This window comes from Eucalyptus grandis, chromosome 3 (genome assembly GCF_016545825.1).
Source record: "Eucalyptus grandis isolate ANBG69807.140 chromosome 3, ASM1654582v1, whole genome shotgun sequence".
Taxonomy (NCBI): Eukaryota; Viridiplantae; Streptophyta; class Magnoliopsida; order Myrtales; family Myrtaceae; genus Eucalyptus; species Eucalyptus grandis.
Genome location: NC_052614.1, coordinates 51,923,180 through 52,035,355, shown reverse-complemented (window position 1 = coordinate 52,035,355; position 112,176 = coordinate 51,923,180). Strand labels below are relative to the sequence as shown.

The window sequence follows — 112,176 nt, the reverse complement described above, 5'->3', positions numbered from 1 at the left end:
TCTCTATTTCCTCGATCTCGTCTTCCTCTACCTCCACCCCTTCCTCTGAAATTGTTGGAATGAGTATTGGTAGAAACCTTCAACACTTGCTCCTCTACTATTGAACCTTTGTTCATCTTCTATTCATTAACCAATAAGGAGCTTTGCAATTCATCAAGAGAGTGTGCATCTATGTCTTTTGACTTTTCAATTGAGTAGACAACATAATTAAACTTTGGTGTTAGGAAATGTAAAATCTTCTCCACAATGGTGATGTCGTCTATCTTCTCGCCATGGAATCGCATCTTGTTACTGATCTCCATTGTTCTGGCACAATAACTCGTGACAGATTTTCTCCATCATTCATCGCTAGTGTCTCAAAATCTCTTCTCAGGGCTTGAAGCTGTGCACGCTTCATCATAACAGAGCCCTGATATTTCTTCTTCATAAAATCCCAAATATCCTTGAAAGTTTCTTTGCAAAGAATAGTTTCGAAGATGGGATGATTAATAGCTTGAAAGGGATAATGTTTTGCATTCAGGTCATTCAGCTTTCTATTTTCCAATTATGCTTTCTAGGAATCTGTCAAAGCTGTGCTTGCTGGTGGCTCTTGAATTCCAAATTCAACGACTAACCAATATTCCTTTGATCGTAAAAAATTCTCCATTAGCATGCTCCAATGGTCATAGTGACCATCAAAGTGTGGAATTGATGGTTGAACAAAACTGTCGATGGCCATTGGAAATGTTGCTGTTGCAATTATCTCACAATGGTATCTCACACCTCTAAACCTCCTTTACTTTTTTAAAACTCTTTCACTCTTCTCACATGCTCTGATATCACTATAGAATAGCTCAAGGGGAGGAGAGATAAGGCCAAAGCTTCTTCCCTTTCATTCAAAACATCGAAGTCTTTTACAAAGACAAATACATAATATAAAACACCACAAAAATATGACTCATAACTACCCATGTTTTGCATAAAGCAATTACTACTAACTCCTAAAAACTAGGACAACTAACACACAAATTAGCTAAATGTGACTCCATTAACTCCTAGAGACTAGGATAATTGAAAAACCAAATCAGCAAAACGTGCACAAAGAAACAACTATTATTTCAACATAAAAGACATCTCGTGTACAATCAACAAATCGTGGAAGATTTTGCTCAGAAGGTGCTCCTGACTCGGTAAATAATGCTCTACAAACTTTTAGTATTATTAGTTCTTTAGCTTGCAATGTTACAGCAAGGTGCTCAAAATTTCCTTCCGAGATTACCTTATTCTGTTGAGCTCCTACTCAACTGTCTCAGAAGCTCCATGCGCACCTAAGCTTCCGACACTAAACATATAAAGACAAAACACATCAAAATTTAAATTGTATAAATCTTAGCTATTAGTTTGGATCATATAAGGCACATCTCTACCATACAAATAGAATCTTGATGTGTTTAAGGAGACCAAGGACCGATGAGCAAGTAAAAGACGGAGTGTAGAATCTAGAATTCCAAAATTTGAGCAAACTTCGACCATACACTTGTCCTTCGTGAGCTTAAACATCTGTTATCATGAGAGAAATACCAAAAGAGTGAATTTGTGAGATATTGTGATCTACCACTGAATGTTTGCACTCAAAATTGTAATCTCCCGTTGATCATATAGTGGAATCCAACCAGTAGGTTGTTAGTGTGAGAGAATGGATGTAGGCTAAATCTAAGTCGAATTACTAGAAATTTCGTGTGCAATCTTCTCTTCCATTAACTCTCCTTATTTAAGTTTGTTGCACACTTACAAGTTATTTCAGAAGTCTGTTCCATTGCATAACAGATTATGAACATCTAACAGTAGTTTGATGGCTCATTTATCAGACTCTGATCCTTATTCAGACTTTGCGCGCAACTTATTTTATTTCATATTTATTTATCAAAAATTCTTTTAAACACCTATTTACCCCCTCTAGATATTCGTACTAGCATCATCAACCATCTCCATTTGTACATTTTCAGGTTTATTTAAATTAATATGAAAAGTTATACCAAACAATGGACAGTATAGGATATGAAAATCCGACTTTATTATAGTGATTTCTTATTATATCCTATCTACTCTTATTCCGACTAAAATTTAAATGACTAAATGCAGCTTAAGAATATATAGTTTTCTAAATGACATGCATTATGTAATATGTACGATATGGTATTAGTTAACCTCAGACTCAATCAGAATAGAATTCTGAAGACATTTTTAATTTGGTTTTCATTTAATAAGAAAAACTGAACAATGCTAATAGACATCCTAACGTTACCAAGCATCGCATAGAGTAATGAATTATGAAAGTACCTGAACACATTGAAATGCACGTTACATTGAAGTCATCAGTGTCATTAATGACATGCTATTCCAAAGCAATCAAAATTTGACTAATATTTAGCCACTAAAATAGCATACACTTACCACCGGCCGCGGTGGCTCCACTGGATAAGACTCTGCTAATCCTCAACGAAGAGGTGAAGGGTTCAAAACCCAGGGGAGGCGCTAGGTGTATTAAGTGTGACTCAGGGGTGGTGGGTCCTCCTCATTGCTATTTGACTCGGACCTGTTCTAAAAATGTTCTAAAAAAGTCGAGGCATTTCGAATTGTTTGTTGACACGGACAAAGTTAGGGAAAACCTCTGAAATTATTTCAATATTGGACCTTGGACATATAACAGTTCCGAATCGAATCTCTTTAGAAAGAAGATCTTTTGTCTCATGGTAGCCTGCTCCAATCCCCTTACGAAACTTTCGTTATTGGGTTAGCCATACACTTCACATGTTTCTAGCGATTCACATGGTATCATCAAATGATACAAGTCTTGGATAAGAATCTACAACGCACTAGAACGCCCTTGTTGACGATCCTTTACTCCGACAGCATCTAGGGTTCCTCGAACAATGTGATATCTCACACCGGGTAAATCCTTAACCCTTCCCCCTCTTACTAAGACTACAGAATGTTCTTGTGAATTATGGCCATCCCTTGCCCAGACTAACTGAGAGTGGCGAGAGCTCTTGGTTAAAGGGAATGACAATTGCGAAAAATTGATGGGCTACCGATTCACGGCGACGAAGCTACCAGTGAGTCGTTCGGCCACTGGTGGAAGTCCTAAGCAACGGGGAGCGTGACAGGGAAACGGCAAGCACGGCGGAGGGAGACTAGGATTAGCGAAAGCAGCAATTGCTAGAAAATGTCGGCGGCGGCCGAATCGTGCAGACTAGAACCGCGAGAAACCAGTGACCACAGCTGCAAGGACGCTGTGGCGGTGGTGATTCGCCAGAGTCTCCGACGCAGCGAAGCCTAATGCAGGCCGGGACACCTCGGCGAGCCGTTACGGTGACTGGACACAGCAGCAATGGATCCATGCAAGGAGGCAATGCGGGAAACGGAGCTCCTGGGACTGCTACTGCTAGCAGCGCGTTGCGCAAATGCAGCCTTGACGTTCTCTGCAAAAAGAACAACGCCTAATTTTTTCCTATGTAATGAATGACTAATCGAGGTGGCCAAAATTCAGGTATTAATAGATTCTAATATTAGGACCAGATTGAGGTGCAATTATATTGAGGTTGGTGAGAGTTAATACTCCACTACAAAAGTCCGTAGCATTTTGACCCTTTGAACTGTTAATGATGATCAATCGATACATCATTAGTGATTACTTTGTGAAAATAAAAAAATAAAAATGAATTTGGCGATTATGAGAATGTCGATCATCAGCCGAAGAGTTTGTTGCTGCCGATCGATAGCAAATTGATTCATCCTGCAAAATTAAATACAATTAGACTCTATTAATTTCGTGAAAATGACTTCTAGGAAAATATTCCGAATTTTTTGGCGTTCAATTCACGAAATATAAAAAAAAAGTCAAAGAAAACATTTTCTATCAATAGAAAAATGCATCTTTAAAAGAGTAGGAAATGATTTTTTCTACCCTCCTCTTACCACTCAATTTAATTATTTATTATTTTCTTATTATTTTAGATTCCTTTTTTTTTTATATTTCTTTTATTTTCTTTCTTTTTCTTTTTTTCTTCTTCTTCGGCCGATTGCCAACCACGATGAAGGTCGGCGACCGGCCATAGGTAAGCTACGGGGTCACCAAAGGGTAGTGAAGCTCAAGCCTTGTCAAATCAACGTCACTCGATCGACTTCGCTTGAGTACTGCTAGAGGGTAGAGAGGCTCTAGTCTTGAAGATCAGTGAAACTCGAGCATTACTAGAGGCTAGCAAACTCATCCCTTAGCTTGTCGGTCGTCGCCATGGTCAAGGACCGACCAAGGAAAGAAAAAGAAGAAAAGAAAAATAAAAGAAAAATAAAATAATTTAAAATTTGATTTCTAAAAAGAAAATTAAAAATTAAAAAGATCAAAAGGAGTGCATGGAGGAAAATTAAATCAGAAACTAAATTTCAAAAAAAAATTCCACTTTAATATCATATTTCAACCAAACATCGAAAAATATTATAGAATAATGGTTATATGGAAAACATTTTTCAGAAACAACACATTTTTTTGCGAAACAAATGGATTCTTAATTTCTCAAGAAACAAAAATTTCACAAATCTACCACCGCCCGCGGTGGCCGTGATAGTTAGAGCTTGCTCCCCCACCGATGAGGGAGGGGTTCGAAACCCCAAGTCTCCATTGCGTGACTCACCTGCAGCTGGGTCTGTGGTAGCGGCCCAGTTCGCCCCGAGTTTTTCCCGCAGGTTGCCCATTGTACGAGGGTTCCTGGGTCATCAAAAAAAAAAAAATCACAAATCTATGAGATGAAAAATTTTATAAGTGCATGATTTCAAATCATATGAAAATAAGTATCATCATCTGAATTTCAAATTCTCATTTATGTCAAAATGAAAAGTTTAATGAGAAAATGAGTGGGGGAAATTGTTCAGAAATTCTTAAACCTATTGTATATTTGCCAAATCAATCTTAAACCCGTTATTTTTGCCAATTAAATCCTAAATATTTTGGCAAATTACCAAGTAAGTCAATTCAATCAATTTTGGTTAGAAATTGCTCGCATGGACGCTGATTGTCCCACATAGGAAGGCCAATGCGAAAATTTTAAATAATATTTTGATATTTTTTTCCTTTCTTTTTTTTTTTTCTTTTTCTTTCCCTCTTCTATTTGCTAATGGTCATACCAGCACCATGCTAGGCCTCAATTGGGCAGGCTCCCCTCGCCAGATTTGGCAAAGGTTGACCTTCGACAAGGCCAATGCAGCATTGTCGAGCATTGCCTAAGCGAGACCATGGTTGCCACAAGGCCTTGCCATTGTGCCTCCATCCACCATAAACACTAGCCCCAGACCTGCTTGAGTCATTGATCTCTCTCTCTCTCTCTTCCCCCACCCCAACTCCCTCCCTCGTACGCGCACGCACACACCATGCACAAAGGTTGCAAGCCCCAACAATGGAGGTCTTAAGTCGACCTCACGAGATTTAGCATGGGCTAGGCCGCCCTGGCTAGGGTAAGGCCAACCCTTACCAGGCCTTGCTTGGGTAACAATAAGCCTTGCTAGAGTGAAGCCTAGTGAGGCTAGCCCTCTCGGCATGCAGTAAGTGGCCAAGTCATTGGCCATCGGCAAAAAGAAGAGGCAAAGAAAAAAAAAAATAAAATGGAATAAAAAAATAAAAATATTAATTATTATAAAAAAAAAAATTTAAGTCCATATAAGTGCCAATTATGCCATGTAAGACGATCGGTACTCACGTCAGTAATTTTTAGCCAAAATTTTCCAAATAAATTCAATTGACAAAACATAAAAATGTTTAGAACTCAATTGTCAAAATTAAAATGTTCATGACCAAATTGATAAAAATGCAATAGGTTTATGACCTTTAGGACAATTTTTCCTAATGAGCAACAACTATGGACATATTGTCACACCCCAATCCTCGAGCGCGTGCTCATCCCTCAGTGGTCGATAAAATTTGTGACGTCTCAGGAGGCATTGCTGACTCATTCAATTTAATGCACATGTGGAAGCAAATTAAACACCATTGACAACAAACAGGATGGGATAGAAAAGCAAGACAATCACATCAAACTAAACACCTTCATAAACAAACCGAGTTTATATACAAGGTCTACAAAAGATCAATTTTCAAAAATGAACTGTCCTACAACCTACTAGTCGGACATGTTCACAGATCTTTCAAACTCCACCGGCTCTGGGGGCACCGGGTCCTCCACAGCTTCATCAGGAGGGTCAGCTATACCCTCGCCAAAAGCAGCATTGACAACCACAGCGGGAATCTCAAAACCCTAGAGAGGACCCACCCTATATCCATTGAGTCCATGGCGGAACCACGCCCTGAATTGATGTGGTACCCTCTCAGGTAGGCTTTCATCGACCAAGATGGTGGTCACGATCAACTCATAGACCCAATGACTACCAGGGACCCGAACATCTATCCCCCACTCAGTAATAGCTCACAACTATCCAAAATATTCCGGAGGAACTACCATCTAAGGAACTAAAAATATTGAGCCCACGATGGGGTAAAATAATGTCTCAGCAAGTTCACCCCCTAAACTCCGACTAGGAAGGAAATATGCCTAAGGGCGTCCTAACCACATAGCCACACAATCACAAAGATTTACCTCGTCTCAAATCCTTCCTGCATAGCAATGCAATTCACATCACAGACATAAATAGTATTCATGCTCAAACAATTGGAACGCCAACACTTTCATCTCAATAAACACAAAAGGGTCTCGATTATATGGCTAAATCGTTATAACACGTCACATTCCGTGCCACACAATTTTGTCCCATAATCCAACTCATCAATTTCACTCAGCATACATTTTAATTGTTAATCACAACCACACACGGGCATGGCCTACTCGAAGTTCGACAGTCTTCTAGTATAGCCAGGCGTCGTCTTGCCTCATCGAGCATGGCAACGTCACTATGTCAACGGCATTTCATAATAGAACATCGGTCCAACCTCTACTACGACCGACATCCATTGGTAGGGCATCTCATATAGGCGCACGTCCAGCACATAGCTTGGGACGGGTTCTCTTAACCAACAAACGACCATTCAATCTCAGCCCATGATACTGTGCATTGGACTCAAATGCCTCAATTAAAATAGTGAACCTGGCCTATTTCATTTGTATTAAAAATACACAATGAAAATAATCATGTGTGAGTACACAATCAATTTGAACTAGAAAAACCAATATCCTTCCTTTTCAAATCCCACTATTTGATCTAGTATTTAAAACTATTTTCGGTGTCAAAACCCAATACCCGGTAATTTCTAAATAATTACCAAAATTTTCAAATTTTGAATTAAATACTCAAAAATCAAAATCACAATTCAATTGCACTCAATTGCATAAACTAAGCACATCATTGCAATCGGCACAAAATTCTGGTCACCGACTATCCCAATATATTTACCAAAAATAATAATTAATTAAATAAATACCAAAATTAATTAAATAATTCAATTTAAATGCAATAAATAGCAACTTAGGCCGGAAATGCTAATCTAACTACCTAAATAGGTCTAGAAAATTTTTGAACCTATTTAGATAAATAGTACGACTACTTTAGGCCCTAATAAATCTGTTCTAACAACCTAACATACACAAACAGATAATAAAATCACTAATCCATTTTAACTAACCACCTAAACCCTTAAGCATCATTTTATCTCCCTAAATAGAGTTTAGCAAGTAAACCCACTGGTTTAGCGTTCCGATAAGTTCACGGCAACGGCAACGCGAAGGCGGGCGATAAACAACCCCACAGCGACACCAACGAAGGTTCGGAAGGGCTTGAAAAAGCCACAGGAAGCTCTCAACCGAGCTGAGGGGTTTGGTTCTGTCCAAGGCCGAACTGAAGGGAACCAAGGCTGGAACGGTGAGCTGAGGTGGACCGGTGGCTGCAGCGAGCGAGTAGGGGCGACGGCGATGGTTGGACGGCGAGTAGGGGCGACAACGATGGTTGGACGGTGACGGACGGTGGCAGTGAGGTCTCTACGGTGACCAGGATGGCTCAAGACAGTAGCTAGTCTTGAGCTAGAGACGAGACGGCAAGGACGCACGACTAGGCTCGCGGTTGGCAATTTGGCGTGTGACGGGAGGCGAGGGAGCTCCAGCTACTTCAGGCGATGGTCAACGGTAAAGGGAGGAGAGAGAGCTAGTTTCTCTGCAACTTTGAGCCCTCAAAACAATCTAAAATGGAGTCAGCAAGGTTGAAGAGGAAGAATATGGCTACTGCAGCTTGGAGGGGGCCACAAAAATCAAAAACACTTGAGTTATTGGCCCTACCACCTTAGCTGGCATCCTCAGCCAAATTACAGCCCTCAAGCTTCCCAAACAAGCTTCCTAAAGAGTCCAAAAGGTTGTCTCCCCCTTGGCTACGAATTTGGACAACTGGCCATCCAATTTGATTCAATTCCCCTTCCATTCTCCTCTAATTGAACTCATTTCAATCCCCATGAATTCTACCAAGATGCCACTGTCCCTCTTAGGATTTTTCCTCGTCAATTGAACCAACTTGAATCCCAAAAACGTGACCTAAAACGGTCATCTGATTTTTCCAGTCAAAAATTGTCCTACTTTGAATTTTTGCCAAAAATCTCGGTTTGCAGAAAAATTTTAAGAATGTGAGTTGACGGTCTTAAAATAAATTGTGACATGACAGAATCGGATTCAAATTCGCGGTTAATTTCAATCTGGCGCGATTTTAGCGTGACCTAACCTATCACGTAACTTTTATGAATTTTTTGGTGCAATTGACTCGTGATCGATTGTTTTCGAGCCACATTGTACATTTTCGACACATTGGTGACTCTCGGTTGTCATGAAAATCTCGAGATTTCAAATATGGACATAGGGTATAGAAATAACAGAAAAATTGATTTAGTGCAATTCGACATAAATTTTTCCATTAGGTGGAATCGTCCACACACTAATCACATACCTCTATCGAGTCGACCTATCTCCAATCTCTAATCCGTTTTGACAATACCGTAATGTCCCTTGCAAATTAACACGGTCGAATAATCAATTCCTAGTCGAATTCTTAAGTCTATTGCGATTAGATTCCTTAATGGTTTTACCCGATAGACTAGTTATCTCGTGAGTGGCCAAACTAGAGAAAAGAACTATAGGCACATCGATGAAAAGCCCAACTTATTCAATTAAAAACAGAGCCTAAAATTCAAGATATCACACATATCATAAATTGATGAAGACATGTCTACATGTGTAAACCGCAACTTGCTTCTGTACTTGGCAACTACTTAAGCAAGCAACGCACTCGAGGTGTGGTCAAAGTAGCTGATCCATGGGCATTCTTGCACCAGGAAGTGACCGTTTTCCCAGGCGTCGATGATGTGATCATATTGTTGTCCAATCTGATATCCAGGCAACCTATGCTGGAACAACTGAGTATGATGGCTTGATCCGAAGCACTGGTCCCCCGAAAGCCGGTATACGTCACGTTGCTCACCGCCACGCTCGATGCCTGCATCGATGCATACATCGTCTCAACAACACCCAATAGAGGAACCTTAAACCTATTACTGCTAGATAAACAAAAGTCTCCTGTGTATACAGGTCGTGGAAGCTTTTACTTGAGAGGCGCTCCCGCCTCGGCGAGCAACGCTTGACAAAAAGAAACGTTTTATGTTGTTAGTTCTTTAGCTTGCGATGTTACAGAAAGGTGCTCAAAATTTCCTTGCGAGATTACCAAATTATCTTGAGCTACTTCATTGGTATAAAATTGGTCGATGATGATTGGATTCTTCACTGCGTTGAGCGTGATTTGATCAAAAGTAATACCCTTGGCGTATCCCGAACCTCCCTATATGTACACAAAAAGAAGAGAGACAGGTTAGTGGGAGCAAAAAGAAAAGAGCAAGGGATCTATATGATCGTACTTTTTTTCTTTATTGAGATCTATCATCATTCTTTTTAAGCTATGGTGGACCCCATGATCACCTGCCAAGTCTTGATCCTCGCTCCATTCGTAGATCCAGTGAATGTGCAATGCTGCACTTGTACCCCTTCGACCGTGTCACTGATTCCATGTTCACCTAAGCTTCCAATGCTATACATGCATAGAGACACAACGCTTCACATTTAATATGTATGTATCCTAATTATTAGGTTGGATCAAATTAGGCTCATCTCAACAACGCTGATAACATGGCAGCTGACCTTATACCATGGCCAGGTCCACATGAAACTCCAGTGATAGTAATGTAGCTGGAGTTACCATTTATAGCAATGCAATCATCCCCTATATTACACAGCATTGAGCAGCAGATCATCACCATGTATGACAAAACTTTACTGCAATATAATTAGAGCTTATGTACCTGTTTGAATATTAAGTTCTTGGATGTTAAGGTGGTTGGTGCTAGAAATGTCGATCCCATCTGTGTTAGGGCTAGTTTCAGGTGCAGAAATTCGGAGATTGGAGATGGTACCGCCATCACAGCCACTGATAGAGATGTGATTCTTTGGACTGTTAATGTGTTGCAGTCCACTTAGCACTAGATTGATGCAATGAAAAAAGGACAGGGCCTGCGACACAGTTTTATTGTTATTCTCATCCACAAAAGCAATTGGAAAAGCAGGCCACATAACATAGCGCAAGCAAAAGTTCCCAAAATTTATGGAGATATAGATTCTTTATTTTATTTTTTATTTTATTTTCGTAAGAATATCATATAAATTATCATGCTCTCATATCCATCACTATATCAACTAATAGAAAAATCTAGAATCGGTTCGAGGCATTGGACAATGGCTTCTTACAGTTGGTCTATTCTCACAACCCGTCGATCCCTGCAGAAGAAAATCATAATTCTATTTAGAATGCATAAATATATGACAGCGAAAAGTAAAGTTGAACTTACATCTATATATTGACATTACACTTATGTATACGTGATGATGTGTGTTGACTGACCTTAGCTCCACCCCACCAAAGTGAACCCTGGCCGTCGACTTGTCCTGATCCTTTGACATTGAGATTGGCCACGTCTTGGAAAACCAACCAGCTATCCGCTGAGCAGCCTTTCCATTCACTTGGTGAACTAGGAGCAACTAAAGTCCCATCAATCTGTTCTCCAAAAAGAGAGAATCACATACATTATGCTATGTTTTGGAGCAAGAACGTTGTGGCAATGGGAAATACTTTATTAATAATTGATTGCTTAAACTTAAAAATGTAGAGATTCAAACCCTTAAATGATCGTGCGGCTTAGTAATTAAAAATTTCTATAAGGAATTAAGTTCTTTTGCCCTAATAAGATTGGAAAGTAAGCTTATTTTGATGTACTCAATCAAGTTATATCCTCTTTGAGTCAGAACTCATATCGAGTGAGTTCGTTGTTCGAGGTACATCTAGTCGAATAGCTCGACAACCAATCTGGCATGCATCATGACGCAACCAAAAATGATGGAGAACCTCGTGTGTGTAATTTTCGCCACCAATTTCGACTATTACATTGTCAGCCTCGAATGAGTTTTCGGTTAACAAAACATTAGCTAAATATATTAATCCTCCAAGATCTTTGTCCCTCTCACCTTTACGATAAAGCTTGAAGACTTGCACGGGCCCTTGAAAGAGACAGGAGATAGTTTAAACTTCTTCCCACCAGGAACAACTAAAGTTGGCGTTCCTCGTGCTCCGCTGTCTCCACAACTATCTCCCCAAGCTTTCACAAAGGCCTGAAAAGAACAAAGGAAATCATCACATAAACACGAAAAAATCAATCTAGACAACAAAGAAATAATGAGAAGACAACACAGGCTTTTTTCAATAGGAGTGGAGAAAGAAAGAGAGAAATTAAGATAAAAAAAAAATATACCTGGGTATCATCATCGACTCCATTTCCAATTGCACCATAGTTTATCACATTGTAGATGGGTGATGCTGCAACGATTCCATGGCTTGAAAAAGTTGACGGAGCAGCGAAGAGGACCAAGTATATTGCAGCTACAAATCCCTGCATGACCAAAACAGCTTTTGAAGTTGAGCTGGGGAGCTAACCAGTCCAGAGAAAACTGGCATTTTTCAAAGGGAAACGGGAGGAGTGACAGCTTAGACATCGGCAAGAAAAATGCTAGATACACTAAAAAGTGTCGCTAGATTTTATTATTAAGCGGTATAACAAATTATTTTCATTGGGAAAATTTCAAAAAAAAAAAGTTTTAAGTGTGGTCGTTCTTTGAAAAGAGAGTCAAAATTGACCCTATTTCAAATAAAACCTCGAAGTGACTAACTTATAGTCAAATAAAAACTTCAGCTCACTGGCTGGCAAAATCTTCGTTGGCAGGCGAGAATGTATATCTCACAAGCATTTCACAGAAATGGCACATCAGTTGCATGTGTTCTCCGGGATCTTATTTGAGACTAAGTTGTCCATTTCAGAGTTCTATTTCAAATAAAGTTCATCCTGTACTCTTTTTTGAGAAAATGGCTTAACTTCAAGCCCTTACTCGAACTTTTACCTTATCACAATGCTTAATTTGGTCTAAGGGGAAATAAGAGTAAGGTCGATGAAAGGCCCTGCTCAATGCTTCACTAATTAAAGAGCTAACGATATAAAATCAACGAAAATGTGGAATTAAAAACACCTAACAAACCCTCTCCTTGTAATGAAGTTTCACTACTGAAGTACTGATCAAACCACACTCATTGAGACTATCCTTTTGAAAAGTGGTATAAAATAAAATAAAAATAAAAGAGCAATTTCTTTTTCTTTTTCTTTTTTTCAATTTAAAGAAGCATGTGAAAAGATTGGTTTTCGTAAATTGTATTAGATACATGCTATTTCTCGGATGAGGTACAACCTTCGTTAATACAAGCATCCACATGTTTCATGAATTTTCACATGTTGCATATGCAGTAAAAACATAAGACAAAAAGCCAAAGACATGGCCAGTGAAAATTGAAAACCAATAGAACAGTAAGACTGCCACTGTCCCTAAACAGTGAGAAAATCAAATCGTGCTCGTCAAAGATTTAGAGGTAGAAATTAGTCAAAAGATGCATAAAAAAAAATAAAAAAAATAAAAAAACAGATGAATCGTTTAGGTACCGACTAAGATGATACTCACCATATGGAACACTAACATGATAAAGGACCTTCTTGGCTAACAGAGAAGACAAACAACAGATGAAATGCGAGATGGAGAGATATACGGATGTTGTCCTAAACATGTTCCTAGAGATTTTATATATAGACGGAATTATAGAATCGTTTAGGTACCAACAATTCGCAGCATTTATTATTACACCTATTACAAGGACAAATGAAAAAAGACATCTAATCCTCTCCAACTCAGGCACCAAAAGGGAAAATTCCACTCGTCTCGTTTCATATTCTTAGTGTGTATTTTCCCATATATGGCAAAGCTTAGGAGGTTTTGCCACCAAAACAGCTCATCTACCGAATGAGTAGAGATGTGACATATTATCTCGAATTACCTTAATCGAATTCTTGAAGTCTGATTGCATAGTATCTTAACAAGAAATATCTTAATTTCCTATATTTGACGCTAATTTGGATAAGATCAAATTGATATGTCCATCTAAGCAATTGATTTTTGTGATCAGCATGTTACTGTACCTTCCAAGTTCCAATTGTCCTATTAAAGCACACTAGAATGTTATCCCCACGATAGCGATTAGTCCCCATTGTCAATAGATCTGGAACATCGGATTGTTTTGGGGCTGCATGGTAACATTTCTGTTCTTTTTTTGTTCCAGGGAACAAAAATAATAAATAAATAAAAAGTGTTTTTTATTAGAAAGATGCGTTTGGTAAATTTGTTCTTAAAAAAAAAAAATAGAAACACATTTGGTAAATTTTATTCTTTTTTTTGTTTCTTTTAATTTTTAATATTTTTATTTTATTTTTCATTTTTTCCTTTCTTTTTTATTTTTCTTCTTTCGGCCGGTCACCGGCCTCCGGCCGACCGGCCAACGGGGCCGGCAGCCTCGCCTCGCCAGCCACGGCGAGCCTTGCCGTGAGGCCGAGGGTGGAGGCTCGGCCCGCCGGGGGACTCTGGGCGAGGTCGCCGACCTCGACGGCATCGCTAGCCCTCGAGATCGCCGACCATGGCCAAAGACGCCGGCCAAAGAAAAAAAGAAGAAAAAAAGAAGAAGAAAAGAAGAAGAAGAAAAGAGAAGAGAGAGAAGAAGAAGCGTTTTTCAAAATCGTTTCTAGAACAAGAAACAACTTTTTTTGTTTCTCATTTTTGTTCTTTTTGTGTTCCGAGCACAAAAAAAAAAAAAAAAAAAAAAAATGTAAATGCAACCAAACACGTTGTTCTTTTTTGTTCCAGGGAACAAAAAAAAAAAAAAGTGTTCAGAAACAGAAATAAGGAATAAAAACATGCAGGCCCTTTCTATTCCGGGAAGGAGCAAATTAGATTAATTATTGAGACACCAGTCTGGGCCACCTTACTTACCTAGTAAAAGTGCCTGGTCCCAAGGTAGCAATTCTAGTGTAGTTGTCAAGTGTTGGAATGACAAGTAGAAGAGAGTAGTTTCTTCAAAAATGGAAAGAGGCTATTTAAGAAATTCGACTAAAAAAAAAAGTGGTAAAATATGGCAAGGTCAAAAAAAGAGAGGAATTAATTCGGATGGATAGTAGATTTTTCTTAATCAGTCCTATGGGGGATGGGAAGAAATTATAAAAAAAAAATTCTAAACCTATCACACTTGGTCAACTCAATTTTAAATATTTCAATTTGGCTAATTTAGTCATGAACATTTTGACAATTTGCCAATCTAGTCTTTTTCGTTCAATTTTGATTGGACATCGCCGATGGTCATCTTATATGACATACTCGGTTGGTATGAGCAATTTCAATAATTTTAAAAAAAAAAATTTGAATTTTTACATTTTTTTCATCTCTATTGTTCTTCTTGTTTCTTTCTTTCCTTATTTTCCTTCTGAGTTCGACAAAGTTCACAAGCAAGGCTCGGCAAACCTCAAAAGACTTCATAGAAAAAGAAGGAAAAGATAAAAGATAAAAATATTTAAAAATTCAAAAATATATAAATTATAAAATTATTCATATTTACGTTGATCATCCTACGTAGTATTCTCAGCGCCCAAGTTAATAATATCCAATTAAATTGGCCAGCATGACTAAATTGACAAATTGTCAAAAAATTGGAACTAAATTAGTCAAATTAAAATATTATGACTGAATTGGCACAAATATAATAAATTTAAGTCTTTTGTTAAAACTTTCTTCGGTGATAACTATACTTTTTAAACAGAGCAAGAACTGTAGAAATGATCTCTCTGGTACAGAGGGATGTAGGGACCCAGTCCGATTCATTCGGGTGAAGTTCCTTAAAAGGAGTACTCAGCTCTTGATCATTTGGCTCATGGGAACGGGTTGCATCATTAAATACAATATTCGAACAACACATAAATTAAAAGAAAGTGTGGGACCTACACAGTGCCATGCGTCACAAATTGCCACGCTGTACGATCCACCTCCTGAATCCAATCGAGACAAGATGCTACATGGCCGGGGGCTGTCTTCTGAATTCACAGGGCCACCTCTAGAATCTTACCTAACGCGACGAATTTAGCTACAATCTACGCAGAGACCGATGAAAAACTATGTTGCGCCGGTTGAGATTACTTCGCCGCTTTGCGTTTTTACGTACCACCTTCTCCCCTTTGTATCAACAACAAATCTTGGTGGAACGTACACGACAGCAAGTTTCGTATCCGCAATTCTTGACGCATGTCGTGCCTTCTGCTATACATAATTAATCATTTGTAAATCCAAACGTTCATTATTAACTTTCTTTGTGAGAATCCTATTGACACTTTACACACAAGAACCCAACAAAGACCCTTCACATCTTTCGCTATTCTGGAGTATGCATACCGATCCATAAACATCAAGAAAGCCTGCTTTCTTAACAATAACGATAACGATAACTTTGCCCACCAAGAAGGTTAACTTTGCTACTTTGCAAAGTCCTGCAGCTTCCTATTTCATGAACCTTCGACATTATTAAGTGTAAGACTCAATTAAGGAACTCCATTTATATGTAATTCAAACTGTCAAATATGATTAAAAATCACACACCAACCCAAATCACGCAACTAAACTCAAAAACGTTAATCCATAGCTCTACAGACAACTGTTCTAGTATGCATTAAATCAAGTCCTCAAAATCTACAGCAGAACTAAGAGAGATGCTGACAAGAACTGCAGAAAGACTAACAGGGACATAAGATACGCCTCCAGCTTGAACCCATCCATGCCCAGCTGTGTCAGAAGTTGTCTATCCAAACAACCCTCTAGGATGGCACTGCACAAAAGCAACAAGATACATGTTAAGACCTTACCATGAATTGAAATGCTAGAATGGCCAAGAGCATTAAGCATGATGTACATTTCAGAACATCATTGCACAAGGAAAAGCTGAACAGAGAGCAGAAGCCAAAGAACTAAATATGATATCCCCACCATGCAATCGAGACAGTTTCAAAAGATTTTTACTCTTCAACATGTGACCAAAACTTAAAATAAAGTGTCAACCCATTAAAAATAGGGTTGGGTAAAAAGTTTAGTGGTCCTAAGCAAGTAGGCTAGACAACAAACTGTTAAGTGGTCTTGGGCCTCTCTCACCCAAATGCTGGCTCAAGAGATGAGGCTTTCCCTTGCAACCGATATGAGACAACCTCAAAATTTTCCCCTCATACATCGGGCCTAGGTCGAAGCCGTAACAACCCAAACTCTCTCGTGTGACTACTGGGTCTAGACTTCTTGGCACCCCGAGCTCTGATATCAGTGTTGGGTGGTTTCAGACCTCTCTCCCCTCAATGAGGTTTTCCCTCACATTTACAAATCAACCACCAACCCCTTCCACAACCTATGTGAGACAACCTCAACACTAACTTGGTGCACAAAAACAAGCATCCGATAAACATACTGTATGTAGACCATTAAAATAGGGTTGGGTAGAAAGGTTAATGGTCCTAAGCAAGTAGGCTAGACTACTAACTAGTGAGTAATCTTGGGCCCCTCCCACCCCAAAAGCTAGCTCAAGGAATGAGGCTTTCCCTCACACAACCGAGATGGGACAACCTCAACAATCTCCTCCTCATATGTCGGGCTTAGGTCAAAGCCGTAACAACCCAAACTCTCTTGTGTGACTATTAGGTCTAGACTTGTTGACAAGCCAAGCACAGATACTAGTATTGGATGGTCTAGGGCCTCTCTCACCCCAATGAGGTTTTCTCTCACACTTATAAACCGACCACCAACCCCTTCCACAACTTATGTGAGACAACCTCAACACTAACTTGGTGTACAAAACAAGCATCCGATAAACGTACTGTATGTAGAGGTATCTATCTGTTCAGGAAGCTCCTTTATATCCACCTCGAACCTAGCTTGAACCTGAAATAAGATATTAAATATAATGAACACTTGCATGGAAGATACCCTAAAATGACAAAAGAGCACCAAAGAGCACCAAATTGCAACCTGGTTGAGTGTGTCAGAATCTGAAGCAGAAGAAACAAATGTGATTGCCAAGCCTTTAGTGCCAAACCTTCCAGCTCGACCAACCTGTGGTAAATTTAGTACAAAAATATGCTTAAATTTGTTTAGGAATCCTAATACAGCTAAACCAAATATATTTGTAATATAAGATTATGAAGGATACCCTGTGCAGATAAGTGTCGGCAGAATCTGGCATGTCATAGTTAATCACAATATTAACACGTTCAATGTCAATCCCCCGACCAACCAAATCTGTCGCAACAAGAATCCTTTTATGCCCTTCTTTGAAACCTTTGTACCGTGTCAACCTACAAAACACATCCTATTATGATAGCTACTAAAACTTTAAAATGTTGCAAGGCAACTACACTGCATAATGGCAAATGAAGAGAGACAATGCAATCTCAAGCAGAACAAGAAGTTCATAATCTCCCAAATACAATTAGAAAATGAGCACCACTTAGGACATATTTGGTATGACAGTATGGAATTGAATAACAGATGGAATAGAAACGAACAAAGATTTCATTTTTTTTTGTTTGGCAAGTTTCTGGGAATGGAATAGAGTAAGATTTCTTTTGTTTGGCTTTTAGCAAAATAAATACGGAAAAGGAATCGGTTAACAAATAAAACTTAAGGACACTTGCATTTTCATTTAAAATGGTACTTACTAAAATTATAAAATCATTTGAAAAACATTAGATGATTAATAATTTAAAATAATTATTGAAAAATTTATATATTGATAAATAAAATTCTTTCACTTTCATTTATTTTATGAGTCCATATGGCTCTAGCCTTGGAAGTGGAATGCTGATTCCATGGCCTATGGAGTGGAATGCCAAATTTTAAGGAGTTGGTGGAATGAACATTCCCCAGAACCACCATCCCATTATTCACATGCTGATCCAAGCATGAAAAAGGGAATTGGCACCTGAAATTGTGATTCCATTCCTACTCATTCATGTAAATCAAACATGCCATAAACCACAAATCTAGTCTAATTGCTTATCAACTTATTGTTGTTTTCCTTTGCATTTTGGTAAGATAGCCTCTCAAGATGCTTCCTACTCTAGGAAGGCATCATTGCTCATTCTTACAAATCTAGGTCCTCTTCCTCACCTAGATCACTAGTAAGAATAATTAGGATGAACAAAAGCCACTATCATATCCACCACTTCACCCCAAGCATCCATGTCCCGATGAAGCAAACTTTCTACAACCTGAAACCGTGGCATGCCAGGTTCAACCTGAGTTGCCTTAGCAGTAAGGGCATTCCTTCAACCATGCCTCAAGAAGCAAAGGTCAGCATTTACTACTTATCCTAAGTTTTGCACCATCAGAGTTTGCTTGATCCTAGATAAGGAATCTCGCCAAGTGAACACAATCTAATCAAGGGCAATGAACCTAACAGCCCTTCTTTGAAGGTGCTCCGTATTTTTGAAAAGAAAAAAGGGCGTGCAGTAAGTATCATTCTCCACACTATTCAAACTGAAATGCTGTTGTCTGAGGCAAACACATCACTATGATTATCCATTATAAAATAGTCTTGATAGAAGAAGGCTATCAAGAGCAAACTCATAAGATTGGCAAAAAAAAAAAAAAAAATCTAGCAACAAAAAGCACATATAAGCACGTGCAGGGGCAGAGAGAGAGAGAGAGAGATGAACCTTTCCTCCTGTGACATGCCAGAATGGATGCATATAGAAGGAAAGTTGCAATCCACGAGTAACTTGTTTAACTCAGCAGCTCGGCTGACACTTTTGACGAAGATTACGACTTGATTGAAGTCCAATGCATCAAGAAGGTCATTTAGCTTGCGATTTTTCTCCCCTTCACTTAATTTGATGTAGTGCTGCCAATTCAGCGTGATTTTCAGTCAGAACACCGGATATTTAACTTTACAGAAAGGAGCTACACAAGAAAACTCGAACTATATATACCTGTACAAGACCGTGAAGGGTCAACTTGGCCTCGTCAACATATATTTCCATAGGCTGAAAGGAACAAACGTCAGCAAATTCAGTCAATCAGATTAAGCGCCCTCCTCAAGCTAGGAGAAGCCACTACGAATTGAACAATGCATCATCCATTGAATTGCGACCCTGTTGCATCTGATTTGGCTCCTTATCAAGCTCTCCACTGTCGCAACAAGCTGAAGTCGTACTTGACAAATTCATGTTTCAATTAACGACCCCAGCAACCGATCACCACAACCATCAACCCTCCCCCACCCCCCAAAAACCCCCAAAACCACCACCACCCCCCACCCAAAGCCAGGAAAAAAAGAGATAAAAAGACAGTGAGATAATCCAACCACTTCACCCAGGGAACGGGGGAGGAGTAAAATGCCCACGTTAAATCCATCCTCTGACCAAAACATCAGAAGAAAACATCAAAGATGCCAAGAACGACAAAGAAAAGCAAACAGAAGCTTCACTGGAATATTCCCACCCTTCATGGTTGACAATCTTAACTTCCACCAATTTCCCCCATCTAGCCGGATATTCCGCGTGATGAAGTTAAAGATACAGCAGATCGGCGCCACACACACAAGTTGCCCAGGGGAACATGGAGTTGCCATGCTGCAAACATCTACTCTAGCCGTAAAAAAGGCCGCTAATATCAAGTTAGACTTCAAATTCAAGTTATAATGGTGATGAGACATTACATCTTGCATAAACTTGTGGCAAACCGGGCGGATTTCTTTGCTGAGGGTTGCTGAAAACATCATGACTTGCTTATCGTGAGGCGTCATCTTGAATATCTCCTGCACATCTCTCCTCATGTCTGCATACGATACAAACAATGTCCACAATGACTAAGCTGCAACCTACTGCTTGAAAGAAGAATCATCAACTAACTACTATCAGAAGGCAGAGCTTCTTGTTTTCTTTTTCTTTCTAAGAAACATCATACCGAGAGATTCGAGCATCTTGTCACACTCATCAAGGATGAAATGCCTAACATTCTTTAAAGAAAGGTCCTTGTCCCTTGCCAGAGCCAAAATTCTGCCAGGTGTGCCAACAACAATATGGGGGCATTCATTCTTCAACAGCTCCTTGTGGATTCTGACATTGACGCCACCATAAAAAACTGCAATCTTGATCTCTGGCAAATACTTACTGAACCTCTCAAACTCGTGACAGATCTAGACAACAACAAAGAATGACTATCTCAAAAGGATTACAAATGCAATATAGAGGAAAACCCCACAAACCTACTGACAGAACAAGATCATCCATAAAGGAGAATGAAAATAACAACCTTCTTTTCCTCATTGAGATAAGACATGGTAAGATAATTAAGAAGTACCTGATAGGCTAACTCCCTCGTGTGACAGAGAACAAGTGCAGCAACTTGCCCAGCAACCGTTTCAATTTGTTGCAAAGTTGACAAAACAAAAACAGCTGTTTTCCCCATCCCAGATTTTGCTTGGCAAATGACATCCATGCCCAATATAGCTTGAGGAATGCATTCGTGTTGGACTGATGAATCAAAGAAAGTTGCATTGAAGGAACCTTTGGTAAGTAAATATTATGTTCCTGCTCCTTTCACTTGAAAGGTTTACCACCATAACTTTTTCGCTGAAAGATTGTGATGCTAGAATATTACCTGAAAGTTTAGATGTAAAGAAGCATAAGACACTGAAAGTGGCACAAAGGAGAGAGAAATGCCAATTCTGAAGAAAAACTTAAAAGGGGAAAATCACAGGAAAACTAATATTCATGGGCTAAAGCTAGGCAATCATGCAAGTCAAAGGTATCTTTTCTCCAGGGAAAAGTTAATTAATTGCCTCAATTTTCTTTCAGAAGTAGAGTCATCCAAAAACTAGAAAAATTTAGAAGAAACATCCACAATAGAACAAATTCCTTAATATGCTCGGCAGGTGAATACAGAAGAACTCAAAAGGGGAAAACTACGTAAGATGTGAAAAAGATGAAGACAAGAGCCATAGATATATACATCATCTTCCATCACAACTGCTACGAGAGGTTCATAAGCCTTCCTAAAGTGATCAAAACTTGAAAGAAGCATGAAAACAGTTTGATTTCCCTTAAGAATTTTCTTACACATCAAGATATCCAAAGAAAAAGAATACTTTTTCATTCATCCCCATCCAGATTTCCTTTTCCTTACGTCCATCTGCCGTCATCCGCTCTTTGCTTCCACAATATCTTATCCAAATATATAGAACTGATAGAACAAAGAAAGACAGACACACACACACACACACAACACGTAAACGATCCAGTCGACGACCAATACATAAACATCAAAAGAAGTTCAATGAGTATGAAGTTTGCCTTCGGATGGGTGCTCGAAACCGGAGTCCACAATAGCACGAAGCAACTCTGGCTTCAAAAGGAAGTCTCTGAAACCGGAGCTGTGAATCCCGACGTAACCCCTGCGCACGACATCGAAACAACAATAAGCTCTCCGCGCAAAGAAATCGACGCCGTTCACCGGCAAACGCGAGCTCCAAAACCCTCGAGTTCCCATCTCTCCCTACTCTACGCGCACAAAAACGTCGCCGTTCCGATCCAACGCCAAACCCACAACCTCGAGCGAAGGAAAGCAAGGAGGGCGGGAGAAGGAGAGAAGTACACTCACTTCTTGGTGGCTTCGCCGTTGACCTTGGCGGAGGCGGAGTCCATGGCCTTGTCTTCCTCCTCCTCGTAATCGAGGAGCTCCTCCTCGTACGCATCGTTGTCCCTCGTCTCTCCCATTGCCTGCCTGCAGCGCGAACGCGCACGAGAATTCGACCGTTACTTCGGTGCGGGGAGAGATTCGAGCGCGACGGATTAGGGTTCGAAACGCACAGCGCGAGAGAGAGAGAGAGAGAGAGTACCTAAGTGAGTAACGGTTCTTGCGCTGCTGATGCTGCTGCTGCTTCTGCGGAGGAAGGAGAGAGGAGGTGGAAAGGATGTCGTGGAGGATGAATTTGCAGAGATTCTCTCTGCTACGAGACGAGACGAAGTGAAGAAGGAAGAAGAAGAAGAGGCGGAAGAAGAAGGAGGCGGCGAGTTCGGTTCGTGATCCGAATTGGGACAGCGCGATGCGTCGTCCGAGGCGACTCGCGACCTGTCGGCCCGCCCGAGCCCGTCGGGGCCCGAAATGCAAAAGGGACGGGCCGGGCTGGCGTTCGAGGAAAATCAAGTCGGGTCGGGTCGGGTCGGAGATCGTGCCTCCATAGGAAAAATTACCAAGAAAATTACCGCATGACTTCTTTGTTCCCGCACGCGATGATAAATTTTGCACATCTTGCCATCTTCTCACATGACAAAAATGCCGTATAATAATCTTTTTAATTAAATTTCTAATATGTGTTCATGGACTTTGTAGATCATGTTGATGAAATATTAATGGTAAACGTTTCAAATTCCGTCTAGGTTTTATCTCGTAACGGAGCAAAAAAATTTAGAACTCATAACATATCTTACATATTGAGAAACCTAGAATCTACTTTATCGTGAATTTCAACGTTAGTTACAAGATTTACTCGAGTTCCACATGTACTTTTAATTGAACAATTGTGGCGAATCATCATTTTTAATGACCACTATGTGCTATAATTCATTAATCACAACTTATAGTTATATACATAAAAATTATGAAATATTAACAAAATAAAAGTTTTAATTATAGATATCATCGGAAACGAAAACTCAAACAAATGGATTCATATTACATACTCATAATTGAAAATCATAAAATACTATAAGATATTGCGAAAATATAAAATAATAAAAAACACAAAAACTTATCGGTTTAGATTTCCTAATTTTTGAATCTAGAAATACTAAATCAATTAGGTCGATTCTCAAATTCTCGTTCTTTACCCTAAAATCATATTTATCCCTATAAAATATCAAAGCTCCGCCAAAGATGGGCTTGAAAATTTTCTCCTTTTTTTCGCTTAATGAATTTTCCACTTTTAAGTAGCTGTGCGTTAATTTGGCTAAAGAATTATGTTAATTATTAAAAAAACTGATAATATTTTTTTAAAGAAAACAAAAGAAGAATACTAGCTCGAACCGAACCGAATAATTTCGCTCCAGCCCCATTTTTCTCCTTTTCGGGCCGTCCTACACACGAGACCCTAAAAATCAAGCCCGATCTGTTCAGGTCGGGCCGAAGATCCCCTCTACGCCTAGCCCGCCCGGCCCGTTTGCAATCCCTATCGTTTGAAAAGATATTTTTTCCAAGAGGCCAAAAAGGAAGAAGATATTATCTTCTACGTCTGCTTCTTTCGAGAGACCATCACCTTAACTCTTCCATGGCGTCTGCACCTTGGAGCTCCCCTCCTTCTCCTTCATTCTATGCCAACTCAAGATCAGGTCTCTCTCTCTCTCTCTCTCTCTCTCTCTCTGTGAGAGCTTGCTTTGCTTCACAGCTCATGAATTTGCTTCCATGATCAGAGAATCAGCTGACCAGTCCTGTCCCAGCACACGGAATTCGTCCAGGAGACCCCGGCACCACCCATCGTCATCCTCCAACTACCACGTTTCGACTGGTGAAAGCTCAGGTGAAGACATCATTATAACTTCGATGCAGACCGGCTCTCTACTCCGTTCAATCTTTGTCTGCTCCAGCGTAATTCAGCAGTACGCATCGTGCTTCTTTTGCTCATCCTCCCGCTTGGGTTAAACTCGATGTTTCTTTGAATTTTGCCCATCCAGGCTGCCAAGGGCGACGGGCGCACGAAACCGAAGAGCATGATTTGCACCGACTGCGACGGAAATGGTAAGCTCGTTGCTGCTTTGTGATTGAAGATCAGAGGGATTGTATTCTCTTTCTGTCACTTCAGCTTGCTAGTTCGCCTAGTTCTGATCTGCACCACCATGCATAGTCCTATGAATAAAATCTCTATAACAGGAACATAATGCTTGCCTGAGTTGGGCCCAGCCGCCGCTAACCGGCGAGGTCCGAACCGGTAGGTGTATACATCAATAACAAATTTAGACTCGAGTGTGTGCATAAACCAACCGCCCATTTAGGTACCGAGGCTAGGATGACCACAAATCAATCCTCCCCGTAAATTTTCAATTGGACATGTTGTGCTCTATAGACAAAATTTATGAAAGAAATGATTGGTGACCTTTTTTTAAGATAACTTACTAGTAACTTATAAAACTTTTATGATAATATGACTTTTTTTTCGCTTGCCAAATACTAGTTTCTACTCATTTTCAATTTTTATTTTATAACTTACCGACGCTTCTAATTTAGTAACTCTTATATGAAATTCAGAATATAAATTAATGTGATATATCAACTTTTGTTCAACTGACTAGTTTTAAATATCAACCCCATTTGAGTTTATTATTGTAATTCAGTGATTTTTCTATTGAGTTACCAATTATCATTTGCCTTGATTGGCAACCCTTTACATTTACAATTATTTTTAGAAATTATCAACCTAAATTACCCTTACCAACCAACTATTTCCCATTAAATTATCACTCAATAATTGTTTACCAACTCTTATTGAGTTTAGTAAAAAAAAAAAAAAACTCTCATTTAGTAAATTACCAACATTTACTTTTAAAAAAAAATCAACTTTTCTTATTGCTTATAAATTTTTATTTGCATTTCTTAGAAAATCCTTAAATGTACCACCATTTAAGATGGAATGGGTAGCTTGTCTTATGATTTAGTAAAAATTTACCAACATTAAGTAAAGTGACTTATCAACTTTTGTATTTGAGCTACCAACTCTATTTAAGTTTCAAAACAAAAAAACAAAACAAAAGCAACTCACATTAGAGTTACTTATTGAGTTCATTCTTTGTTTAATTATAAATTTATCTTATCTTTTACTTCCCTCTTAGTTGCGTCTTCAACTTACTAACTCTTATATGAAATTACCAATCTTAATCTAAGTTATTCATCAACTTTTTTTACGATTAAGTGATCAACTAATTTTGTGATACCAACTCTCATTTAAAGAAAGAGTTAGTTACAGACCTTTTTTCAGTCTTTTTTAATTTACCAACTTTTTATTGGATTACTATGGAGAATATAATTAATAATCACCAAACAAATATAGCAGCTTCTTATAATAGATGGTAAATCCAAGATGTTGGTAGGGAAGTTAAATAAAAGTTCTGTAAACGTCTTTTTCTGTTAGATATAAAGACGGTGATAATTATAAAAATTTAAATGTAAGTAACTAACTCTCATAAGAGTTTGTAACACAATATTAATTGGTAATTTAGCGGTAGCAAAGGGTTGGGGAGTAAGAGAAACAAAAAGTGTAAGTCAATAGTAAAATTGGTGGATTAGAAAACCAAATAAATGTTGGTAAGAAACTCAACTAAGAGTTGGTAACCCAATTGGTCACTTAATTGAAACTGGGTAATTTACATTGAAAAGTTGGTAGTTTCATCAATAATCGGTAAATTTAACTAACCAGCAATTACTTATTAATTTAGTCGGACATTTGCAAGGTACAAAAATCATGGTTGATTAGTTCAAGTGATAGTTGATAAATATATTAGGAAAGTGGCACATACTGGGGGTGGCAACTGTTTATTAAAAGCACACGTCTCTGTTTAAGTGATAACATGATGTTGATACGGCATAACTACTGGAGAAGCTGGGGTTGTCAGTAAGAAAAGTCAATAGAGGCGGGTTAATGATATGACAATTTTTTCGCCGTTAGATATAAGAGAAGTCGATATTAAAAAAAATCCAAATAAACATTACTAACAAACTCAAATAAGAGTTGATAATGCAAAATTAATTAGTAATTTAACCGAAGAAAAATTAATACTCACTCTGATTGAGGATGATAATTTTTAAAAGAGTTAGGTCAATCTCAAAAGTTAGCAAGCATGTCAAAGTAAAGTGGTAATTCAGTTGATGGTAAATTAAATGAAAAAATAAATATATGATAAGTAATTCATATGAAAGTTAATATACCAAGATGTTGGTAAAATGGTGAATAAAAGTTTATAATCTATAAGAAAAGGTTTTTTTTTTTTTTAAAAAAAAGATAAGAGAAGTTGCTCCGTTAAGAAAATCATATAAAATTAGCAACTACAATTAAAGTTGGTAACGCATTAGTAACTTAATCAGATTAGAGTTGCTAACTTTTCTAATTAAGGTCGGTAATTCTAAAAGGAATTAGTAAATGCAAGGGGTGGCTAAATAGAAAAGATTATAAAAAAAATCTAAACAGATGTTGATAAGTGACTCAAATGAGATTTGGTAAATCAAGTTAGTAATCTAATTGGAGAAGAACCAATAAATTATACAAACAAAAGTTGGTAAATTCATGTGATAGTTGATAAAAATTTATATTGTATGAGAAATAAGGAAAAGTTGGTAACGATAATGAAAGTTCATGACTTACGAAAACCAAACAAACCTTGGTGAGTAACTGAGATGAGAGATGGTAGACCAATGTTAGTTAATAATTTGAAAGAAAAAAAAAAGTTGGCCGGATAACTTCAAAGTAGGTAAATGTAAGGAATTGATAAGAAAAAATAAATAGAAGTCAATAAAAGATTAGATGAGTAGAAAATTTGTAAATTTTCTAAAAAAGTAACTTTACTAAAGTGTGAATAAGTTACTAAGATGCATCAGCCGTTACTGGAATATTAGGTGATAGGTCACCTTTTATAAATATTCCGACAATAGAAGATGTTTGTTTGTTGATTGGCCGTCGGTTTTTGAAAATCGTAGATAGGATTATAGAGTGGGCTACGGAGGTAAAAGCCTCTTGATCTCAGTTTGAACATGCTGCCATTCGGAATTGTCTCCCCATGGAACGCAATTGAAGAAAAAGGCATAAAAAAAAATGCCTTGGTCTTCTTTAAGCTACTGCCAAAACAGAGACTTCCCAAGAAACAAGATCAATTGGAACAGCCTTCTTCGCATCTTTCATTTCGGTCACCTTCGTTGACTGTCAGCAGAACGAAACCGCGAAGTTCCATCAATCGGGGACGGATCGGCCTTTGAAATCTCCATTGGAATTCTTACACACATTACGCGTGCCGATTACCTCATCGAAAACTTGCTGTCTGATCTGAAAATGGTTTCGTTTCGTGCGTTGTCCCAATACGCAGGTGCGGTCATGTGTTCTCAATGTAAAGGCAGCGGCGTGAACTCGGAGGATCTCTTCAATGGACAGTTCAAAGCCGGCGACTCCTGTTGGCTCTGCGGGTAAGCTCGACTCCCCCCGAAACGAACATCGGTCGCTCGCGGGCAATACTGAAAATCTCGGGCCGCAGAAACCTTTTCCTGAATTTTCAAGAACGCGGACTTCAAAACGTGCCGGTCCTTTTGGCATGCTCTGTTCTTGTAGTTGTGATCGTAAGCTTTACGCATGATCTTTGCATGTGCAGAGGCAGGAAGCATATGCTGTGCGGAAACTGTAACGGGGCGGGATTCATCGGCGGTTTCATGAGCACTTATGACGAGTAGACAAATCGAGTCGAGGCCGCATCTGATGAATGATGCTGCATCCGCAAGCTCCGTCAGGCTCGAAACCGAAAGCTGATTCAAGGTGTTACGAGGATGGATCTTTCCTGGCAATGTGTGGCTTACGAATGTGTAGATTTAGCTGTTTTCCTTTTACTAGTCAAGTTCTAAAATGACATATGGAATGCATTCCAAACGAAGCACACCGATACCTGCAATCGACAGCTTTTTTTCCACATATAGCAAGCACGCTAGATATCGAATCTAGTAACGATCGAGAGAGAGAGGGATTGTGTTTTATTTTAGGGTTATTAGGAGAAGTAATATATAGAGACAACCTTATATTTATAAAGATAAATGCGTATCCTAGTATGGCGGTTCATCAAGTTTTATTTGCAGAGTACATGATCCGCCGCGAACTCCAAATATGTTTTGAATTCTAGAATTTTCTACTAAATGTGACCACGAATAAGTTGGACTACTCGCGTTTTGTTGCTATCCCAAGTAATGGTAGGATCGACACCTGATAAAATTTGTCTAAACTTTTTGTCGCAATAGCTTCTACCTAATGAGAGGCATAACTCTTTTCGTATGTGGGTATATACACATTTTAACCATGGTTTTCCACTCACAGAAAACTCAACACACCCCTCTTACATTATCTATTTCTCTCGATCAATCTCGCTTTTGGCTCGTTCTCTCCAATCAGCAACGACGAAAGCACGGTTCGGAGCTAATTATCGATTTTTGACCCTTCTCCATTTTTATTTTATTTTTTAAAGCCAAAACGTTGTGAATGAGCCTTGTGTCCGTAATGTTCAATCTGTAGTTTGGTGATAAATCTAATTCCGTTTTGTAAATTTAGGGTTTCGTTTTTAGGTGGGCACCTTTTTTAAATAATCCTTGAAAAGATGGAATATTTACAGAAATAGAGGCCATTATTTCAACCTAAATTAAAGCAAGAAGTAGTCGACAAATCATAGAATAGAATCGGTATGAGGGTTCCAAAACATTGGAACCAACTATACCAGAAAACTACGACAATAACCAAGTTCAAATAGTAATTAGAAAACTGAATATTAGAACTGACAAAAATAAAGGGAGTGGAGGATCTGTTGTTTATTGAAGCATTGAATCTTGTATTTAGGTTTTGGGTGAGCCTTGTATTGTTACTTTTCGTTTTAGGTTTTTAAAAGAGATAATAATATAAATAATCTCTAAATTTTGACTTAATAAAGGGAGTGGAGGATATTAGAACTGCCAAAAATAAAAGGAGTGAAGGATTAGTTGTTTACTGTACGATTGAATTTTGTATTTAGGTTTTGGGTGCGCCTTGTCTTGTTACTTTTAGTTTAGGTTTTCGAAAGGCATAACGACACAGATGGTCCAAACTTTCGTCCAATAAGCAATGTGTTCCATTAACTTTAAATTTGTTCAACGTGGTGTCTGAAATTTTACTCAATATACAATGTCGTCCATGAACACTGTACATTCAATATATTCAATATTATTTTTGTCATTGAAAACTGTATAATTTATTTAATGTGATTTTTAGATTTTTAGTATATATTCAATATTTACATTAAATAAAATAAAAGTTCATAGACAACACTGTACATTAGGCAACAATTCAAACATCACGTTAAACAAATTTAAAGTTAAGAGATCACGTTACATATTATGTTAAAGTCCATGAATTATTTTTGTCATTTGCCCTTTTCAAAAAGTCATCGTCGGTCAAAAAAATACATTTGTCATAAATATTAGAAGACATATAAATAATAATTGTGAAAAAAAAAACGTGCAAATGGAAGTAAGACAACTAAAAAATAGTAAAAAATATAATACAAACTTAATTAGATAAACTAGACAAAGTGTAAAAAAATTAAAAATGACATTAGTATATTAAGATATGGCCAGAACCGACTAAAGCCAAATAATATACAGTCTTAGACCCAAAAAAAGAAAGAAAGAAAGAAAACAGGTAGGGTCGGCATCGACTAAGGAAAAACTAAAACTGTGATAATAATAGAGCAAAAAAGTAGGTTTAAAAAACTAAAATATTTAAGCACAACTACACAAAATTTAAAAAAAAAAAAAAAAATTTGTTTAGCAATCAAAGTAGAAATCAATGTTAATTATACATAACTTCGAATCAATGTTGATTTCACTGGCAAAATAACCTTTTTTTTTCTCTTAATCTAATTGTAGGGCATAAAAGAAATCATGCTCTTCTTTCACCACTCTATATAAGGGTGTCGAAGAACAGATCGATAGGAATCTATCTAGTTCAAGGTTCTAAAGTATGCAGATAGGTTCTAGATTTCAAAAATTGAGAAACTTATTTCGACGAGTAGGTTCCAAGTTCTAGGTAGGTGAACTAGAACCTTAAACAGGTTTTTTTTTTTTTAAATATTTTTCTTGGTCTATATCTTCATGCAATCCTATGGTATCCTATGGTATTTGATTATAAGTGCATAATTTAGAACCACTTGTTTGAGATTTCATTTTATGACTAAGACTTTTACTTTGTTAATAGTGGTCATTAAAGGTAACTACTTATTATAATCATTCAGTTAATAATACAAGTGGAACTTGGGGAAAACTTTGAACTTGTGAAAAAGTAGGTTTTAGGTTCCAAAAAATAAGTAACCTCTTCAAGCGGGTGGATTCTAAGTTTTAGATAAAACTTGTACAGAACATAAAATTATTCACTCCTAATTCTATCTATGCATTTCACCGGCCCACCAAAATTTCTCTTCGCCGCTATTATACTCCAACTTGGTAGTTTCCAAGATATAGAAATATTCGCCGTTCATTCTCTCAACCGCAAATTATTTCTTCTTTCTTTATCGTTTCATGTTTTGACCATTCACTCTATCTCCTTTTTTCACACAAACACGCGATGTTTGTACGCCCTTAACTAAAAACCTCAATCCAAAAAATAGAGATAAAAAGGAAAAGTTGGAAGAGAAGAAATATATGACAAAAAAGAATGGGGAAAATTTGAGAGATTCTTCTTGTTTGGCCAGTCGAAAAGGCATTGACAAAGAGACCTTCTCAAGGAGGGTACATCAAAGGCACTCCGCAGTTCCCGTGGAGCCCAACACGTTATCACAAGAGCTTCTCCAGGAAGTCATCAAGCAACCCCCCACAAGGAAGCTGCCGACTCCATCAAGTTATCACACTTTTCTTGGGCCATTTACGAAATAGTCCTTCTACTGTAGTCACTATTCAATTTTGGTCCTTGTACTTTTATCTCGCGACCGATTTGGTCCTTAAGCACATTCCATATTCTTTCCAAATGTCCAAGGAAAATGCTGACTTAGCATAAAAAAATGGACATGGTATAAGCAAATAAAAAGTCGAGGGGAAAATTACAAAACTGGTCCCAATATCATGCCCGTGTTCAATTTGAGTCCCTAAATTAATCTTCAGCCTTGATTTTAGGACATTTTTTTCTTCATCCAAATGCAAACAAAACGATGTTGACTAATTGCTGAAGATTAATATTTGGCTGTGAAATTTGAATTGATTCTTCCTAAATGATCACCGCGTGAGCATTACTTTCAAGGGATTAACCCATGTGGCCCGGGAGAAGTGTCATGACTCTAGCCTAATACATGTTTGTTTTGCCATGGATCAACAATGGTTAAGACAAATGTGCTAGCGGCCAATATAAGTAGGGTTATTAAATACCTATAGGAAAGTCTCATAAGAACTGCACGTGTAAGTTCCCTTGCTTATGGTTCATACACAATAAAAATCGTTCGGATTTGCTTAAGTCCACCACAACACATCAATCACAGTACAAGGATCATTCTTGTGATTTTCTCATTAAACTTTCTTTTTATATCTCCAATGCTTAGTTAGCATCAACGTCGACATTTTGTCAGAAATACGGAATTTGTCAAAAATTGTGATTAGAGATCAATTTAGGGACTAATTTTCTCACAAGAGAGAGCAGCGGGACCAAATTGAATAGTGGCAATAGTGCATGGATCATTTCTATAATTTCCCCTCCATCCTTTTCTGCTCCAATCTCAAACGGAGCCTTTTTGTGTGAGAGCTGTAACCAACAATGCTATGGATGTTTTGGGCTAAAGGGTTAAGGGCAGATAAAGACATGCCTCCATTTCGTTTTGATTCTCGTTGAAGAGTTGATGTATAGATAGCGCTGCTTTGGTTTTGTTGATGTCTGAAAGATACGGAGCCATGGAATGTGTAAGCGTTGAACAGGGAAAAGAAGGGAAATAACTTGGCAAGTACGTTTGGGTTAGAAAATAAAATTTCTCATTTTCATTTACTTGCTGCCACTGGGCTGACTGGTTTGGTCTTTAACGTGGGATGACCATGTATAGTTATGGAATCGAGCGGAGAATTTCTTGTGGCTTGGTAGAGTCAGGCTCTGTCTTTCTCTCTGTTGCAGAGAGGAATAAACCATCAATACGACAATGGGGATATCTTATACTACTGCCTTGCTTACATCCTCTATTTTCCCATTTTTGTGCTTCACTTTTACTACTGAAAGCTTCTGCTCTTTTTGACTTTGTTCCATTCCGTGAACCTGTCTTTTCTGCTCGAGATAGTAGCTGGAAACATAGTTATGATCTTTCATCCCTCACTATAATGCTGTTTGGTGCTGTTTGATATGATACCTTATAGGTCTTTTGAGCAAAAAACCTCACTACAGTGGATATGTTATGGGACTTACATCTAAGGATATTTCATGCATATCTTTTATTAGTTCACTGCAAAGATGTCACTGTTTTAATATTTTTCCTATTATCTCGGAGCACGGCATGGTTTTATAGTTCTTAAGGTAGAGAGAATTTTTCCAACAATAACATTGTATGAGAAAGCGTTTTGATTGGGATTTGGATACCGTTGCAGGTGATGATAAAGCTACATCCATAGTTATATACAAGACCAGTGTGTTTGGAAGAAAAATGGAGACAAAAAGAGCTAGGAAAGACATAGTGATGGCCCAAATTAGTGTCAGTGGATTTGATCAAAATGTGACAGCAAAGGAGTTGGTGAAATATTTGGAAAATACAGTTGGCCCTATCAGGAGGTGTAGATTGAAAACTTCCTGGACGCCCCCAGATTCTTATCCAGATTTTGAGGTCACGAGGTTTGATACCATGCATTTAGTGAATGAATATAGAAAGGTGGAGCCACATGCTTTTGTGCACTTTGCTTTGCCTGAAGCTGCAACCTCAGCTCATGAGCTTTCACTGCACAATGGGCTCTTTTTGAACAATAAACGGTTGAAAGTCAGCCTGGGACCTGAGAATCCATTCCATGCAAATCAGAGGAGGACTACCACTCCTTTTAAGTTGCCTGAAGTGTGCCTAGAGATAGGAAACTTGATTGCACCGAAGGAGTTTCTGGTAGGGTGGAGAGGACCCTCATCTGGGGTTGATTTTTTTGTTGATCCTTTTGATAGTAAGTGCAGGTTCTGCTTCACCAGGAAAACAGCGCTTTCTTTCAAGGACCTGTCCTTCTATGCTGTGATAAATTGTGAATTTAAGATGGAGTTCTTGGTGAGCGATATCATTGAGATCAGTCAGTACAGAGAGATGTCGTCTATTGTTATATTCTTGCAGCTGGGTTCAGCTCCTCGTGTGTATTATAGAACTGCTGATGATGACATGGAAATACCAGTTTCACTTGACCTGTTGGATGATCAAGATCCTTGGATTCGAACTACAGATTTCACAGTTAGTGGGGCTATCGGTCGGTGTAATACCTACAGAGTGTCAGTTCCGCCACACCATGGACTGAAGTTGAAGAAGGCCATGGATTACCTTAGGGGACAAAGGGTGCAGGAATGCTCCCCTAGACGGTTCCTGAAGATCCAGGATGAGCCTAATTTTGGGAGGCCTATGTTTGATGCCTTCTTCTCTATTCATCAGGAGGGGATACCTTTCGATGTCATGTTCCTGTTGAATGCTGTCATCCACAAGAACGTGTTCAACCAACACCAGCTATCAGAGAGTTTCTATGGACTACTGAAAAGTCAACCAAAGGAGGTGAACATTGCAGCACTAAAGCACATTTGCTCTTTCAAACGCCCAGTCTTGGATGCAGACAAGAGGCTGAAACTTGTTCAAGAATGGCTGCTGAAGAATCCCATACTTGTTAAAAACCAGAAAGAGTTGAACGACATTGTTGAAATAAGGAGGCTCATTGTAACTCCAACCAAAGCACATTGTCTTCCACCTGAAGTGGAGCTATCCAACAGGGTGCTCCGGCACTATAAGGATGTTGCTGACAGGTTCTTGAGGGTGACCTTTATGGACGAAGGCCTGGAGATGATCAATGCTAATGTCCTCAAATATTATGTTGCACCCATCTTAAAGGATATCAAGTCGGTCTCCTTTTCCCAGAAGACCACAATTTTTAAAAGGGTGAGGACGATAGTGATGGATGGGTTTTCTCTTTGTGGCCGGAGATACTCGTTTCTGGCTTTCTCACCAAACCAACTTAGGGACCAGTCCGCTTGGTTTTTTGCTGAGGACGAAGACATTGATGTGAAAAAGATCTGGGCGTGGATGGGAAAGTTCAATAACAGGAACGTTGCAAAATATACTGCTCGGATGGGACAGTGCTTCTCATCCACATATGCGACTGTGGAAGTTCCGCGAAAGGAAGTACATCATGATCTTCCAGATATTGAGAGGAATGGCTATTGTTTCTCTGATGGAATTGGCATGATAACACCTGATCTTGCCAGGGAAGTAGCAGAGAAGCTGAAACTGGAACTCAACACACCTGCTGCATATCAGATTCGTTATGCCGGTTACAAGGGCGTAGTAGCCTGCTGGCCAAGGAAAGGTGATGATGGTATTCGACTGTCTTTGAGCCGTAGTATGAACAAATTCCGGTCGAACCACACCACCCTGGAAATATGTTCCTGGACCACATTTCAGCCTGGCTTTCTGAATAGGCAGATTGTGACATTGCTTTCAGCATTGAAGGTGCCAGATGAGGTATTCTGGGACATGCAGGAAAAAATGGTTTTCAAAATAAACCAGATGCTTGTGGATTCAGATGTGGCATTTGATGTCCTTACATCTTCCTGTGCCCAGCAGGGAAACACTGCGGCAATAATGTTGAGTGCTGGTTTTAGGCCCCAGTCAGAACCTCATTTGAAAGGGATGCTCATCTGCATACAAGCAGCACAACTGTGGGCCCTCAAGGAAAAGGCTAGAATATTTGTTCCCTCTGGGAGGTGGTTGATGGGCTGTTTGGATGAGCTAGGAGTTCTTGAACAAGGTCAGTGCTTTATTCAAGTGTCTAGTCCAGCCTTGGAGAACTGCTTCATAAAACACGGCTCCAGATTTTCTGAGACTAAAAAGAACCGACAAGTGATCAATGGGTGCATTGTAGTAGCCAAAAATCCATGTCTACACCCTGGCGATATAAGGATTCTGGAAGCAGTCGATGCTCCAGAGCTACACCATCTGTATGATTGTCTTGTTTTTCCTCAAAATGGGGAGAGGCTTCACACAAATGAAGCTTCAGGGAGTGACCTTGATGGGGACCTCTACTTTGTCACGTGGGAAGAAAATCTCATTCCACCTAGTAAGAAGAGCTGGACTCCCATGCAGTATGATTCTGGAGAAGAGAAAAAGCTGCCCCATGATGTTACCCAGAAGGTAATTGTCATTTAGATGTGGTATTTGACAAGCATTTAGAGTTGGTAAGATAGGAACAGCTTAAGTATAGGAATTATGGGCCTTGGCATTTGATTTATACTCCTGCCAGTGACAGTTATTTTGATTATGCTTAAATGACTCTCACAATGAATCTTGTGCATTTAGTTTTATTTTCGTTTTTAATAATTAGTGGAATGTTGGATCTTAAGGGGCTTATTGCAGTATCCTTCTTTAGAATAGATAGAATAAAGCACGAGTCTGTGTGCATGAACATTTTTTCAGTTACTGAGGTCATTTTCTTTTTGCCACCTTATCTGACCAGGTTCGATAGCGCCTGATAATATTTTTCCCTTTCTGGTTCATTTTCAGAAGATGCTTGTAATTTGGAAGTTTCCATTGGTTTGATCTGAGGAGTAGCAAAAGCGTCTTTAAAACTAATCTCCCATAAAATTTTCTTGGGACGCTGTAAACTTACTAGGACATGCACTCAGGATAGTTAAAGAGCATTAACATTTTGTGCCACTAGGCGATCAGATATGTAGTGAAGGATGTTTTAACTTCTTTATTAGCACTTGATAGGCCTGATCTCTAATTTTGCTGCTGAATGACCCTCACTTTCTATGTGGCTCAATTCCGCAGGACATCAAAGACTTCTTTGTTAAGCATGTTCTGAATGAGAACCTGGGGACAATCTGCAGTGCGCACATGGTTCATGCTGACCGTAGCGAACATGGGGCTCTGGATGAGAACTGCATTCTATTGGCCGAGTTGGCTGCCACTGCTGCTAATTTTCCAAAGACTGGAAAGCTTGTCACTATGCCTCGACATCTGAAACCAAAACAGTTCCCAGACTTTATTGGGACAGAGGAATTCCAAACCTACAAATCAACTAAAATCTTGGGCAGACTCTACCGCCAGATTAAAGATGCTTTTGATGAAGATTTGAATTCCTCTGAACCAAATTGCATCCCTAAGGATATTCCCTATGATAAAAGTATTGAGGTCCCGGGTGCTCCGAATTTCATTTATGAAGCATGGGACCATAAGTGCTCCTATGATGGGCAGCTGAGCGGGCTCCTGGGCCAGTACAACGTGAACAATGAAGTAGAGTTAGTGACTGGTCATGTTTGGTCCATGCCAAAGTATGCAAGCCGCAAGCAAAGGGAGCTGAAGGAGAGACTCAAGCACTCTTATACTGCATTAAGGAAAGAATTCCGAGAGAAATTCGAAATGTCGGATTCCTATTATGAGTTGTTGAGTGATGAAGAGAGGAATTTGCTGTATGAGCAAAAGGCATCAGCCTGGTACCAGGTTACCTACCATCCAAACTGGGTGAAAAAGTCAGTGGACTTGCATGAGCACGATGATGGAGGTACAAGTACCTTGAAGTTAAGCTTTGCTTGGATTGCTGCTGACTTCCTTGCTCGGATAAAGATTCGGAAGCAATATGGTAGGAACCTTGACTCAGCCAAGCCCATCAACTCTCTTTCCAAGTACATTGCAGACCGTATCTGAAAGTGGTGATTAGCTGTAAGATCCATGGTAAGGTGTTGGTCAAGAATTTTGTGGTTACAAGGCCACTCTGCCAATTGTAGTGGGTATCCATTTCATATTTCAAGTTGTTTGTTTTGTGAATTTATCGATTGCAAGGATTTGTGGAAATTAAGGACATTGGAACGAGCCTTTTGGAAAGCATATAGATATGGAAAATGTGCTGTGGATGGTTGAAAATGCAGTAGTCATAAGCTCTGTGAAATCAGTTGAACTCTGCTTTTGATGATTCAATCCCCAAATTTCTTGCAGATGAAGTTTGATGACATTGACGTTTCTTAATTTGCTCGAAGAAGCTTGCACAACTGGCTATACCTGTATTCACTTATTTTTAGATCAAAGCACGATGTTTTTAATTTGCTCGTCCTCAGCTCCGATTGTTTTTTGATCCGGCCGTCGATTCTCCGTAATCAAACATAGAATTATATTTCTAGTAAAGGAGGCCAAACGTCTTAATCTCAGTTGAAATTGCAAATGCTTGCACCCTGCATTGTTTCCACATGGAACACTATTCAAGAAAAAAGCATAAGGATATATCTTGCTCTCCGAGGCAAAAATTGTATCAGTCCATTTGTCTTTAGGTTGATCTCAAAACAGAGACATCCTAAGAAGCAAGATCGCAACAACGTTCTTAGCATTTTTAGTTTCAGTCACCTTGGTAGACTGTCAGCAGAGCAATACTATGAAGTTCCGCCAATCGGAGATGGATCAGATTTTGAACTCTCCAGTAGAATTCTTGTACGCACTTCGCGTGCTGATTACCTCATTGAAAACTTGCTGTCTGATCTGAAAATGGTTTCACTTTGTTTGTTATGTGAATTCACAGAAGTCTTGTGTCCTCAATGAAAAGGCAGTGATGTGAACTCTGAGGATCTCTTCAATGGAGTTCAAAGCTGGCGAGTCTCGTTGGCTTTGCAGGGTAAGCTCGAGTTCCCCGGAAATGAACGTTGGTTGCAGCCTTGCAGGCAATGCTAGAAGTCTCGGGTTGCAGAAAGCAATTCCAGAATCTCCAAAAACGTGGACTTACGAGCGTACCAGATCTCTTGGCCTGCTCTATTCTCGATACAAGATGACAGACCACGATTCAATCTTCCTCTTCTAGGTTCGGTCGTAAGCTTACGCGTGATCTTTGTATGCGCAAAGCAAGGGAGGAGCACTTAAGACGAGCAGACTGCGAATTCCGGTGGTCGAATTGAGGGCGTGCATGACGAATGATGTTGCATACGCAAGTTCGGTCAAGTTCAAAACCAAGAAGCTAAATTCGAGGTTTTACCGGGATGGATCTTATATAGCAATGGATGGCTTCTCTTTTTTTCTTTTTATGGGTGCAAATGTGTAGCTTTAGCTGTTTTCCTCTTACTAGGCTTCGATTATTAGTAGAAAGAGGTTTGTTTCGTGAAGCATAAATAATTTGAAAAATATTTTCTTTCAAATGATTGATTGTACTGCTTGAAATAACTAATCAATGAAAAAAATTTCATTACCAACAATAATTTATGTTTAAACATATTCGTATTTGATGAAAATATTTTTCAAATTATTTATTTCTCGTGAGATAAATGACTCCTAAGTCTAAAATTCTAGTCAAGTTTTAAGATGATATTCGAATCGCAATCCAAATGAAGTGCACAAAAACCTGCCATTTATTATATAGGTCAATAAACCGATACACTTATGGTGAATTTATTCTAAATTAATTTTTTGACCATCAAAAACTCTAAATTAGTATATTTGTGACAAATTTACCCTTCGTTAATCTTTATTAAATTTTACCATCAAATTATTGAGTTGAATAACATGTGATAGTTGACTAATGTACCAATTTAGAATTTTACCATCAATTTGTCACAAATACACTCAGTTGTGATTTTTCATGTTATTAATCTAATTTAGTGAAACTTTACCCAAAAAAAAAAAAAAAAATATAATTTAGTGGAAAATAACGAAGAACAAATTTATTACAAATGTAGGTTTGAGATTTTTGGTTTGTCACAAATAACTAGGCTCGAATCATTTTCATTCATTTATTGGCTTCTAACACCCTCTTTTATTTTGAATTGATAATATTATTCCTTACAAATCTCATTCTTAATTTAAAATTATTTGTGACACCCTTTTTTATATTGAATTAACAATATTATCCCTTGCATATCCCATCCTTGATTTAAAATTATTTCTTACCTTTTTTTCCTTCTTCTTTTTCAATTTCACTATAAAAAAAAAAAAATAATCTATCCACATCCCTATCAAATAATTTTTTTTCACCCTAACTGCTTCTTCCGCACCCATTACATTTCAACATTTTTTTATGCTTGTCTTCTTTTAAATTTATTTCTCCATTATTATAATTTAAGCAAGTACTAATCATATATTAGAGTAAAAAAGTGTTAATTTTATCCACAAATTATTTACTTTATTTCCTTAGAATATTCTCATGATTGTGATTTTTCGACTTCAAATTTTAGTACAAAATTACAATAATTTACTCAAAAATTGAATATTGTAGTTGATGTATGCATTATACATGATTTATTCAAAGGTTATCCTCTCACTTGTGCTTAAGTTTTTTTAAAATAATATTTTCCTAGTAAAAAAATACAAATATTAACAAAATAATTATTCTTTTATTAGAAACACAATGATCAGTTAATTATCTACCAAATAAAATATTTTTCAGAGAAGAAGTAAGCAAATTTTGTTTCACATGAGAAAGAAAAAAACAACCAAAAAAGAGAAAAAAAAAAAAAAGGCAAGCATTAGCCTTAAATCAAGAGTAGGCCTCATATTTAACCTTAATAATTATTGTTTGTCAAGAGCATGGTAATTTTGTATCTAGTAAAATTAAAACAAAAGAAAAAAGAAGAAAAAATGTAAGAAATATCTTTAAATCAAGAGTAGAACCTGTAAGGAATAGTGTAGTGATTTCAATCTAAATTGGGGTGTGTGAGCCATAAGTAATCAATGAAAAATATTTTCATTATTGACAATAATTTATATTTAAACATTTTCATAAATTTGGTGAAAAAATTTCTTTTTAGTTTATTCATTTTTATATCGATACAAGCGATCGTTTGCTGCGAGATAAATGAAACCTCAATCTCGAATCTAATAAAGTTTGAAGATGATATCCGAAATGCAATCTAAATGGAGCGAACAAAACCTGCCATTTATTATATCTTCTCTCCATATAACATTTACTCTAGATATCGAATCTAATTGAGGATTGGGAGAGAGGGATTTGGGTTTTTACTTTGGTGTTATTGGGCGAAATGTTTTATCCTAGTATTGTGGTTAATCAAGCTCTATTTTTGGATCACGCGCCACATCGGATTTCAAATACATTCAAAATTTTAAGATTTCCTACTAAATGAGACCACGGATAAGGGCGGGCAATTTGATATATCCCGTCCTGGTTGCCATCCTTGATAATAATGGCGGGATCTAAGCCGGATAAAATTAATTTAAATTTTTATTGCCGCGATAGCAACAACCTAATGAAAGCATGTAACCTTTTTTGGTATGTGGGTATATATACAAGTTTTCCATTCATTATTCCCTCACACAACACTCAACACACCCTCACACATTCTCTCATTCTCGATCTCGCTCTAGGCTCTTTCTCTTCGATCAGCAACGCCCGAAGCACGGCTTGGAGGTAATTATCCATCTTTGATCCTTCTCCATTTTTATTTTTATTTTTATTTTTTAATGCCCAACACATTTTGAATGAGCCTTGCGTCGGTTATCTTTGATGTGTAGTTTGGTGCAAAATATAGTTTTGTTCTGAACATTTTAGGACATCGTGTTTTTTTTTTTTTTTTGGGGGGGAGGGACATATCTTTTCCTTTAGAATTTGAAAAGGATGAAATTCCTACAAAAATAGAGACCCTATTTCAGCCTAAATCAAAGCAAGAGTTTGCCTTAAAATCATAAATTAAATTCGGTATGAGCAACTATAACCTAAAACTACAACACTAACCGAGTTAAAGTAGTAATTAGAAAATTAGTTATCAGAACTGGAAAAAAGAGTGGAGGACCTGTTGTTCATTGTATGGTCAGATCTTGTGTTTAGGTCTTCGGCCTGCCTCGTATTTTTAAATTTAACCTTTTCTTTGATCTTTTAAATTAAAAATCATACTCTTGTGCGTTTATTTCAATTGGAAAAATGAGAAACCGTGCAAGGAATTTTTAATTTTGAGTTAATACCCTAAAAAAACCTAAACCGGTATACCTATGACAAATTTATCTCAAACTAATTTTTTGACCACAAAAAACTCCAAACTGATATATTTTTAATAAATTTACTCTAAATTGATACACTTATGACAAATTTACCTTATATTAGTTTTCATTAAATTTTACTATCAAATTGCTAAGTTTGGTGACATGTGACAGTGGATTAGTATACTAGTTTGGGATTTTACTATATATTTGTCACAATTGTATTATTTTTGTGGTTTTTTTTATGTTATTAATCTAATTTAACAAATGGTATATTATACTAGTTTGGGATTTGTGGTGATTAAACAAATTGGTTTAGGGTAAATTTTTTAAAAGTGTACCAATTTAAGATTTTTGTGGTCACTTGAGATAAATTTGTCACAAATATACCAGTTTTAGGTTTTTCGTGGTCAAAAAATTAGTTTTGGGTAAATTTATTGCAGATGTACTAGTTTAGGATTTTTCAGAATATTTACCTTTAATTTTTTTACGAGAAGGTTCTAGGTAAGTCTAGATTTGGTCAAACAGAGTGCCTTGTAAACACGGGAAGTCAATGGATTTTTCATAGATGGAATGATAGCAAAGACAGATTGTCATTCGCATAATGTTACTAATTTTAGGTTTTCGAAAAGTTATCAATTTCATCCGTCAAAATAGTAGTTTGTCATAAACGTAAGAAGAAATACAATAAAGAACATGGAGATGGAGATAAGGCACAATAGGAAATAGCAAAAAACATAATACAAATTTAATTAAATGAATCACGTTAAAAAAAATGACAATTAGTATTTTTTTTATCCTACTCTACTCTTACTCAAACTTTCATTCTCAAACTTTTGCTTACCGCATCTCATTACATAGCATAAGAGTCGAAATCTACACTTGAATTTGAATCGTCTCCAACCCCAACCTCAAAGAAAATGGGAATTCAAACTCCCTATCTCATTCTTCTCACGTGGAAATGATAAAAACCCAAGTGGTTACAATTAGCAGTATCTAGAATCAATTAAAGCCAAAGAAAATAAGAGATAGCTTTGACTAGGGAAAAACTGGAACTACAAAAATAATAGAACATAAAAGTATGTAAAAGAACACTAAAACATTCGAACCATGGCTACACAAGAATTAGAAACAATTTAGCGATCAACATCGAAGCCAATGTTAACTACATCGACATTTGAAATCAATGTTAGATTTCAATTACAAAATAATAGATCTTTCCATTAGTTACTCCATCTATGCATTTCACCACTCCATAAAAAATTCTCACCACCCCTACCATACTCCAGCTCGATAGTTTCGAGGATTATTTCATGTTTGGACCATCTACTTGAGCTCTTTTTTCTTCTTTTTTTTATGGGCCACACTCATGGTATCAGTACCCCCTTATATGAGAGAAGCAATAAGGTAATGAAAACCCCAATGCAAAGGAAAAGATGAAGCAGGAAAAGTTGGAAGGGAATGTGTGTATGTGTATATATATAAAAGAAAAAAAAGAAAGGGAAAGAAAAGAGAATCTTCTTGTTTTGGCCTTGCAATGCAAGACAAGACCTTCTCAGGGAGGTTGTCTTAAGCTCAAAAAGGAGGTTACCAAGCGCGTCTTCTCAAGGAAGATGCCAAGCACTCCACGAGGAAGCTGTGGACTCCAACAAGTTACCGAACAAACATTCTCCCTCCATCTAACTATCGTTGCTCTTTGGATTTTTACCCCGTACTTTCTCCCGCGACTTCTGATCTGGTCCTTAAACCAATCTTTCGTCGCAATCCCGTCCCGCGTTCCGTCCAAATGCCCATGAAAAATGCCGGCTACCGCGGAGACAAGCATGCGGCAACGATGTGGTATATGCAAATAGAGAGTCTAAGGAAAGTAACAGAACTTGTCCTTGTGTTGTGTGCCTATTCAATTCAGGTCCCTGAACTTTTCTTCGGTCTTGAATTCGGGGCATATTTATTTCCCATCCAAATGCAAAGGAAAATAATTTGGACTAAGTGCTAAAGATTGACATATGGCGCCGAGACATTAGAATTAGTGCAAAAATCGAACCGATTCTTCATATATGATCACCACATGAGTATTACCCTCGAGAGATTAGACAGGAAATATGTGAAATTTGTCTGTGAAATTGTGATTAGAGATTAGTTGGGGGGCCAAATCTATCATAAGATGAAAGTAGGGTGACCAAAAATTGAATAGAAGCACCTTTTTTGGGGGGGGGGCTTCTTCTCTCTCTCGTTTCATTCCTGGCGTGCCTATATATTCTCTCTCCTTTCGTCTTTCCCTCTCTCAAAGCTCACTCTCTCTCTCTCTCTCTCTCGCATACACGCTCATCAGCTCTCTTTGAGTGTCTGCGTGGCCGATCGATCTTCCAGTGGATCGGTTCGGCCACCACGGAGACGCGATCCCCCAGGTAATAACTGTAATTCAGCTCCTCATTTGCTGCAAATCGATCGCTTTGCTCAGTAGGCCGATTCGAGGGGGGCACGCGCAGGGACCAGCTCTGCGAGTTCGGTCCGAAAGCAATGTCTTTTTGCATTCGGCGCTGCTTTTGCAGTTCTGGGTCGTCCTCCGATCGTCCGTTCGGGCCGTTCGTCCTCGCCTTTCGACGGACATTGTGCCGTTCTTGTGTGTGTGTGTGTGTGTGTGTGTGTGTGGTTTTTTTTTTTTTTTTTTCGCGCGGTAGCTGTAACCACGGTGTATTTTTGGATGCTTCGGGTAAAGGGTTGAGGGCGGATAAGACATTTATCAGTTTCGTTTGGCTTGTGTATATTTAGCTGCTTTTTGTTCTGTGGGTGCCTGAAAGATAATTGAACCTTGAAAGATGTTAGCGTTGATCAGGAAAATAAAGGGAAGATAGCTCAACGAGTACGCTTATTTTGGGTTAGAGAAATGAAGTTTCTCATTGTCATTTACTTGCTGCTATTGGGGTGGGTGGTTTGGTCTTTATCGTGGTGTGCTATAGATATGAAATTGAGAAGAGAAGTTTCTTGTGGCTCGGAAGAGTTGGGCTTTGTCCTTTGGTTGCTGCAGAAAGGATTTGATCATCAATAGGACGCTGGGGATATATCTTAGACAATCTCCTTACTTACATGTTCTATTTTCCCATTTCTGTGCATCGTTTTTACTAGTGAAAGCTACCGTTCTGTTTTACGTTGTTCTATTCTGTGAACTTGTCTTTTCTGCTTGATATACTAGCTGGTCAACGTAGTTACCATCATTCATGCCTCACCTGAATATGGTTTGGTTTTATTAGATATGATACCTTATATTTCTTTTGAGCTAAGAACCTCACTATGGTAGACATGAACCTCTCTATGGTAGACATGTTATGGAACTTACATCTTTTGATGTTTTGCATTTATTCTTTATTAGTTCACTGCAAAGACGTCATTCTTTTACCTATTTTTCCTGTCAAATTGGAGCAGGGTATGGGTTTCATTCTTGAGTTTGAGAAAAAATTTCCATGAATAACATTGTTTGAGAAAGAGATTTGGTTGGGATTTTGATACTGTTGCAGGTGATAATAGAGCAACATCCATAGTTATTTTTCAAGAACGTTGTGTTTGGAGAAAAATGGAGTCAAAAGGAGCTGGGAAGGACACAGTGGTGACTCAAATTGGTGTCGGTGGATTTGATCCAAATGTGACAGCAAAAGAGCTGGTGGAGTATTTGGAAGATACAGTTGGCCTTATCTGGAGGTGCAGATTGAAAACTTCCTGGACGCCCCCAGAGTCTTATCCGGACTTTGAGGTGACAAGTTTTGACACCATCCAGATAGTGGATGAGTATAGAAAGGTGGAGCCGCATGCTTTTGTGCACTTTGCTTTGCCTGAAGCTGCATCTTCAGCTTATGAACTTTCACAGAACAATGGGCTCTTTTTGAACAATAAACCATTGAAAGTCAACCTGGGACCTGAGAATCCATTCCATATGAATCAAAGGAGGAGGACTACCACTCCTTATAAGTTGCCTGAAGTGTGCCTAGAGATAGGAACCTTGATTACGCCGGAAGAGTTTCTGGTGGCGTGGAGAGGACCCTCATCTGGGGTTGAATTTTTGTTGATCCTTTTGATAGTAAGTGCAGGTTCTGCTTCACCAGGAAAACGGCGTTTTCTTTCAAGGACCTGTCCTTCTATGCTGTGATAAATTGTGATTTTAAGATGGAGTTCTTGGTGAGGGATATCAATGAGATCAAACAGTACAGAGAAATTTCGTCAATTGTTGTACTCTTGCAGCTGGCCTCACCTCCTCATGTGTCTTATAGAACTGCTGATGACAATGTGGAAGTCTCGGTTCCATTTGACTTGTTGGATGATGAAGATCCTTGGATTCGAACTACAGATTTAACAGCTAGTGGGGCTGTCGGTCGATGTAATACCTACAGAGTGTCGGTTCCGCCACGCCATGGACCGAAGTTGAAGAAGGCCATGGATTATCTTAGGGAACGAAGAGTGCAGGAATCCTCCCCTAGACGGCCCCTGAAGATCCGGGATGAGCCTAATTTTGGGAGGCTAATGGAAGACACCTTTTTCTCTATTCATCAAGAGGGGATACATTTTGATATCATGTTCTTGCTGAATGCCGTCATTCACAAGAATGTGTTCAGCCAACACCAGCTATCAGAGAGGTTTTTTGAGTTACTGAAAAGCCAACCAAAGGAGGTGAACATTGCAGCACTAAAGCACATTTGCTCTTACAAACGTCCGGTCTTCGATGCATACAAGAGACTGAAACTTGTCCAAGAATGGCTGCTTAAGAATCCCAAACTTGTTAAAAACCAGAAAGAGTTGAACGACATCATTGAGATAAGGAGGCTCGTTGTAACTCCAACCAAAGCGCATTGTCTTCCACCTGAATTGGAGCTATCCAACAGGGTGCTCCGGCAATATAAGGATGTTGCTGACAGGTTCTTGAGGGTGACCTTTATGGATGAAGGCCAGGAGACAATGAATGCTAATGTCCTCAACTATTATGTTGCACCCATCTTAAAGGATATGAAGTCAGTCTCCTTTTCCCAGAAGACTAAAATTTTTAAAAGGGTGAGGATGATAATGACAGATGGGTTTTATCTTTGCGGCCGGAAATACTCATTTCTGGCTTTCTCATCAAACCAACTAAGGGACCGGTCCGCTTGGTTTTTTGCTGAGGACAAAGCAATTAATGTGAACAAGATCAGGGCATGGATGGGAAAGTTCAATAACAGGAATGTTGCAAAATGTACTGCTCGGATGGGACAGTGCTTCTCATCCACATACGCAACTGTGGAAGTTCCACGAAAGGAAGTACATCATGATCTTCCAGATATTGAGAGGAATGGCTATTGTTTCTCTGATGGAATTGGCACGATAACACCTGATCTTGCCAGGGAAGTAGCAGAGAAGCTGAAACTGGAACTCAACACACCTTCTGCATATCAGATTCGTTATGCCGGTTACAAGGGCGTAGTCGCCTGCTGGCCTAGCAAGGGTGATGGGATTCGACTTTCTTTGAGGCGTAGTATGAACAAATTCCTTTCGAACCACACTATCCTGGAAATATGTTCCTGGACCAGGTTTCAGCCTGGCTTTTTAAATAGGCAGATTGTGACATTGCTTTCAGCATTGAAGGTTCCAGATGAGATATTCTGGGACATGCAGGAAAAAATGGTTTACAAATTAAACCAGATGCTTGTTGACTCAGAAGTTGCATTTGATGTCCTTACATCCTCCTGTGCCGAGCAGGGAAACATTGCTGCAATAATGTTGAGTGCTGGTTTTAGGCCCCAGTCAGAACCTCATTTAAGAGGCATGCTCATGTGCATACGAGCAGCACAACTGTGGGACCTTAGGGAAAAGGCTAGAATCTTCGTTCCCTCTGGGAGGTGGCTGATGGGCTGTTTGGATGAGGGAGGAGTTCTTGAACAAGGTCAGTGCTTTATTCAAGTGTCTAGTCCAGCCCTGGAGAACTGCTTCATAAAACATGGCTTGAGATTTTCTGAGACTAAAAAGAACCGACAAGTGATTAAAGGGTACGTTGTAGTAGCCAAAAATCCATGTCTACACCCTGGCGATGTAAGGATTCTGGAAGCAGTTGATGCTCCAGATTTACACCATTTGTATGATTGTCTTGTTTTTCCTCAGAAGGGGGAAAGGCCTCACACAAATGAAGCTTCAGGAAGTGACCTTGATGGGGACCTGTACTTTGTCACGTGGGAAGAAGATCTCATTCCACCGAGTAAGAAGAGCTGGACTCCCATGGATTATGATTCTGCGGAAGAGCAAAAGCTGCCCCGTGATGTTACCCAGAAGGTGACTGTCATTTAACTCTGGTATTTCACAAGCATTTAGGCTTAGTGACAGTGAATTTTGTTATGCTTAAATTAACATAAATGGTGACTCTTGCAATGCATCTTTTCCATTTAATTTTATTTTATTTTCTTATATTTTGGTGGAATATTGGATCTTAAGTGGCTTGTTGCAATGGCCTTCATAAGGATAGATCAAATAAAGCACGAGGCTGTGTGCATGAACATTTTTTTGCTTATGTGATGTTTTTGTAGGAGTTCTCCCATCGTTCTAAAAGATTAAGTTGTTAGATAAAAACGTTGTTTATTAATTAAATATTCTTATGCTCCCTTTCATGCTTAGTCTGGTCTTTTTGCCTACTAAACATGGAAATTTGATTGGGGAGGTAAATGGGACCTGTAAAGATTCGAACTCAGGACCTGCAGCTCTAATACCATGTGAGAGTTTGATAGGACCATTGCCAATTGTTCTAAAAGCTTAAGCTATTAGATGAAGACATAGTTTATCATTTGAATATTTTAACAGCTTACTGTAGTAATTTTCTTTCTGCCACCTTTTATCTGTCCAAGTTTGATAGTGCCTGATAGATGTTCCCCCTTTCTAGTTCATTTTCATAACATGCTTGTAATTTGGAAGTTCCTGTTGGTTTAATCTAAGGCGTAGCAAAAGTATTATTAAAACCCATCGCCCAATTAATTTTCTTTGGACACTATAAACTTACTACAGCATGCACTCAGCATAGAGCATTAACATTTTGGGCCACTAGGTAGTCAGATATATCGTGACAGATGTTTAAAGTTCTTTGTTAGCACTTGATAGGCCTAATCTGTAAGTTTGCTGCAGAAAGACTCCCACTTTCTCATAATGTGGCTCAATTCCACAGGATATCATAGACTTCTTTGTTAAGCACATTGTGAGTGAGAGCCTGGGGACAATCTGCAATGCGCACGTGGTTCATGCGGATCGTAGCGAACATGGGGCTCTGGATGAGAACTGCATTCATTTGGCTGAGTTGGCTGCCACTGCTGTTGATTTTCCCAAGACTGGAAAGCTTGTCACTATGCCTCGCCATCTGAAACCAAAACAGTACCCGGACTTCATGGGGAAAGCAGAACACCAAACCTACAAATCAACTAAAATCTTGGGTAGACTCTACCGTCAGATTAAAGATGCTTGTGATGAGGATTTGAATTCCTCTGAACTGAGCCTCCCTAAGGATGTTCCCTATGATACAAGTCTGGAGGTTCCGGGTGCTGCAGATTTCATTTCCAAAGCTTGGGACCATAAGTGCTCCTATGATGGGCAGCTGAGCGGGCTTCTGGGCCAGTACAAAGTGAACAATGAAGAAGAGTTGGTGACCGGACATGTTTGGTCCATGCCAAAGTATGCAAGCCGCAAGCAAGGGGAATTGAAGGAGAAACTCAAGTACTCTTACACTGCATTAAGGAAAGAATTTCGAGAAATATTCGAAAGGTTGGATTCAGATTCCGAGTCATTGAGTGATGAAGAGAGGAATTTGCTGTATGAGCGAAAGGCATCAGCTTGGTACCAGGTCACCTACCATTCAGATTGGGTGAAGAAGTCGGTGGACTTGCGTCAGGACGATGACGGAGGTACAAGCGCCTTGATGTTAAGCTTTGCTTGGATTGCCACTGACTTCCTCGCTCGGATAAAGATTCGGAACCAAAGAGGTGGGAATCTTGACTCGGCCAAGCCCATCAACTCTCTTTTCGAATATATTGCGGACCGTATCTAGCGATCGGCTACTTAAAATCCATCGCTGGGTCTTTGCCAAGGATTTTCTTGGTAGCAAGTCCACTCTGCCAATTATAGTGGGTATCTATTTTATATTTCAAATTGTTTGTACTGTGTTTTTATCAATTATGAAGCATTCTGGCGATTGAGGACAACCATTTTGGAGAGTGTATAGATATGTAAACTGTTCTCCCCATGGTTGAAAATGCAGTAGCCCTGAGCTCTTTGGAATCTGTTGACCTCTGATTTTGATCATTCATTCCCCGAATATCATGCAGATGAAGTTTGATGACACTATCTTAATCTGCTGAAAGAAGCTTGTACAAGTGGCTATACATGTATTCACATCTTATACTTGAGAGCATGACCCAACTCCCCTTCTTTCTCAGGGGAAAAAAGTTAAGAAGTGCTCTAGCTTCTTCATGAAAGTCCCCTTACGTAGTCTCTAAACGCATTAGATGCCTTAAGTTTCACTTTCCAAAACGTGAATCAATCGATTTGATCCTCAAGTACAAAGGATTTGCTAGAGCTGAAGTTTGGTTATTTCGGTGAATAACATCCAACATGTACCCACATTCTCGATATTGCATAATTATGCTTTTCTACTTGGACATTAAAGATCAAGATAAATTACGTGCAGCACACATTTTCACATCATCCTTTTTCGACATCTATTTAAGCCCCTCGCTTTTAAACATCCGTAATCACTTGATTATATACGTATGTATATCACATAGTACGAGGAGCCCAAAGACCAAGAACATATATATTAGTCGGGAAAATTATCCAACAAGTCATAAACATTTTTGCAATTTGCTGATTGAATCCATCTGGTTAATTTTTGTTGGAAATTATTGACGTAAATACTGATGAGACGGTCGGCGTTGATATTGATAATTTTTAGTAATTTTGTAATATTTCTCTTTTTGCTAATTCATTACTAGACGTCCTATATGGCACAACTGGAAATCATTGACATGGGCTCTGGCTATGGATAATGAAAAAAGGAAAAGGTGGAAGGAGAAAAAGAAATATTATAGAACAAAGAGAAGAGATATATAAAATAGGATTTTCTTATATGGCCATGAAAATAGAAAGAGCTTTCAAAACAAGACCTTCTCAAGGAAGTTAGCAAGCACTCCATATTAGGGGTGAGCATATTGGACCATCCAAACTGGGTATCATCCAAACCGAACCGAACCAACTAGTTTGGTCCATTTCCCGGAGGCATCGGTCTAGTTCCTAGTTCTATAAAAATGGAACCAGTAATTTTCGATCGGGTTCCTGATTTCGAAGGGGAAATAGACCAAACCAATTTCTTTTTTCAAATATTTATATATATACATATATATATATATATGTCAATTTCTTAAACATAGCAATAAACCCTAAAATAGTACCAACTCCAATGTTTTTTTAAAAAATTTATAATTTTTTTGCTAAGTAATTAGTTCTTACCGACCAAAAAAAAAAAAAAATTTAGTTCTCAATCCTAGGACCATTTGGTCCGATCCTCAATCCCAAAAATTGGGAATTGGTCCTCATGGTCCAATTCCCGGTCTTGGGTAGGACTAGACCGAGGACCAAGAATCGATCACCCCTACTCTGCACGAAAAATCGTGGATCCATACAAGTTATCAAATACGTCTATGCACTATCGTCACTATTCAATTTTGATCTCGATAATTTATCTCATGATTGATTGGATCCTTAAAAATTGACCTTTAATCACAATTCATTTCATATTATGTCCAATTATGCATGGAAAATGCCGACTATGCACCAAAGATTAGGAGTGAGTATGATTCCATGGTGGGACCAAGAACCGGAGAACCAAATCGATAAGAACTTATTTGGTTCCAAGTTCTAGGGGGAGATGGTTCAATTCCTAGTTACACTTCTATAGGAATTGCCGGTTCCCATAGGAACCAAACCAAAACCGAGATCGAGAACCGGGAACCTAAAGTAAAATTCCTAATATTTCTCCTAAACCTAAACCTAAAATGATGTTTATATTTTTATATATTATAATTTTTTTATATATATTAATGAGTGACTATTTTTAGTCTCTCTCTCTCATATATGGATTGTCTTAACAAGGAGATTATAGAGTTTACTAGTTGAAACTAAATTGTTCTAACAATTATTTTAGTTTAGTCAATAGTAATTTAAAATTTAATATTATTATTAAGTAATTAACTATGATCGTTGTCTCTTTTTGGATTTCAAGTGATTAGAATTTGGAACAATTTCTCCTAAACGATTGATGATTTAAGTTCTATAACTTGTCTTTTGAACCTTTTATTATTTATTTTATTTTACATGTTCATCTTTTATGGATTGTTGCTATTGATAAATAAGAAACTTTTATTTGTGTTGTTACGTTTACTTTCATTTTGAAAAAAATAAAAATAAAACCGTTAGATTCTGAACCTGTGACAACATCAGTTTCAGGTACCAAAAAATGATAAATACATACCAATGGATTGGTTTTAGGTTTGAAGTGGCACTTATAAGAAACCTGGAACTGATCACCGCCCCCAAAAATGAACATGCGGCCCTCGCGTGATATAAGCAAATAAAAAGTCGAGGGGCAAATTGCAGAATTCGTCTCATGCCGTGCTCCTACTCAATTTGATTCCCTGAACTGATGTTCGGTCTTCATTTGGGACAAAATTTTCCACCCTTCCAGATGCAAACAAAAATAATGCTTATAATTGGTGCAGTAACCGAAGCGATTCTTCCCAAATCATCACCACACGAGTATTACTTTCAAGAGACTTGGCACACGCGGCCTGCAGGAAGCGTTGCGGCTCTAGGCAAAATCGTTGGGAGGAACAATTGAACATCGACAGTAGCACCGGGATCTTTTCTTTTTCTTTTTCTTTTTTTCGATTGTCCTTAGTTTCTTTTTCATTCCAGATAGGGAAACATTGCTGCGATAATGTCGAGTGCTGGTTTTAGGTCAGTGCTTTATTCAAGTGTCTAGTCCATCCATGGAGAACTGCTTCATAAAATACGGCTCCAGATTTTCCGAGACTAAAAAGAACCGACAAGGGATTAAAGGGTATGTTGTAGTAGCCAAAAATCCGTGTCTGCACCCCGGTGATGTAAGGATTCTGGAAGCAGTTGATGCTCCAGAGCTACACCATTTGTATGATTGTCTTGTTTTTCCTTAAAATGGGGAGAGGCCTCACGCCAATGAGGCTTCAGGGAGTGACCTTGACGGGGACCTCTACTTTGTCACGGGGGAAGAAAATCTTGTTCCGCCAAGTAAGAAGAGCTGGACTCCCGTGCAGTATGAATCTGGAGAAGAGAAAAGCTGCCCCGTGATGTTACCCAGAAGGTAATTGTCATTTAGCTGTGTTATTCGACAAGCATTCAGACTTAGTTGAATTGGAACAACTTCAATTTAGGAACAATGTGCCTTTGCATTTGATTTATACTCCAACCAGTAACGGTTAATTTCGTTATGCTTAAATTAACATAAATGGTGACTCTTGCAATGCATCTTTTGTATTTAGTTTTATCTTATGTTCTTAAAAATTAGTGGATGGTTGGATCTTAAGAGGCTTGTTGCAGATGTCCGTCATAAGGACAGATAAAATAAAGCACGAGCCTGTGTGCATGAACAATTTTTGCTTACTGCGGTCATTTTCTTTCTGCCACCTAATCTGTCCAAGTTTGATGGTGCCTGCTAGATGTTCCCCCCTTTGGTTCATTTTCAGAAGATACTTGTAATTTGGAAGTTCGCATTGGTTTAATCTGAGGAGTAGCAAAAGTATCTTTAAAACCTGTCTCTCGATTAATTTTCTTTGGAGCCCATAAACTTACTACAACACGCAGTTAGCACAGTTAATTCAGCAAAGAACATTAGCTTTTTGTGCCACTAGGCAGTCAGATATGTAGTGAGAGATGTTTAAAATTCTTTATTAGCACTTGATAGGCCAGATCTGTAAATTTGCTGAATAAAAACTCCCACTTTTTCATGATGTGGCTCAATTCTGCAGGATATCGTAGACTTCTTTGTTAAGCACATCCTGAATGAGAACCTGGGGACAACAATCTGCAACGCGTACGTGGTTCATGCTGATCGTAGCGAACATGGCGCTCTGGATGAGAAATGCATTTTATTGGCTGAGTTGGCTGCCGCTGCTGTTGATGTTCCCAAGACTGGAAAGATTGTCCCTATGCCTGACCATCTGAAACCAAAACAGTACCCGGACTTCATGGGGAAAGAGGAATACCAAACCTACAAATCAAATAAAATCTTGGGCAGATTATACCGTCAGATTAAAGATGCTTATGATGTGGATTTGAATTCCTCTGAATCGAGTTGCGACCCTAAGGATATTCCCTATGATACAATTCTCGAGGTCCTGGGTGCTGCAGATTTCATTTCCAAAGCGTAGGACCATAAGTGCTATGATAGGCAGCTGAGCGGGCTCCTGGGCCAGTACGAAGTGACTAGTGAAGAACAGTTGGGTTGGGTAGCGCATGAAAAGATTTCTATTTCTCATGATTTATGTTATTTTGTTTCTCGAAGAAAAAAAAAAATCAGTTTGGTAACGTAAAGTTATTTTTCTATTTCGGAAAATAGAAAGTTAGCCCGAAAATAAATTTGAAATAAAAACGAGAAAAAAAAAAAATACTGTTTATTCCCTAGAACAATTTTAAGAAATAAGCTAATTTTTTTTTATTTCTCTTTCTTGCCGTGGCCACCATCAATCGCCCGAGCCATCGCCCACCACCGGCCACTTGCCGCTACCGCCGCCCTGCGGTTGCTGCCCGTCGACGCCACCGCCATTGCCGAACATCGAACACCGAACGCCGCCACCGCCGGCCGCCAGCTAGCAACCAGTGGTCGTCAACGGCCGATGGGCTTACGGCGGCGGTCGACGGTGATGGTCGTCGATCGTGCAACAACGGCGGTCGTGTAGCAACGGCAGCCGGTGGCGGCGATCGTGCGGCGGCGGTTGACGGCGGCGGTGATCGTGAGCAAGAATAATAAATAAATAAATACAAAAAAAAAAAAATTGTTACGTTACCACATTTCTATTCTTTTTCTATTCCAAGAGTAGAAATTTTATGTAGTTACTAAACGAGTTCTTTTACTTAAAAATTGTTTCTCGAATAGAAATAGAAAAGAACTATTTCTAAAAAAAAAAAAAAAACTCTTCTCGGGAACAGAAGTATTGTCATGCGCAGCCTTGGTGACCGGACATATTTGGTTGATGCCAAAGTATGCAAGCCGCAAGCAAGGGAGCTGAAGGAGAGACTTAATTACTCTTACACTGCATTAAGGAGAGATATTCAAAAGGTTGGATTTGGATTCTGAGTCACTGAGTGATGAAGAGAGGAATTTGCTGTACAAGCGAAAGGCATCAGCTTGGAACCAGGTCACCTACCATCCAGAATGGGTGAAGAAGTCAGTGGACTTGCGTGAGCACGATGACGGAGGTACGAGCGCCTTGATGTCAAGCTTTGCTTGTTTTGCCGCTGACTTCCTAGCTCAGATAAAGATTCGAAACCAAAAGGACGGGAACCTTGACTTGGCCAAGCCCATCAACTCTCTTTCCAAGTACATTGCCGGCCGTATCTGAAAGTAGCGATCGGCTGCTTAAGATCTGCGGTCGGGTCTTCGCAAAGGATTTCTTGGTTGCAAGCCCACTCTGCCAATTGTATCCATAGTATACTTCAACTTGTTTGTACTGTGTATATAGCAATTATGAGGAATCTAGGAGATTGAGGACATTGGAATGAACCTTTGGGTAAGTGTACAGCTATGCAGAATGTGCTACAGATGGTTGAAAATGCCAGTGGTCATGAGCTCTGTGAAATCTGTTGAACTCTGATTTTGATGATTCGATCCCAGGATTTCTTGCAGATGAGATTTGATGACACTGACGTTCTTAAGTTGAGTCCCCGAACTAATCTTTGGTCTTCATTTTAGGATGAAATAATGCTTACTAAGTGCTGAAAATTAACATGTGGCGCTGACATGTTATAATTAGTTCAGAAATTGAAGCAATTCTTCTTAGGTCACCACCGCATGAGTACTACTTTCAAGAGATTTGGCCCATGTGGGCTGCGCGGTGGCTATAAATTGTCCCTCCTATTTGGTTATTTTGTTATAAATGGGCAATAGTTAGGATAAATGGGCAAACGGCTAACATGAGTAAGATTATTAAATACCCATAAGGAAAGCCTGGCCAAATTGATACATGTATTTTTCATTACCAAAAAAAAAAAAGTGCGAGGAACAATTGAACATCCACTATAGTTAGTATAGGGATAATTTTTTTTTTTTTGTGATTTCTCCCAAATTACAATAGTTAGTATAGGGATCATTTTTTTGCTATTTCTCCCAAATTTCTCTTTTATTATTTCATGACAGTGCCACCTAGATATCTCTGATTCATGTCCGCATTTTGATAGAAATATAAAAAAAAATTGATAGAATTGCGATCAAATATTAGTATAGGGATCAAAACAGTCACAAGATAAAAGTAGGGGATGAAAATTGAATAGCGACAATAGCACAGGGATCATTTCTCTAGTTTCTTTATCTTCTTTTTTTTTTTTCCCCGCTCTCTCATTTCGTTTCAAGTGTGGCTATTTATTAGGGTGAGCATAAAGGACTATCCGAGCCGAGGACAGCCTAATTCTAGAGGGTCTCAATCCAGTTGCTGATTTCATTTTTATAGAACTGGTTATCTTTGGGCTGGTTATTTGTTCAAAGTGGGAACCGAACCAATTATATATTTTTATTCATTTAATTTTCTTAAAATACTGTTTTTCCTTCGGTTTTTTCTTTTTTTTTGGTCATGGTTTGAAATTTACTGCTGAGAAAAATTTGATTTAAAGCATGTATAATAACCATTCTCTTTCAGAAATCAATTTTTTTGCTAGAAATTGATTTTTCTATTTCTATTCCACAAACAAATTTTTGAACAAAAATGCAAGTTTGATAACCTTATAAAATTTATGTTTGTGAAATAAAAATTTGCTTGATAACGATACAAAACTTTTTTTCTCCCGAGTGGTGGTAGGAGGTGTCAAACATCCAACAATCGGTAGGCAACTACGGCAAGCAACCAATGTTTGACAACTGACGATTAGTGGTAGGAAGCGGGCGATGGCATCCAGCAATCAACGGCCGATGGTGGGGGACTAGACAATGTGCAACAATCTGGTTGTCCAACGTCGGGGGCCGTCGGTCGACGTCCAATGCGGCGGTGGCCAGCGACCATCCGGCATCTCACAGGCGGTGGGTGGGCAACGGACATGATGAGAATGAATGATGAAAGAGTTTTTATTTCTCAATTTTGTTCTAAAAATAGAAAATTTTCTAATTTAAATTTCTAATTTATAATCCAAATTTATTTTTAAAGTAGAAATCTATTTCAAAAATAGAAAAATGAAATTACGTTATTAAATGGATTTTTGTTCCAAATTGGTTTTAAGAAATAGAAAAATAAAGAAATCAAATTATTATTATGCGCACATTTAGCATTATCATGAAAGATACTAGATGATAATTTTGAATTTTCCTTTTGGAAGTTGTAGAGTGAACATATTTTATTGTAGGGGTGATCGGTTCCTGGTTCGGTCCGGTTCCACCTTGGAACCGGGAATCGGACCGGGAGTACCGGTTCCCAAAATTGTGAACCGTGGACCGGACCGTTTGGTCCTAGGACCGAGAACCGGACTGACCATCGGTTCCAGTCCAACAAAATCGACTCTACTTTTTTGCACTAAAGAGTGACCGCGCTCCGGACCGATCAATCTAATTCGGTTCTCGAGCAATTCAACAAAACTAATCACACATGTTTCCACGTGCAAAATATTCAAATATGATTCACACTTCGTGTGTTTCACACTTAACTTTAACCATGAAAGCCGTGAATAATTTGGCTAAAAGTTATGCATGGCTTAGATTTTATAGACAATCTCCGCTCTTTAAATGTTTAGTCAATGTGAGACTGTTGGAGGCTTAAAGTGCCTTGTGGGTCTCTTGGAACCGTAGTCTCACATCAAGTAGAAGATGAAACTGATAGAAAATGAGAAAGAAAATTGACAAATACTAAGAAGGAATTGGAGGAATTTTCTGTATTGTGTATTGCTGTGTTTGTACATGTATTACACACCTATTAATAATACAAGAAAAGAGTAGATAGGAAAGAATATACAAAATATGTTGTTTCCTATACTACTGTCCTAATATCCAATCTCATGGATTCATAGAATCAATTAACCATATTTAGATAATTAGAATAAAAAAACAAATCATATTTCCAACAAAAACTAACAAGGAGATTTTTTTCTATAAATAAAAGGGTGATAAAAATAGTTTTAATGGTCTCTTGGCCACATAAGATGATGCTACCTCAAATTGCAATTTTAATTGCAATAAGTTATCATGTTTATATATTTTATTAATTATATATAAAAAAATTTGTTTCGGTCCGGTTCCCACCTTAGAACAGGAACCGGACCGACTGGCCACCGGTTCCAAGATTAGGAACTGGGAACCGGACCGCCGACCGTGGGAATCGCCCAAAACCGGCCGGTTCGGTCCGGTCCGGCCGGTTCCCGTCGCACACCCCTATTTATTGGACTGCTCTAGAGCTGGTCCAATTCTCAGTTCTGAGATGGGACCGGACCGGAACCGATCACCCTTACTAGTGATACTCTTCCCTTTCATTTTTCCACTCTCACAGAATTCATGCTCCCTTACGCAGTCATCATCCATGGAGACGCCATTCCCGAGGTAATTACTAGCTCTCGTTTCTGCAATTTGATCTCTTTGCTAGGAGCCGACTGAGGGCAACGTGCAGAAGCCGACTCTTCCGAGTTTGGTCTGATAGCAATGTCTTTACATTTGGCGCTTTTTGTAGTTCTGGGTCTTCGTCCAATTGTCTTTTTGGATCGTTCGTCTTCGTCTTGACGACGATCGTGCTGTTCTTTTGTTTTCTGAATGTGGGTTGTGGTCTCTTCGGTTACTTGGCATATCTGGAGCAGCTTTGTGCTGTCCCATGCTAGAATCTGTTTGTTGGTATCTGAAAGATTAATCAGGAAAAGAAAAGGGAAGAATGAGAACTTTTTTTCCTGTTAGCTTGGAGCAAGGTGTTGGTTTTTTGTTCTTAATTCTTGAGAGATTTTTTGCCAACAGCAACATGGTTGTAAAAGAGATTTGGTGGGAATTTGGATACTGTTGCAGGTGATGGTAGAGCCACATCCATAATTAATTTCAAGAACAGTGTGTTTGGAGGAATTATGGAGTCAAAAGGAGCTAGGAAGGACGCAGTGGCGACTCAAGTTCATGTCGGTGGATTTGATCAAAATGTGACTGCAAAAGAGCTTGTGAAGTATTTGGAAGATACAGTTGGCCTTATCAGGAGGTGTAGATTGAAAACTTCCTGGACACCCCCAGATTCTTATCCAGATTTTGAGGTCACGAGGTTTGACACCATCCAGATAGCAGATGAATATAAGAAGGTGGAGCCACATGCTTTTGTGCACTTCGCTACACCTGAAGCTGCAACCTCAGCTTATGAGCTTTCACTCCATGATGGGCTTTTTTTTAGTAACAAACTTTTGAAAGTCAGCCTGGGGCCTGAGAGTCCATTCCAAAAGAATCAGAGGAGGAGGACTACCACTCCTTTTAAGTTGCCTGACGCGTGCCTAGAGATAGGAAACCTGGTTACCCTGGAAGAGTTTCTGGTGGGGTGGAGAGGACCCTCATCTGGGGTTGATTTTTTTTGTTGATCCTGTTGATAGTATTTGCAGGTTCTGCTTCACCAGGAAGACAGCATTTTCTTTTAAAGAACAGTCCACCTATGCTGTGATAAATTGTGAATTTAAGATGGAGTTTTTGGTGGGAGAAATCAATGAGATCAGACAGCATAGGGAAATGTCATCTATTGTAATACTCTTGCAGCTGGCTTCACCTCCCGTCTGTATTATAGAACTGTTGATGATGACATAGAAGTATCAGTTCCATCTGATTTGTTGGATGATGAAGATCCTTGGATTCGAACTACAGATTTCACGGCTAGTGGGGCTGTCAGTCAGTGCAACACCTACAGAGTGTCAATTCCACCACTCCATGGACTGAAATTGAAGAAGGCCATGGATTATCTTAGGGAAGAAGAAGTGCAGGAATTATCCCCTAGAAGGTCCCTGAGGATCCAGGACGAGTCTAATTTTGTGAGGCCTATGTTAGACACCTTTTCCTCTATTCATCACAAGGGGATAGGTTTTGACGTCATGTTTTTACTGAAAGCTGCTATCCATAAGAACGTGTTCAGCCAACACCAGCTGTCAGAGAGTTTCTTAGGGTTACTGAAAAGCCAACCAAAGGCGGTGAACTTAGCAGCACTAAAGCACATTTGCTCTTACAAACACCCAGTCTTTGATGCATGCAAGAGGCTGGAACTTCTTCAAGAATGGCTGCTGAAGAATCCCAAACTTCTTAAAAACCAAAAAGAGTTGAACAACATTGTTGAGATAAGGAGGCTCATGATAACTCCAATAAAGGGCATTGTCTTCCACCTGAAGTGGAGCTATCTAACAGAGTGCTCCGGGAATACAAGGATGTTGCTGACAGGTTCTTGAGGGTGACCTTTATGGATGAAGGCCTGCAGATGATCAATGCTAATGTCCTCAAGTCGGTCTCCATTTCCCAGAAGACTATGATTTTTAAATGGGTGAGGACAATAATGACAAATGGATTTAATCTTTGGGGCCAGAAATACTCATTTCTGGTTTCTCATCAAACCAACTTAGGGACTGGTCTGCTTGGTTTTTCGCCGAGGACAAAAAAATTGATGTGAAAAAGATCAGGGTGTGGATGGGAAAGTTCAATTGCAGGAACACTGCAAAATTGGCTTTTCGGATGGGGCAGTGCTTGTCATCCACATATGCAACTGTGGAAGTTCCACAAGAGGAAGTATATCATGATCTTCCAGATATTGACAGGAATGGCTATTGCTTCTCTGATGGAATTGGCACTATAACACCTGACCTTGCCAGGGAAGTAGCAGAGAAGCTGAAACTGGAACTGGACGTGCCTTCTGCATATCAGATTCATTATGCCGGTTACAAGGGCATGGTAGCTTGCTGGCCAAGCAAAGGTGATGGGATTTGATTTTCTTTGAGGCGTAGTATGAACAAATTCCAGTCAAACCACACTATGCTGGAAATACGTTCCTGGACCAGGTTTAAGCCAGGCTTTTTAAATAGGCAGATTGTGACATTGCTTTCAGCATTAAAGGTACCAGATGAGGTATTCTGGGACATGCAAGAAAAAAATGTCTTCAAATTAAACCGGATGCTTATTGACTCAGACGTGGCATTTGATGTCCTTACATCCTCCTGCACCGAGCAGGGAAACATTGCTGCAATAATGTTGAGTGCTGGTTTTAGGCCACATTCAGAACCTCATCTAAGAGGCATGCTCACCTGCATACGAGCAGCACAACTGCAAGGCCTTAGGGAAAAGGCTAGGATATTCCTTCCCTCTGGGAGGTGGCTGATGGGCTGTTTAGATGAGCTAGGAGTTCTTGAACAAGGTCAGTGCTTTATTCAAGTGTCTACTCCAGCCCTGGAGAACTGCTTCATAAAACATGGCTGTAGATTCTCTGAGACTAAAAAGAACCGAAAAGTGATTAAAGGTTGCGTTGTAGTAGCAAAAAGTTCATGTCTACACCCTGGTGATATAAGGATTCTGGAAGCAGTTGATGCTCCAGTTCTACACCATTTGTATGATTGTCTTGTTTTTCCTCAAAATGGGGAGAGACCTCACCCAAATGGAGCTTCAGGAAGTGACTTTGATGGGGAACTCTACTTTGTCACTTGGGAAGAAAATCTCATTCCCCCAAGTAAGAGGAGCTGGGCCTTCATGCAGTATGGTCCTGCAGCAGAGAAAAAGCTGCCCCGCTATTTTACACTGAAGGTAATTGTCTTTTAGCTGTGGTATATGACAAGCATTCAGACCTTGTAGAATAGGAATGACTTCAATATAGGAATGATGTGCCTTGGCATTTGCCTTGTACCACAACCAGTGACAATTATTGTATTATGCATAAAGTAGCATCGTGTGACTCGCACAATGCATCTTTTGCATTTAATTTTATTTCCTGTTCTTATAATTAGTGGAACGTTGGATTTCAACAGGCTTGTTGCAGATGTCGTTCATGAGGATAGAGTAAGTGAAACTTGAGTCTGTGTGCATAAACATTTTTTCGCTTACTGTGGTTTTTTCTTCCTGACACATTATCTGACCTAGTTTGATAGTACCCCATAGATTTCCCCCCCTTTCTGGTTCATTTTAGAAGATACTTGTAATTTGGAAGTCTGCGTTAATTTGATCTGAGGAGTAGCAAAAGCATCTTCAAAACCAGTCTCCCAATTAATTTTCTTGGGACACTATAAATTTACTCCGAGGTGCACTCAGGATAGTTAATACAAGACAGAGCATTAGCATTTTGTGCCACAAAGCAGTCAGACATGTATTGAGAGATATAAGTTCTTCTTAAGCACTTGATAGGCCTGATCTATAAATTCGCTGCAGAAAGACTCCCCTTTCTCATGATGCGGCTCAATTTGGCAGGATATGATCGACTTCTTTGTTAAGCACATTCCGAATGAGAATCTGGAGGCAATCTGCAACTTGCACATGGTTCATGCTGACTGTAGCGAACATGGGGCTCTGGATGAGAACTGCATTCTCTTGGCTAAGTTGGCTGCTGCTGCTGTTGATTTTCCCAAGACTGGATTGCTTGTCACTATGCCCCACCATCTGGAACCAGAAAAATACCCAGACTTCATGGGGAAAGAGGAATACCAAACCTACAAATCAACTAAAATCTTGGGCAGACTCTACCATCAGATTATACGAATTCCTCTGAACTGAGTTGTGTCCCTGAGGATGTTCCCTATGATACAAGTCTCGAGGTACTGGGTGCTGCAGATTTCATTTCCAAAGCATGGGACCATAAGTGCTCCTATGATGGGCAGCTGAGCAGGCTCCTGGGACAGTACAAAGTGAACAATGAAGAAGAGTTGGTGACTAGTCATGTTTGGTCCATGCCAAATTATGCAAGCCGCAAGCAAGGGGAGCTGAAGGATAGTCTCAAGCACTGTTATGTTGCATTAAGGAAAGAATTCCGAGAAATATTTGAGAAGTTGGATTTAGATTCTGAGTCGTTGAGCAATGAGAAGAGGAATTTGCTGTATGAGCAAAAGGCATCGGCTTGGTACCAGGTCACCTACCATCCAGAATGGGTGAAGAAGTCATTAGATTTGCGTGAGCATGATGACGGAGGTACAAGTGCCTTGATGTTAAGCTTTGCTTGGATTGCTGCTGACTTCCTAGCTCGGATAAAGATTCGAAACCAAGAAGGTGGGGACCTAGACTCGGCCAAGCCCATCAACTCTCTTTCCAAGTACATTGCAGACCGTATCTGAAAGCAGCGATCGGCTGCTTAAAATCCGTGGTTGGGTCTTTGCAAAGGATTTCTTGATTGCAGGTCCACTCTGCCAATTCTAGTGTGTATCCATTTTATACTTTTAAGTTGTTTGTACTGTGTATATAGTAATTATGATAAATTTAGGAGATTGAGGACATTGGAATGAACCTTTGGGCAAATGAACACCTAATGCAAAATGTGCTACAGACGGTTGAAAATGCAGTAGTCATGAGCTCTGTATAATCTGTTGAACTCTGATTTTGATGATTCGATCCCCAGATTTCCTGCAGATGAAGTTTGCTGGAAGAAGCTCATGCAACTGTCTGTGCATGTATTCTTTTCTTACAAACCAGAGCATGACCTAACACACCTCCTTCTTCCAAGGTCCCAAAAATTTAAAAAGGTACTCTAGCTCCTTTGTTTAGACCAGAGCATGACCTTAATGAAGTCGTTAAATGCATTAGATGCTTCAAAATCTCGCTTTTGATTTAATCCTCCAGTATAAGGGAAGAATCTAGAGATCTGCCAGAGCTGAACTTTGGTAACTTCGTTGAATAACATCCAACTTACACCCACAACTTTGAAAATTGCTTAAATATGCCTCTTCCTACTTTATATTATTAAGGATCGAGATAGGTTACATGTACCATAAATTTCCATGTCATCCTTTTTTCCAGGTCTACTTAAAACCCATTACAGAAATCAAAGCCGGAAGATGTGCTTGCCAATCAAACATCCTTAATTACTTGATTTAGCCAATAGTTGCTCGCTGGGTCGGTTCTCACGTTATTTCCTACCTAATCTGTTGTTGTCATGCATTTCTTCCACTTTTTAATTCTCCGAGTTGATGCTTTTCAATGCCTTTTCCTGGCAAAAGGGTTGATCAATTAATTAAACTAAAGTCCACTGATTTAGACTCCCAATTGACAACTGATATTATCGTCAAAGTCTTGTCTTCTAGTCTCTGTGTGCTTCCAGTTGTACCCTTCTTAAATTAATAGTCAAATTGGGGTCCTAGACTTCCCCTATAGGATGCTTCTTCGAAAAGGTATCCTAAATAGTAATCAACTATGCCTTGTATGTACATGTACGCACGAGCACGCACATATCTATACTATCATATATAGCATATACTATCATATAGAGCAGGGGCGTTCTCGAACTCATATTATTGATTCTCCGTATAAATTGGATACGGACACCTACCGATTTTTTGCGGACTAATATTCTCTTATGGGCAAGGACTCCATCCCTTTCGGCCATGAAGATGCGTCTTGAGAAGGTTGTAAAGAACAAAGCTTTGTCCTTCCATCAGGTTCCCCAACACTACAAATTGAAGATTGTTGCTTTGTTGGTCGCTCAACCCATCTATTTTCGCGGACTGATCCACCTTTAGCTTGATTGACATTCATGATTAGGGGGTTCCCTTCAACCCTCTTCCATCAAGAGGTTTCTCCCAGTATCCTTGTTGTTGAAGTTCGAAGCTGAAGGCAAGGTCGCAATTGGTTTCTTCGAAGCTTCTTCAGCAGTCGGGTCGTCCTTACCTACCAATCTTAGAGCTGGGATCCTTTCCCTGCTCTTGTATTATTGTAAGGATTGCCTTTGTGTTGTTTGTTTTCCTTGTTAGCAGCCTTTTTGGGTGCTTTTGCTGCTATTTTGGCTTTGCCTTCGGTCTTTTTACCTTGGTACCCTTCCACTCGCTATGATTTTTGTCTCCGTGAGTATAAGTTTTTGATGCCAAATTCTTGCTATATAGCTATATATAGCTCTTTGGTTTAAAGTCAATATAATCTTAGCTTTTACCAAAAAAAAGACATCTACCCATTTTTTGTTTTTTTGCTAAAGTGAAGGTACACGCATTAGCGATAAGATTGGCGAATTAGCTTCAATATGTCAAAATCAGCTGCTTAATCACATGTATCATGCATAGTTAATATTAACATAGTAGAGATCAGAAAAGAAAAGAAGAAGAAAAAAGTACAGTCTAAATCATGAGCTGTAAAAGTAATTAGAAAATCATCAAGTTGAGTTTAGGACGAAAATGTGATTAGAGTTTTTTAAAATCCCAAAGTAAATCGAAGGTACAAAACCATCCTTAGCAGGAAATGATTATTGTATTGATCAGATGCATGACTCTTCGAAATTCACAGGGCCAAGGCAATCTACTAGGGCAAGTGGGATGGTCCAAAAAGATTCACTCCATCTCTCTCTCTCTCTCTCTCTCAATTTGTGCATGTTTGTAGAATTTAATGCTACTTGATGCCTAGGAAACCGACGACCAGACAAGCTCTTATCCGGGATTAGGTTGTCCCTGTTCCTGGTCAAGATCTCTGCTCGTGCAGTGATGCCTGTGTTTGGCTTGAAGTTGGACCGGTCTTAAAGCCACTTTGGAGCTGATTTAAAGGAATGCTAATCTTTTGCTGGTCGGTCAATGGACGGAGGGTACTCGTTTTGGAAATGAAGAGCATGTTTTCTAACAGGACAGGCCAATTTCGATGGCTGGGTTCGTTTCACATTACCCTAAAAACCCTCAATAAGGGAGCAATTATTAGATGGTGGGTTCCGCTTTTATATTGCTCAATAATCTATCTCTTACTTCACGTGGGACCCAAGACGTTACAATATCATAGAATATTAATTCTTTTCAAACTCATATTCCACCTTTTGTAATTTTTTAGGAAATGTATAATAATGATGTGATAGATATCTTATTAAATTTGACTATCACAATTGAAGGCACACAAAACTTGTGCGTTTGCAACTACGAAATTCCCAACGTGTATCATTGCCAAAAACATCTCATGTGCATGATTCGTCCAATTCTTCTATAGCGAGAAGTTTCCCAATCACAACTTAATAAAATCACAAATTCTCATAATTAATATTAAAAAAGAAAACCCAAAAACAGGGAGCAAAATTAAACAGGACGTCCACCAGAAGTTTCGCAATCATCAATCAACACCAAAAAGAGATTAAATAAATTATTTAAAAAAAAAAAAAAAGAGAGAGGATAAAGCAAAGGGTTAATGCCTTGAAGAAACTTATATTAGTATACATGTAACAACTTTACCTCAAATTATTTTGTTGACCATAAAAAACCCAAAACCGGTATACTTATAACAAATTTACCCAAATTGACTATAAAAAACCCTAAATCGATACGTTTTGACAAATTTACCTCAAACTAATTTATTCAACCGCTAAAAACCCAAAGCTGGTAAATTTATCTACCACAAAAAAATCACAAAAATTATAAATTGTGATAAACGGAGCGTAAAATCTCGGAATTGATATCTAGTCAACAGCGTGTCATTTAACTTAATAATTTAATAGTAAAATTTAACGAAAACTAACATAAGGTAAATTTGTTACAAGTATACTGGTTTTGGGTAAATTTTTTGAGTTTTTGGTGGTTAAAAAAATAATTTATGATAAATTTATTATAAATGTACCAATTTCGAGATTTTTAGAGCATTATTCCTAAAGCAAAATAGAAACCTGGGATTGCTTATCCCGGAGTCCAAACACCCCCCAAACTTTCCGGAAAAGGACACGCTAATGCTACCTGGCTTCTGATGATGTCCACATCGGCGCTCCTCCACCAAATTTTTTTTTAAATGAAATAAAAAATAAAATCGCAATAAAATCAGAAAACGCAATTACGAAAACACCCCCTTCCCCCGCAACGCCTTTGCCCACATGCATTGCACCTGGGCGGGGCGGCGATCCGGTGCGCCCGCTCGCACCGCACCTCCGGTGCTCCCCACGGCACGATCTCCCAGAGATAAAGAAGCATATTTCGCCATCTTGACCGGTCACATCCCCCACTTTCTCTCTCCTCTCTCCTCCTTTTTTTCTCTCTCCTCCTCCTCTTCTTCTTCTCCTCCTTCGTCCTCGTCCTCGTCACTCGTCCTCGTCCCCCTCCATCTCCACCACCTTCCCTCCTTTTTTTTGCCCTATCTGATAGGGTTTCCAGCGCCATCATCCGCCATCGCCACCGCCACCGCCACCACCACCACCCACCGGCGGCCGCCGTCGGCGTCTCATGCTCCCGCGCCCCCGCCGCTGTCGTCTCGCCGCCCGCTCCCCGCCCCCGGTCGCGCCTCGCCTCGCCCCTTTTTCTCTCCGGAGGGTTCCCGGGCGCGATCCCGTGCCGATCCGACCTCCCGGGGTTCCCCTTGCGCGGCCGATGTCGAAGGTCTTCGAGTTCACCGGTAAAGTTCGCGAATTTCCTCGGTTTTTCTGGATTTTTCTTTCGGATCGAGACTGGGTTCTTCTCTTTTTCTCTAGGGGTGCTTTCCCGAGCTGGGTTTCTTGTCGGATTGGTGGAAAGTTTGCGTTTTTTTGGGATGTTTGGCTGATATGAAGGCGGATAGGTGCTGAGAAATATTTCTTTTTTTTTTTTTTTTTTGGGTTTTTGCCATGGTGTTCTTTCTCTTGGAGTCTTTTTTTTTATTATTATTATGATTATTAATTTAGCTGGATGTGGGTTAGATCAGATATGTCTATCGTTGGTCATATGGGTCTTGTGGCTGCTTTTGTTATTGATGTCGCCGGATTTGGAATTAATTGTTTGGGGTTGTGACGTATTTAAGGTAGATTCAGCTTTATGGGTTGACTTGTTTCTGGGGTGATTAGCTTTTCTTTCGATAGATCTGATAAAGCAGTTCTGCTTATGAAATTTGATGGTATTTCTTTTGCGGGCTTTTGCTCTTTCTGGCCTTTTTCTCGCGAAATCCACATCATACGTTCGATTTCTTTTTCTTTCTTTCTTTTCTTTTTCGGGGTTTCCCGACTTATGTTTGAGCAGATCCGTTCTATATCGTTAGTAGTTTGTGAAAATCAATTGCAAAATTCCGACCACAGGGTTGCAGCCCGTGAACTGCTCAGTTTTCTTGCGACCTTGTTGGTAGTTTGGGTGTTGTAATCAACAATCTTGTCTCGGATTTCTGCAAGTATTGAGTATTTTGGCTGATCAGCCTTGTGCTATGTTTGCAGGAGATGGTGATTTTTGCCCTGGGGGGTCACTTTACCCGAATCCCAAGGAAACGAGTCTCTTTTTGTCCCTTGGTCGCCATGTGGATCTTTATTTCCCTACTTGTAAGAGGTCTCGCATCAGTGCCCCGTTCGTTTTCAGTGGAGACCAGCTCAAGCAGAAAAAGAAGGCCTCAATCGATGTTCTTCCGGATGAGTGTCTCTTTGAGATCTTCAGAAGGTTGCCTACAGGCCAGGAGAGGAGTGCCTGTGCATGTGTATCAAAGCGATGGCTTATGCTTTTGAGCAACATCCGTGGTGACGAATTAAGTTGCAACAAAACCACCCTGCCTTTGAAGCGGGAGGATAACCCTGGTGAAAATGAAGAAATATCAGGGGATGAACCTCCTGCCATCAAGGATGATGGATACCTCACAAGGGTCCTGGAAGGGAAAAAGGCCACTGATGTCCGTCTTGCTGCTATTGCTGTGGGAACTTCAAGTCATGGGGGACTAGGCAAGCTATCAATTCGTGGAAACAACTCTATTCGCGGAGTAACAGATCTTGGTTTGAGGACTGTCGCACGTGGCTGCCCTTCACTCAAGGTTCTCTCTATCTGGAATGTTTCTTCCGTGGGAGACGAAGGTTTGATTGAGATTGCTAATGGTTGTCGGCAGCTTGAGAAGCTTGAACTCCGCCATTGCAATGCAGTTTCTGACAAGGCTTTGATTTCGCTTGCAAAAAACTGTCCTAACTTGACTGATATAAGCATAGACTCTTGTTCAACCATTCGGAATGAAGGTCTTCAAGCTATTGGTCAGAACTGCCCCAATCTGAAGTCCATTTCTATCAACAACTGTCCCCATGTTGGAGATCAAGGCATTGCAAGTCTCTTGTCTAACACTTCTTGTGTCTTGACAAAAGTGAAGCTCCAGGCACTCCATGTGACCGATTTGTCTCTCGCTGTTATTGGACACTATGGCAAAGCAGTCACTGATTTGATCCTTGCCAACCTTCAGAATGTGAGTGAAAGGGGCTTCTGGGTCATGGGCAGTGGTCATGGTTTGCAGAAATTGAGGTCCTTTGCCGTCACGTCTTGCCAAGGCATGACAGACATGGGACTTGAAGCGTTGGGCAAAGGCTGCCCAAATCTTAAGCAGCTTTGTGTCCATAACTGTGCATTCTTATCTGACAGGGGACTAGACTCTTTTGCAAAGGCAGCCCTATCACTTGAAAGGCTGCAATTGGAGGAGTGCCACCGGATCACACAGTATGGGCTTTTCACTTTACTTGCCAACTGTGGTGATAAGTTGAAGTCTCTCACCTTGGTGCACTGCTTGGGCATGAAGGACTTAAATATGGGATCACCAATGCTATCTTCTTGCAAATCTCTGCGGTCATTGTCTGTCCGTCACTGCCCTGGGTTTGGTGACGTTAGCTTAGTCATGCTGGCAAAGTTGTGCCCCAATCTGCAGCATGTGGATCTGAGTGGCCTTCAAGCGGTAACAGATGCCGGTTTCATACCACTGCTTGAAAACTGTGATGGTGGTCTCGTGAAAATTAATGTGAGTGGGTGCTCTAATCTGACAGACAAAGCCATTTCAGCTGTTGCCGAGATGCATGGTTGGACGCTTGAGGTGCTCAATCTTGAGGGTTGTCGGAAAGTTGGAAACACAAGCTTGGTGGCAATTGCGGAAAACTGTCCATTATTGAACGACCTTGATGTCTCTCTGTGTGCAGTTACAGATTTTGGTGTAGCTGCATTGGCTCGTGCAGACCAGCTTAATTTGCAGATACTTTCTTTATCTGGCTGTACTGAGATATCAGAGAAATGCTTGCCTGCTTTGAGGAAATTGGGCCAGTTACTTGTAGGTTTGAATCTCCAGCATTGCAGTGGAATCAGCAAAAAATCAGTGGACTTGCTTGTGGAGCAGCTTTGGAGGTGTGACATCCTCCATTAAGCAGCAAAGGTGACTAATCACACACTGAGCTAGTACAACAAATGCTCAGAGTGGGATGGGTTAAGGAGTTCTGTATAACAGTCAGAGTTGGCTTCTGTGAGTAGCAGCATCAGTGTAGTTTTTGGGTCCATAGGATATGGGTCTTTCGAGTTGTCGGGAACTTGGTCCCTTTTCCAGAAGATTTGGTCGAGCATGCTCTCCTTTTTTTGCAGGTTTCTCAAACCTGTTCCCGGCTTTTTGGCTCCTAATGGGGGTGTCAAAGTTCGGCCAGATTTTTCTGAGATACAGTAATCAGGTTCTCTTAGGTCTACATTTTTTTTCTTTTTTCTTTTTTTTCAATGATGTCGGGATTGGCAATTGGTGTTTGAGCTCAGCTTCATGTCACAGTTGTCCTGAGCTTTCTCGCCATTAGTCTACTTTGCATTGTGTTACCTGTTTATTGTTGGTGTTTGAAGTCCGGCATGTTTTTGACAACCCTTTTCGGGGGAGTCGCTACTTGACGGACAGGTCTCTGTTTTCCTCAAAGGTCGGGTTAGTACTGGAATCATGGTCAGTATGGCAGTTTGAAGAGTGAGGTCCTGTGTCCTTTGGGCTTTGGCTGTGGCGTCTGACTGTTTAGTCTGCCACGACACTTCTTTTTGAAGGGTGTTTTTTCATCTTTTGCCAAAGCCTAGTTTTCCAGGGTCAACTCTTTTGTGAGCCGCGTTACCGTGTCTAAATTGTACCACCCGACCTTTGTGTTGTAATGCTTATCGTACCGTTGAATGACATGAATAAGTGATGCCTTTGTATACGACTTCAACTGTGTAATTCTCTCTTCTTTACTGTACTCATCAAATGATCAGCCAGGAACTTTCTGGTAAACACACTGAGTTCGTGCTGCTGGAGGACCGTTCCTGTTTGTGCGACTTATGCGTGAATTGCCTTCACCTGTCAACGTTTATATAGCTGGAAACGCAATGTTGAATGTATAACATAACTATATAATGTGCTCACTCCTGTTCAAATTTCGTTAATTTGGTGTTAAACCTCCTCAATTTGCAATATGAAATTTGCGAGTGGTTTAGCAGAAGGCGAAATAAGGAAGAAATACTGTTTCTCTAAGCGGTACTTATGGCTGTTCCTGTCAGGCCTGAGCCTTGGATGAATTTTTTGTGGACTTATTTGGGAAGAGGGATGATTGTTGATGGTGCTGGGTCAGAAATGGAAAAGCCATTCAAGTTTAGGAACCAAGAAATCTTCTAACTACTGTATTTCGCTAGGATGATATGAATAATGTGGACGTGTATCATGATGAGGGTCGACATGTCGTTGTCCTTTAGCTAAATAAATACGTATGGCGTCACCGTCTTAGACCAACGAATCAACGGTGTGACTCCTGCGCAGAAATGTTTTATGATATTTTGGTCAGATGGTGATGGGTTCATGCACCCGAGCTTATAGTACATAAGAAATAAGTTGGTGAGATAAGCTTTTCAAGTCATGATAAGATTGAGGATCAAGGAGACAAATTAAGCTCCAATAGGATGGAAAATTTGTTCCTCCCCCGTGCTTCGGCAATTATCAATGGAAGTGGGCCCCTTTAGGGCTACATCAATTGCTTCAATTATTGACTAAGCTCCAAAGTAGGATCAAAGGGAGATTGTTATGTTCCAAAACCCTTATCTCAATTGTACTTACCATAAAAATTATAGGTTATGTTTAGCCACTATGCTCTACTTTTTTTTATTTAACAAAAATGAATCTCTGTCAAGAAACTAAGTCGAATGGAGATTTTTACGGTGGAAATAAGTTTCTAAAGAACCTTTTCTTAATCGATTGACTCGTGTAAAACCTTTGATCATCTTCTATTTTCCTTGTTTCTTTTATATTTGTATTGACTTGCTATATGGTTTCGGACCAAACAAGATGGGCATCAACCTCCTGTGCTCCTTGCTGCTTCTTTGGTTGTTGCACCTTATCTTTATAATTAGTTTTTTTTTGTCATGATCTTTATAATTAGTTGAGTTCTCTTGTTTTTGTTTATTTTTCACAATGGCCAGCACCAATGTTACCACCAATTTGGGTTGCTCTAACTCGAATGAAATGTTTGCTCAAAAAAAAAAAAAAAACTCGAATGAAATGAGCATTCGATTCACATCTATCCTTTTTAATGGTTGCAATTACCTTCCATGGTCTTAGGCAATTATAATCGCTCTTGGAGGCACATCAAAATTGGAGCATGTTAATTGCTTGATCAAACCCCCTCCTATCACTGATCCTAAATATGCTAAGTAGAAAGTTTGTCATGTCATAGATTTTAACTCCGTGGATCCTCACACCTATGAGATTTTTGCATATATTGCGACTACAAACGTCCCATGGGACTCTTTTCATTGTATGTATAGGCATCAGGCCAACGCTTCTCGAATTTTTGAGTTGCAATAGGAGATAGCAAGCCTCTGGCCAATCTCAATCTCAAAGGGAAATGAGATAAACTCCAATAGTATCGTTTTCCAGTTCAATTTGTCAATTTGTAGACTTAGTAAGAAGAGTCGTATATCTCAACTGCTTGCTAGTATTTGACGTGAGTATAAAGATCTTAAGAGACAAATTCTTATGAGTGCTACTCTATCATCATTTACTGATTTTTGTGCGACTATTCAACGAGAAGACACTCGTCGAAGGGTGATGAATACTAAACCCAAGCCAAGGGGAGAATTGGTAGGGAGTTCGGCTAATGCACTAAACTAGTATTGGCATTCGTTCTAATGGCAGCAATGGGATAGGCCATTGCCATAATACTAAGCTTCATTGTTGTTATTGCAGCAAAGATAGGCACACAAAATCGTTGTTGGAATTTGCAGCCTCGCTTACAACCAGCAAGGAAAAGGCTACAGATAAGACTATGATTCCTAAAGTTGCTAGTCAAGTCACTACTACAGATCTTCGAACATTTCTAGACAGATCGCCTTGCAACTCCAACAACTAATATCCTCCAATGGTGTGTCTCGGATGAGTTTTGACTCGGAAAACATGGCTCAAACTTATGGTAATGTCTTTACCCTCTCTTCATACTCTATAAACTATTTTATGATTGATCCAAGAGCAATTGGCCACATGTGCGGTAGTTCTCGTTGGATAACTTGTTACCGCAAAGACGAGGCTACAGATAAGACTACGATTTTTAAAGCTGCTAGTCAAGTCACTAAGACAGATATTTAAACCTCTCCAGACAAATCGCCTTGCAACTCCAGTAATGTCCTCCGACTACGTGTCTTGGACGAGTTCTGACTCAAGAAACATGGCTCAAACTTCTAGTAATGTCTTTGCCTTCTCTGCATTCTCTATGAACTATTTTATAATTGATTCAAGAGCAACTGACCATATGTGCGGTAAGGTTTGTTGGATAGATCATCTGCATGAGGTTCTTACTGGTTTCTACTCTCCTATTACAATTGTTAATGGTGAAAAGGTCTCTGTTTAAGGGGTTGGGAAACTAGATTTATTTTCCAACTCTTTTGATCTATTACTTGTACCCTCATTATCTACTAACTAGTTATCGGTCAATAAAATTATTAGGGATCTACATTGCAACGATTCCTTTTCTCATAATAAGATTATTTTGCAGGACAGAATCCCTTAGAGGAAGATTGATGAAGATCCGTTTCAAAAAGGGCTATATACTATTGATTTTTCAAGTACGATTTTGGTTGCTAGCGAGGATAAAAGCTTAAAGTCTCCACTTTGGCACTAGCATATGGGGCCATTGTCAGATCGGATGTTACACTCCATTAATCCTACTTTTTCTCTAGATTCAAGCTTTTGTGAAACTCATCATTTTTCCAAACAGCATGAATCGTCTTTTTCTATTTTAAAAAAAAAAAAAAAACAAATAACGCATTCGAGGTATTTGAGTTGATTCGTTATGATATTATGGGTAATGCCCCAATTAAATCTGGAGATGCTTTTAAATATTTTATTATGTTCATAAATGATAAATCTCTAACTACTTGTTGTGTTTCCTTATCTCTAAAAGTATGGTACTTGGATTAAAATATTACATTACAATGGGATCCCAATCATCCCTTTGAGTCGTTTCTCAATAGTCTTGGTATTGAATGCCAAACTTCAAGTATTAAACTTCCCTAGCAAAATGGGGTTGCAAAGAGGAAAAACGTCATGTCCTTGAGGTGACTTAATTCCTTTTGTTTCCTAATATGACAAATTGCTATTTGATCAATCGTCTTTCTAGTAAGGTGTGGCAATACAAATCGCGTATGAAAGTTCTCCTCAGCCAATCGATTAATCCCTCTCATCTCTGTGTATTTGATAATGTGTGCTATGTTCACACTTCATTAGGGAGTAAATTAGTTCATCGTCCACACAATTGCGTATTTTTTAGATATTCTAATGTTAAAAGAGTTTTTAAATGTTTGGATCCCTCTACCCAAAAATTGCTTATTTTTCCAGATGTTATGTTTGATGAAACTGACGTGTATTTTCCTTCAGGGATCAAATTCAAATGGAGAATAGTGGCAATAATACTAACAATTATGATTACAGTAGATTCAATATAGAATTTGGTCCATTACCGATTGTTTCTGATGATATGGTGATTAATAAGAACTAGAGAAATGGGAGAGACTTCCAATCAAGGTACGACTTCTTTATTCCCAACCCTATTCAAGAAATAGCTCCCGTTCGTCGATCAACCCAAGCATCTCAACCCTCAACTCGTTTTCAGGGTTTTGTCATGCATCAGTCGTCTACGGCCTATCTCATTTGTTATTTTGTACCTTCCTATTAGCTATAAAAACAAACATTGAGCTTGCAAACTTTATTGAAATGCAATGATCAATTGTGTGGAAGAAGGCCCTGGATGAGCAACTCCAAGCCCTTGACAAAAATAAGACTTGAGATATTATTCCATCACCTATTAGAAAATGTCTCGTAGACTTTCGATGGATTTACAAAAACAAGTACAAAAGTGACAATTCCATTGAAAGGCATAAAACTAGCTCGGTGGCCAAGAGATACACCCAAATATACGGAATAGACTACAAAGAAGTATTTGCTTTTGTAGTGCAGATAAATATTGTCAGTTGCAGTCAGTTGTAATTGGTTTTTTTTTTTTTCAAATGGACGTTAAGTTCCGTAATGGAAAGCTTCAAAGAAGAAGTGTCCATCTCCCTCTGGGTTACCCTTTAGAAAATTAAGGATCTGTTTACAAACTCAATAAGGCAATCTATAGTCTCAAGGAGTCACCTCAAACATGGTACAGAAAGTTGAATACAACCCTTGTGACATTTGGATTTAAAATGGGTAAGTCCAACCATTCTCTATTTGTTAAGAAAAATTATAAACGAATAGTGGTAGTATTAATCCATATTAATGACATTGTCCTCACTGGTGATAATTTACAAGAGATTAAAACTCTCAAAAAATATTTGCATGAGAAATTCGACATCGAGGATTTGGGTTATTAAAGTTGCTTGTTCTAGTAAAGGCTTGTTTATTGGCAAAGAACAAAACAAGTGTCAAAACTTAACACAAACAGACACATAAGTGCCAAAGTTAGGAAAGGATAGAGAGAGAGAGAGAGAGAGAAGACGAATAGTTGGAGGCAGCTAAGGGCTCGGCTCTCGCCGCCATCGCCTCCCCGCCGTCAATGGGAAGGGCTGGCGACAATGGAGGGAGGGTCAGCCGGGGTCACTAAGCCTTGGCCCACTATCGTCGACCCTTCCCGGCAATGGCGAGGAGGCAACGGCAACAAGGGCTAAGCCCTCGGTCACCTCCAACTGTTCATCTTCTTCCTCTCTTTTTTTTTTTTCATTTTAAATTTAATTATTAATTTTTATATTAATTATTTATCCTCATCAATAGTAAAACGACATTATTTTTGCACTTGTCTAACCAGGTTAGCATACAAAATGATGTCATTTTGCTGCCTCACGGGAAAATCGCCACATCAACATTTTAGTTGATTCTTCTTGTTATTGGCACTTAATTGATCCATTTTACTTGATTTTGATATTTAAGTGTCATTTTCCTAACTTTTGGTATTTAAGTGTTCTTCCTTCCAAGTTTTGGCACTCTAGGTGTCTGACACTCCTTGGGAAATAGGAAAATTAGGGATCAAACTTGTAAAGTCTCCTACAAACTTTAGGAACAAAGTGATAAAAAAATACTACTCTTCACAATGTTGGCCAGTTTCAAATATTAGTTGGTCGGCTAATTTATCTATCACTCGATTGAACATTTCATATGCCACTAGTTTTGTGAGTCAATTTATGCATGTTGCCACCGAAGGTCACATGGAGCTTGTTGACCATATATTAAGATATTTGAAGTCATGTCTAGGATGAGGCATTCTAATGAATACACATAATTACACAAAGGTCTTAGAATATGCTGATGTTGATTAGGCTGGCAATCCCATTGATAGGAGGTCCACCACTGATTTTGTACTAATGTAGGAGGTGATCTCGTTACATGCAAAAGTAAAAAGCAGAGTGTGGTTACTCGTACGGCACTGAAGGAGAATGCAAAGTTGTGGCTTCTACCACATGTGAATTAGTTTGGCTTCGCTTGCTATATTGACTTGGGTCTTGAAGGATTTCGTGCTCCTATGAATCTATTTTACAATAACCAAGCAACAACTCACATTCTATCAAACTCATTCTTACATGAAAGAATAAAACACATAGAAATCATCCATTAATTTGTTCAAAAGAGAGTCCGTAACAAAACTATCAAGACTCCTTATCTTCGAAGCGAACAATTTGTTGATGTGCTTACCAAACCCCCTTCTAAAAGAGTCTTTCAGTAAATGTTGGCCAAGTTGACCTCACAAGACATCTTTGCCCCAAGTTGGAGAGGGAGTGTTTACAAAGATAAGTTTGCCAAGTCATGATGACTTGATAAGATTGAGTATCAATGTCCACTATGTAACAGCTAACAATTGTAACTAACATAAAACTCTATGTTTGCCACTATGTTGTACTCTTCTTCGTGTAAGGAAGATGAATCTTCTTCAAGAAGTAAAGTCAAATGAGGATTTCTACCATAGAAATAGGTTTCCAAGTACCCTTTCCTTTGCCGATCGAATTAGTAAAACCTATGTTTGTCTTTTCATTTCTTTGTCTCTTCCATCTTCGTATAAATTCGCTATAAAATACTACCATGTACACAGAAGTCATTAAGAGATAATTTAAAAGGTACTCTGGTTTAAAAATAGGTCATCGTCTAAAAAAAATTTAGTAATTGATAACACCATTAATATTAATATCTTACAATTCAATTTGACATGAAATCCAACCGACACGCATCCATCAAGCAAATCTATAAAACATCAAATCGCAAATGAAGGTATCGATTTACAACTAACCGACAATTTGATACGTATCCATCAACTTTTCAGATTCATAATTTGTTATATTTCCACCTACCGAAAAAAAGTAGGTTTTCATTCCATAGTGCATGCTGCTTTTATCATAGTTACACAATTATATAATGATAAAGCACATAAAACATCCTGTTTATGTTCAAACGCCATAGTATTTAAAGAAAAATAATGTGCTACATCTTTCTTACAACATAATACTCGAAATTTAGTTACACTCTCACTAGCTTTATTCAAAACCCGTACTCAGTTTACACGTTTCCACGTCAAGAATTACATTTTCAGTTAACTTTTACGCATCCCGATTAGTATCTCTGTTAGCATCAAGACGCTCACAGAAGCAAAACAGGAGAACAGGAAAGCCTGTATGAAAGGCGTTTCTTGTCAGTCATATATAGCCTTCATCAGATATACTTTGAGTTGCTCTAGAAGTTCTGATCTCATCAGCATATATACAGAAGAAAATCGGGACAATAGGTTATTTTCTTTTCTAACTAGGGGGGTCATCATGACAACCTACAGCGCCGATGGGGGCTGAGAGCGAGCTACAAGGGGGAACAAGAAGAAAACTGAGGGACTGAATAAAAAAGGATAATGATCAAGACAGCATGGCGCTGCGGCGAAAGATAGTACATGTTGATCATTAATAGCGCGGACCAATCAGATACAGAATGGGGTGAAGATGAACCGGATTGTTCTGGCGGTAATTATATACATTACCCGTCTTCTGAGGACCCAAAGACGAGAGAATCAGATTTGCGTCGGCACTAGCGCCAACATCTGCGTCTTCAGTCTGCCCATGGACATCTGAATCTCCCGGTAAAGCGGGAGGTTCTGGGGGCAACAAGGGTGCAAACTCGTCACAGCAGAATCAAGTATCTGGGCCACATCAGCTGGAGGATAGTGTCGGTCCGTACACGTCTGCTCATTGGAACATCAAACTTGTTAGCAACGGAAGATACCACAGAAAGGAACAATTAAGAGAATAATTTGCTTCACAAGAATCATAAGGAAAGCATCATGAGTTAAAACATAGACATTCATTTAAATTGGGAGATATTATTGGTTGTTCCATAGCATTCTGTTTTCCCACCAATGCTGCTTCCTTTTACTTTTTGGTGAATAGCTAGTAACAATTGAGTTGACACTATGCACATTTATTTTTTCAGAAAGGACAGTAAACCCAGGCAAACAGTTGCAACTGATTCTTTTGGAAATCATCTAAATTGTCTTCAGCTGCTCTTGCTTCAATGGATCATAGAAGCACGAGACATTTGATTTCTTAGACCTTACCTGTACCATGAGCAAAGTAGCGACGCACGATGTGATCAACTCAGCCGGTATCTGGGTCTCTATCTTGTCAGTGTCAATACTAGGTTTTGAACCAGATAGCTGGTTGGTCTCAGATGAGCAGGCATTTAACTGATTGTTAGGAACCAAGCCACCATTGACCTTCTCTGGGGATGCAACACCTGATAACTTGATGTCTGAAGCTAGCTGTTGGTCATTTATCGAATCAAGAGCCTCTCCAATCCTTGTAAAAGCATCTTCCCCCTCTTTCAATGATGAAATCGCCTGAAATGAGATAGCACCATAAGGCATCAGTCAACAGCTGATCCAAACGACATGCACAATACAGAGAACTACACACCCACACAATATACATCTGCACTACTACCAGGAGATTCACTCGTTTTTCTTATTTTAACAGGCAACCACAAAGAAGGTACACTCTACCACCAACATCTCCGTAAATAACAAATAAGGAAGCCACAGCCCAGTGAAGTTTAACAATGCATCTCAAGATTACCAATTTTATATTTTAATGCTGTTGAAGCATACCCACGCTTCAAATTTTAGGTTAGTGTCGTTTCATCTTGTTTGTGGGCATGTGTGAGTGAGTGAGTAGGTGGGTGTGTTGGGAGTTGCATGGGCACATGGGTGCCGGAAAATTCTTGTCAGACCTGAATAGCTTTATCCACCATCGTCTGTGCTTTCAATCTTGAAACCTTCACGATTTCATGAACATTACATCCTGACTCATGTGGATATAAGTATTTATCAAGTTCTCTGGGAAGGCCAATTGCAGCACCAGAATTCACTGGAGGCTTGAACCAAGCAGGCATCGGATTTCCTGGATAAGTATTCCGTTCCCTCAGATGAACCAAAGCAGAAGAAGCCTGTGTATCAGACATTACCTGTTATTAATATGTCAGAATAAAAAAGAGCATGCCACTTGAGAAAAAAAAAATGACAGATTCAGAGAGAAGCGTGCAGGTGTGATACAAAAATTCACGGAAGCCACATGCCTGGCCACCGGCTTCCTTTAGCTGTACAAGTACCGTGGCGTAATGCTTCTTGAAAGACTCAGAATCCTTAAGAGAGCCATCTCCATTTATTTGGTCATCCAATACATCATTATTCATGTTTCTAAGCTCCATTAACAATGCCTCCTATGATTCACCGAGGAAGGAAAGAAAAGATGTGTAAGCTCTCTGAGAGATCAATCTCTGTGCACTAGCATTATTTCTATCTGTAGCATACTTGTCTGTAAGCCCCAACATGATGCGACAAAAGCTGGTTTAGATATGCAGTTGCAGAATGCTAAATTGGGGCGCAGCATACAAACATCAAGATCATATAAAACAGCCATCAAAAAATTTAAAACTGATGATAAATGTGCTATTCTGAGTGAACTGTCTAATCAGGCACCTTAATTATCAAAATCTCCATGGAGTTAAAACTTAACATGGTAAAGTGGTAAATGCTTAATAGATAAAGACACACCTTCTTATCCAAAGCATGAGTTAGGTCAGAAAGAGCCCGAATATCAGCTTCTCTTGCCTGGCTATACACCGTTCTGCAAGGCTGACTACAGAATGTCTGTTGGGTACTGACAACACCTGGAGCAGATACTTTGCCTTGTAAAATTGCATGGTTCGAGTCCTGATGACATGGAAATAAAGTTCAGCTTAGTCACTCCTACACACATATATAAGCCGATACAGAAAGCCACAGCAACCTCCCAGTATCACACCAGTGTAATATAACGCATGGTGCCAAAACAAGAGACTTCCGATAATAAATTTATGCACCATTAGACACTAACAAACCATCTGAATCATTTTATCAAGCATATTGCCACAGAGGCAAAACAACCAAGATGCGAGAATTTTTTGTTCCGTAGTAAATCGTGACCAGCATAGATCATAAAAGAGTGCAGAATTCCCAACAAGAGTTATTAATGTCTGAAAAGAGTCATTTATTCAAGCTGCTGCGCACCGCGGTCAGATCATAACTGATATGAACAAATGCTGGACCACTAAGAAGAACATGACATCAGCCAAGGTCCAGCTTGTCACTTTCCAGCAGCTTAAAGCTGACCAGATACAGCAGCAGCATTGGTTCCTCATTGAAAAGGAGCCAACAGTCTTGAAGAAAAGTTCAAAAGATACAACTTGAAAATATGAAGGTAAAAATAAATGATCTAGCAAACCAAACAGGAAAGATGAACTTCCAAATATCAATAAACAACCGTCAATTGGCATGCTCACCTTTGCTTGCCTCATCAAATTACTCATGGGACTCCGACCACTTGCTAGATGCCCACTAGAATCATAAAGAAGGGCCCCTCCAAATGATATATTGCCCTCAATTTGAGGTTCTTTAGATATCACAGGAAATTTGTCAATGAAGAGGCTCCGTCTCCTAAGAGCCTCTGGCATATTCTCCAGCGGATTTAGAGGCATGCAATCAACATCCTGCAACAACCCCATTGACGTCATCATATAATGCACGATGATGGCTTATTGAAGGTAAAAATTGTTAAAGTACTTTGTGTATTAAAAACATACTCATCAAGCAATTTAAACTATTAGATCAATTGAAAATGATCCTACAATTTCCAAAATCATGAAACATTCAGGACATTTTCTATGATTTACTTTATTGCTTTTGAAAGAAGAGGACAAAAAAATTTCTTATGTCAGCAAAATCTCAGGTTTTTCTTAGATAAATAAGCATAAATGCTCTGCAAACAACTTAAACTTCTTGCACATCCCGAAGAGACTTCAATCAAAACCTTCAAGCAACAGCAGGTTTGGCTAATTTATTTCATAGAAGAAAGACCAACTCAACTCCTCAGTTTCTCCTCGGTTTCTATAACATCCAAGGGTTCACTGCAATAATTCTATCGGTATCATAGGCAATTTTACAAAAGAGTGCAGGAGATTCCCCAGGTAGATTATATAGAAACTAACTAAAACGGAATCTTAAAAATGTTGTTACCATCACAAATTCAACTCCAATATCAGGACGATCAAACTGAATCCTGCACTTGTCATGATCAACTGTGAGAACACTTCCATCATGAACTTCTCTTGTTTTTGGATGAAGGGCAATTACTCTTTGTCCAACAAATAACGGTCGCGCTAAGTCTGTGGGAAGTCCTTCCCTAATACCAGTGCGAAGTTCAGTATAGTGCTTTCTCACAGATTCACGATATTGCTCGAGTTTCTTCCTCTCTTCACGAAGGAAATTTTCAGAAAATCTACGAGGCTTGCCAAGTGAGCTGCATGACCATTTGTGTAATATTAGTATCTATCAATCCTTTAAGCAGTTTTTACATACGAAAGGGGGGAGCAGTGATCATAGTGAGTTTATCTACCTTCTTATAACACTCCATTCAACGCGCGTTAACCTAGGAATGTGCCCAAGTCCGACATGATTTAAGTAATCGACAAACTCCCTCTTTGCAAACCATGGATAATCAATTGCACTATAAAACCATTCAAAGATACACCACCTCCGTGCCAGATCGGATGACAGGCAAGACAACAGTTTGTCCTGCAAACCCAGTAATTTTTCATGTCAGAATCAACTCTTCAAGAGTCAAATTCCAATCCAAAGTAAATAACAAGGGAAATACCTTTAAATAAGGTGCTTTATCTTGGACATATATTCCACGTTTATCAGTTCGGTTCCTCACTGTGTTATCAGAACCACTCATCTCTTTTGGTTTCAGTGCCTGCCGCAGATCTTTCTTTCTTCGACTTTTTGATTTAGTCGGTAAATTGAACTGATTATCAGCAGGAACCTGAGTGATCAACCCCATCAAATCAGTTTCCGTTCCTTTCTGATCCATATCAGACAAGTTCTGTGCAGATTTAGCTGATTTCTTCGTTTTTGAAAGAGATGATCTACCCTCTCTTGCAAATGCTGATTTAATCTCTCTCGTAGATTGTTGACTTGCAAGTGTCTTTCCTTCCTCAGCTGAGGCCTAAAAAACATGGAAAGGCAAAGGAGAATCAACTGAATTGATCAGAAAAAAGAAGAGGGTAAGGAACACCTATCACCACACTGGTGCTGACAAACCAACAATTCTGCAATCATAGAAGTGGCGTACATGCAAAACAACCATACAATTTAAATATTTGGATTCATTAAATACACATGGCTACATTCAAAAAGCATTATGCTTTTTTTTTAAAAAACATGTCCAAACACCATCACATTGGCCTATACCTTCTCTTCAAGGTCAGCACAGAACAAGAGCCCCTTAGGATTAGCTTTAACTTTGACACTGTAACTTAAAAGCTCTATACTGCAGCAATGCAGCAATAGTTCTGTCATAAGTGACATCTAAGAGTGTTAAAATCGTAGGAAGGTGCAGAGTTATGTTTTTGGCAAGTAGTGTTACACTATACTGTAGAACAAAAGTTTAATATCTTATTCATGCCAGCAATTACTTTCTCACAACTCTGTATAACTGTTGATATGAAATTACTTTTTGGAAGTAATAGCAAGAGTACTAGAACCTACAGAAACATCCCTTGCCCAAAACTTTATGACACTTTTTGTTGCCTTCCAGAATATCATAAAAAAGAGAGAAGCGAGATCCTTTTCATTTGTAGACCATTCACCTACCTTATTTACTTAGACTCTAGAAAAGTGGAAAAGCCCAAATCATCAGAGGGTTACCAGAGGTGAACCCTTTTCAGGAAAGAATACAATCACAGCAACTTATAAGAGTGTTGAGAATCAAAGATCATGAGCTCACCTCATTTTTCAGAGATTCACCTAGATGAAAATTATCGTGAGCTTCAGCATTTATAACCTGCAGCCGATAAAAACCATTTCAGAAATAAAAGAGCAGCACTGAAAGTTATAAGGGATAAGTTCAGTTGATATTTATCAAACCATGCAAATTAATTTTTCATGCTGCTCACCTTAGATGTTATTGGCTTAGATTTTCTTTTTGGTTTGTTGCTCGACAGCAATTGCCCTTTTGCTTTGGAGATAGTATCAGAATTGATATCTGAGGCCCTCACAAGATTCAATTTTCTACCATCGACTGCAGAAGTTTTCTCCTTCCCTAAGGCTTTATCTCTTTGACGATCTGCAGATGTGGCTTCAGGCACAGTCAACTTATCATCTATATCCCGAGTTGTTTTTTCCTCCTTCAACTGGACAGAGGATTCTGTGCCACAAAATTCTACAATAATAAAATGCAGCAAATTGAACAGAACCATAGCAACAGCAGTACTGCACTAATAGGAATTGAGAGCATAAGACAACATACCAATAAACTCAGAAATGTGTTACGCATGTACGTGTCATGTGGTATGTGAACTACAGGATATAAAGCACAGCAATTTATAAAACTAACCAGACTCCATGGTGGAAACTGGCATCATCAATGACAAATCAGCCAATGTCTGCAGAGCATCAAGATCAGAGCTTTCATCTGCATATAATACCAAAACCATTTAGTAGATAATATCAGACAGACAGCAACGAAAAATCTGGAAACAAAAAGCTGCAAAGATCTATTCAGTATTAAACTATTCACGAATGACTTGTAGGGCTTTCAATTCATGTCATGCCATGTATAGGTTTCTCCACTAGGTTCATACTGTATTATAGTTGTTTTTATGCCAAGACAAGAATTGAATAGCCACCCCTACCCAAAAGCAAGTCAAGGATGCCAAATGTATAAAAAATATCTAGTGTTCACATTCTGTTCCTTTATCCTGCAATTGTTACTCAGACTTTAGTCCATGGAGGGTTCTTACAGTGCTCTAGTGTTGACATGTTTCTAGTCAATGGTCCACCAATAGGCTATTATGCTTTCAAACATCACCCAAGTGCATGAATGCACATAAAAGAAGCAGAGGAGAGGAAAAGTGAACGGCGTCCCAAATCCTGATAGCTGTTGTCTCAAGATTATTGACTAAATGAAACAGAACAATCATCTAATCTACTTGACACATGTATGTTTCCATCTTTAGAAGCTACTCACCAGATGTCAATCAAAACCAGTTTAAAGAAGTTTCCAATAACATTGTCTCCCTCGAAGCCTCACCCAAAGAAAAAGAAGGAAAAAGAGAAACCCCGTAAAGAAAACCTTAAAAAAAGTCAACTCTAGATTTTAAAGTCATTTATTGATGCTGTTAGCAAGTTGACTATTAACATGACTACGACAATCCAGACAAGATTTCTAGGTGCATTTCCGAAAGATATAGTTTTGGGTTAAAGTTAGGTATGTTATGTAATATGACTCCAAAGTAAAACTGAATGCCGACCAAATTTCAACAAAATATGGCCACTTTTTCAGCATTTACTTCCTTTTTCAATATCACAAAATATAGAAAGAAAGATTTAATACTACTAGCAAACTTCAACTATACATGCAGGTGGAGAAACCTCAAGCCAAAAAAGTGGCCTAGATGAAAATTTCAGCTATCTTTGTGAAGGTAAAGTAAAATGGAGACAGAAGAAAGAAGCAATGACATGTTACATTCATAAAAGAAACAGATGAACCACCTCCAAAGAAAAGCTTCTTGCTTCTCTTTCTCTGAGTTTGATGAGAATGCCCTCTTTTCTCATTTGAAACTTCGAACTTGACTTTTCCCTTCAGTGAATTATCATTGCCTCCCTCTTCTGTTCCGCTGCAAGCTCCGCCACCATCTTCAAACTCTTTCTCTACCATCCCCTCAACTTTTTCTTTCTTTCCATAGAATTTCTTCCCTTTCCGAGAAACTTCTACTGTGCCAACTCCTTCTATGTCTGTTAAGGACCTTGTATATTTTTCATAGTCTCCATTTTCCGTTCCCCTACTGCCAATGCTCCCTTCCAGCCATTCTTCATCCAGAGAAGCATCACCATACTTGGCTGCGTCCGATTGTGAATGCTAAAATGACAAAAAGGACAGTTGTTAACATATCAAACACACAAAACCGCTAGTGGAAGAACATGCAGATGAAAGCTGAATACCATCCTTTCCCAGCTCTGGACAGGTGATCCTTTTAACTGCCCTTTTCTACCATAAGGACTTCGAGAAACTTGTGGTGAACCTCCCCTGTGAGAAGCCGCAGTTAGTACTAATGCTGCTCCATGTGCAACATCATCATCTGTAGCATCAGCCTCTGACTTCCGGCCCCTCTTGTTCAGTGAAACATGATTTTCTCTTCCATCTTTCTTGTTCAAGAAAGAAACAGGAAAACGAGGAGTCCTTTTGCCAACAACACGTGGTAGGCTATCTGGATCATATAAACAGCTTCAGTAAAATCCACTTGTTTAATGACAAGACGTAGTAGAATTAGGCATTCAAGCTTAAAAGTAAGGTCTATGTTGAATTACAATTAATATATTAATTATTAAAAAAAAAACCTCAAAACCAGACTTCATGAAGGGATTTTACAATAACAAGCAGCAAGCCCCTTTTGGGATAAAGGTGAGGTACTTACTATCAACACGTCTTCTTTTCAATAATGACAGACAACCATCACTAGATAAGTCAGCTTTGGAGTGCAGATCTTCTCTTGAACCACCAAGCTGAACTTTACCACGCTTGCGTTTTGGTGTGTTTCTGATTTCTGTTCCATCATTGCTCTCTTCTTCATCACTTCCCTCCTGTCAATTTATAATGAACTAGGAACATTTAGTTAACATGCCAGGAAAAGTGCCCCACATACAAGGCTTTTAATTCCAAAGCATGTAACAGAAGACCGCTATCATGAGAAAATTCATCTGATCCAAACAATGAACATAGACATGTGTATTCTATGCTCCTCATTCCTGCAATAAATTTTTCCATCTTTTGGTTTCCATGTGATAATATAAGCAAATGTAAAACAGGAAAAAATTCTCTGGGAAAAACACTACAGGAAAGACCAATATCTAGATATGTGTGCATTTGAAGAAGCTAAAAAGAGAATATTCTTAGAGATATCAGCAGAAAGAAGGTCACAAAACAGATGTGGCAATACTGAACTCAAGAAGTGAGAGAGAGAGAGAGAGAGAGAGTATGCTGTTTCATCTAAGAGAAACATCAATTGAAGACGTACCAGAACATTGTAGTGATCAGTCATCATTGCTACAAGACCAACCACTGAAGCTGTACCCTCAGGAAGGGATAAATATGCCTAAAAGTAGAGCAAGAATAATTTAGAATGACCAAAGAAACACTCTATCAACAAATGATCTTACTCATCAACTAGAAACAGCTAGTTTATAGTTAATATGTCAATATTGGAACTTATAGCTCTGCAAGATATAATTCATAAAACAAAGAGAAAAGTAAAAGTTAGAACCATTTATTCAAGAAAGAAAAGAGAGCCAAAAGAGGAAGCAGACAGTCAAAGGACATCTTGCCAGCAATAATGCAAAATAAAACATGTCTGGACTTCCATCCCACAATGCCATGCTTGACTATTTTAGCAATTGCACTGCTTTAAGTAGAAATTCCAACGTTTAAACTGCATGATTACAAAGTTTGAGTGGAACATGAAAGTAGTGGGATAAAGAAGAACCCCAAAATAACAACCGATTTGGGTGCAGACTGACATTTGTCAGCATGCTTCGTGATTTTTTGCCAAATATGTTACTTGAGGCTTGATGCATATTATACTGACTTGAAGCAACACAAACAACACTACAACAAAGAAAATTTTAAAAAGACATCACCCTTATGTGTAAGACACTCCAGGCAGCTATAGAATTCCTCCAAAAAATGGAGATATTGTTAATCAACGTCATATTTGCATAGAGAAATCCGACTCTGACCATTATGGATACAAACAGAGGTTCTTACTCTGTTCATGTTGTAGAGAGCCTCAACCATATCAACGGTTCTGTTACGCACAGCAGCAGCCACCTAAACACGGAGGACAATAAAACACAGTTAAAAGAGGAAGAGCCTCATCTAGAATCTTATTGAAATAAAAGAAGTGCTGTAGCTGCACAGCCTCAGAATTATTTTCCCACCCATCAGTAAAGGAGTGCCAAAGAGTAGAAGAGGGAGCAAAGCCGTTTACAAGTCCAGCAGATGATCCAACAAATGGAGGAAATGAAAGGCAAACTGAACATTCACATAAGTATGAGGGGTATACAGGAAACAGGACCGCCCTAACTACCTAGCTCGAGGACTTGAATACTGGTCAACACTAATGCACCATCAACAGCTCATCGTCTCCCCTCAATCAAATCCAAACCAGCCAAGGCCAATGTAGTGTATCGACCCCTCGGCTATTATCATTGTGCGGAACCAGCATTGTACTGACCGCTATCAAAATTAGAAGCGGGACCGATAGACATGCAACAACCATTGGAGACCAGCTGAAGGAACTGCCATCAAAATAAACAATGCAAACTAGACACCAGACAACAGCATACCTTCTTCCAGTCTCTCCCGTGTTTCCTATAAGCATCGTAGAAGCGCTCGAGCTCTTCCTTGCTCCACTGCGGTCCCAGCAGATCAGACAATTTCTTCTTCTACAGCAAAGACACAACTTTTTCAATAAACTCGTACTCGCCGCGACAAAAGCGAGCAATCTCGATACGAAACTCAAAGAGGATTAGCCACGGGCGCAGAGGCTCCTCTACAGGCAAAAAAAAATCGAACAAGCCTCTCAGCTCACTCCCTTGCCCCAACCCCCCGCCCCCTTTCCCAGTCAAGAAAACGAACGCCGCTCGAGCAGACGCGCAAGCTCACCCGATTCCGGCTGCTCTTCGAGCTCCCGACGTCTTTCTCCGGAGAGACCTCATTCAAATTCGAGTACCGCTTGTACACGCTCCTGGACTTCCTGGTGGGCGCCATGCCGGATCAATTCGCCCCGGGAAAGAGAGAGAACGGGGACGACGGCGGCGGCGGGTGACGCCGACGCCGACGACCGGCCGCGCCGCCGAATCGGAGGGTTCCCTTCCCGAAACCGCCCGCCCCCGCGCACGCGGTGGGGGGGAGCGTTGCAGATCGCCGGCGATCCGGATCGCCGCGCGGCGAGAGGAGACGGCGGCGGCGGAGGCGGCGGCGGAGGAGGAGGAGGGAATCGGAAACCCTACGGCGGAGCGAACCTGGGAGGAAGAGGGGGGGAAGAGGAGAGGAGGAGATGGAGATGGAGATGGGGAGACGACCTCCCGCGTGTTTGGGCTCCTTCGCTCTTTTGGTTTCAAGATTTTTAAAGCGTTGCGGTGCTGGACTGGTGGAGGATTCGAATTCGAACGCTTATTTCTTTTTTCTTATTTCTTTTTTATTTTTTTGGCTTTTTACTGGATTTTTTTTTTTTCATTTCGGAAAAGAGATTTAAAAAAAAAAAAAAGAGGCGAGCTTTTCCCTTCTTCTTTTTTTTTTTTTTTTTAATTTGAACGAAAATGCCGAAATTGAATTTTATTTATCTCACGGTGCATTTTGGTGAATAAAAAAAGTCTCCATTTAAAGGAAAAAAGCTGCCAAAAATCTCTGAACTATGTCACGGTGACACATTCACCTTAAACTTTTTCTTTATGATATTAAGAACCCCAACCTATGTCTAACATGACACATTTTACCCTGAATATTTTATCTATGCAATGATTTACCCACTGTAAAGGTTTTATCAGATGATTTTCGATCAAACCAAGGTCATTTTTATCATTGGGTGCCATGGCGACACCATTTACTTTCGGTTACGTGGATTTTTAACAATACTCTTTAACAAAACCTTGATGCATCGGATGGTAAATGTCTCACACAATTATGAACAAAGTTTAGGTAAATGTGTCACATTATGTGTAATATAAAGTTTTTCTGGTGGCTTTAAGGATGAATTAATGAAAACCTATGAGTAATATCGATCTTTACGATATTATTTTGTCATAATTATTTGAATGTTCATGTATTGTAAATGTATTTTCTGTCCGACAATAGTACTATATAATGCGGAGAGATGCTTACCCTCCTTTCTTGCCGAAACGTTTATTTTCTAGGAATTCTGATAGATGTTCAAAATGAAATATTTGATGCAACAATTTAAATGTCTAAAGTACACGTATAGTCCGTCCAAAAACAAAAGTAGATATATAGAATAAAATAAAGTTTGAGATAATCACGGGCCCCATCTTGAAGAGTGCGCTTTGGATCTGACTTATAGCATAAGGAGGTTGAATGAGGTAACACAGCCAAAACAGTCGCAATCCACAGATAATTTTGTTTTCCGAATCATCTAAAATTCTGTAATTGTTTTGCGGTGAAATCAAGTGTAATCTGAATTATACTTATTTAATAATTAGTAAAAGATTTTCATTTATGTTGTCTCTTTATATGGTTAGCCAACGTAAAGAAATCAAACTACAATTTTCAATGACAAATTTAACTTGCAAAAAATTACTAGAAAAGTCCTAAACTTATTGTAATTATGTATATTTAATTATAACCTCCTCTTTTTCTTTTTTTGCCTAAAATCTTTAGTATTTGTGTTAATTCAATCCACTAGGCCAAGATTTGCCTACATATACTATCCATTGTCCGTCCTATATGGTACCGCTAATGCTAATGTGGAAAAATTTTAATGATATTTTTTATTTTTATTCTTCACTTTCTTCATCCTTTAATAGGTCACCACTAGCGACCAATTAGAGGCAAGGTCGACAAGAGCCTAGCCATGGCTAAGCGAGGCTTAACTTCACCATTCAAGCCTTGCTCTCGCTAGAGTTTGTGAGGGTAGGCTCACCCAGGCCGCTTACTGGGCTAGTGAGGCTCATCTAGCAAAAGTGGAGCCTCACCAAATTTGACGAGGTTGTGCCTTACCCAACCATGAGTGAGCGTCAAGCCCTCGTCAGAGGCTACGAGGTCGAAGGTCGCGACCTCATGTGGCCCTTGATAAGGGTGAGCCTCGCCCATAGTCAGCAAGCTCGACCTCCCAAAGTCAGCGAGGCCGTGCCTCACCCAACCATGGCCAAGCTTCTCCGAGCACAGTGAGACCTCGCTAGCCTTGATTCTAGCCGGTCACCAACCAGTTGGAGGAAGAAGAAAGTAAAGGAAAAATAAAATAAAATAAAAAATTGAAAAAGATTATAATTCTATTAAAAACTATCCATGTCAACGCTATTCGACCATTTCTAGGCAAATGGATTGAATTGGCATAAATACAAAGAGTTTAAAATTCAATTGACCAAAATAAAAATTTTAGGACTAAATTGGTACAATTGCAATATATTTAAGACTTTTTTGGGTATTCCCTTTTAACTTGTTATCGTCTTTCATATCAAGATATTTCCAAATTAATCTTACATAAAATACTCTTAGAGAATTCTTCAAGGTAAATTAATTATAAAGTAGGTGGTAAAATATATAAAATGAAGGCAAATTTCTAAAAAAAACCACCAACTTTAGGTTCAATCCAAATATGCCCCAAACTTTTATTTGTCCAAAAAAAAAAAAAAAGCCTCCAACATTAGGTCCAATCTCCCAAACTCTTTTCTAAAAAAAGTTATCAATTTCAACTCTAGCCCACATCTGCCCCCAATAAACTTTACATTGGAAAACCTCCTTAGTCATCCCTAGCTTCCTTAATTTTCATGTTTCATTTTAGAGATAATTTTCCCCGTCACCTTATCGATATGGATCTGTTACCAACATGAAAATGCCACATCAAATAACTAATTGTGATTTTTGGATAGGGATTCACGTGGATAGATTTGATATTAGATTGAAAATTTGTAAATTCAAAGAGAAAAAAAGTTTGGGGCAAATTCTGGATTAGAGTTAAAGTAGGAGATATTTTTTAGATAACAAAATTTTGGGGCGGTCTTTGAGTTGGACCTAAAGTTGGGAGTTTTTGAAAACAAAAAAAGTTGGGGCATAAATGAAACTAAACCTAAAATTGGGGGTTTTTTTGGGGAATTTGGACAATGAGAAATTTTCAGATTTTGATACGCTATTCGACTATAAATGTTATTTTGTCAAGCTTTCTTATCAACTGATGTGCTAACACTACAAAATAAACTTTTTCACGAGGAAATTGGGTTCTCAATGTACATAGTTCGACACAAAAGTAAACGATTACAAAAATATAATTTTATATTTTTTTGTCGGCCCTCATCGAGGTCAAGCCTTCCCTAGTAGAAAGATGTCGGCGGACCCTCGAGGCCGAGCCTCCCTAACGACTAAGTGAGCTTGGCCTCACCCAGCCATCGGCAAGGCTGGATCGATGAGGTCATTAGCCCTCTTTTGGCCAGTCGTCGGAGAAAGAAGGGAAAGAATAAAATAAAGAAAAGAAAAATATTATACAAATATTATAAAATTATTTAAAATTATAAAAAAAAAATCACAAAAAAAATTGAGGCCTTACCAAACGCATTTCTATCTAGGAATAGAAATTTTGAGCGCTTACCAAACATTTTCAAATGCTAGAAACTCGTTTAAGGAATAGAATAACAAAAATTATTTTTAAGAAAAAATTGTTTGTGGAAATTGAATGGTTATAAAAATAAAAATAAAAAAAATAAAAAAGCCTTTATAGGTGTCCTCCGAAAACCCTCCTTTAATATTTAGTACTATATCTATACTATATACACTCTCTCTTGATAAAGGAAATTCAAAATCATTTTTTTCAATAAAATTCAATCAAAGATCATGTAGATTGCTAAGATGATTTTGGGTTATAAACCCTAAATCATGGATAGAAGTTAACAGGAAATTAAAAGACGATTCTCAAATATCTCACCCTTGAACTAAATTGATTTACCGATTCCACAAAATATAGTCAATTTTTAAAGTAATTTTTTTTTTGGTCGAACATTTTTAAAGTAGATTAAAAATTTAAAATAAATCTCTTTTTTCACTATTTGAATTGTCTTCACTACTTTCCTCACATGCAATGTGCGTTTTTGTTGCCAATCGCACACGGATGGACTCGCCAGATTACTAGTTTAACTAATTTTTGATATGGATATAGTTCTGATCTCTCAATTTATTCATGTTTAATTTGTAAAATCGTTGATCATTCTAAAAGGATGAATTTAGTTCCACTAAAACATTCGAAAATGCCTCCCCTAACTTCCCATATTCTTAGATGGTGCAAATCAACGTATCCATTTTCATGTTTGTATTAGGACGATCCGCATTTCTGATAACTCGATTCCAAATAATAATGTCCAGAAATGACAACATATCTCTTTGAGATCTAGTCTCGCAATATGTAAATATGGAGCATATATGTGCATGTATGTATACCTTCAAGCATGATAAGAGACTCGATAATTTTTTAAAGGGATAACTGTACCAAAAAACCTAAAACTTTCACAATCGAATCCAACAGTTTTCAACTAGTGTAATTGAGTTCTATAGCTTATCAAATGGTGGAATCAAATCCCTCGATTGACTTCATCTAATTTTACTAGCAAAAATTGTGGGAAAAAAAACCATTTATTGTAGATTTTTGTTCATTGATTAAGTTGAGGCTCACTTGTACCCTCTCTAGTGTCTCACTTACGGGTTATACAATAATATTAATAAAAGAAAAGACATGTTCCCCCCCTAATGTTGCAAATTTTCTAAAACTAGGATTTGTTCGTAACTATTAAGACAAGCGAAAAAGAATCAAGATAATTTTTTTAAAGAGGATATAATAAAGAAATAACATAAAATGATAAATGTATACAATGCATTTAATATATTAAAGAGAAATATATAAGATTTTGTTGGATGAAAAGAAGAGTAGACTAACTGATTCATTATAATTTCACATGACATTAAGGGCAAAATAATTGACATCTTTAAACTGAAACTGAAAATAAAAAAGATAATATGGTGTAATAGAAATTTAAAAAAAAAAAATGGTAAGAGAAATGGGGAGACAAAGAAAAGAGGGAGGAAAAAATATTAAAGATGTAACCATATACCATAATACATATTAAAAGAAAAAAGGAAGAGAAAGGGGGTGACAAAGACATGAAAAGATTTTTAGCAAAATTGAATTAGGATCAAAAAAAGAAGTGGAAAGGAGGGAGGGAGGGACATGTGTCCTCCCGAACGGGAGAATTACCAAAAAGCCATAATTTTTTTGTAATTGTGTCAATTCAGTCCTAAACTTATTTTTTTTTTTTTTTTGGTTAATTGAGTCATAAACCTTTTACAATTGTGTCAATTTAGTTCTTCCGGCCAAAATTGGCGGCATTGATGTGGCTGTCGGTCGACGCCAATAACAATTTTTTAATAATTTTTAATAATTTTTTAATCTTTTTTTAATCTTTTTACTCTCTCTCTCTCTCTCCGGTCAAAATTGGTGGCACTGATGTGGCTATCGGTCGACACTAATAACAATTTTTTAAATATTTTTTTAATCTTTTTATCTCTCTCTCTCTCTCTCTCTCTCTCTCCGGCCAAAATTAGACTGATGTGGTTGTTTGTCGATGCCGATAACAATTTTTTAATAATTTTTAATCTTTTTACTCTCTCTCTTTTCGGCCAAAATTGGCCCGACCGACGTCTCAACGCCGATAACAATTTTTAATAATTTTTAATCTTTTTACTCTCTCTCTCTCTCTCTCCTTCTTCCTTTGGCTCTAGCGACCAACTAGCTCTCACCAACCACTGGTGGGGGATTGAGCCAAAGGAAGAAGGAGGGAGGAAGGAAGGAAGGAGGAAGGAGGAGGGAGAAAAAAAAAAAGAGAGAAAAAAAGATAAAAAGATTAAAAAATTAATAAAATAATTTTAAAAAGTAAAATATTATTAAAAAATTTGTTGCTGCCACTAGTCGGTCAATTTTGATCGAAATGACTAAACTAACACAATTGTAAAAGGTTTAAGACTCAATTGGTCAAAAAATAAATTTAGAACTGAATTGGTATAACTGCAAAATGTTTATGACTTTTTTTTGATAAATTCTCCCCTCCCAAAGCCTCCATTCACTTATTGTATTATATTTATACATATAAACTATATTAGAAAAATGATTTCACATCTCATTTATTTTGTAAAAAATCTGAAAATGATTGTTTATATCGCTATACAAAAATAAATTAATGACATTTTTTCATAATTTATGAAAATGTTTAGATATAAATTGTTGTTAGTGATGAATGCATTTTTTGTCGACTAGACTAATCATATTTTTCAAATTATTTATTTTCCTTCAACTTTTTTTTCCATAAAATTCCATAAAAATTTATGTACACTGCTAAGATGAGTTGTGAATCCTAAATCATGGATAAAACCATAATTTAAACATTAACAGTAAATTAAATTCGTGTTCAACTATTGTTTGCTACGTCACCTCATCTAACATATAAAAATGAAGAAGTTGTACAAGCCCAATAGGAAGCCAAAACGGACCACGAAAAGCGAGATGCCCGGGTGAAATGAAACTAAGAGAGCATTCCATTGAAATCTATTTTGTTTCACTAAGCCTCCTCCCACACATTCAATAACTCGCATTGATTCACATGTGATATATCGCACGATTTGCACACCTCCTCTTTCTTTATCACGATCCATACCTCCCCATTTGATTGCTAAAGCATGTGCAAAAGAAAGTTCTCATCTCCGTGCCTTATCTTACGCGATTCTAATCTCACGATTTTACTCGTTATAAAGAAAGTAGGACAATCGCAACCGAGTCCTGCATCAGATGAGAGCTCGCGAGAGCGAGGCACTCCGATTGTGCCGATACAAAACATCATCTAAACTTCCCTTTCGGCCTGCCGAGATCTCCGTACAGACCACATTCGCTTGGAGCTAAGCACACCAAGGAATTAAGTAACCATGTTCTAAACCAGTTTCAAAGGGAGATGGGCGAACATCTTCTGATCAACACTTACACGAAAAGAGAGAGAGAAAGTGGAGGACAGAAGCGTGTCAGACCTTTCGTCGCATGCATCGTCCTGCTAAAGTGCTAAAATCCAATCCAAGGAGGCATGGGAGCGAGAGAGAGAGAGAGAGAGAAGTTGCCATTCTGGTGAGGGATGGCACTGATCGGTAGGCGTCGAAAGAGGGGGGGCGTTATCTTCATCTCTTCCGCCCCGATCTCTTTGGAGCAGCACACTTCACGTTCGCACCATCACATCGCGTCGAGATCATACGATGGGCGTTATCGAGGCTTGGCTTCGAGCGACCATTAGCTGGTTTGACAGTGCAATGTCCAACGGCTCGCGACAAGGAGAGATTGGCGTGAGTGACCCTAGAAGGGTCGAGCTTTTTGGTGACGAGGCATATATATTTTGTATCGCATTCCACTTTTCATGTATTGGCCGCAAGAGTGGACAGTTCGTGAGAAGTCTGGCATCCTAGAATTCATTTGAAGTGACAGCTTTTGGGGAGTACAACTTTTGTTTCTTTAACGAAATCGGGAGTACAAGTTTGATACCAACCTTGGGAAGTGAATTGAGGCATCTCATGGTTTTCAAATTTTAACAAAATTTTAGCGAAATCCAAACCTTATGAAATTATTTGTGTCGTACTATCATTAATTATAACAATCAAGGACATTTAGGATGGTCTCTTTCCTACCAGGGAGAACAAGTAAATTCCTTATAGAATGTGAGATTTTGTAAGAAAATTGACAAATATTTTAAAAACTGAAACTGTTAAATGAAAGTATGATTTAATATTTAAGCATTCTAAAACTCTTCCTTAGATGTAGGCTAGATTTTGGCTTAAGCCAAAGTAATTAGAGAGGCAAAAGGGGTCTGGAAAGATTTCAATTTTAGACCTTCTCCTCCTCCGATACAATGCCTTCATCTAATAAAGAGAATGAAGGTTCCGCAAAAGTATTTTGGATGCACATCCTTCTCCTAAAGTCACAAAGCAACGTTGGGCACACACGTTCGGAAAAACCCTCGCATGAAGCAAGGTTTTACTCGGAGATTCCAATCACAAGCTTGGGTTGATTGCCAGCTTTCTTGCTCTGCGTTTTTGTATTTTACTTTCTTTTATCTTATATATATATATATATATATATATATATATATATATATATATATATTTGGATTTTTTTTTCCTTTTAATATCTTCAGTCTCAATTTCCCTGTTTTAACAAAATTTTTGACTTTTTCCTTTTCCTTTTAACCCTTTTCTTTCATCTTCTTTTTCAAGCTTCTCAATATGGCTCCAAAGGTACAATAAAATGCCGATTTTTTTTTTAAATGGCCGATGTGGTGACCCTGTCAATCACCTCTATCTTTGAAAAATAATAAAAATACCACATTAATATTCTTCATTACTCAAATTGGATGAAGTCAATGGAATTACTCGATTACACTAATTTGATAAGTTTCGGAACTTAATTGTACCACTTGAAAGTTTTAAGACCCAATCACATTCTCTCGACATTTTTTAATATATCTAATCCACTTATCTTGATCCTTTATCGGATTGTCTCCTATTGTCAAAGGATAAAATTATGCTGACCACTCTTAGAAGAATGATACCTATCTTCAACCAAAAAGTGGTGATTTGATCGCACTACTTTCACTTTTCTTATACATAAATTTTATAATTGGTGTCTCCCACGTAACTTTAGTAGTTTGATCAAACCCATCACGTGGAAAATACGGTACAACTTTGGACTAATAACTTGAAAAATAAATACAACTTATGAATAAAATGAGTGGTTAATTTCAGCACGTGCACATATAGTCAAGTGGGCAAAAATTGTGCCTTGTCCGCCTACCACTGGATTGGCTGTCTAACAGCCAATAATTTTCCCTTCATACAATATTCTATTTTAATAAACTAAATTTGATGGAATCATCGTTTTGAGAAAAAATCATAAAAAAATTGGAATTTTTTTTTTTTTTACTCTTGCACAACAAATACTCAAATGATATTACTCTGCGTAATTCATTTTCCTACCTCGAACTACTTCGCAAAAATCTAAATTTCACAAGATGGCGATAATCGATCAATCCAACTTTAACAGACTCGAGTGATTTCTTCTCATGTCGAATCAAAGTTTTACTATGTTTTTCTTACATGGATCACATGAATTGACATGCACGAAGATTATCTCCCGTGGATCTTAAAAGAAGGAAGGATGTTGTATTTCAACTGTAATTAATTTGTATTTTCGTTAGCATGTCTCGCGTAGAATTCTTGAGTTTTCTTTCCCACGTCAACCATATAAAAGCGCTCCTCTCTCAGTTAAAGCAATGCCAGGCAGAGAGATCTGAATCTTTTACACACTCTCTCGGAAACCCAGGGAGAAGGGTTTCAAGAGGGAAGAAAAGGAACAAGAAAAGCTGAAAAAACCAGAGAGAGAGAGAGCTAAAAAGATGCTTCTGAGAAGCACATCCACTCCCATCCTCAAAGCATCCTCATGCAATCATCAGAAACCGTCTGAACCGGAACTGACCTTTCGGCTCCCGACAGGCCGACCCTTTTCCCTGAATGTCTCCTCCTCCTCCACTTTATCAGACACGGAGGAGAAGAAGAAGAAGATATCGGTGACGTCATCAGAGAATGGTGTGAGAGAGTTGCTCAAGCCAAAGAGGAGACTTTCCTCAAAAGGGTCCTCTTTAATTCTGATACAGGGGCCAAAAGATAAAGAACGGGAAGAAGAAGAGGAGAGATACGATGCGGATCAGGTTTGTGACAAGACGTTGCCGTTTCAGAGCGTGTGGAGCTGTTCTGGCGGCGCGGGAAGCGGCGGGGATGGCGGTGGAGGTGGGGATGGAGGGAGAGATGGGTGTGGAGATTGGGGACAAGGGAGGGAGAGCCTGGATGGGTACTATCAGAGGATGATCAAAGCTCATCCTGGCGATGCTCTTCTTCTAGGAAACTATGCAAGGTTCTTGAAAGAGGTACTAATTCTTGTAATCTCTATGATTTGTTGTTTGTAATTTTTACGGCGTTGTCATTATAATTTCTAAATTCATCTTGTTTCGTGCACTTTCTAAAATATCTCGAACTTTTAATTCTCATATGAAAATTAGATAGGATTTGCATAGTCGTGGGAAAAATATGTTAATATTGAGTTAATTGCCTCATGTTTATTATGAGTTTCGCGTCAAATTAGCTTATCGATTCAAAATCTAATATTTATGGTGTAAATTTTTCTTTTTTTAGGTACAGAGGGATGCAGAGAAAGCAGAGGAGTACTGTGAAAGAGCAATACTAGCCAAAAGGAGAGATGATGAGCCAACAGATGGCGATGGTGATGTTTTATCTCTCTATGGGGATTTGATATGGACTACACACAAAGATGGCCCTCGTGCTCAAAGCTATTTCGATCAAGCTGTTCAATCTGCTCCTGGTGACTGGTAAATTACAAGCATAAATGTAATGCAAATCTGTATGTTCATACTTAGTATTGATAAATACGACAACGATCCCTGAAATTTGTGTTCTTCGGTTTTCTGGTTGCAGTTACGTTCTTGCTTCATATGCTCGATTCCTGTGGGATGCTGGAGAAGAAGAGGAAGATGATGACGGTGGTGGTGGTGATCATGATCATGAGGCAGAGCATGAACAAGAACAAGGAGTTAAACACCAGTCAAACTAGCGCAACTGATCAACCTCGTACTAACTGTAATTTAACTGCTGCTAAAGAGCCATTTTAACTCTCCTAATTATTACCTTTTAGCGACCCTCTCTTTCACCTCTCCCAGCATGCATGTACAATTCTTCCAGATTGAAAGATTCGCAAAAAAAAAAAAAAAAGATTTGTGGGGGAATGCTTTTCTGGATGAAAGTTCTCGAGGAAAGTGCTTTTTCTTGGTTTAATCTGGTTAAGAAATGCTGGAAACACTGGAAAAGAAATCTCCTAAGGATAAGCCTACCCTTGCATGTTCTTTAATGGAAGCATTTGATAATATCTCAAAGCAACATGTCTCCTTTGATAGTTCAAGCCAGAAGGAAAGGATAAACCAAGAAAAAAAAAAAAAAAAAAAAAAGAGAAAATAGAAAAGGAGGCAGAGAGAGACCTTTCTTTTTCGTTCCCCTATTCCTGTCTTGTGCTATGGTTCACTCTTGTCATCTCAATTAAGTTTTTAAATTTTCACGAGGCTTGTTGTGACCTGTTCTTCTTGAATGTCATGGGGGAATGTTCTTTACTTAAACAAGAACAAAGAGAAAGAGCCAGTGTCACAGGCCGAAAGAAGGTCGACCAGAGAGGTTCCTCGGAGTGGACCGTGACTCATCCGTGGTAGACCTCCTGTGCTTGCTCGGATTCCCAATGAGCCTTCTCCCCGAAGTTTTTAGAAAACTCTAGCTTCATTTATGTCGGTGGCTAGTAGTTGAACACTTATGTCGATAGTTGAGGCCACCTATGTCGATAGTTGAGACGGTGCGATCTCGTCCACCGATAGAATTCTAGATCAATGGATGTAATCCAAAACCCTCAACTATAAAATGGGTGCCCTCCTCCATTTGTAATCATCCACTATTTCTGCAATACAAAACTTCCATCTTTCCAGAGCTCTTCTCTCTAGATCCTTTCTCTCTTTATGATCCGGATAAGGCGAGTGGGTGAGCCTTCGGTGCTTCGGCATCCGAGCAAGGCTTGGCTTAGGTGCTTCGGCGATCCAATCCGATCCTAAAGTGCCCGAGTCGCAGCGCGATCACGATCTCAATCGATCGGCCCATGACACAAGCATGCATGCTTCAACTGACCCTAAAGCATGGTTTTAGCCAACTCCAGACAATATGATTCAAATTTTTTTTTTAAATGCCCTATTAACAATTGAGAAAAAAATTGATAGGCAATATCAACCATATGCTAAAATGAGAGAAAATGAAACAATACATTCCATTTCAAAATAGCAGCTTCTAAAACCCAAAGAAAATGGTAGGTGAAACCTCCAAATTACAAGATTCCATGATCCTTGGACAGGAATGGGAATAGGTGCACAGGCAATTCTGTATGTGGTTATAAGGGATAGGAGAGACATGACTATTCACCTAAGATGAGTTGAATTTTGACAAAGTAACATAGACTAGGAGGCATCACTGGGGTTTTACCAATCAAGAAAGTGCAAGTCATGCAATTTCAGTGCGGTAGTCATAGGTTCAGACATATTTGAAGTAAATCCATTCTCTCCAACTACCACATAGAAAAGGAAAAGAATCGCAGGAGTAAGTAAATCACAATGAATTCTATCCTTGTAACTTTAAATAGCAAGATCCTATCAGCAAGATATGCCACTGGCTATAGCAACATAGGTTAAACGTTAAACCGATATAGAACCTCTTATTGAATGGCATAGAGTGGAGTTCACCATTCCATACTTGGTAAGAAACTAGTAAAGTTTATTGTTCAATTTTCACCTATTAGCAATCCTTTTTAACATGACTTCAGTTACAACAAAAACAAGCATTAGCACGTAATGACCAACTCACATAGCCAAGACATTGTTGCATTGCATATCCATCATAGTTCAATTAACAGACCGAGCTGGACAAGAAAAATGCTTTAAATAAAATTTCAGCTGACATTGTAGCGATCATTGTCCCAAAAATTTATCACAGAATGCAATAAGAGGAACAAACAGAAAATACTACAGTAGTATAAATTGGCACAAAAGGTGTAATGTAGTGACATCAGAGAAAAGAAGAGCCTAGTGAAGATTATATCAGGGAGAAGCAATCTTCAGAAGCACAGACGAAGCAACCCAAGTCTGCTGTGAACACAAAGGCGTGATCTTCGAAAAAAGAAAATTCTCCACCTGTTCTTATAGTACAATTTGATTCTCATACCTCTCTTACTTTTGTCCGCTCCAATTCTACATTGTGATTCCCATGTCTCAGAATCTATGATTCCTCCACAAAGGTAGCCTATGGTTGCTCCTCATGGACCAGCGGCACAGTTTCTGAGTGAACATGCATTGCATTTGATTCGGCATAAGGAACTGCCTCCTGCTCTTGATTGGCAGCAGCAGCTTCACAAATCTCAGTTAAAGTGTCAAGCTTTTCCTCCATTCTTGTGCTTGACAAGTTCACTCCTTCTGCATCTTTTGTTTTCACGGTTCTAGCCGTCCCACCTGACAAAGTTGTCTTTTCAGAAGGCAGTTTAGGAAGTGACTTTCTAAGTGGCTTCTTAGAATTTGCAGGAGAAGGTCCTTTGGCAGAATTGTCGCGAGACACCTTCTCATCCAGGCTCAAGCGGCCCAACTGCTGGGTTGCCCTGCCATTTTCTTTGGATTCATCCATGCTGGAGGTCTTCCTTCGACCGAGTTTGGGAGACTTGGCCCTTGTTGTTGGTATCTGAATCAATTTGCAATATTGAGAGTTGAATGGACGGATAATAAAAATAAATTGCAGCTAACAAAATGATTGCAGCACATATTATAAAAATGCGATAATCGGAGAAAATTATGATTAAGTAGCATCATGATACTAATGCTTTGCTAGGGAAGATATGGAAGGGGAGAAATAAGAGGTGGGATGAGACGATAAATCGCAAATGGGAAAAAAAAAAAAAATCCAATGCTGCAGGACGTAGGACACAGAAAAAACGCCCACCACTCAACAGGCATGTATTTCACAACGAAGAGAGCAAGTAACCAATGTTCTGGCACTTGCAATGACAAGAAAAGAAATGCTTCTACCTAATGGCATTCATGAGAAAAGGGAGTAGAGGAAACCTTCTTTAGTTCTGCCTTTGGTGGAGGAGGTTCTTGATAGAAGCTCGGCATTGGTGTAGCTTTAAATGTCAAACTCTTCCTGAGCATCTTAATTTCAGCTTCAAGAGTTTCCTAAAGGAAGAAACAAGAGACAACCTCAAACAAAGGGATTTTATAAGTAACTTAAATATCCACATTCCATAATAACTGTTAGCAATCACAATTATGACCTTGGACTTTTCTTGCAATGTAGTCCTCTCCATTTCCTTAGCATGAATCTTCTCCTCGAGCTTAGTATAGTACTGCCAAAGGTCAGGATTGAAAAACTATATCAACTGTGCAAATCTAGCTCGAGTAAAACCACAGAAAATAGTCATAAGGTTCGCAATCAGAAACAAACCTCTTTTCGTTTCTCAGCCCGCTGATCACACCTAAAACTGAACCCGTAATTTGGAAGTGCACCAACTTTGCGTGGTTTTGAATCTCCTGCAGTAGGACTTCTATTATATAGTCAAGGTTAAACAGATTTGAAACCCATCTGTATGTTCTGACTGCTTGGAAAAATTTCAGATGAACTCATTCTACTGATTTGGAAAATTTATATATCCAGTGATAGAAAGGATACGGAGAAGATTGAGCATCGGCCTCTGGTTTATCAAGAGATCCTTTTTTCAAGGGCTTAAGTTTTGTCTTCTCTCTGTATATACAGCAAACCACCATTCAGAAGAAGCTCAAGAATACAATTCCCATTATTCGACAGAAAACAAGGAAATCCAGTTCTATGTTAAAAAGAAACAAAACCGTTGGCAAAAACTGGTAAGCATCCAGGAACTTTCATAATGATAACAATATGAACACCAAAAGTTCACGAATGGTTGACTACTTCACTACACTAGAGATAAAACTGTACAGGTTAGATAGACCTACGCAAAGCTTTCTGACGTTGCTGCATCAGATTTTCCACCATGCTGTTGGAAGCAGAAAAGCAGCAAAAGATAAAGATAAGGCAAGAAAACAACAACATGATTGACTGAGGACCATGACATTGGAATGTAGAAGCATGAAAAAGGAAAACAAAATTGACATATCGTGTCAACAATGAGAATTACCTTTGATTGAGTTTCTCTCTCATTAAATGATCTACTTACAGCAGGTTGTTTTGTCTGTGAACTCACACCAACAGCTTCCACATTCTTTCCATCCTTACTCTTCCTTGCCCCGATTGTTGAAGCAACTTTGATATTTGAGAGCTTCCCATTGCTTTTCTTGCCTTCAATCTTCTGAGGTCCAGAAACTTTCAACTTATCCCCAGTAACTGTTTCACCATCCTGCGAGGTCATGCATAGATGCATTTCAGAATGAGATATTAAGGTGTATATTGAAGAATCTTAAGTTTATGGAACCAGCCAACCTTATGGGTTTCTGATGCACCAATCTCACTTGCACAGCCAGTAGAAAAACTGTTGTCATTGCCACTGCCATCCAACTTAAACTCATGTAAGTTCGCCTCTACTGCAACAAGATCTGCAGTTTCTGCAACGATGTCAGCATTGCTCACAGCAATAGCATCCTCTCCATTGTTCAAAAATTGCCCATGCATGCCATTTTGATGAACTGGCTCAAACCCATTGGTAGGCACGACATCCTCATAATCCATTGATATATACTCTAAGGACAACAGAATATGAAAATGTGAGCTCATATGTCAAGTGGAATCTTAAACAAATGAAAATAACTGATCCCCGTATAGATAATAAGGCATAAACACTCCGAAAAATAAGCAAAACACCACCCTACTCAAAAATTGAGTGAAAATTCAGCAGAAAATAAGCACAGAAGAGTTGCCACTAAACCGACTATATGTTCAAACTTCCAACTTACGTATAACACACAATCTTAAAAATGAACCATAAACCCATGAAAGCAAGAAGTGAGATAATGCAATTGCACATCTGTCAAAGAATGTCTCTGATAAAGTACCCATAAAACATGACAAACCGCCGAACCTAGAGTTCTAAAGAATCTACATACTCCGGATAACACTTCTACTAGTTACAATGATTTATATCATTCCAATTTTCCAACTCTTACTTTCTTTCGACGCTCAGTTGCCTTTTTTTCATTGAATAGCAAAAAGCAAACACCGAGATAAGATTCCATATGTACTTGGTGAGTTCTCCGAGCAGCTAAAAGCGCATTACATAACTAGTAGCCAACACCCACAAAACCAAATCGCCACCTAACCTCGGAAAATCGGGGGTTATCAGCACAGAAAAAAGGTACAAAAACACAAAGCCCAAAAGAGGGCTCGAGCCAAAAAGCACAAAAAACCAGATCTTTTCCACTCCAATCAGCCAAAAAAGCTCTCTTTAACAAAACCCACTAAAGATTCAACCGGCAAACCTCAAAAACACGAAATGGGGTGACATTCCTAAGGATCACTTCCACTCATTTCCACATTGATCTTCCCCCTTAACAACACGCAGCCCTCCTGGAAAATGCGACACGCACTACCTAAGCAAAAGCCAAGAACAGACGACGACCCGGCGAACCGTTCGGACCCGGCGCTTCAAATGCAGTCAAATCACAGACAAACGCAAGAACGCTTTCTGGCAAAACCCAGAAAGAAAGAAAGAAAGAAAGAAAGACATCTTCTTCTTCTTCGTCGTGTACCTTAATGAGCGTGAGGGATAATCAAGATTCCATTACAGCTGCGCTTAAACCGATAGAGTAATGAGGCAGGGGAGAGATTTGCAAAGGAACAGGGAAAAATACCCGAGGAGGAGGAGGAGGGGGATCTGTAGGAAGAGCCAGGAGACTAGGGGTGGGATGGAGGATGACGGATCGGAGGATCCGAATACTCGGGGACAAAAACTAATTATGTCGGATTCAAAAATAAAAATCGGATTTTTCTTTGTTTGAAACTGTTGGTGTACGCAATACACGACCCGCACGAGTACGTTGGCACGACCCTGTCAACCCGTAAAAAGTCATCAGATCTAGTGTTTTTCTTCGCTGAGCAAGTATTCATTTTCGGCCGGTCAAGTAAATCTGGTAACTGACAGAGACATGCAATTTAAGTGAATCATATTCAGATACTAAAAATTTGTTTGTCGTAGGTTGATTTTGTAAATTGGTTTTAATGCCTAATATATTCTTTTTGTCTAGTAAAGAATGAGAATGCCACACAATGATATAGCTTTTATGATCGAATTGAATTCGATATTCGTGATTGACCTGAGTTTAAGTTTGGCTCGCGAATTGTCAACACTTCAATTTGAGATGGGTTGTCTTAAAAATTCAAGATAAATTTTATTGATTGTCTTTGACGTATATTGTACCATTCTTTTTATGATGAATTATGAATACCATATAATGTTTTAAGTTCTATAGTCAAACCAAATGTTTAATTTGATAACCGGGGTTCATCTGGATTCGAGTTTGTTCGAAATATATATACACATATTTGAATCGCATGGCAGATGGCATCATCCTTAAAATAATTAAATTTTGTTATGATTTTGTTTTAGAACATTATTTTCAATAATTAACGAAGATGCACAATAAACTAGAGAAAATAAAATAAAGTGAAAATCTTACATCAATTATTAATAAAATGAAATAATATGACCAAAGGTTACTAGCCTCTTCATTTTGGTTCAATTCCAAATTGTGAAAATCAAAACTCCTAATTTTCTCATTTGTGCTGCAAGATTGAACTCCATTTGGATTCTTGTGTAAAGTTGAATTCTAGCACAGCTCAATATAACTCAAGCTAGAACACTAATTATTAATATTTATTTTGCAATAAGCGAGGATTTCAGCTAGCCAAATAAAAGCATGTTGATCGTTACTACCAACCATACATCGAATCCAATGAAAATTAATTCTCAACTTCCAAAAATTGTCTTATGAAAACCATGCTTCATCTTGTAGCATCTTGCTGCTAATAAGGACAAGGCTCTAGAGCGCTATTCAAGCCAACGCCATGAAGTTTCTCATCGCCGATAAAAATTACCTATAATTGGATATTCTAGGAATTTAACTTTGAACATATTTGGCAATTCTAGCTAAAGTTAAGATGACATCACGTAGGAAGGAAAGTAATATGATCAATCGCAGACAAGAAATTGAGGCTGAGGAGAGGGGCGAGACAAACATTTTTCACATAAATATTAAAAATAAAATTTTAAATTATTAGACGAATGTATAATTTAATATTTAGATACTCTATCAATTTTGAATTAAAAATTTTGTTATATAGAGGGCGTGGGACCACCACTTGCCCCACTAGGACTGCCAATGCATATAACATGTCCTGGCCCTATACTCTCATCCAATAGCCGGTAAAAAGTATCGTTGTTGTTATCACTGTTAGAATTATACCGAAAGAAAAAGATCATTGAAGATACTTTTTTCAAATATAGCTTTGCAACACTTGTTTATGGATTGTATACACACCTGTCGTGCTAATGATCTTGAGAGTCGGCTACATAAACCTTCGTAAAAAATTAATTCGATTTTAACATAATTACACAACCTAACTAATTGCGAATATTACAGTGCCCTTTTATCTGTATATAGTTGTCATCCCCTCCATAAACCTTTCTATATCGGACCACTAATTCCATGAAATTAGAAAGTTCCTGTCCAAAAAAGTATGTCCCAATAGTTTTTATTTATTTATGTATTCATCATGAAAAATCCCTTTGAATATTATTTTACTGCGCATGTTCATTTACCAATCGATTTGGGACGGAGCAATTACGTAACTCTAATTTTTTATTTTTTTTTAATGCATGGCTCGTGCCTTCTTACTTGAGAGCGTGTGGGCATCTTGTGCCTGACAAACCGACCAACAGAGGCTCAGCCTGTCGGGAGCCCTAAAAACGACAACGTGTGGCATTAAAATGCAGCCGACACGGCATATATCGGACCACAAAAACCTCGGGCGGTCCTTAATTAAATTCACTTTTTTGCTATATTGCATTATTATTTTCTCAAATAACCACATACAATTATTCATCAAAGGATGCGTACGTATAAATTGGCGTTTCAATGTTTTCTTATTTTTTGCTAGGGAAAATTATAGAAATGATCTCTTAATTTTGGTCATCAAACTTTTGATTTATTTAATATGGTCCATAAAATTTAACCTGATATATAATGTCGTCCCTGAATTTTTGGTAAATATTCAATTTAATCTCTAAACTAAAAGAAAGTATCCAATAGTATCATTCTATTAGTTTAAATTTTGGGATGACATTAAATATGTTCATATAAGTTGGGGATTAAATTGAATATGCATCAAAAGTTTGGGGATTACATTAGATAATTTAAAAGTTTATGGACCACGTTACACATTAGGCTAAAGTTTTCGGATCACTTTAAATAAATTAAAAATTTAAGAATGACATTGCACATTATATTATAATCCAGAGACCATTCGTGTCATTTTAACTTCTCATTACGTTTAAGACATAAATATGCTGTATAAATTTTCTCATAAAATTCACAAAATTCAAATCATTCGCTTTCATTTAGAAGAAAAATTAGACACAATAATTGTGAATAGACCCTAGAATATATCCACATTTATTCTCCAATGGTCCACAACGTGACTATTGAACCCCCATTAAACAAAGGGCATAAATAGATGGTAAGCATTGTGGAAATAAGTTGGGCAATCCTTATCTCTTGTCATCCAACTTGTCTTTAAACTTATTCTATGGTGACTTTAGCTTATCGCGAAGGCAATTTAGTCCATTAAGCAAAGAAACAGATCTTGGTTAGTCCACGCATATCCCAATATAGTAAATATAATCATGATTAAAGTAACCACTAGACTTGATTTCGTCGGAGTTTTTTGTATGACGATAACGGGCGAAATATTTGAAATTAAAGCACTCAGTGACGGGATAATGCATTTGGCGGATTCAGCACGCTAGGAAAAACAAATCCGATTTCGGGTCAAATTAATTTAAATTAAAATGCAAAATCAAATTAGATGCACATCGTGTAAAACGGTGAGTGGGGGATTGCAAGGAGACATTGTTGATTGATTGTGCCGCATGGTATTGAATTTCGTTGTTCCTTTGGTGTCCACCTCGCAAGGAGGACGTCCTACAGCAGTCGCACGTGCGGTTCTGCTCCTCGCTGAAGCCTGATTGGCCGAGGGCTTTGGCGTTGGGCCCCCCAACACGTGGCGTGTTTGGATATTTCCGTCACTGGGACCGGTGCATCCATGTCCAGGTAGGCAAAAAAACAAAACCTTTAAATTGCCGAAGAGATGAAAGAAATTATTATTTTATGGTGTGTTTGTTTGATAGAAAATAAATATTTGAAATTTTTTTCTTAAAAAAACAAAACCTTTAAATGTTGTTTGATATATTTTCAATGTTTATATAAATATTTAGAAATAAATTGCTGTCGATAATAAAAAAAAATTCATTGACTAATTATTTTATATAATACAAGTGATCAATTTTAGAAAAATATTTTTAAATTATTTATTTTTGCGAAACAAACAAGGTCTAAACTCCTTCAATTTACTTATCCGAGAGAATTAAATTGATCGATTACGAGATGGTGCAACCATCGTCACTTGGCTGTGGTAGCACTAGTAAGAGAGGTCGGCCAAGTAATTTCCAAGGGATAAATTATTGAAAACGTTTTAAACATATTGTATTTATATCAATTCTAGTTCTAAACCTTTCAATTGTGCTAACTGAATCTTAGACCTTTTGACAATTTACCAACTTAGTCATTCCAGACAAATTCGACTAGAAATTGCTGATATGTCACTGCGAGCATTGACGTGGATAATTTTTATAATTTTTTAAAAATTGATTTTTTAATCATTTTTTCTTTTCTTTCTTTTTCTTTTTCCTTCTTCCTTGCCTATCACCAAGCTTTGACGATGGCTAGCGACCTACTATACTATATAGGCAAGGCTTGAACTCGTTGGGATCTGTCGAGGCTAAGCCTAGCCAGCCTTAGACGAGGCTAGCCTGGCCATCCTTGGACAAGGCTCCACCTTGACAGATCTCGATGACCTCAAGCTTTGATGGCCCTTGCCTGTGGTAAATCGTCGATCGTCATTGAGGCCTAATGACAAATGGAAGAAGAAGGAGGTCTTTTTTTTTTTAATTGTAGAATTTATCTACGTTAGTGTCGATCATGCTATGAAATACAACTAATGCCGACATCAGCAATTTCTATGAAAATTGACAAACTGCCAAAAGGATTGTGATTTAATTGGTAAAATTAAAAGATTTAAGATTAAATTAGCACAATTGCAATAAGGTAATTTTCTTAAGTTCCAAGAGATGTTTCAGAGCTTCGTCAACGAATCACTTTTTCTTGACGCGCAAAACGTTGGTCAAGTCGGGTCGGGCTGCGCAACCCGCGGTGAAGAATTAAACCGTGATGAATTTGAAGTCCGGATTCCCGTGGGATTCACGAGTCTAAAAGAAGAAAAGCGATGGTGACGATGGAATTTAGCGACTTTCGTCGCACGGCGAGCCAACGGATGATTCTTATCTCTGCTAGCGAAAGCAATGGAAGCATCATTTCCCTATCCCTTTGAGAAACTGTCCCTTTGAGAAAGAGATTGAAAGAGACCACATGAGAAGTAGAGTTCATTTTCTAAGAGAAGCGTCGTTGTTGAGTAGGGAGGATGATCCCTTTGGTCACTTTCATCACCTAATGAATGTCACCCTACATTCCTATATTCTTCCATTCCCTTTTACCCTTTTCACTTAGAACCCAATTTTTCCCTGTGGTTGGTTCATTTGGTTAGTCTTTTTAATGGATCCGAGTTTGAGATATTTTCGATTGAGAAACAAGTTACGAAAATTTGAGGTACGTTTTTTGATCGATTATATCACTTTTAGAAATGAATGAACGGAAAATAGTTTTGTTATTCACGGAAATATTTAAACACAAATTGTTATTGGTAATTACAGTATTTTTCACTAACTGATTAATTTAAGTGATGCAAGCGATTAATTTTGGGAAATTTTTTCTGAGTCACTTATTTTCCGCGAAACAAACGAAATGAAGAAAGTATTAAAAAAATCATAAACCTATTGCATTTGTGCCAATTCATTCTTGAATATTTCAACTTGGGCAATTTAGTTTTAAACATTTTCACAATTTGTTAATTTAGTTATTTCGACCAATTTTGGTCGAAATAATTTGTGAAGGCCTTGCGAGCAAGGCAACCCTTGCCTAGATCTGGCAAGGGCTTGGGCAAGAGCCACGGCCCTTGTCAACGGCCGATGAGGGCTTGCTAGCCGCTTGCACAGTAGCTAGCAAAATGAAAGGGGAAAAAAGAGTAAAAAGAACAATAAAATACAATTCAAAATTTTAAAAATTATTCACGTCAGCGCTACCTGTATTATATAAAAAGGCTAACATCCACATTAGATTTCTAGCCAAAATTAGCTCAAATAACTCAATTGGCAAATTGTATAAAGATTTAAGACTAAATAGACACAATTAAAAGGTTTATAACTATATTGACATCAATATAATAAATATAGATTTTTTTTTTTATGCTTCCTCTCAAAAGGATCTCTAGTTATCACATAGGAAATCTTGAGTTTAAGTCTTTTTAGGCATAATTTGACGCTTAGTAGACCAAACTAAGTATAAGGGGAGTGTTAGAATATTAAATAATAAACAACACATTCATTTAACAATTTATCACGAAATTTCACAATTAGTAGTTTTATCACTTGCTACTTTCGAGCCAGCGCCTTCTCCGTTATTTAATGACAGAATTGGAAAAGAAAAGAGAAATTGTAAAAAATAAAATAAAAAAAGAACACACGACTTTCCCAAGATGAGGAATCAGAATTATTTTACTAACAAGATTCTTTTATTTCTTCATTAATGTTTTTCTAGGAGTATTTGACCGGGCCGGTGATAGGAACAACAGGAAAAGTCCACACGACATGTGCCGAGGCTTGAAACGAAGGCGCCTAAGGATAAGAAATTGGCGTTGTTGTTCTTGTACGTATTGTCATGTGTTGGAAAAATTATACATCGAACGAGGCAAGACTCCCTTGTTTAGTCACTTTCTCCCTCTGTCTCGGGCATCGATACACTCATTCTCTTCACCTCTTTTTTTGATCTTGATATTAAGATAGAAACAAAAAAAAAAAAAATTGGAAAAGTTTATTATTTATGTAATTTATTTTTTTGATATAGAGCGGCCCACAGCAGTTTTTAGTTTATATTTTAGTGTTTTTTCTCTCATTTTTTCGATATCAAACCATGAAAATTCTGATCAACAATATTGAACCGAAAACATTGAGTAGTTGTTGTATTTTCTTGTTTAAAATGTAAAGAGTGGAGTTGTACAAAGTGATGAAATATACTTTTCTTGATGGTACGAACCCAATTTCCCAATGTAAAATGTCATGTTTGGAGAAAACAATTCAATGTAATAACACTTATTTTCATATATATATATATTATATAAGTACGTGAGGTTTAACAAACAATAATTCTTTTCCTAGCACTAACCGATGTTTTGAAAGGGCAATTCTGGGCATCGGCGAAGACTTTTTAAAAAGGGTAATTTCATATCTTTAGTAAATTTTCCAAGAAATGGACATGTCAGATGTGGAAATGGACCCGTCATAAAAGTTAGTGTCAATGCCATTGAGCTCTAATCAGGCCTGAACTTTGACCAGCAAGTTACCAAAGTTGACCGTTCTTTCTGCCTAATATAATGGGTCTCAGTTTCAACGAGGCAGTCCCATTCTTCCGCAATTCGTTTTCTTTTATGTCAGACCATTTGTTGTTTCTTCCTCTGCACTTGAATCTTGATCCGCGCAATGAATATATATCTCAACGAAGGATCGGTTTGCTGAGATCTTCAAGTAACTTCGGCTAGAATTAATGCGCCATAGCGATGGTGATCTTTCTTAGGGGCTCGCATCGGGTGGTGATCCCAACTCGCTTTTCATGTACTTCCCAATACCATCTCGGGCATGTCCCTTTAATGATTGTTTCTAGGTACGAGTTTTGTTAGTACTAACAAAAAGCAACACCACAGGTACTTTCTTGCCGTTGATCTTATGACCCAATGAGGTGGGTCTTACA

At 38.6% G+C, this 112,176-nt stretch overlaps 9 protein-coding genes and 1 pseudogene across 16 annotated transcripts; 6 read left to right on the top strand and 4 right to left on the bottom strand.

The window, feature by feature from the left end:
* Positions 1–6,149: 6,149 nt before the first annotated feature.
* On the bottom strand, positions 6,150–13,699 carry LOC104439870 (probable polygalacturonase At3g15720). Its single transcript, XM_018870235.2, has 11 exons — positions 13,631–13,699; positions 11,867–12,004; positions 11,583–11,726; positions 10,963–11,115; positions 10,809–10,820; positions 10,367–10,574; positions 10,206–10,287; positions 9,987–10,095; positions 9,736–9,849; positions 9,304–9,510; positions 6,150–6,284 (listed from the first exon to the last, which is right to left on the bottom strand). The coding sequence occupies exons 1-11, from the start codon at positions 13,697–13,699 to the stop codon at positions 6,150–6,152; spliced, it is 1,371 nt and encodes a 456-aa protein (XP_018725780.2).
* A 2,350-nt stretch (positions 13,700–16,049) lies between these two features.
* On the bottom strand, positions 16,050–22,564 carry LOC104437679 (DEAD-box ATP-dependent RNA helicase 15). Its single transcript, XM_010050675.3, has 12 exons — positions 22,402–22,564; positions 22,164–22,286; positions 21,857–21,957; positions 20,865–21,037; positions 20,469–20,700; positions 20,221–20,339; positions 19,493–19,546; positions 19,220–19,404; positions 17,713–17,857; positions 17,532–17,615; positions 17,381–17,444; positions 16,050–16,350 (listed from the first exon to the last, which is right to left on the bottom strand). Exons 2-12 carry the CDS (start codon positions 22,277–22,279, stop codon positions 16,340–16,342), a joined length of 1,284 nt encoding a protein of 427 aa, XP_010048977.1. The 5' UTR covers positions 22,280–22,286; positions 22,402–22,564; the 3' UTR covers positions 16,050–16,339.
* A 1,186-nt stretch (positions 22,565–23,750) lies between these two features.
* Positions 23,751–28,218, top strand: LOC104437678 (protein BUNDLE SHEATH DEFECTIVE 2, chloroplastic). The gene is made up of 5 exons (XM_010050674.3): positions 23,751–23,890; positions 23,972–24,078; positions 24,233–24,296; positions 27,626–27,722; positions 27,905–28,218. The coding sequence occupies exons 1-5, from the start codon at positions 23,830–23,832 to the stop codon at positions 27,981–27,983; spliced, it is 408 nt and encodes a 135-aa protein (XP_010048976.2). The 5' UTR covers positions 23,751–23,829; the 3' UTR covers positions 27,984–28,218.
* Positions 28,219–32,907: 4,689 nt separating this feature from the next.
* Positions 32,908–37,330, top strand: LOC104437677 (RNA-dependent RNA polymerase 6). Its single transcript, XM_010050672.3, has 2 exons — positions 32,908–35,644; positions 36,284–37,330. The coding sequence occupies exons 1-2, from the start codon at positions 32,930–32,932 to the stop codon at positions 37,157–37,159; spliced, it is 3,591 nt and encodes a 1,196-aa protein (XP_010048974.2). The 5' UTR covers positions 32,908–32,929; the 3' UTR covers positions 37,160–37,330.
* A 6,340-nt stretch (positions 37,331–43,670) lies between these two features.
* On the top strand, positions 43,671–49,686 carry LOC104437676 (RNA-dependent RNA polymerase 6). Its single transcript, XM_010050671.3, is given in 4 exon segments — positions 43,671–43,824; positions 44,932–45,468; positions 45,471–47,701; positions 48,582–49,686. Coding segments are annotated over 3 exon segments (3,585 nt in total). The 5' UTR covers positions 43,671–43,824; positions 44,932–44,987; the 3' UTR covers positions 49,455–49,686.
* An 8,501-nt stretch (positions 49,687–58,187) lies between these two features.
* LOC104437675 lies at positions 58,188–63,277 on the top strand (annotated as a pseudogene).
* Positions 63,278–66,803: 3,526 nt separating this feature from the next.
* LOC104437673 (EIN3-binding F-box protein 1-like) lies at positions 66,804–70,659 on the top strand. Its single transcript, XM_010050670.3, has 2 exons — positions 66,804–67,142; positions 67,927–70,659. Exons 1-2 carry the CDS (start codon positions 66,974–66,976, stop codon positions 69,861–69,863), a joined length of 2,106 nt encoding a protein of 701 aa, XP_010048972.2. The 5' UTR covers positions 66,804–66,973; the 3' UTR covers positions 69,864–70,659.
* A 6,786-nt stretch (positions 70,660–77,445) lies between these two features.
* Positions 77,446–88,684, bottom strand: LOC104437672 (protein ALWAYS EARLY 2-like). 6 transcript variants are annotated; one of them, XM_010050669.3, is made up of 19 exons: positions 88,241–88,684; positions 87,922–88,020; positions 87,341–87,403; positions 86,595–86,672; positions 85,995–86,160; positions 85,522–85,787; positions 85,072–85,438; positions 83,915–83,992; positions 83,475–83,740; positions 83,306–83,362; positions 82,175–82,525; positions 81,914–82,092; positions 81,535–81,817; positions 80,802–81,008; positions 80,035–80,193; positions 79,557–79,700; positions 79,212–79,427; positions 78,541–78,822; positions 77,446–78,168 (listed from the first exon to the last, which is right to left on the bottom strand). In XM_010050669.3, the coding sequence occupies exons 1-19, from the start codon at positions 88,343–88,345 to the stop codon at positions 77,998–78,000; spliced, it is 3,537 nt and encodes a 1,178-aa protein (XP_010048971.3). In that variant the 5' UTR covers positions 88,346–88,684; the 3' UTR covers positions 77,446–77,997. The 6 variants fall into 6 exon arrangements, with proteins under 6 accessions (XP_010048971.3, XP_039164813.1, XP_039164812.1 ...); XM_039308879.1 differs by having other exon boundaries at positions 79,590–79,700; XM_039308878.1 differs by having other exon boundaries at positions 83,475–83,725.
* Positions 88,685–97,652: 8,968 nt separating this feature from the next.
* On the top strand, positions 97,653–99,515 carry LOC104437671. 3 transcript variants are annotated; one of them, XM_010050667.3, is made up of 3 exons: positions 97,653–98,301; positions 98,573–98,760; positions 98,867–99,515. In XM_010050667.3, the coding sequence occupies exons 1-3, from the start codon at positions 97,774–97,776 to the stop codon at positions 99,000–99,002; spliced, it is 852 nt and encodes a 283-aa protein (XP_010048969.2). In that variant the 5' UTR covers positions 97,653–97,773; the 3' UTR covers positions 99,003–99,515. The 3 variants fall into 3 exon arrangements, with proteins under 3 accessions (XP_010048969.2, XP_010048968.2, XP_010048970.2); XM_010050666.3 differs by having other exon boundaries at positions 98,567–98,760; XM_010050668.3 differs by having other exon boundaries at positions 98,567–98,779; positions 98,867–99,005.
* A 1,378-nt stretch (positions 99,516–100,893) lies between these two features.
* Positions 100,894–104,948, bottom strand: LOC104437670 (protein WVD2-like 5). Its single transcript, XM_010050665.3, has 9 exons — positions 104,734–104,948; positions 103,472–103,728; positions 103,170–103,388; positions 102,988–103,028; positions 102,686–102,757; positions 102,461–102,560; positions 102,291–102,362; positions 102,082–102,192; positions 100,894–101,701 (listed from the first exon to the last, which is right to left on the bottom strand). The coding sequence occupies exons 2-9, from the start codon at positions 103,715–103,717 to the stop codon at positions 101,273–101,275; spliced, it is 1,290 nt and encodes a 429-aa protein (XP_010048967.2). The 5' UTR covers positions 103,718–103,728; positions 104,734–104,948; the 3' UTR covers positions 100,894–101,272.
* Between the last annotated feature and the right edge of the window lie 7,228 nt (positions 104,949–112,176).

Excerpts from the sequence above, each read along its gene's own strand:
- LOC104439870 (XM_018870235.2), bottom strand. The coding sequence starts at position 13,699 with ATGGGGACTAATCGCTATCGTGGGGATAACATTCTAGTGTGCTTTAAT. Across the intron at positions 11,727-11,866 it reads GAGTCGATGATGATACCCAG|GCCTTTGTGAAAGCTTGGGG; the intron begins GTATATTTTTTT and ends TGTTCTTTTCAG. Across the intron at positions 10,288-10,366 it reads AGAACTTAATATTCAAACAG|GGGATGATTGCATTGCTATA; the intron begins GTACATAAGCTC and ends TGTGTAATATAG.
- LOC104437679 (XM_010050675.3), bottom strand. The coding sequence starts at position 22,279 with ATGGGAGAGACGAGGGACAACGATGCGTACGAGGAGGAGCTCCTCGAT. Across the intron at positions 21,958-22,163 it reads AACGGCGAAGCCACCAAGAA|GGGTTACGTCGGGATTCACA; the intron begins GTGAGTGTACTT and ends TGTCGTGCGCAG. Across the intron at positions 17,858-19,219 it reads GGCATGTCACAGGAGGAAAG|GTTGACACGGTACAAAGGTT; the intron begins GTTCATCTCTCT and ends TGTGTTTTGTAG.
- LOC104437678 (XM_010050674.3), top strand. The coding sequence starts at position 23,830 with ATGGCGTCTGCACCTTGGAGCTCCCCTCCTTCTCCTTCATTCTATGCC. Across the intron at positions 24,079-24,232 it reads TTCGACTGGTGAAAGCTCAG|GCTGCCAAGGGCGACGGGCG; the intron begins GTGAAGACATCA and ends TTGCCCATCCAG. Across the intron at positions 27,723-27,904 it reads GACTCCTGTTGGCTCTGCGG|AGGCAGGAAGCATATGCTGT; the intron begins GTAAGCTCGACT and ends TTGCATGTGCAG.
- LOC104437677 (XM_010050672.3), top strand. The coding sequence starts at position 32,930 with ATGGAGACAAAAAGAGCTAGGAAAGACATAGTGATGGCCCAAATTAGT. Across the intron at positions 35,645-36,283 it reads CCCATGATGTTACCCAGAAG|GACATCAAAGACTTCTTTGT; the intron begins GTAATTGTCATT and ends TCAATTCCGCAG.
- LOC104437673 (XM_010050670.3), top strand. The coding sequence starts at position 66,974 with ATGCTCCCGCGCCCCCGCCGCTGTCGTCTCGCCGCCCGCTCCCCGCCC. Across the intron at positions 67,143-67,926 it reads GAAGGTCTTCGAGTTCACCG|GAGATGGTGATTTTTGCCCT; the intron begins GTAAAGTTCGCG and ends CTATGTTTGCAG.
- LOC104437672 (XM_010050669.3), bottom strand. The coding sequence starts at position 88,345 with ATGGCGCCCACCAGGAAGTCCAGGAGCGTGTACAAGCGGTACTCGAAT. Across the intron at positions 83,993-85,071 it reads CAAGAAGCTTTTCTTTGGAG|ATGAAAGCTCTGATCTTGAT; the intron begins GTGGTTCATCTG and ends TATTATATGCAG. Across the intron at positions 81,818-81,913 it reads GAATGGAGTGTTATAAGAAG|CTCACTTGGCAAGCCTCGTA; the intron begins GTAGATAAACTC and ends ATGGTCATGCAG.
- LOC104437671 (XM_010050666.3), top strand. The coding sequence starts at position 97,774 with ATGCTTCTGAGAAGCACATCCACTCCCATCCTCAAAGCATCCTCATGC. Across the intron at positions 98,302-98,566 it reads ATGCAAGGTTCTTGAAAGAG|GTACAGAGGGATGCAGAGAA; the intron begins GTACTAATTCTT and ends TTCTTTTTTTAG. Across the intron at positions 98,761-98,866 it reads CAATCTGCTCCTGGTGACTG|TTACGTTCTTGCTTCATATG; the intron begins GTAAATTACAAG and ends TTCTGGTTGCAG.
- LOC104437670 (XM_010050665.3), bottom strand. The coding sequence starts at position 103,717 with ATGGATTATGAGGATGTCGTGCCTACCAATGGGTTTGAGCCAGTTCAT. Across the intron at positions 103,389-103,471 it reads GTGCATCAGAAACCCATAAG|GATGGTGAAACAGTTACTGG; the intron begins GTTGGCTGGTTC and ends ATGACCTCGCAG. Across the intron at positions 103,029-103,169 it reads AGAGAGAAACTCAATCAAAG|CATGGTGGAAAATCTGATGC; the intron begins GTAATTCTCATT and ends TGCTTCCAACAG.